At 54.5% G+C, this 118,691-nt stretch overlaps 4 protein-coding genes across 5 annotated transcripts; 3 read left to right on the top strand and 1 right to left on the bottom strand.

The window, feature by feature from the left end:
• Window positions 1-50,350: 50,350 nt before the first annotated feature.
• SRSF6 (serine and arginine rich splicing factor 6) lies at window positions 50,351-55,073 on the top strand. Its single transcript, XM_072879114.1, has 6 exons — window positions 50,351-50,524; window positions 50,852-51,000; window positions 52,415-52,542; window positions 52,774-52,982; window positions 53,339-53,428; window positions 53,548-55,073. Exons 1-6 carry the CDS (start codon window positions 50,418-50,420, stop codon window positions 53,909-53,911), a joined length of 1,047 nt encoding a protein of 348 aa, XP_072735215.1. The 5' UTR covers window positions 50,351-50,417; the 3' UTR covers window positions 53,912-55,073.
• Window positions 55,074-63,161: 8,088 nt separating this feature from the next.
• Window positions 63,162-94,841, top strand: L3MBTL1 (L3MBTL histone methyl-lysine binding protein 1). Of its 2 annotated transcripts, none has more exons than XM_072879311.1 (23): window positions 63,162-63,594; window positions 70,879-71,075; window positions 71,328-71,490; window positions 73,697-73,920; window positions 74,716-74,860; window positions 75,014-75,152; window positions 75,834-75,957; window positions 76,587-76,674; window positions 78,834-78,925; window positions 79,573-79,677; window positions 80,560-80,695; window positions 81,224-81,315; window positions 82,381-82,532; window positions 83,528-83,604; window positions 84,048-84,133; window positions 84,709-84,819; window positions 85,104-85,218; window positions 85,474-85,573; window positions 86,527-86,724; window positions 86,987-87,096; window positions 88,051-88,208; window positions 89,043-89,105; window positions 90,192-94,841. In XM_072879311.1, exons 3-23 carry the CDS (start codon window positions 71,355-71,357, stop codon window positions 90,324-90,326), a joined length of 2,586 nt encoding a protein of 861 aa, XP_072735412.1. In that variant the 5' UTR covers window positions 63,162-63,594; window positions 70,879-71,075; window positions 71,328-71,354; the 3' UTR covers window positions 90,327-94,841. The 2 variants fall into 2 exon arrangements, with proteins under 2 accessions (XP_072735412.1, XP_072735414.1); XM_072879313.1 differs by having other exon boundaries at window positions 63,166-63,594; window positions 87,050-87,096; window positions 90,192-94,840.
• Window positions 94,842-94,993: 152 nt separating this feature from the next.
• On the bottom strand, window positions 94,994-97,425 carry LOC140659517 (osteoclast-associated immunoglobulin-like receptor). Its single transcript, XM_072879265.1, has 5 exons — window positions 97,107-97,425; window positions 96,981-97,016; window positions 96,510-96,779; window positions 95,978-96,262; window positions 94,994-95,278 (listed from the first exon to the last, which is right to left on the bottom strand). Exons 1-5 carry the CDS (start codon window positions 97,138-97,140, stop codon window positions 95,154-95,156), a joined length of 750 nt encoding a protein of 249 aa, XP_072735366.1. The 5' UTR covers window positions 97,141-97,425; the 3' UTR covers window positions 94,994-95,153.
• A 5,731-nt stretch (window positions 97,426-103,156) lies between these two features.
• On the top strand, window positions 103,157-117,379 carry LOC140659662 (sacsin-like). Its single transcript, XM_072879539.1, has 7 exons — window positions 103,157-103,179; window positions 103,564-103,651; window positions 103,848-103,950; window positions 104,267-104,413; window positions 104,784-106,116; window positions 106,345-106,433; window positions 107,076-117,379. Exons 1-7 carry the CDS (start codon window positions 103,157-103,159, stop codon window positions 117,188-117,190), a joined length of 11,898 nt encoding a protein of 3,965 aa, XP_072735640.1. The 3' UTR covers window positions 117,191-117,379.
• The last annotated feature ends 1,312 nt before the right edge of the window (window positions 117,380-118,691 follow it).

The raw sequence follows: 118,691 nt of genomic DNA, 5'->3' as shown, positions 1-118,691 counted from the left end.
CACTCATCAGCTGGGCTCCTGCAGGCTGCAAAATGCGGGTCCCATCCCTCACTGCTCTCTGGAGGGCTAAGCTTTGCCATGTACCATGGATGGCCGATATCTGTAGAGCCACTGACAGAGGGAGAGGGGGAAGATCTCCCCTGGGAAGCGGGGAAGGGCACTGACCCCGTCAGGCTCTCAGGAAGGCTGCACCAGGCTAGTGATGCCAGAAAGCTGCTCTCTGGTCCAGCCTGGGCTGCGCATCCTCAGGCCTTGGATCTCCAGTCCTGGGGACACTCAAGGCTGGGTGTGCACCTGAGCTGTGCAGCTCCAGCCTGCTTCCCGGCCGAGTGAGTCAGGAGAGGAAGCAATTAGCTCTGCGGCTGGATGTCTGATGAGTCATTCCTTCTGCAGGCTCCTCTCCAGATCCACTGCAGGCAGCTGTGACATCCAGGGCACAGGGAGCAGGGACAGGCGTCAGGACAGCTGAGACATCCGGAGGGAGGTGGCAATGCAGGTATGGCCAGGATGGCAGACGTTAGGAGGCGTGTCAGACCTCCCCAGCTCACCCCTTTGCTGTCATCCCTCATCCTTCACCTCCCCACTTTGCTGCCAGCTCCCAGGATGCTGAGGCTGTGTCCCCACAGTGACACCGCAGCCCGCTCCCAGCCCAGAGAGCTCCCGTGGGTAGATGTGACTGCCTGGTCAGGCTGGTGACACCTCATCTGCTATGCATCACACCTGGCTCAGCAGGATCTGGAACAGGAGATGCGCCACAGCAGAGCCTTGCCAAGGAGCTGGGCCAGCTGCTGGGCTGAGAAGTGCTATGAAAATGGGTAAAGATGGCAGAATCTGGCCAAAAGATTGTCTGCTGCAAAGTTCAAATGCTCAGGTTGAGACAGCTCGGGTCAAACTTTCTAAAAGGTCACGGCCAAGGGCTCGGTGCCTGTAGGAGAGACGAGATTTTCCAGAATGCACCGCTCTCGCCAGGCTGAGACTGCAAAGCCAATGGCAGCTTACAGCCCCTGCAAAGCCCAGCCTGTGCCTGTCGGACGGGTTTCTAACCTTCAGCATGGCAGTTGCCCAGATATCTTTCAAATGGCAATGCCTCCCCACTTGGCAAAGTAAATCCATGGTACAGAACCAGATTTTGCATGTATCTAAACACAGCTCATGAGGAAACACAGAGCTTGCGGTGGAGTAAAGCAATAAATACTGGGGATTCCACTTAGCACACAACAAATGACAAAACAACACTGAATGAACTTTTAAGGCTAGAAAAAACAGAAAGCTATTCCTAGATTGAAATGAAATCTGTAAATGGGATGCAGAGTTAGAATTCAGGTTATGTGAGTGCTGGCAAGTCCGTGTTTCTGTGGTGATGTAGGATTCTGCTTATAGGAACCTGAATCTGCTTTTCTCGTGAGTCCTGTACCCACGCGGTGCTCTCCTTCCTGGCTTCCTCCCAAGTTTACCAGGTTCTTCTTGATTTCTGCTGGTTCTTTTCCCACTGCTACCTCCAATCATCACCAGAGCTCCTGGGGTTGATATAGAAATAACAAATGCAGCATTTGCTTGTGATTTCTATAGGTTTAATGTTTAAGCATTTGTTCTTGTGTAGTATCTCTTAGTTTGGGTTGTACTTAGCAGTCTTGGTGATAAGATAAAAAACTCTTTATGTGGGAATTTTTTAGGTTTGGAGAAACCCAAACACTACAATACATGAAAGACAGGCTGAGAGCAGTGCTGGGTGGCTTGGCTGGAGGCCTGCACGCTCAGTTCCTATTCTGCTTGTCTTCTTTACGATCCTCCAGCATCTCTCTCCTCATTGCCTGTTCTCTTGTTCCTGCTTCAGTCTCCTGCTCATCCCTTTCCTCCCTGGTTTTCTGGTTTTCCTATCAATCACCAGTTTTGGCCTGAGCTAATAGCTGAGGGCAGAGAAAAAAAGGTAAATATCAACCTTGTTCTTGAATCAAAGCATGTTTTTCTAAAACTCTGAGAGCAAACAAAGGCAATTTCCTTAGAAATCTGGATCCTCCCTCCTTGCTGCAATACCCCCAGGAAGTGCTGGCTCCTGGTGTCCTTCCAGAGCCACGGCCACCGAGGTCCCCCTGCCTGCTGCTGGCTCCTGCTCCCACTGCTGCAACCAGCAAACCCCCCAGGCCCTGGGAATCTCAGCTGCAGAGGCCAAGCTCAGCGCCCGCAGGCACTGCAAGACCGAGGACCTGCAGCCACGAGCCCCTTCTGGACCGCAGTGACTGGGGACTGCAGGTTTTTGGAAATACCAGCATCCCGAGGGCCCTCTGCATGTCCCATTCCCTCCCCCAGGTCCCTTTCCAGACCCAGGCACAGGAGCTTCTGTCCACAGTTCCTCCTGTGGAAGGGGGAACCACCTCTTCCTTCTCACTGTCGCCTTCTCTTCTTACCCTGGTCCCTGCAGCAGCACTAGTGGAGCCTGCTTTTAGGAAATTAAAGCTTTCCTGAGTCACACAGGTCATGGTATGTGAGGGTAGAAACGTGCAGGAGCCTTTTGTGAAGTCCAGCAAAAGCTGGGCTAAATACCTACCGGATCTGAGGAGCAAGGCGGGTTCTGCAGGGTGTGATTGCTCTGGCATGCTCAAGAACTTGTTTGAGATACCCTGACCGGTAAGAAAGAGCGAGAAAAGTATTGGGATGGTGACAGATGAGGAACACCCAAAACCAGCTCATCTTGACATCCCCTGTCAGATTTCATGGGAAATACAGTTCCTTCTCCTTTTGGGTTGGACCTCACTCTACGGTGTCTTGGATGGAGCCTTCACCCTCAGCACCAGGCTGGGACAGGAGAAAGACAGCAACGAAGGCAGTGGGACATCTCCGTGAGGTTGAGGAAAACCACAGCTCGTGTAGAAACCCCAGAGCTCTGCCACCCTGATGCTCTATTACTCATCGGTGCTGAGAGCAGGCGGGGGAAGCAGGACTGAAGAGGGGCCATCCGAAGCCCCAGACAGTGCCCCATGGCCCCTTCACCGTGCGATGGGAGCTGCAGGCTGTGAGCACCCCCAGGTTCAGCAGCGGTTCGGTGGTGCCCGGTCTGGGTCACCAGCCCCACATGCAGAGCAGGTGCCGCCCAGGCACTGCAAAGCACCTCATTAGCTCTCATTAAGCTGTACCCGTCTCCTGTGAGCTGGGGAGACGCTGGGAGAGAGGCAAGGGAGCGCCAGTGGTCACACGGTGAGTCAGGCAGCCAGCGGGAGCCCGGGCTTGTGGGCTGCCCAGCCTGCAGAGTGGATGTCACATCGCTGAAAGACTCTGATCTGTGGTCCCTGGTGTGCTGCAGCAGCACAGCGCTGGTAGATGAATCATCCTGAACACGCCCTGTCCCTGGAGGATGCTCATTAATAGGGACAAGGTGGCCGCAGTCCCTCAGTTTGGCAGCTGGTGACCTTTGCTGTGAGGGACAGCCCGACGTGCAGCTGCCGGGAGCCCAGGCTGGCCTCAGCACGGCTCACTCTCTCCCTGCCTTGAGTCTGTTCCAGTTTTCTCGTTCACCGCCCGTGGCAGAAGGAGAGTCTGGTTATACCTCCAGGGCTGAATTTCTCACCCTAAGCTGTCAGCTCAAGGCAAGAAACTTCCATGGCCTGGAGTGCCCAGTGCCCCTGGCTAACGGCAAGGATGGAGGGGGGCCACAGCCCCACTGCCCACCCTGCTCTCTCCATCTGCCCCTCACACTAGCAGCAGAATGAGAACCAGCAGCCTGTAATTGTTAGTTCTCACGTGTAGCCCAGCAGATCCTACACGTCTGAGCAGTGCATGGTCGTGCCATCGCAACTGGGACCTCACAACTGAGCTCTGGCAGAGGGATCCCCAACTGGAAGCCCAGGATCACCTCCCACATCAGCAGCACAGGCAGGGACAGATCCTGGCTCCTGAGCTCTAGGCCAAGCATCTAGACTTGTGACTGTGCTTCATGTATTCCATATGCCTGCTGCTCTGCAGAGCATTTCAAAGGCGTGACTTAGTCTGTGACCTTTAAATAGCTACTACATCGCATTTATAATTTTAGGAACTCGGCTGCTACTTCCCAACCCTTCCCAAAGCTCAGGTGAGAAGCCCCAGCTCACGCAGCCACTCGGAGCGACAGGGGTGGGCATTGCTCCCTGCTTTGCTGTGGTTGGTAAGTTTATAAATGCCCACAGGGCTGCAGAGTCCTTGGCAAATAAACATGTGTGCATTTCCCAGAACTCATGTTCTTACAGCACGCAGGCAGGCTTTGGCAGCTCCAGTCTCCCAGATGCAATAGGGGTACCTGCCTGGGCGCCTTTCTAACCTCCACTGTGCAGCCCAAGGTATCCCGGCATGATTTCTTCTCCCCTTCCATTGCTGTCAAAAGGTATGCAAACCCACCGTCCCCATAGGACCGCATTTCTGCCCACACGGTAGGGAAATGTGTGCCGAGGAGGCAGGGGCCCCCGCGTACCTGGCTGCCCCTCCCTCCTTTTCTGAAAATCCAGGAGCCTGCCCTGAACCTGCCCAGCCATCGCTCATTCACCATAGCGTGTGCCACGATTAGAGCAAGGGAAGAGAGAGCAGCGCAGATGGCATGAGGAAAACAGCAAAACACACAATCTGGCTGTGGAAAGCTGATACAAAGCAGAACCCTTGGGAGAGCTGAGCAGAGCGGGAGGTGCAGGTCCCTGCACCAGCTGTGTCTGGGTGGGTAGGAGGGGAATGGGCTCCCGTGAGGAGCAGCTGTCCCCACACCACATTTATTACATTTGTTCTTAGATCCCCAGCCACCCTGAAGAGTCTGGCTGCACGAGCATCGCTGTATTGCAGCCAAGAGTCTTAATGCTGTAGCATCTCCTGATTGTAAAAATGAGGCTATAACGGGGTCTGCTTGGGGCTGGGAGCCGCTGGCCTGGTGGATGGCTTAGCCAAATCGCTTCCCCAGGCTGTCCGTTGGTCTCTCCACCAGTAAAACAAACCAGGAGACATAACTCTGCCTTCCTTTTAAAATACCAATGGAAAACACCTTGTCTGAGCTCATCGCGTGTTCGCAGGCCATCTCCTGAGGGGGAAAAACACATGGCCCTTTCTTTTCCAGGGCAGTTACCCAAAGCGGGTGCTGTATGTGCCTGGGGAAGGCCAGCCCGGGCAGCGGTCACATCCCCAGCTGTGACACGGGAAGCAGAGCGGTGCGGCACCCTCTGCATAAAGCTGCATCCTACTTAGAGAAGGCAAAATCTGGCAGGAAAATACAGGCATTACACGAGCAGACATGACATTTGGAATATGGCCATATTTGAGCAGCTAGCAAAACTGTCAGAAAACAAGGGAAGAGTTAAATATAAGACAGGAATGAGAGTCCAGAGACAGAGAGAAAACAGAGGGAGATGCGAGAGAAACTGAGAGCCAGACGTCAGCTGTCAGAGTTGATTCCTCTGCAGTGTGAAATGCAATTGCATGCCCAAATGGAGACTGTTCGGAAGGCAAGGCCCAGTGCTGGAGCTGGGAAGTGCCAGGCTGAAGGTTAGCTGCGTCCATTGGTTCCCTTGGCGCTTTGCCACATCTTTAGTGATACTCGTGAACTGTTTTGCCATAAATCTCTGCCTCATTCCATGGATGGGGAGGACTCCCCTGGTGTCTTCTCACCTAGAAGAAACCAGCGAGAGGGAGTTGCCCTTTGTGTGAGGGAGCAGCAGGAATGCACGGAGCTCTGCCCTGCGATGGATAATGAGCCAGTCAAGAGTACCTGGGTTGGAAGGCAAACCGATGTGCGTGGTGTAGTTGTAGGTGTCTGCTACAGACCGCCTGATCAGGAAGCAGAAGATGAGGCCTTCTTCAGACAACTGGAAGAAGCCTTATGTTTGCAGGCCATGGTCCTCATGGGAGACTTTAACCGCTGCGATATCTGCTGGAGGAACAGCACAGCAGGGCGCAAGCAATCTAGGAGGCTTCTGGAGTGCTCTGGCAACAACTTCTTAACACAGGTGGTCGAGGAGCCAAGGAGAGAAGACACTCTAATGGATCTGATACCTATAAACATGGAAGAACTGGTCAGGGATGTGAAGGATGGGGGCAACCTTGGCTGCAGAGAGCATGATATGGTGGAGTTCCGAGTCCTGAGAGAAGGAGCAGAGCAAAAAGCAGGATCACAAGCCTGGACTCAGGAGAGCAGACTGGCCTCTTGAGGGATCTGCTTGGCCGAGTCCCACGGGATGCAGTCCTGGAGAGAAAAGGTGCCCAGGAAACATGATTCATTTCCAAGGATCAACTCCTCCAGTCCACCCTGACAAGCAGGGAATCAAGCAAAGGCAACAAGGGGCTTGAACAGGGCACTCCCGACAAAACCCAGGCTTAAAAAGGAAGTGTATAAGAGGTGGAAGCAGGGAGGACAATGCAGGGGGAATGCAAAGACACTGTCCAGGTGTGCTGGGATGGGGTCAGGAAAGCCAAAGTTCACCTAGGGTTGAGTCTGGCAAGGGACACGAAGGGCAAGAAGAAAGGCTTCCACAGGTACACCAGCAGCCACAAAGGTGATAAAGGGACTGGAGCATCTCTCCTATGAGGAAAGGCTGAGAGAGCTGGGGCTGTTCAGCCTGGATAAGAGAAAGCTCGTGAGGGATCTTATTAATGTATATAAATAACTGAAGCTGGGTCCAAAGAGCCAGGCTCTTTCCAGTGGTGCCCAGTGCCAGGACAAAAGGCAACAGACACAAGCTGAAATGCAGAAAATTCTACTTAAACTAAGAAAAAGCGGTTTTACTGTGAGGCTGGTTGAACACAGGAGGAGGTTGCCCAGGGAGGTTGTAGAGTCTCCATCACTGGAACTACTCAAAGCCCAACTGGACATGGCCCTGACCAACCTGCTCCCCTTGACCGTGCTTTGAGCAGGGGCTTGAATGAGACACCTCCAGCATTGCCTTCCAACCTCGGCAATTCCGTGGATCTTCGTTGAGTCAAGTAATTTGCTTAATATCACCAGGTGCATAAAGAAAGGGCTGTCAGATCCTCTGCAATATGGGAAAAGACCATACTCCTCTGGTGGTGTTTTCAGCTGCAGACTCCATCCCTTCGGCTCTGCCGATACACAGCTGCGATAGGCAGGATCCCAACTTCAGCCTCCCCTGGAGAGATGCACACACGTCCTGCGACCAGCACAGCCCACAGCTCAGCCATGTTGTGAACACATGCAGAAGATCGTGTCTTTCCAGCAGGGCTACTCCTCCTGCCGCAGAGGAGCCTCCCTGCGACATGCCGCTCTGACGGCTTCTCTGCACACGTGCAAGTGACAGCAGAGTTTCTAAAGGCTCGTTGCGAGGTTTTAGGCTGCCGTCAGCTGAGCAACTCTGGAAGTGTTTTCTTTTTCTCCTCCTGCTCCAGGGCCCATTTGTCTGGATTGAAAATACCCCCAAACACCGCAGTCAGGTTCAAGGGCTGTGGAGGGAGCCCAGCTCAAATATGTCATATAAGCATCTCGTGTTAAATTCAAACAGCAAAAGTGTTGACCTGAATCACAAGTGCAGCGGGGTGTGTGGAAGAGAGAGGGGTTTGATCTCAGAAAGGCAGGCCGGCTGAGAAATAGGGGCAAGTGCTAGGAGGGAGGGAAGGGGGCTGGGGTGCCGCCCTGCGCACTGAAGTGCAGGGAGTGCCAGGCTGAAGCGGGGGTCAGCCCTGGGGAGCTGCTCTGCGCTCCAGGGAGAGCTCGGGGAGCAGCCCCGGCCCTCGGCAGGGAGGTGGGCTGGCTGATGCTCTGGCTGACACAGCAAAGACAGTGCGGATGGAAGTGAAGACAAACAACAGAGCCAAGCCTGCTCAGATGTGCCAGACCTCCAGGCTGGAAGAAGAGGAAATGTATAGGTAATTAAGGCCTATAAAAGAACAACCAAAAAGCCAGATCCATCTTAAGTGAGGGCAAAGGGGGTTAACGGCACTCATTAACAGGAATACTGATGAGAAAACCAGGGAACTTTGGCCTGTTTTGATCTCGCTTCCGCTAATACAGGAATTTTAATCATTACGTGTAAATGAGATCTGCTTACCCATCATCCCTGAGCACAATGGCAACGTATACCAACAACAGGGCAGCGATACAGCAAGCTGTTTTACACACAGGGAAACTGAGGCACAGCAAGAGGCTGTGCATGCTTTGCAACGGTGCTGGGACAGACATGGGTTGCTCTCCATCTCCTGCAAACAAGCCTGTCTGTGAGGCTGCGGTGCTGAGCACCCCCGAGGCGTTCGGTAGAAGCAGCTCCCTTACACTTGATTTCTTCCTCTCTCCCTAAGGCACTGGCCAGCTAATGAAGAGGATGGCACGGTGACTGGGGCAGCCCAGGGACTGCCAGCTGTGCCCAGCTCCATCAGGGAAGACGGGCAGGGGGTGCCTGTCTCCTCCCACCTCTTTGGGATGATTTAGGATGATCCTTCTCTGCAGAGCCCTGCACCCTGCCCAGGTCCCTCCTGCGCAGACAAGGGCCACCACGCTGTAGTTTCTCCCAGCCTAGGACTGGGGAGATCCCAAGCACCTATTGCCCTGGGCACGGTGATTTGGAGACACAAATAAAATCAGTATTCCGCCGTGACACCAGAGAGCAAGGAACTGGAAAATACTTTCATGTTTTTAACATCCTTACAGGGTTTACTGGGCTGTTGCTCTTCCAGCCGCCTCTCTCTGGAGGCACGCTGCACGGTTTTGGGGTTGCACAGCCCCGAGCATGCACATGGCAGTGCCTTAACCCCAGCTTCATGCCAGGAGGAGCATGCCCTCCTTGCACCCAGGTGCCCTCGCTTGAGTTGGCTTTCAGGGCTCCCCAGCTGCGACACGGTGGGGAAATACTTGCGGCAGCACCCAGGGCCAGCAGCTTCCCCCGTGCCATCCCAGACACAGCCCAGCAAGCCCAAGCTGCTGCTGGAGCTTCCGCAGCAGCCCGGGGTTTTGGTGTTGTGGCCCCAGGTGATGTTTGGGAAGTTACGGCACCTCCCAGTCCCAGGTGGCTTTCAGCGACATCCTGAGCAAAGTCCTCCGGCAGCCGGCCGGGCTGGTCCCGGCCAGGGGCACCCCAGCAACCACCACCCATCAGGGGTGGCTGAGCTAAAGGCGAGAATGATCTCCCAGCACCCTGAGGAGAGTGCGTTTCTGTTCACCTGAGCTCAGGCTGAGCCTCCAGCTACTTCTGGCAAAACCATCCACTTTCACAGCCAGACGAGGCTGCTCGCAGTGCTTCCAGCTTTCGAGGGTTCCCAAGTCAGGGTCCAGGCCCTCAGAAACGTGAGTTATTTTGAACTGAGCAGTTTGCAGACTTTTTTATTCCTCTTCTCATTTCTAAGCCTGCAATTTTCAATCACCTCGAAAGTTCAAGACCGCAAGCGCTGGAGTGGCTTTTTCTAAGGAAAAACCCTCAAGGTGAAGTTGTGTTCTCCATTCCAGCAACACAGTCCTGGGGGAAAACAACAGACATCATCAGCTGGAAACATGGCTCTTGCTTCTCGCTTGCCTAGAGTTTCATCTGCGTTCACAACCAAAGCTACTTCACCCAGCCCTGGTTTTGAGAGGTGACGCGGTGATAAACCACCTCTCCTGCACAAGGCCCCCAGGAGCTGAGCCGGTGCCACTGAGAGCCCTGCGCAGCCGTACGGCAAGAGAGGGCCGCTCATCAAAGCAGCCAAGCAGGTCAAGTTGGAAGACTAACTCCTTTTGACAGCATCCCATCAATCTAAATAACGGATCACAGTTTGCTTGCTAATTGCCTCCATTAAGGATGATTGTGAATCACTCAGCCAGTCCAAGTGTGGGTTTTGCTGTGGAAGAGGAGCGTGTGTTGTGCACAGAAACAGCTCCGATGTCAAAATCAACAACCAACAGCCTGGAATTCATGGCGTTTGCATCCTTGGGGCTCTTGAGCTCAGGAGGAAACAGGTGCCTGTCTCCACATTGAGGGGAACCCCCCGTGTGAGAGCTGGGCGATTCAGGGTGCGCTAAGAACGATAATCCATGTGCAGGGAAACTTTTATCCTAACACCAGGTCAGCAAATGGCCCCAAGGCCGGCCATGCTGTGGGGTGAGGCCGGTGGTCCCACACAGGGGCAGGGACCCTGCAGGGCACAGGGCGGCAATGCTCTGCAAAGGGGCCATTTCCGCTCCGCAAAACAGACCTGCCGCGCGCTGGTTCGACAGATGTGCTCAGTGCTGGGTGCTGCTAACGTCGTCTGCCCTCTGCTCTAAGCAGGATGATGAAGAGGAAGGCAGGACTACGTGTGTTTTGCCTTTTTTGGTTGAATTCCATCCTAAATCAGAAACTAACACTAGAAGACTGGGATGTTCATTTTGCAGTGAAATGGGGTAAATTTTGCAGTGTTGAAGGCAGTGCACAAAATCACAGTGAACATAACTGCTCATTGAGAGGGCTGGGTTAATGTGGTGGTGTTCATTAAAGTGTTTGAAAGTATTAATTGCTCTTAAAAGCTAAGTGTTGTTCTTGCTCCCTCTGCTTTCCCTGGCAATAGAGTTGCCATTTGCAATTGTGTTTGTGCTTGACCACTAGTAACTGATTCCTGTGGTGCTCACAGCTCAAGAGGAGACCTAAGGCTGGGTGCAGATTTTCCCCATCAGCTAATTTGGGGTGCCCCCAGCTTCCTCTGGAGCACCCGATGATGGCCAGTGCCAGCATCATGTTACTGGGCTCTCCAGAGACAGAAACCAAATTTGTGCTGGGACACTGGGGAGCCTCATTAGTGCTCTTCCTCACAGCAAACCCCACGGCACTCTCGTCCCCGTGGGGCAGAGGGCCTGGGGAGTGACGCGCAGTGCTGCTGGCTGTGCCGCGCAGGCGGCTTCCTCCTCCCCTGCCCCGACCGGTGCCAGCAGCCCCTCACCTCCCCGGGGAGAAGGGGTCTGTCTGCACGTCAGGCTGGGGCTGATGGAGCTGGCACAGAGGGGCCGGCCTTCCCCTTTGAAAGGGGCCTTCTGCAAAAGGCAGCAGGGTTAAAACAGCGCTCCATTTTCATGTCCCCAGTACATTTCTGTGCCCCCTGCCTGGGCGTCTGGCAGGCAATTTTCGCCACAGATGCATTAACAGGCAGGTAGCCGCCAGCACCGCGCAGCCTCGCCGGCCCTGCGCAGGGAAAAATCGTCTCAGGAAAAACGAGGGGCATCCGCCAGCCTTCGCTCCCGCCCAGGAGGGGTGTGATGGGTGCAGGGGCGCAGGGTTTGCTCTGTGCTCCAGACTAACCCCCGGCATCCCAGCGCAGCTCCGCAGCCACTGCGCTGGCCACCCCGGGCACCCTGCTGGGTGCCGGCACCCCGGGCAGCGCCGCTGGCTGCAGGCAGCCGCAGATGAGGAGCTCGCCAGCCCCCAGTTCGACTGGCAGGTGGAAAGCACCTGCGTGAACTCACCCCAGAGGGGAAACTGAGGCAGAAGTGAAGTGACACGCCCCGGGTGAGACGGGAGGTAGGAGATGCCTTGAGCTTCACGTTGGGTTTTGTCCACTTGATTTTTTTTCTTCCTTTCTGGCACAGCTCCCCTGAAACGTGATGTCTGACTCTAAGCATTAGCCACACTCGCTCTGCAGCAAAGCAGGCAGCGCAGGCGAGCGCTGCTCTGCCCACTTCAGCACTGCATTAGCACTGGCTTTCCTGACAGGCGAGGGGGAGGGAAATCAGTGGGAGAAAGAAGAAAACATGATAAGCAAATCCCGGTCATTAAGATGTGAGGTTTGCTTCATTTTCCTTCTCTCTCAATCGGGAGGGATTAGCACCAGCCAGATAAGAGACCTGCCAAGGCACTTCCCGCAGCCTCGCTCAGCCTGGCCTCGAGTTAACTTCCAGCCAAGGCAGTTTCTGAAAGCACGGGCATCTCTCGGCAGCAGCCTCCGAGAAAAAGCAGAGTCAGAGAGGAAGCTGCTCTGAAAGCTTTTCTTGCACGAAGAATGGCTTTCCATCAGCAACGCTGCCGGCCCCCAGCAACCGTGTCCCCATCTCACCTGGGAGCGCTGCCAGCGGGCTGATGTTTACCCAGCTCTCCAAAGCCCGCCAGTTTTTCCCCAGGCACAGAGAAGGGCCCAGTGCGGGCCCTGCCCCGGGCACCCCGGCTCGCAGCGTGCCACGGCCGGGCGCCCGCAGGACAGGACGGCTCAGGGCAGCCGTGCTCTCCCGGGAGCGCAGATGCGGAGATGGAGCAAAACGCAACCCTGAGCACTGAGAATGCGCTGTTTGGGCTCTCCGAACACGCACATTTTGTTCTCAGCTAACAAAGGGGCCCTTTTCCCAGGGACGCTGCCCTTGGCTCTCTGGGCTCTCATCAGGTTTTCTAGCCTGCCTCTGCCGGGGCAAGGAGGGGAAATGTTTTGCTCTCGGGTGGAAGCCGAGCTCTTCACCAGCCTCCGGGATGTGGAGCTCCAGCAGCGACCAGGAGCGCTGCGGGGCTGCAGGGACCGGCGCAAGATGGCAGCCGAATCGCCCCACTGGCCCACAGCCACTCGCCACAGTGGCCAAGCTCTGGGCAGGGCTGCGGCTGGGGGTTTCAGGCCAATCGGTGTGATCAGCCACGGGCGCAAGCGGCCAGACCCTTGGCTGCACGAGCCCCGGGTGCACGGGAGCAGCCAGGGAGCCGCGGGTAACTGCCCCGCCTCAGCCCAGCTCTGCTGCTGCCTCTTTTAAAGCCAGGCTGGTGGGGCTGTCTCAGCACAACGGCACCAAACCAGGAGGCCAAACGCCTGTGGCTGTGACGCCTTCATGCACAGGGCAACAGAGGGCTGCTGGGGCTTTTCTATTTAAGTTAAATTTGTCAGAATAGGGGACCAAAGGCTTCTTTTCTGTTTCTTCATCTTACAACTGCTGCTTAAAGAGCAGGAGCATCACTGTCTGAGCTCCGCCAGCTCGCCAGGGCCAGAGCAGGCAGCCGGGGAGGGAAGAGGCAGATCCGGCTGTGCAAAGGCAGGCGGGAGGGAGGGGGGAGCAGGGAACCATGGGCAGGGATGGGGGCGTCTTAGGGATGGGAGGCAGAGATGGATGTTGGCTCTGCCCATGTCTGTACCCCTCCACCCCTTCCTTTCTCCAGCTGCACAGTGAGGATAATGCCCAGGCTGGAGGGTCATGCCAATACCAAAGCAAGGCCAACGATCCCTGCTTTCAGCTGTGGAGCCATCCAAACACCTTCCTGGGAAATTAAGTGTTAATCTAAGTGTTCAGAGCCTCTGAGCCTCTTTTGGGCTATTTCTGCCCACCCTCAGAGCTGAAGGCTGTGTGCTGTGTGCATAGGTTCAGGCTTTCCTTTCCTTTGTGGGTGTAAGCATCCATCCTTCCTAGCGTCCTGCAGCCCTAAGCAGCTGTATAAGATTTCCAGTGAAGACAATATTCAGATAAATCACAGCTGGCCCCCTCAGAGCAGCCTGAGCACCTGGGGCAGGCTCTGCCTGCATCCCTGGGGCTTCTCCAGAGGCTTCCAGGGATTTCCCGGCTCTCACTGACCTGCACCTTGGCTGCAAATGAAGGCAAGACTCCTTGTCCCTGTTTTACAGGGAAGAAGCCACAGGCCCATGTTTTAAGTAAGGCCCAAGACTGTGGATGCCTCCAGATCTGGGTACCTAAACCGAAACTCCCACGGGGAGACTTCTGTTGAGCTGTTTGTGGATGCAGCGAGGTGCCCAAGAGGTGCCTGGACCAGGGGCTGGAATGGAGGCAGATGCTTAGGAAGGGTTCAGCCTCCCAGGGCCCAAACAGCTCTTCCAGGCACCGAAACGCCTTTGCAAATGTGGTCCCCTGCATTCAGCACGCTGAACCCCGGTACAGCCTCTGCGAGCTGGCAGTCCTGCGGTCCCAGATGGCCTCACCTGGGGGGTCACTTGTCCAAATATGAGCAAAATCTCTGACTGCACGTCTGCCACCAACCCCTGTGCTGTCAGGCGCTGCCACATCAACTCACGGTGAATTCCAGCATAGCTGCCTTCATCCTGCTCCGCGACAGATGACTACATGTCCTGGTTGCCTGTGCTGGGCAGGATCAGGGCTCCATGCCCAGGAGCCCAGAGACTGCGGCTGCCCGGGATGCTCCGAGTCCCTGCGCTGCAAGGGCGAGCTGCTGGCTGGGGGCAGACGGGCTCCACGGGGAGCACCGCACGGCACTGGGCACACTGCACTGCGCAAGCAGGTCACACGGGGCTTTTATTTTGCTCTGGAGCACTTCTGACATGAACCCCCACGTCTCAGGGGAAGCCCAGAGACACTTTCCACATCCATTTCACCTCTGGAAGAGGCTGGCCGGACTCTCTGTCTTAAACTTCCCAGCCTGGAGACCTTTGCTAGTGAGGATCTGCTTGATACAAATGGGGACTCTTCTGCCTCTTCAACAGCAGTATTAATTCTTCACGCTCCACCCCAGGATCTGCTGCGCTTCAGCACTGCCTGTGGCTGCGGGCCACGGGAGAGGCTGGCACTGAGGATCGGCTGCCTTTCATTTACTTCTCCTGCAGAAGGGGGAACATTTCTGTCTTCCAGTCCAAACTAGGGAAATTTAAACCCTGATGATCTTTTCTTTAGTCTTTATCAAAAAGCCAAAAAATTCTTTGTTAAGGAGTACTTTGAAGGAATAAGGACTCCAAGCCCTCTCTGCAGAGACAGATCGGTGACAGTTTGGAGAGCCTCGGCTGCAGGAGAGAGGTGCCTTTAGGATGGTCAGAGGTGCCTTTAGGTGACAGCGCTGGGCTTCTGCTGCTCCATTAACTACAAGCCATAAGTACTATTTTTCTCCTTCTTCTCTCGTTTAATTTCAGCCTGGCACCCCCAACGGCCCCCCTCTCAAACGTAGCCACAGCGCGGGATGGAGCCCTTCCCCACTGCCCTGCCAGGCGAGCCAGGGAGGGGCAAGGGACAGACAAAGAGACAGACATGGCCTGGCAGGATGGGCAGCAGCAGGCAGAGCTGCCTTTTACGCGACCGGTTTTATCTACCTTGCCGGCCGGAAGCCAAGCGGCACGGTGCTGCCCAGCCGTGGCGGGAGGGCAGCAGGAGGGTGTGCTGCCTCCCCGCAGAGCGAACGCCGTGGCTTTCAGCATTCCCAAAGTGTGGGATGTCCCGTTTCTGCAAAGCACCACTCACGGGACCCGGCAGCTACCGGAAACCCAGGCAGCAGCAGCGTGAGCAGGGGTGCCGGAAGGCAAACAGGGGCATGTCCAGCCATCACCCACCGCAGGGCAAGCCAAGGGCTGGGGAGCTGTATGCTGAGTCCCCGCGGGGAGCTCTCGAAGCACGGACAAAACCAGGGGAAACAGGGATGCTCCCAGGGAAAAATCCACCAATTGTTCTCTGCTGTTCAACCGGCTCTGCATCAGCCTCCTTTCTGCCTGGCCTTACATTGCTTTCCTTCATGTTCTGTGCCTCAGTTTCCCCACTTAGAGAATGGGAACATTGCTCCCTGCTTCCCCAAGGAGCTGGGGGTAACTCCTTTTTGGCTTCTGCTCTCTCATTTTATGTCCTTCCTTGTAAAGGAAGAAATGTTTCACAATGAGGGCGGTGAGGCACTGGCACAGGTTGCCCAGAGAAGTTTTGGATGCCCCAGCCCTGGAAGTGTTCAAGGTCAGGTTGGACGGGGCTTTGAGCAACCTGAAAAATGTCCCTGCCCATGGCATGGGGGTTGGCCTAAATGATCTCTAAAGGGTCCCTTCTAACCCAAGGCATTCTGTGAGTCCATGTGCTGTCCCAATGGGGAACCCTACAAGTCCCAAATAGCGTGTCCCACACATCTGACCTGTTCCCACCCAGACACCGGTCACTGGACCTGCAGCACCTGGCAGCAGCATGGATGGGGCGGACGTGGGGCTGCAGTCGCCCTCTCCGCCTCTTATTCACTGTCAGACAAAGCTGGCACACACCAGGTGGAATGGTACCTGGCCAAAGCAAAGCAGCGACCGTGGCGCGCGAATCAGATGTTCCCAGCCCATCCCCAGCAGGGACCCGGCTGTCAAAGGGCCCCACTGAATGCTGAGGGCTGAGGAGAAAGTTCAGGCAGGAAAGAAATCAATAGATTGTCATTTTAAAAGCAAGTCTCAGTGGGAGAAGCTGCCTGGGAAGGCAGGTGCAGATGGCTTGCCTCATCTGCAGTGGAGTTTGGTTTTGCTGTGGGCTGCTACGTTCCTGCGACCTCTGCGGCAGAGCCAGCTTGCACGGCCGTGCAGCTGGGTGTGCACACTTGCTCCACCTTTGATCAGCTTGTCTGAAAACAGGACAGCATGTCAGCTCTTTATGCACGCTGAAAGGAGGTTATATGGGATGGGATAGTTATTTGCAGCTGAATATACCCGTGTGGACTGAATGCCCCCAGCAGCAGTGGCTTGTAGGATGGAGTCTTTCTCTCCCTGCCCAGGCAGGAAAAGCTGAATTTCCCCTGCAAAGCGGGGTGAGTGACTCTGATTTAGGAACCTGAATCAGGGTTTACACTGCATGTCTGCAGCACTAAGGGATAGCACAAAGCAGTGCGCAAAGTGAGCCTGTGACGTCTGCTTGTCAGAGGGACCTTTACTCAGGGCTTGGTGCTGCAGGTGAGACGCTCCCAGAGTTTCAAGTGTCTCTTTGGGTTGGTAGGTGGATGGTGACCTCTCTCCAGGGAGCAGCACAGATCCCCTTCCCTTTCCTTCCTTGTTCTGGGCTCTTGCCAAGGTGAGCAGGGATTGTGATACTGAAACACAGTTCTTCATGTCCAAGTTCATATGTCTCGTATCAAAGGAGAAACACTCTTTGTCCCGGAGGGTGGAAAGTAGCTAAGGAAAGATTTCATTGCCATGTCTAGTGAGGCAGGGAGAGCAGGAGTTACTCACCTCTCTCTCACGCAAAGTCCCCAGGCAGCACCAGGAGTGTGGAGGGAGCTTGGGCTCCCTTTGATATGATAATCTCACCACTTAGGAGAGATGCAAACACAGAGTCAAAGGGGCTGAGGAAAACCAGACAGGCACAGGAAGGGCTGGAAAACCCGTGTCATACCTCCTGGTTTCTTCTTCAGCATAAAGGAGGCAGCAGCGACTCATGGGCAAAGCCCCATGGTGCTTGGATGCTTCTCCCCAGAGGCAGGGCCCTGCCCCGGCACCCAGGGCGTGCTCCCGCAGCCCTCACCGCCTCTGTCCCCATGTCTGTCGCCTTTGGCAATGACGGACATCGGAGAGGACACTTGATGTACGTCTGCCTATGAGGACCGTCAGCCAAGACTCTTGTCGAAATACCCAAAGGAGGCGATTGTCACCCATGGCAGCGATCTTACATCACCCCAAAGAACAGACGTGGTGACGTGCAACCTGTGCACAGGGATCCCCTAACCGGCCTCTGGAGGTTGGGAGCTGCTTCCAGCACCTGGAGAGCTCACACAAGGAGAAGCTCAGAGGTTTCCCACTTGAAGCCAGAGGAGAGAGGGAAGCAGGATCACAATTTTTCAGGAAATTCTGACATTTTGAAATTCCTCCTAAGGCAGACAGGTAAAAGAAAAAAAGTCACATTCATATTTTCATGCCAAAAATAATTTTGGAAGTGTTACATTTCAACAAAGCTGGCACATTTCCTTCTGATACTTTAAAATGTTGCATTATAATATAAATCACAATATAAAATATGCTCTTGGAATAAAAAGGTGCTTTAAAGGAAGGATTTTTTAAGAACTTTTTTCAAAACCAGAAGTCACTGACATCGACAATTCATACAGAATGTCTGATTTCAGTGAAACAGCTTCCAGAGAAATGTCCTGGAGGAAAATATTCACCCAGCTCTTGTTGAGCTGGGCTATCTCCGACCATTAGGTGGCTCGTGGGGGCTCTCCTGGCCCCTGAGTGAGAACTTAGGTGGGAGAGGGTCCGCACCTTGCTCTTTGCAGCTGTGGCGTGCGAATGTGGGTAAGCAAAGGAGGTTACAGCCGCCGCGGGGGTTGCACTGAGTGTTGCTGCTCAGCGGTGCTCTCTGCACCTGCCAGATGATCCCATGGTGTAGTGGCACGGAAATGCCGCTTCCCGTGGTGTAGCGGCATATCCAACAGTCAGCAGCTGACGACTTCACATCGCTTCTCTGGCCATTCATTAATTGTTCCTAATATCAATGTCCTTCCAGAAACAACCTTTTCTCTCTCTGCACAGCACGCGAGGGGCCTTTCAGTCTTATTGCAATATGATAAACACCAGTGAAGAGGGTCTCCATTTCAAAGGGGGAGCGATGAGCGAGGCGGGTAGGCGGCTCAGGGCAGAGGCGCAGCAGAGCTCGTGGGCCAGTGGCAGTGGCAGCGGCAGCAGCAGCAGCGGCAGCAGCAGCAGCAGGGCAGTGCAGCCACGGGAGGCGACGCGCTAGGCACAGTGGCAGAGGATGAATGATTGGGCACATATTTGGAGGCTATCAGCATGCACATATAATAAAAGCCAATTAGACGCATATGACAGATTGTAAACCTCTTGTGTGTTGTTTAAAAAACCCATGTTTTCAGCTTGTCTGCCTTTAGAGAGCTTCTCAATAACACAGTTTTACTCTGGCTGATAAATTACAGGCATCCCGCCCACACCACACAAAGTGTGACATTTCCAATCACATCATCTTCCTTTTCATTTTTAACAGGAAAAAAAAAAACCAACCCCAAAAAACACCTCAACATGACTTATCATTTGCAAGTCAAGCCAGATATGGTTCCCTCCACAACTGCCAGGGCTGATCAAATGGTATTATGTCTTATAAATAGCATACCTGCGCTGCTATTGCAGCATACATGGGTCGAGAGACTGCCCTATGTGAGCTTCCAAAGTTGATGGTACATTCAGCAAACCAGCTCTGGAAAAGACAGTGATATTATAATTTCTGCCATGTCTTCACGCAAATAAAGAAGCAGTTTTGATCTTTTGTGAGCTCCAACCTGTGGCTGATGGAAAAGCAAACTCATTTTTTCTCATGGCATCGCAGGGCCCCCCAGCTGCAGGCAGGCACGGGCCGGCGTGCCAGGCTCTGCTCAGAGGTGCGTGCTGCAGGCAGCGTGGCACTGGGCTGGCTCCTCTGCTCTTAGATGTGTGGTAGACTTTGCTGCATTTCCCTGGCACAACCGGAGGGAAACACAGCCTCTGCGACGCAGGAGACCTGCAGCGGGGCAGCTACTCCACCTCCCGCTCAACAAATCGATGGGACAAAACGGTGCCTGTGCTTTTCTCACTTTGGTGAACAGGCGAGGACTCGACATCTTGAAATCCCTCCCAGACCCATTTTCCCTGGATCACATTTGGAAATCTGGTTTATGTCTGTGCTGACCACGCAGCTACGCTGGGCCCGGGAGCAGCCTGCAGCAGCTCAGCCCCCGTAACTGCCACACCTGGGAGGAAAGGGGCTCAGCATCTTCTCAAAGAGTTCATGATGCCAGATGAGGCAGCAGTGTGGGACCACTCATCCTCTCACCCCCTGCTGTGCTAGAAACCACGAAAACACAGGGAAGGACACCGGTCCAAAGTACACTGGCTCCAATGGGCAGCATTCCCACTGATTTTGGCAGAGGTTGGATTAGGTCCCCAAGCAGAGCGGCATTTTGGAAGACAGCTGACCTAAGAAAGGTAGGAAATTGGGTACTGGGCAAAGAGAAACCTTCCCACATGTGTTTGCAAGAACGCCTTGCCAGGGGAGATGCCCAAAGTGGATGCGCGGTGCCTCGTCCGTCAGGGCTGGCAGGGGCTGGTTTGCTGCGGGAGTGAGGGCAGAGCTTCGGGGAGCTCCCGTACGAGGTGGGAGCAGCACAGGGGAGCTGGCAGATGGTCAGATGTTTCTGTGAGAAGATGCTGAGCATGAGGAGCCAGCTCCCCTGGCAAACCGAGGGCAGGGTGGTTGAAGTGGTCCTGGCTGTGGGCAGGGGGGAGGCAGGAGGCAGCACTGGGGAAGGGAGCACCTCTCTGCCACATCCCCGCCATAGCCGGCGCCAACGGCACCCGCTGCTCCGGCACCAGAGGAGCGAGAGGACACCAGGAGCGAGAGGACACCAGGAGCGAGAGGACACCAGGCTGCCTCCTGGCATTGGCAAGAGCCCCAGGAGGGGAAACCCCCACCCTGCACAAACGGTGGGTGCTTCTCTCGCCAGCAGCAGTGTCGGGGAATGGGCAGGTTTGTCTCTCTTCATTTTACATTCAGCTGCTAGTTATAATGCTAAGGGCTCGCAGCTCTTACAGGTCATCAGAGGAAAGACATTAAGAAATGGGGAATGAAGGGGTTCACACGCACGCCCCTGGCCTGGCTGTGCCGCCGTGTCAGCGAGTGCCACGCCAGCCAGACGATGACCGTAGGCGCTGAAGCAGGTAAGCACTGGCCTTTTACAACATAAAGGAACAGGAAATTTCTATAGCTCCTTGCAAACGCGCACACAAAACCACGGCACCAGTGTGTCTTAAAGGCTTAGAGACAGCAGAAAGGAGAAAAACAGCCTGACACTGTGATCCTTTTCTAAATTTTATGATATTTGAGCCAGTTACATTTTTACTCTTTTTCCTGACGTCTGACTCAGAATTTGAGAAAATTTAATGCTGGCATTACTGGAGAAGAAATATGATGTGAAGATAATTTTAGTTTCCAAAGAGCCTGCTTCAAATGGCTGTGATTTTGCTTTCAGCTAGCGCAAAAAGCTGGACTGACACCTTTTGTTGAATAATGCATCTGGGATAATGTCCTCCTCTGCAGGGAGAGGTCTGGCACACAGCCCTGCCCCGCTTACACCCTGCTCAAGTGCTATTTAGTGGCTTCCAGGGGATTACAAACAGGGAGTGGGCTTTGTCCTGGCTCCCTGAACAGCAAAAGATGTCATTATCCTCCAGGAGAGCCGGTCTACAGATGGATCTTTGTGTTATTACATGCAAATAATCTTCATCTGAAAGTACCTGCCGCTCATAACATTGAATCTAACATTCAACTAACAATTGCATCCATTATCTGACAAACCTTAAAAAGATTTTTAAAAAAATGAAAAGCCAGAGGGCAGGAGGATGGTTTGTCATGGAAGCGTCGCTGCCTGGCCTCGGCTGTCGCCCTCCCTGCCTCCGCAGGCAGCAGCGTGGGGTCGGTGTGCTGAGGCCCTGCCCGCCTGCCGGCCAAGACCCCCGGCACCCGGCCGCAAGAGCGACTGTCAGCACCCTGCGCTCGTGCTGTATCAGCGTCTGTCTGCGCCGTCAGGCGGCAGCCGGGGAAGCCGGGCTTGCTGTGGCTGTCTTCCCTACCCGTCTTGACAGCTGCCTCGTGCCAAGCTCCCCCGAAAGGATTTTAAACATGTAATTATCTTGCATCTTCCAACGGAATCAGCCCCAAAAGTGCCTGACTTAGCATTCTGCGTGCAGTAAACAAATCAATATAGGCATGACATCTCGTATTTTTTGGCCTGCCTAATAGCGCTGACAGTGCTCCTTAAGGGGAAATATTCATTTAATCCCAGCAGCCACCCAGGGAGGGGAGGTTTAGCAGGAGGGTCGCACTGATGTTGGCAGGTGAAGCAGCTCCCGTCGTCCAGCTGCCTTGGGGAAAGCCCAGACTGGCCCTCACTGTCGGCCACGCCGGCGATGAAGTGCGAGCGGCTGCGGGCAGAGCTGGGCATGTGTGCCAGGGCTGCCCGAGGAGCGTGCCAGGGCTCGGGTGCAGCAGCCGGCAGCCTCCTGCAGTGCTGGGGACCCACCACCGGCACTCACTGCAGTTCCCATGGAGGGTGCTGGGCACCCTCTGGTTTTTTTCACCAAACACTTTGAGACACAGCTGCAAAACACTACATAGGTGCACACGCCTACGCTGCAAATACCCCCTACCGCTGCTGGGCGCGTTGAGGCAGCCTCGGCTCTGCCCGGGTGCGGGGAGGGTGGCGGAGGCAGACTGGGCACAGGTGCCCTGGGGACCAACCACCAGCCAGGACCACCTGCTGCCACCCCCGCCTGGATATAACCCGCTGCCTCTGATCTCCGGGCACCGGCAGCCCAGCTGCAGGGCAGACCACAGCCCTCCAAGGGAGGAGATGGTGGTCTCCCCACAAAGCGGTACCCAGGTGCTGGGAGCAGCCCAGGACCCCGCTCTGGGATGCAGAGTGAGCTGAGCCCCCTGCTCCCTGCTGCAGCATCCCTCCCACCGCAGCCACCTGCAGGGCCACCACTTCCTTACCCCTGCACAGGGCTGCCAGCATCTGCGAGAGCCTGTCCCCACAGTGTCCTGCTGTGCAAGCCCACTGTGCCCGATGCCAACCTGCCCACGCAGCGCTGCCCTCTCCATCAGCTCTCCTCCGCTCTCTGCGGGACTGCGGGGAGCCGGAGGCCGGGACGCAGGGCAGCGGTGCAGAGCTGCTCGCTGGTGCACCCTGCACGCAGGAGCAGAACCCCAGGGAGCTGGCAGAAAGGTACCGGAGGGCCAGGGTAGCGATGCTATGGCAGTCCCGGGGGCTGCGTGGATCCACAGCATCGATCAAGCTGTCGTAACAGTCACCTCAGGGTCTGTCTGAACACTTGGAGCACAGTGCCTGGCGACGCAGTGATGGATGGGGCACGGGGGCATGGGGCCATTCCTAAATGCCATTAGGAAGGCAGAGTTTACGGAAAGGTGAAGGGTGCAATAAAGAAAGGGCCTAAAGCAGTGGGGTTAACCTCATTAATTGGTTGGTATCATGCATTAAAAATACATCTGGTTGCTGATGATGGATCTGTCCGTAGGAATATCTGCTGTGATTTACATGCAATCCCAAAAGACATGGTGAGATGAGATGCAGTGTCTTTGTCTCGCACTCATCTAGCAGCCTTCTGAGCACTGATAGGAGAGGGCTGTCTGTTCCACAGGAACAAAGAGACAGGACTGGGGAGTGCTCCAGTTTTCTTTTTTGAAGCAACCTCCAAGCTAAGGAAAGCTGCTGGGCTACTTCAACCTCGACCAGCTGGAAGGGCTCGCCTAAACACAGAGCAAACGTCCTGCCTCCAGGATGTTGAAGGCCTGGAGAAGCCAGAATTAAACCCACCACAGAGGATAAAGGATGGAAACTATGGGCAGGAGATGCAGGTCACAGGGTAGAAATGAGGGCTGCAGAGGGAGAGGGGTTGGATATTGATCTCCCCTGCATGGATCAAGAATGCCCTGAACTTGCATGCAAAACCCTGTGATTTTTACTGGCAGGGAGCAGAGTCCAGCCCTGAGGCCGGCCAAGGCCAGCTCCAGGAGCTGCTCAGCAGCAAACACAGAAACACAAGGTAATGTGCTGGCAGGACACAGAAGCTTTAAGCCTGGAAAACTCTCAAGCTCTCCTGGGGAATGTTTCTGCTCAGCAGACTTCAAGTGAGAGATGGCCAGGAGACCCGGGGCAGGTGAGGAGAGGAGATGCAGCGGAGCAGCACATGTGGGACATCACTGTCCCCACCACATGGGCATCACGCAAACCGCCATCACCAGCGTGTGCAGGAGTGACCCGAGCCTGCGACCTGCAGGCACGTGCTGCGCCCAGTACAGTCCTCACAGCTCTGCCCCACCAGCCCCTGCCCCGCCACTCACTCAGGAGTTCAGCCTCTCTGCTCCAGGTTTGTCCCCTTGTCAGCAGGGTCCTGGTGTGCCCAGTAAAAAGGTTCATTCAAGCAAAATCAAGGACTTAAAGATACCCAGGCTGTGCCTTCCAGAGAGGTGCTTCTCAGAGCAGCCAGCCGGAGACATGCCCCGCTTCTCTGCATCCATCCCTTCCTGGAAACTCAACAGAGGAGAGAGAGTGGCCGGTGCTCAGCAGGGCTCTGCCCTGGTGCCTTGCTGCCTGCGCCCGCTGCGTGGAGTTGCTGCTCTCCTCCCCAGGGTATCAGCCCGGCTGCATTATCCCAACCACGAGTGGGGACCCTTTTACTATTCCTCACTTGAAATGAATCTTTCACTTGAAGCTGTCTCTTTACAGGATGCAGGAGACTTGGCTTTCCCTGAACGGCAAAGGACTGAGCGGCTCCACGTGTCTTGGGCTGGGGGATTTAAGTGCCAGGCCCGTACTGATTTCCTTCACAGCCCCAGGCGGATGTTGCTATCACTTACAAAATAACAAGCGGCTTTGGAAGCAATTGTATTTCACAGCATATCTTCTCAGTCTGAGAGAGCTGCCTAACAGCAGCATGCGTTCCTGCACAGGTCTCCATCCTCGGCCATGCTGGCACCAACTGCACAATGCAACCTGTGCGCAAACACCTTGGGACAGGAGCTGGGTAGCTGGCACACGGCTACGCAGCTGGGAATAAGGGCCAGGGCTTGCTGGTGATGGCTCAGCCCCATAGGAAAGGGCCAGGGAATACTTACAGTCAAATACTGGCCTCCTAAAGAAGAAAAAGCGGGCAAACCCCCACCTCTGTAAAACTTTTGCAAGGTACCTCATCGCCGAGGGCAGGTGAAAGGCCCCTGGTTACGGTGGGAGAGGATGGGAATGCCAGGAGCAAAGGGAGCGTCCCTGGGCCACCTCCACAGGCCCTGCCACCTCGCCGGGCGGGCAGGGGGGCAGGCAGGGGAACAGGCAGGGGGGCAGGCAAGGGAGGCAGGCAGGGGGGCAGGCGGGCAGGGCAGGCAGGCAGGGGGGCAGGCAGGGGGGCAGGAGGGCAGGCAGGGGGGCAGGCGGAGCAGGGCAGCCCCTCTTGCCCTGGGCAGCAGCTGCAGCCCATAAGCACCTCAGCCCTTATTTTCTGCTGGGGACAAAAGCCATCAACAAAGTCCTAATTAAAAAACAACCATGAAGCAAAAAGCACAGCTAATTGCTTTTTGACTGCAGAACAAAAGATGCTCCTCTGCCTAATTACACTGTGAAAATGAGAAGAATTTAAACAGGAATTATAAGTAATCACACAAGCAAAGAAATTGGAGTGAATGCCTATAGAAACCTGAATGCACGCCTGAGCACAAAGACGCAGGCAACAGCTATAAGAGGGGGATGACAAGGAGAGTATTTAAGACTCATTATATTGAGCTAATCGGCTGCTCCTCAAGTACCTTCCTCCTCAGGCACTCCAAGCACCTTGTGCACCCTGGTGCACTGGAGCTCCACAATACTCCAGCGAAGTCCTAGGGTCAAAATCACGGGCTGTCTCTGGCAGGCGGGGGAAACGCATTGCTAAGCAGCAGAATGAGTCACTCGCCCACCGAGACCAGCAGCCCTCGAGTGCAGTCCCCGCTCAGGGCAAAACGCACCTCTCCCACCTCCTCTTTCTGTCTGAACCACAGCTGGCATGCTCTGCAGGGCGAGAGGCCACGCAAGGTCTCCTCAGAGCAGAGCTTCCCCACGGACGGGTGCTACGGGCTCTCTGTGGGGTGGGCAAAGGGTCCCAGGGATGGAGAGCCCAGATGAGAACCTAAGCCCTGCAGCTCACCTCGTCCCAAGCCCAGGGCTACACGGTGGCCCATGTGAAGTGAGCAGAGCAGCCTGTCTCCGAGATAGGCGGCGGGCCTGGAGCACCACTGGGGAAAAGGGAAAAAATCATTTTGTTCCTAGAATAATCAGTGGGGGAGAAAGGAGGTGGAGAAACAGGAGGAGAAAGTAGGTTACATTGAAAATCTCAGGGTCCACGTTGGAAGAGCAAGTCCTGTGCTCCTGAGGGCTGCACGGAGATGATGGTCAGGAAAGATGGAAACAGTCAAATCAATGTTTCCTCACCCAGAGGATAGTTAACCTGCAGAGCTCCCTGTGCCAGGAGGTCCTTGCATAAAGTGTGAGGTGTCAGGCCATGGGAAAGGGGCATGGCACACGACAGTAAAGGGTGCTTCCTCACCAAGGTGTGGTCCGAGACCTGACCCAACCCCACCAAAGAGAAGACTCACTGTCGTCCCAAGGCCCTGGACCCCACTTGGACAGCCGGGTACCCGGAGAGCAATGACACAGAGGAGACTTGGGCGAGAGGTAGTGTTTCCCAGTGGACAAAGCACAGGAGCGTGACTCAGCCCACGGCACAGGCAGGCGGGAGCCTTTGCACAAGCTGCTCTGGCTCAGTCACCTCTTCCATTCCACCCGTGGATGCGGCTCCCACAGCCCCGGAGGGGCAGGCAGAGCCCACTCGAGGAGCTGGCTGCAGGAAGGGCTCACGGTGCTATGCAGCCATGAGCTGTGCTACTGGGAACCTGCCCTTTGGGCTAAACCCCCCGCTCAGGTCCAAACCAGCCCCAGATGCAGCATCAGACACAACATTTAAGCCTGAATATTCCCACTTGCAGTAAAGGACAGGAGAGCGCTCTTCCCCTGAAAAGCCGAGTGCCGCATGTGAATCAATAGTTCATTTCTTTCTCTTATCAGAGGGGGTTGGTGAGGGAGAGACCATCAACATGAGGAAATCAAAGAAAATGGAAATGATATGGCAACAAGCTGGTGTCTGAGTGAGCCCCACAATAGCAGCTAGAGGTCATTCACTCTTCATCCGTCATGAAGAGTGCCGAGGGACTGCCACATCAGTATCAAATTCAGAGGTGCTGGGAGATGCGAAAGCCAAAAGCCTTTTGGCACCACATTTTGTAAGCTAAGCACAGCTTCGTGTTCCAGTTGACCAAGGGGGTGGGAGCTCCGGTTTGGTCCCGTGTTGAAGACGCAAACTGAGGCCACCAACCCAGCAGGGACAGACTCTGACCTGGAGCCAAGGCACAGCCTTGGCATTCTGCACCCAGCAGAGGAATGGCTGGGGCTTGTGCCCAGCACCACACGTGTGGCTCCTGGCATGGCCAGTGGTTATGGGGGACCAGATCCTGCTTCAAGTCAAATCCAGCAGGCCCCTGCAGAGCTGGCTGCGTTGGGAGGGCCCAACTCAGGTACAGGGTACAGGTACATGGTACAGGGCTGGGGACTAAACTGCCTAGATACTGACCTCCTGGGACCATGGTGTTGCTCTCGGTGCCTGGCAGAGAGATGTGTCCTGGTGCAGGACAATACATACCATGCCTATACCCATACCCATGCCATACCATACCCTACCCATTCCATAGCTAAAGCCCCACAGAAAGCCCAGACATGTGGCTGCAGTGCTGCCAAGTGCACTTTGCTCCAGGGCAGGCCTTTTCTCAGCCGCAATGATCTCACCTTTCACAGACAAATCCCTGCAGGTTTCTAAAAGAAAGTAATTGCTTGAAGACGTCCCAGTCCCCAGAAACAGTGAGGGGGAAATTGCTAGCCTGCAATTAAAGATTTTTCAGTGGTAAAAGCAGCATCACAAGATCTGGGATAATGGCATTACCCAGCCTTGAAGTCCCTGTTTTGCAACGTGCTGGCAAACGCAGCCAGCACGCACCAGTGGATGCTCTTCCAAGGCTGCTGTGTCCATCGGGTGGCCGGGGAGGCCCCGGTGCACGCTGCTGCACCCGACCCCGTACTGGTCGGTCACTCGGTGGCAGAGCTAAAAGGCCCATCCAGTGCCACCGCTGGAGGGCCCAGCCATCGAGCCTGTCGCATCAGCAGGCATGTTCGGCTCCTGTAGGAAACGCCATCAAGTTTTTAACTCCAATAAATCCTAACCGCTAATTGCTCAGTTAGCCAGTCCAATAAGCTACAAACTCCTTTGTGCATGTGACAGCCATCACCACCAGCCCACTGTGCCAAGATGATTGCCTGTATCGTTTGTAAACACAAAATTACTCGGATGTTCTGTAGGAGGGTGCTGCTTCCCTCGACTCCACAAAGAACCAGCTCCATTTCAGGGCAGCAATGCCCTGCAGAGGGGGCAGGGGAGCATGCAGGAGGCTGGCATCTCCAGCTGAGGGACCCTGGGTCAGAGCACCCACTCTCACTTCACATCCCACTGAGTCTCCAGGTGCCATCTCGTAGGAGATGATTTAAACGTTCAGCTACCTTGCATCAGCGGCTGCTTTTGAAACCCCTGGCCCACCTTGCTGTGCCCAGATACCTCTGAGATGGCCAAAGGTAAGTAAGATTTGAGAGGAATCATGTCTGAACCATCTGTCTTCCCCAAAATCACATGCTGTGCTGTATTTGCCCTCAGTCCTCAGCAGAAGGCAGAAGCTCTGCACAACAGCCTGGAGAAGGATGACCAAGATAAGCACACGAAGTAATTGAGGTCCAGCTGACATCTCCCCCTTGCCCCCCAGGTCTGACGTCCTGTGCTCTGGACACAGGAGAATCACACACTGGGGTTGCATCAAGTGAAAGATGCTGCAGGGTAGGAGGGGTACCCACAAGAAACAGTATATATTTTTCTCTTGAAGAGGCTTTTTCTACAGAGGAAAGCAATATATCCAATTAAAAAAAAGAAGTGAGGATAAGAGCAACCAGCCAGCCAGGCTGTGGTCATCACTCTCTGAGTCCCTCTAACACCCTGGATACAACTCAGCACCTTGCTTGGTGGATCACTGTTAGCTGCAGTACTCTGATATGGGAGATGGCTGATGGAGGGGCATCATCTTCCTTGCTGCTTTGGCATGCCATCTCTGCTGAGATGCTCTTCAGCAAGAGCTGACAGCCAGGCAGCTGCACAGGCTTCTCGCCCCTGCAAGACCATCTGCCCACAGAGAGCCCACCCTGGCAAGACCTCAGCCAGCTTGGCACCAGCTCCTCCTGCACAAGCCCCCGCACAGCCTGCAGATGTGCAGCGGGAGGCTGAGAAGCATCGGCCTGATCCAGCGGTGGGCAACTGCAGTCCTGTGTCCCGGGCAGGAGAGGCTGGGGCCCAGGGGAGGCTGGGGCCCAGGGGAGGCTGGGGCAGACTCACCAAGGCCGGCAAGGGAAGTCAGGCGCAGGACTGTAGCGGGGGTGTGGGGGGCCAGGGGAGCAGACCGGTATGGGCTGGGACAGGGAGGATGGGGCAGCTCTGGGCCGGGGCTCTGGCAAGGGGGGTCATCATTAAGACTCATCAGTCCTAATCTGCCCCTCCTTCTTCCTCCTGCCCAAAAAGCTGGGGTTTGGGTTTACCTTGGCAATCACAAAATCACAGAACGGTTTGGGTTGGAAGGGACCTCTACAGGTCATCTGGTCCAACCCCCCTGCAAGAGCAGGGATATCTTCAACTACATCAGGTTGCTCAGAGCCCCGTCCAACCTGACCTTGAATGTTTCCACGGATGGGGCCTCCGCCACCTCTCTGGGCAACCTGGGACAGTGCCTTACCACCCTCACTGTAAAAAATTTCTTTCTTAAATCCAGTCTAAATCTGCCATCCCTTAGTTTAAAGCCATTACTCCTTGTCCTGTCACAACAGGCCTTGCTAAAAAGTCTGTCCCCATCTTTCCTATAGGCCCCCTTGAAATACTGGCAGGCTGCTATAAGGTCTCCCCGCAGCCTTCTCTTCTCCAGGCTGAACAACCCCAGCTCTCTCAGCCTGTCCTCGTAGGAGAGGTGCTCCAGCCCTCGCATCATCTTCCTGGCCCTCCTCTGGACCCGCTCCAACAGCTCCATGCCCTTCTTGTGCTGAGGGCTCCAGAGCTGGACGCAGTACCCCCGGGGGGGTCTCACCAGAGCCGAGCAGAGGGGCAGAATCCCCTCCCTCGACCTGCTGGCCACGCTGCTTTTGATGCAGCCCAGTTGGCCTCCTGGGCTGCGAGCGCACATTGTTGGCTCATGGCCAGCTTTTCGTCCATCAGTACCCTCAAGTCCTTTTCCGCAGGGCTGCCCTCGATCACATCATCCCCCAGCCTGTATTGAAACTGAGGATTGCCCCGACCCAGGTGTAGGACCCTGCACTTGGCCTTGTTGAACCTCATGAGGTTCACACAGGTCCCCTTCTCCAGCTTGCCCAGGTCCCTCTGGATGACATCCCGTCCTTCTGGTGTGTCAACTGCACCACTCAGCTTGGTGTCATCTGCAAACTTGCTGAGGGTGCACTCGATCTCGCTGTCAATGCCATTGATGAAGATATTGAACAGCACTGGTCCCAGTACGGACCCCTGAGGGACACCACTCATCACTGATCTCCATCTGGACATTGAGCCGTTGACCGCTACCCTCTGGATGTGACCATCCAACCAATTCCTTATCCACTGAACAGTCCACCCATCAAATCCGTATCCCTCCAATTCAGAGAGAAGGATGTTGTGGGGGACCGTGTCAAAGGCTTTACAGAAGTCCAGATAGATGACATCCATTGCTTTTCCCTTGTCCACTGATGTGGTAACTCCCTCATAGAAAGCCACTAGGTTGGTCAGGCAGGACTTGCCCTTGGTGAAGCCATGCTGGCTGTCTCGAATCACCTCCCTGTCCTCCATGTGCTCTAGCATAGCATAGGAAGGAGCGATGCTATTTCTCATATTTCTTGCAAATGTTCTTCTGCCTCAGCAAACCAGCACTGGCTTACATAAGAGACCTCAGGGATATTTGCAACAGGCAAAGGCATTTGAGCATGCAGGAGGTGTGTTTTGTTACACAGCATACGCTCGTGCAGGCAAGCTCGGGATGCAGGAGGGGAGCTGCTGCAAAGGAAGAGCCAGCACTACAGTCCCAGAGCTGCGATGGCACTTTTCCCCAGAGAAAAGACCAAAGAACAAGGGATGACATTCTCCTTGCCAGCTTGTACTTAAACAGACTGCCTCTGAAAGAGGAGAGTCTGTGAACAAGAGCACAGAGGGCTGTCATAGCCCTGAAACCTCAGGGTCTGTCTGATACCTGACAGGACCTTTTGTCCACAGCTCGTGGTGCTTAGGGTCCAAAGCCAGAAGGGAATCATCAGTATCAACTTTCCTTGTTTGCTCCTTTTGATTCAGCACAGCACCTCCTTCCTCATCCCTTCCCATAGCCATCCCTGCCACCAAACCTCCCACACGTTCCAGGCAGCACCGTGGCTGCTGGGTTAGAGACACCTTCCCAGCAAGGAGAACCCTGTAGCATTTGTGCTAACCATAAACGCATCTGCAGCTACGGCTGTGGGACCTCAGGAAAACAGCTATCTTAACTGTCTGGTTTATTAAACAACTAGTATAAAAATCTTTGCCTTGTTTCAGTTGACTCTGGTACACAAAGCCTGGAAGAAGCTCTAGGTACTTCCTAGGGCTTCAGATCTGGGGGTGGTGGAGCAGGAGTATTTCATGGCTATAGGACTGGTTATATTGGTTATAGGATGTTTATAGGTTCCAGCATGTAGGTCACCTGGGATCAGTCTCAGTTTCATGTGTGTAGGCCTCTTGTCTGACCTTATTCCAGCCAAACCAGCAGAATCCCAGACACTTTGGCATCAGGCTGGCCCAGGACTCTTACCAGGGAGATGCTGAGCAATGCTGGGAGCTTTGGAAACCAGACCTGCGATCCTTCTGTGCCTGGTTCTGCATTTGTACCAAGGGGTTGCAAAGATGCCTGCCTAGCTCTTGTTTGCTTTGTCTCCTTCCATGGTGATGCTCTGGTGCTGGGACCAAGTCATGACAGCAAGCCAGGCTCCTGCTGAGCTGAGACCTTGTGCTTGTGCATTTCAAGCAAAAGTTGACAACTAAATAAGACCTTGTGCTGGACTGCTGCACAGGTAAATCCTCTTCCCTGGCTAGATTTACTCTGCTCTCAGGACAAAGACAGAAATGTAGTGCAGAAAACAAAACGGACTTCTCCTCGAGCAGTGGCTGCATAATAGGTTGTTACAGGAGTGCGGACAACTTAGAGGTCAGAGAATCCCCCTCTCTGCACTGACAAAGGATAAATATATCTAGGCCAGCCTTCGTGGCTGCTCATTCAACATGTTCTTCAGACCCCTGTAGTTAATGAACTCCACAAGGCCCTTTGGCAAGCTGAGATATAAAAGCTGGTTTGAACCTGCAGTGATGCCCAAGGGTTATGAGCCGGGTGCTGTCGGCTGGGGCCAGGCTGCTCACGGGCACATTCCTCTGCAGTCCCTATAATTTAGTAAACAACAGGGAGGGTGGTGCTGGCAGGCGGAGGCAGTTTGCATATGAGATCACTGAATTTCAGGGCTATAAAAACAGGACTCGCAGCCAGAATAAGGCAAAAGACTGGTGGGTCACTCACCTGGATAAAGTCAGGTATGATCCCCTAGCAGAGGTGAAGGGAAGATTTAATTCCTGCTTATCTTCCAAATGCTCTGCTGTTTCTGCACATACTGGGCTAGCTTTAAAATCGCCATGCTTTTAAGAGGAGCTGTGGCAGCTGCTGAGCAAGGAATCCTGCGGTAACAACCACCTGAACTCACTGGAAGAAATTATGGCCACCAAGCTACACAGCCCCTCGCCCTGCCCAATTTGTTCCCCACCCTCCTCTGCTTGTGGAATTCCCCTTACGCCATCCCATATAGCGTCAGAGGCGGCACACGCTGCAGCCATCCCAATGTGCTGCACTGTGGTTTACTCTGTTTGCATATGCCTCTTAGCATTATAGATTTGGCCTTTGTCTTTGTTATTTGTAGCTCCAATTCTTCCCCTCCTAAGTACATTAGTTGCTATGGAAACACTTATTTCATTGGTATGAGTAATCTTCACGACAGCCACAAAAGCAGCAAAAGTCAGTTCACATGCCGCACCTTCTACTTAATTCAGTTAGTTGCTAATTAGCTCTTCCCTTGAAGGTGATCAAAATCTCTGCCACCAATAATCTGTAGGGAAAAATAAAGAGTTTTGACCGACTGCTTTGATCATTTTGTCCTAACTTTGCATGAATCAGAGAAACCCAACAGGTAGGTGCTGGAGCACTAACCACCATCCAGTCCCTCAGTGTAGGAGGACCAGAGGACATCAGCTGGATGTAGGAAGCACCCAGCAACACACAGCATCAGTGCCTGAACCGCTGAGCAAAGCAGAAAGAGCCGCTGGCCCAGCAGAGTCCCAGCGTTACGGAGCTGACAAAGTCACTGCACCGGGGCCGGGAGGGTGCAGCATCCCAGCGCAGTGATATGGGGACTCTGTGGGGGACACCTCTCTTGGGAACCCACCAGAGCTAGTGCACTCCAGGCTGAGCAACCCTCGCTTAGCAGGACTGGAAACCCTCCTCTTTTGTGCCAGGCAGGAAGTGAAAATGTCACTTCTTGCTACGTGCCAAAATAAATGGGTCCTCATGTGATGAGAGCAAAAGAAGTGTGTAGCAGCGGCCCCACGAGCATCTCTCTGGTGGGCATCACAACTAGCAGCTACCGTCTGCTGCAATGGCGGCTCTGGCTCTGCCGGGCCAGACTCCGCTGTATCCCATGTCAGACCTGTCCCATGCCTCGGCAACCCCTGGGCAGTTCGTCTTCAAAAAATCAACCATTGTCTGCAATATACCAAAGTTTATCCGAGGCTTTACATTTACAATGAGAGATGATTAAACTTCCAAACGAGGCTCTCACAAGATGTCTGATGGCATGCCTGCAGCTGGCCCCGCAATGCTGGGATGCCAGCCGAAGCACCCGACGCACACGGAGTGCTGCCTGGCTGCTCCCGGCTTTGCCCACACCTCACATGGGGCTGCAGACCTGACGTGCGAAATGGTTGACCTGCCCTTGGCTACAGCAAGCTCGGTGGAAACGGCACTTTGAATCAAGTCCTAGCCAGATTTGTGGAAGCAGGTTTAGATGGATCCAGGGGTGAGAGGCAAAGGGGAGCCTGAGCAGGGCATGTCCTCGTACCTCTGCCCGATGAGAAGTGGCTCATCTGAGGATGCTCCCAGATGACAGCCTCGCTGTCTTCTCAAGTGCTGCTGAATGTGAGATGTCAGATGAGCACTTCTGTGTCTCTGGTAAGAGCTGATTATACAGAGCCAGGCTAATATTACCAACCAGACAAGCTCCTTGGTGTGGAAAGGAAAAAAGCAGACTGGAAAAACTAACCTGATCCCAAATCAATCCCAAAGAAGCTGACATCTCCAGTGATCCACCCACAAGAATAAACCGAGGGAAATCCCCTGCATTGTGATCAGCCATTGAGGGACCGGATCTGCAGGCTACAACAGCAAGGACTGAATGTGTCCATGGGATGGGGCAGACTGAGCTGTTGCTTTGTTTCTCTTCCTTGTCTCTACACAGGGAAAATTTACTGCAGCTCAGATAACAACACAGCAATTAATTCTTCCCGCTTTCTCTGTTTGGCAGTCACTGCAGCAGGGAATTGATACCAACATTTCTGAAGGTTAGGAGCAGTGCTACGCTCCCCTTCACCTTCCCTGGGAGCACCTCCTGCCCCAGTACCGCTCTCCTTGGCCCATCCATTGGCTGCAAAGGCAGCCCACTGCTTCCAGTACCCGCAGGACCCTGGGCTACCACCACAGGGAGTTTCCTTCCCTGGGGACCCTCACCCTGTGGAGTGTCTGTGGGACGGTGGGGAGCTGCCTGCTGCCCTGCGCTGCACTCAGGCCCCTCCAGGTCCCACGGGTGGCAGCAGGGGCGGTTTGTGAGATGTTACATGGGTGCTCATCCCTGAGCAAAGAGCTTTATTGAGCCACTGCAGTCAGAGGGGGGTTGCATTCAGCCATGAGCACTCAGGCTTGTGACTGGTCCAGGGAGCAAAGGCAAGTGACAGCTCAGGCGGGACTGGGGTGCAGCCTCCCCAGGGAATGGGCAACACCCTGCAGCCCTTGAGCGCATACGCGGTGTACTGGGCTTATCTCCATCCCTCGATGGCCTGGGAGCCTGCTTGCTTCTCCTGCATATGGAGACCTCCGGCAGCCAGCGGGCGTGGGTAAGCATGTCTGGAGCACACCACAGGCTTCGTTCCACCTGCTGGGGACGGAGCCACTTGGGAGAAGAGGACAGCTTCCTTTCCCACTGCAGGGAAACTGCTCCCGAACCAGTCCCTGAGCCCTGTTGGGAACAGCACAGAAGTTTTGGGCAATGCAAAGGAGAAGAGTGGTGACTGCAGTGCCCCAGCAATGGCTGACCAGCAGTTAGGGCAGGGTATCGCAGCCCTACGCTGCTCAGCACACCCCACGCCTCCTGTCTGACCAACCTTTAAACCTCATCCTGAGGATGCGCACAGAGGGAGGCTAAGACACACCCAGGACAAGAAGGCGTCCTAGACCTGCTCTCTGCAGCAGGAAGAGCTCTCACACACGTGTGCACGGAGGCACAAGACCCAGGGCGCTGGGCTAGGAGCTCTCTGGTGCGCGCTCCACCACCCACTGCCGGCACCGAGCAGGCTGTGTCCACCTCTGCTGCAGGAAGGCAAAGGGATCATTAGCACCAGACTTTGCTGACACCCAAATGAGAACCTGGGGTCTTGCAGGGGTGTCTGGACTTCTCTCTCCCTCTGGCTCCATCTCAGTGCCCCCAGCACAGACCCAACAGGACCTTCTGCATCACCTGGAGCGGAGTCGGCAGTGACGGGTGAGATCGGGAGTGCATGCTTGGCTGATCCCGTCCCACCAGACGCCACACAGTGCCCATGTGTCACCTATCCTCTCTCCCACCACATACAGCTCGCTCTCCTTCCACCATCCTTGTTTTGTTAATGAGGCCTATTGGCTTTGCCCCAGTCCCAATGAGCCAGGATGCTCTTTTCAACCTGCAGACCTTCAGAACAAGAGCAAACCCCCCTCACGAGAATATGCCATCAAAGGCTCCTAAAGCACATGGCAGGCAGAAATGCATCAAGTTTTATCCCTCTTCCTGGATGGGGGAAAGTATTTATTTCCCTGGTTCTCATTCTCCTGCCTGGTTTGTGAAAAAGGCAAATACCTCCTTTGTGCCCTTCGCATTTGTGTCTGGTGCTCAGCCCTGCTCCTTGCTGGAGCTCCAGCCTAGTGGGGTTTTGGGATGCTACAGTCCCCCCAGTCCCGTGGGAAGCTCTGCATGGCGGTGGCCTTCTGTGCCCGTCATGCTCACCAGTAGACTCTCCAACGTCTCCTCCTCTCCTCAGCACACACCTCAGGAGGCAAAGACGTAGTAAAGATGCTCAGGCGGTCACAAGCCTGGCGATCCATGAATCCTGAGCAGGACAACTCCTGGACCGTCACCTCTTCTGGCTGTTACCCTGTCTTGCTTACTTTTTACTTGTGAGAAACATGCTTCTCTAGCTCTACCTCTAGCTGCTACCTCTTCCAAGACTGAGATGTTCTGGGGTCAGCACCAGCCGGCTGGTGGCTGGAGGGACCACAGGCTGCTCTAACAGGTCCTATCTGCTTGGTACTGAAGATGTGAGTGCTGGAGCTACTCTGGTCTCGCTGCTTTTTTCAGTCACCTGGGGAAATCAATGCTGTTCACTGTCAGCAAACCACACCCCTGGGGAGATGCTCTTGGAGAACCTAAGACATGCAAATTGCTTCAGAGATAAATCTGTGGCTGCTGCTCCGAGCCTATTGCAAGAGAGAGCAGTGGGGACAGAAAGAGAAAAACCCATGTCAGCTGGTTAAATCAGAGGCCGATTCAGCAGCCAACAATTATTGGGGCAGAAGAACTCCAAAGAGATCTCCAAAGAGAGTCTGGGAAGAGCCGAAACCCTCTAATACAAAGGGCCCAGTCCCAGACAGAGAAAACCTTTTGCTGGCAAAGGGATTTGAAGAAAGCCCTTATATTATCCCCGGGAAGAGAGAGCTCACGTTTGCCAGCTGACCGTCAGGTTTCTCCTACTTAGCTTGCTCAGCAAACACCTTTTTGTTCTGTGGTTGTATAGCAGTGTGGACTACAAAGTCCTAGCCCATGCCTGGTCTTCCAGCATGCCGCGGGCATCCAGGGAACCCGGAAAGAGAGCAGACAAGATCTGCACGTGTGAATTCTTTTGCACTAGTGCCTATCTCTAAGTGGTCCAGTCGTCCAACGTGAGCGGCTGCTGGGAGCAGGGAGCAACGTGCCAGGAGCAGCACAGATTTCGGTCACTGCTGGCCCAGTTCCCGTGCGCCTGCGGGAGGACTCAGAGGAGGAGGCTAAATGCTTGCAAATGGGGCAGTGTCAGGTCAAACAATCTATTTTTCCATCCCCTCCCAGCAACTCCAGCATTATTAGAAGGTGCTGATGTCTCCAGATTGATAAACAAGAGCAGAGGAGCTGCAAGGGAAGGTCACTGGTAATCACATGCAAGACAGGCTGATTGCTTTTTCATATTGCCAAGTGAGGCATTTCGCTTGTGCAGTGTCACCCTCTGGGCTGAACTTCACCCTTATGTACACCTCAGGGATATCTTATCCCAGAGAAGGCATGTGATACGCGGGGCCCAGGCCAGTTTCTGACTTGCCTTCCCACAGCTCTTCCTGTCCAGGCGTGGGAGCGCAGGGCTGAACTGCAGCCACTCCACTCCAGAGCCTCTGTTGCCTAAACAAAATCGGCTTTTCTTTCCCGCAGTCCCTACAGACAGCTTAATGCATCGTCAGCTCTAATGCCATCCCTTCTCACCCTGCACCCTCTCCTTTTCTCCTTACATCGCTGTATCTGCCTGGCTGTATCCACCTGTGCAGCATGTTGCATACAGGGACTATAAGCCAGGGCTGCATTAAGGTCTGGCCTAGGGCAACTTTAAGTACATCCTGGGAGGTCGGACTTGCTGTAAGGACTTGAAGGCTCAGATTCAGCTGGCCAACTTGCACCTAGAGCTCTTATTAGCTGCTCAAGGCTTCATTCCCAAGGACTACTAGGCAGAGATGGAAAACAAGCCACTTAAGAAGCTTTCAGAAGTGGTTGGTGGGTCAATCCCCTGATAAAGATACCTACTTCTTTAAAAAGGTTGTGTCTCTGCCCCTGGTAATCAGGCCTTTACTGGGGCTTTCGTGGTGATGACCAATGCAATGACCCGATTGAGAGGACTGTGGGATATCTTGCTCCAGGGCTCAGCCCAGCTCGTGACAGCTCCCTGCTGGAGCAGGGTCAGATGCTGGAGGCAGTGGGAAAATCCCTGCACATCACCCACACCACCACAGATATAGCACGTGGTGAGGCCAGCGTAGTGGTAGAAGAGCCTTCAAGGTCCTCTGTGCCATCTCATGGAAAATCTCAGATCCACACCTGGTTTCAGCTGAAACCCACGGATCTGCGGCCCGTGGCCCCGAGGAGCCTGGGCAAGCTCTCTGCGCTGCTGTTCGCAGGCACACCAAGGTGCCAGCTCCAGTGTCTTCATACCACGTGGCAAATGCTACAGGCATGGTTGATAACCCAGTTTTTATTTTTCTGGAGCAATGGATGCATTTTAGGTTTTACTGAAATGAAAAAAAAAAAAATTAGCTTATTAAATGACTCCCAATCTTCTACCTAGGTTTGTACTCAGTGAAAACTAAACCATTCTTATAAACAGGCTTGTCAGCCAGCCAGCAAGTCGTGGGAAAAGGGTAAAATTAAGCCATGAATAAAAATCTTTTTTTTTTTAATATGAAAATCTGTAATGCCTTCAAAATGGAAGGAAACTAGAAAACCATCAACTCAATAAAATCTGGGGAGAGGCAAATTAATGAACTATTCTTACAGAGGTTACCCTTTCTTGAAAAATCCACAAACATGCTGATCTCCTACTCTGTGTCATTTAAAAGGTACAAAAATGTGCTCATTTCAGCAGCACCTTCCATCCCGGGCTCTGTAAGCACAACACAAAAGACTGCCCAATTGTGCAAGCAGTTACCTGCACCAGAGCCATTCTTCTGCTTAGTTACGTCTGGCATTAAATATCTCTCTCTCACACACATGGCATAGCCCAGAGATGTTTTGCTGGATTTACCAGGTTAATTCTGAAGTCTGATCACGTAAAGCCGTGGCAGAGAAAAATAAACTCAAGACATCTTAATTCAAAGCCCAAAGATATAACCTTCATGGAAAGCAGTTTGCACTGCTAAGAATAAATCTCTATCTCTGCTCATATATAAAGATCTAAGAATAAATTACTTGATAATGTTTATCCTTGCAACATGTGTGAAAGTCTTATATCGTTCATTGGATGTTTGGCTTTCAGGATAAGCAGGTGAGCACTGGCTGCTGGTCTCTTGACTCGATAGAAATGCTCTGAGGTCCTACCCGAGTGAATGAATTACTTTTCCCCTCCCTGGACAGCAAAGGGCCATTGCCTAAAACCCAGTGCTGAGCCCAGCCCCGCTCCCGTGCACCAGGGTGCCTCCATTTGCTCACCAGCCCTGTCCCAGAGAGGTGGCATCACCTCATCACCACCATCGCATTTCCTGCCTGCTCTTCCCCACACCTCTGCTCTGCCCACCACCTCTCCTGGAGCTGGGGCTCCTCCATACTTCTCCAGAGCCTCTGATAGCAGGGTCCTGCTCTCCTGCTTGGCTTCACCATGGCGTTCCAGCTGAAATCCCTGTTGGCATCCCAAGGAGAGGCTCCCACCCACCAGGCCAGCACAGTTCGGCAGACCGAAGGGCATGTGCACAACCTCCACGCGCGACCAGTTCCATGACGGCTGCGCTAGCAGGTCAGCAGTTTTGCTGTCAAGCCTTAACCCTCCGCTTCCTTCCAGAAACATTTTTATTCGTGCTCCCCCTGTTGCAGACCCGGCTCCTTCCCCGTGGTTTGGAAGGAGCTCTGACAGGTCGCTTCTCTTAGGGAGATCATCTCTTTGAATTTCCAGCTCATAAGGGTTTAGGTTTTATTAATACTGTTGGGAGTGGGATTTTTAATGCTAAATAAGTTTCAGCCTGAGCCAAGGAGGCCAAGTATCATGGGCAGCATAGAGAAGGATTCACAGTAAGGATTCACAGACATTAAAGAGGAATTTTTTTTTTTTTTTCCAAAAAAGAGCTGTGATTAATCTCCTTAATGCAAAGAGCATTTTCTGTGACGTCAGTTTAATGAGTCAACACTTCTGCGACAGTGCTGCAAAGTCCCTCCACTCATTCAGCTCCTGGAGTCCAGAGAATTTGTGCTTTTTATTCAGAATAAAAAGTGCTGAACCCTAGGAGGAAGGAGAATAGCTGGAGAAGGAGATAAAAGCCCCCCAGGATGGCATGCCAAGGGACTCAGCAAATCACTTTTCTCACACCAGACTTGTGGTTTTGGAGCCCCATCCCCATCCACCTGCAAACCTATGCCTTCCCCCCCTACCCCGAGATCCCTCCACACCAGCGGACGGCATCCTTATCTCTGCCACCTATGAGGAGGGCTGGGAGAGCAGGGCATGAGCCCGTCCATGGGGCCTCAGTGCTGCCCGCGTCTCAAGCAGGGCATGAGCCCGTCCATGGGGCCTCAGTGCTGCCCGCGTCTCAAGACGGGGACAGCCTGCAGGGACAGGCAGGGCTGGGTATAGGCAGACGCTGCCTGCGCGGCGGTGGCCAGGCAGTGATAGTCATCCTGGCCGCAGATCTGGCAGGCGGCACCGGCAGCGTCAGGGATGGGCAGGCAAGTGCTTATCAGGGCATCCCAGCGGGCTCCTTGCGCTGCGCCTCCGAAGAGCCATCCGAAGAGCCTGGTGACAAATTTCAGGCAGGCCTGACGCGAACTGAGAGCAGATGGACAGAGGCTGGAAAGCAGATGGAGAGAAGGAAATTTGGACATAATTTGGAAGCCCCAAAGTGTCTCGTTAGGAACACACACATCATGGGCAGCTGTCTGAGCAGCAGACCAGCCTGCAGCCAGCTATGAATGCAAAGGTGGAAAGGAGAGGATGCAAAGGGGAGGCAAAGCACCGCTACCACTCATGAGCAAGTCATGACCTGCTGCAGTCACCAGCGGGGTCGAAGGACAGCCAGAGTTCCTGAGAGACACCACGCACCTTGCCTCAAGCTTGCTGGCCTGCCCGGGCGTGGACAGAGATGGCAGCTTTTCTCAGCTCTTGAAGGTGTCCGGCTCACACCGCCCCAAGCAAATAACGCCAGGAAAGGCTGGGACCTCTGTCAGACCCTGACACAGCCTGCCTTGACCTCACGCAGCAGCAGAGCACTCCCGGGGTTTGCTTCACCCACGCTCTCGGCCAGAAACCCTCGCGCTGGCAGACGCCAGGCTGCTGTCCGGCCCGCGCGCTGCCTGCGGCGCGGGAGCGACGGGCGAGGCACCCCTGCGCCATGGTCAGCGGTACCGGGCCACGGCACCGCAAGCTACCGGGTGGCTTGGCAGGCTTCTCACCTCCTCCGTCCCCCTCCCTTCCCTCCCTGCCTTCTCTCCCCGCCGGTCCCCCGGCTGCCCGGGGCAGCGGGGCTCAGCCGGCGGCTCCTCGGCCCTGAGGCCGCCACGGCTCGGGAGGCTGAAGGGCGGGCAGGAGCTGCCTGCCTGGGAGCAGGGGAACGGGGGAAACGGGGGCGAGCTCGCTGCCTGCGTATTGGTTTCTACACCCATCTGCCGGGCAGTCAGTACAATTGCTAAATAAGGTGGCAGGGAATCGCAGCGGGGGGCAGGAACGAGGGCTGGCAGGAAAGAAAAAAAACCCAGCATGTTTTTAAAATGAAAATGCCGGTGAAAGAAAAAGAACTTCATCAAAATTTCCCAATGTGGAAGACCTCCACCGGCCCTACAGCCAGGCAAAGTGGAGTCCGTGCTAACATCCCCCGGCCCTGTTCTGCCCGGGCGGCCAGGATCAAATCAGAGATTTTCATCAGGAGAATCACTGAAAGAAAAATAAGCTGGGAATCTTTGCCCTGCTCTTCTAGATATCTGGGTATCTAGATATCTGGGTATCTAGAAGAGCTGGATAGGAGGCATATTAAAAAATATATCACTCATCTTTTATATTCTCGTAAGGCAGCACAGGTTGAGGATTAAGGCTTGGAGATATCCCAAATCAGAGGTATTTTAGTCTAAGCTCAGCCAAAGGTTTCACATGCATTCTGCGACACGTGTCGTGGTTTAACCCCAGCTGGCAGCTCAGCCCCACCCAGCCGCTCGCTCACTCCCCCCCGGTGGGATGGGGGAGAGAATCGGAAGGGTAAAAGTGAGAAAACTCGTGGGGTGAGATAAAGACACTTTAATAGGGAAAGCAAAAGCCGTGCACGCAAGCAAAGCAAAACAAGGAATCCATTCACTCCTTCCCATGGGCAGGCAGGTGTTCAGCCATCTCCAGGAAAGCAGGGCTCCATCACGCATAACGGTGACTTGGGAAGACAAACGCCATCACTCCGAACGTCCCCCCTTCCTTCTTCTTCCCCCAGCTTTATACACTGAGCATGACGCCATATGGTGTGGAATAGCCCTTGGGTCAGTTGGGGTCAGCTGTCCCAGCCGTGTCCCCTCCGAGCTCCTTGTGTCCCCCCAGCCCACTCGCTGGTGGGGTGGGGTGAGGAGCAGAAAAGGCCTTGACTGTGTGTGAGCACTGCTCAGCAGGAATGAAAACATCCCTGGGTTATCAACACTGTTTCCCACACAAATCCAAAACAGCCCCATACCAGCTACTATGGGGAAAATTATCTCTATCCCAGCCAAAACCAGCACATTCTCCACCCGTTATTCCATACCATTTACGTTATGCTTAGGTCTCACACTATCCAATACATCCTCATTAACCACCACCACCACCCTTCCCATCCTTTGATACAATACACGGATATCATTCCCTTAGTCTATGGACCACCCCTGTAAAAAGTCCATACATGTCCACAAAATGTCCACTGAGTTCATTTAGTCCATGACTTTGGGCTCCATCTGTATGGTGGTCACTCAGGACAGGAGAGGTGGTGGTGTGTGGAGTTACTGGGCACCAAAGCCAGCTCAGGTCGGGTCACTGCTGTGCTTGCACTGCTTCTTGTAAGACTTGGCCTCCACTGGTTCAGGTGATTCCTTCTATAGTAATTCCTATAACATGCAACTCAAATCATGGGCTACAACAATTTAAAGGTATATCCATTACAATCTCCACCCCTGGTCCCTTTGGACCAGGCCATTGGGTTTAAAATTGCAGTGAACTCCTCCCCTTGCCCCTGCTTTGGCTTGAACTTATCCACAGACTGCAGTCCCTTAGGGGAGCACCTGCTCCAAGTGCAGCCTTATCTACGAGCCACAGCCTCTCCAGGGCTCTACCTGCTGCGGCGTAGACTTATGCACAGCCACAGTCGCTTTGAGGTGCCCCTGTTCCAGCGTGGCTTCTCCATGGGCCACAATGCCTTCAGAGATAGACCTGCTCCAGCATGGCCTTACCCACAGCCGCAGTCCCTTTAGCAGTGAACCTGCTCCAGCATGGCCTTACCCATGGCTGCAGTCCCTTCAGGAGTGAATATGCTCTGTCGTGCACTTATCCATGGCCACACGCTTTGAGGTGCTCCAGCATGACCTCATGCACAGTCCTTGATGCTTCATGGTGTACCTGCTGCCACATGGACTTATCCTGCAGCCACAGATGCTTCGAGGTGCACCTTCTCTAGCATGGATTTATCCTTGGGCCACAATCCCTTCAGAGGTATACCTGCTGCGGCACAGACATAACCACGGCCACAGATGCTTCGAGTTACACCTGCTCCGGTATGGACTTATCCACGGCCAGAGATGCTTTGGGGTGTCCTGCTCCTGTGTGGACTCATCCCCAGGTCACAGTCCCTTCGACTCGAGTTCACGCTGGAGTTCCAGCCTGTCCAGTACAGCAGCACAGAAACAGCAGCGATGCCCTGGCCATCTGCCAGCCCAGGCGCAAGGCCACTGCTGTTATCAAAACGTTCCCAGGCACAGCAGAGTAAGGTGATCAGCCGTACAGCAGCACGGCAAGCAGCGAAAGAAAAAAGCAGCCACTAACGAGCACCAGACTCTAATATACAGTGAGGCGAGCAAGCCCCAGGGCAAGCACAGGAGCCTGCTGATTAATAACTAAACAGCAATAACACCTATAAATTTGATATGGCACATTCCAATCAAACCTGTTGTTATCTCAAACCCTTTGAGCCCCATGCTGGGTGCCAAAAAGCACTGTCATGGTTTAACCCCAGCTGGCAGCTCAGCCCCACCCAGCCGCTCACTCACTCCCCCCCGGTGGGATGGGGGAGAGAATCGGAAGGGTAAAAGTGAGAAAACTCGTGGGGTGAGATAAAGACACTTTAATAGGGAAAGCAAAAGCTGCGCATGCAAGCAAAGCAAAACAAGGAATCCATTCACTACTTCCCACGGGCAGGCAGGTGTTCAGCCATCTCCAGGAAAGCAGGGCTCCATCACGCATAACGGTGACTTGGGAAGACAAACGCCATCACTCTGAACGTCCCCCCTTCCTTCTTCTTCCCCAGTTTACATGCTGAGCACAACGCCAGACGGTGTGGGATGTCCCTTTGGTCAGTTGGGGTCAGCTGTCCCAGCCGTGTCCCCTCCAAGCTCCTTGTGTCCCCCCAGCCCACTCGCTGGTGGGGTGGGGTGAGGAGCAGAAAAGGCCTTGACTGTGTGTGAGCACTGCTCAGCAGGAATGAAAACATCCCTGGGTTATCAACACTGTTTCCCACACAAATCCAAAACACAGCCCCATACCAGCTACTATGGGGAAAATTATCTCTATCTCAGCCAAAACCAGCACAGCATGTTATTAACCCAGCAGTGTGCCAGCTATATCTAGGTACTTAATATAGATAGATCAATTGATTTTATATAAATATATGTAGGATGAGCTGAAATGACAGGCTTTTATATACAGTCCCCAAATTGAGCAATACAATAAATTTGGGTTCAGAGTGTAATTAGCGCTTTGTCTGGGCACAGAATGGATGGCATTCCTCCTGTGACCTTCCTCAGGGGCAGACAGGACCTCCACCTGGAGCGGAGAGGGAATTTTTGCTGGAGTCTGTGACCACATCGGAGATGCAATAGTCCACATAGCATCAGCCAGTGCTACTGGGGAGAAGAACAAACACTTTCACAGCCCAAGGATGTCCATTTCTCCCTGTATGTGTAAGTCCTGGCTGTATAAACACCCATTCAGACCCATGCTGGGTGCCCCTGCTCAGACAGAGGGTCCATGGGGGAGTGAAACCCATTTGCAGAGGAGAGAGCAAGAGACTGAAAGCCACTAAAGCCCACATGCATCTGTGCTTGGTTGCTGTCCTGAACTGGGCGCTTCAAAGTCTATGCCCAGAGGGGACCCACAAGGCATATATGGACATTCACTCACATATTGCAAAAAAAGCAGTAGAAAAAAGTCACATCCTAGCCACTAATGCACAGAAACAGTCACGGTCAGTTCAGCAGTTCTCTATATATGTGTCAGGAGGTCCCGTTTTGGTCCAAAGCCCAGACTCATGAGTCATGGGCTGGGCTGACCTAGTGTGGTGGCTCCGAAGGAGCTGCTAAGGCACAGCAGATGAATGAGCTGCTTGAACAACAGCTCCTGGGAGCTGTTAACACCTCCCGTGCCTCAGCTCACTTAGAGACATTTTTTAGTTTGTGCCGTGACTGGATGACGACAGCTTTTGGAGCTCTCATGTTTTAACAGGCTGGTGCAGCTGGAGGACTGAAAATCCATAGGAAATCATCCATTTATAGCATGCTCATTTCCAGTGGCCTGTCTCTGAGATAGCACTTCTTTGTCAGTTTGCTTTCTTCTCCCCATCCTATGGAAGAGAACTTTATCCCCTGCAATGCTCCTTGACCCTGAATTTTGGGGAGGAGCAGCCCTGTGCGAGAAGAAGGGACCCTTGTAGGCAGGGCCTGCCAGACAGCCACAGGGAGACCTCATGCCCTCTGCTCTCCCTAAGCCTCCGCTCCCCACAGACAAAGTGAAGACGCAGTACATCTGCAGCGAAATGCCCAGTGATGGCAGGTATGATCACAGCAGCCAAATACCCAACGATCACCGTACCCAGATACACCTGCCAAAGACCCGAACTGAACCTGCCCACGTTTTGCACGTGAATCCAGACTTGCCCTCCAGTGCCAGCGCCTATGGGATCCACACAAAGGAGCTATGGAAAAACGTGAGAAAACCAGCCAGCCTGCCGGCCTGCCCATTTTGCCTCTTGAGCAGCACGTGGGTTCAGAACTGGGTTCTCCGTCAGAGAGATGTGACGAGGCCGAGGCGACGGGAGAGGGAAGTGTAACAGAAGCAGTCAGACACGTGACAGCAGCATCCTGAGACGCCAGTCTTGCAACAAACAGCTGGTGCATAATAAATTCATGCTATGCATATTTTATACTGTTTTCACGAGACACTCACATACGGCCATACCCACTGCTGGCAAGACTGGAGAAAGGACATGAATTTCACACCAAGGGCTCCTCTGACAACAGATTATAAGAAATAATCACTAGCCAAATATTAGCCCTTGACAAGACAGACAAATTACATGCGATACTTTTTATTGGACTAACAATAAAAGATCCGCAAAAGGTTACCAGCGCTCTGCTTTGTATCTCACAGATTATGATTAATTACAGATTTCAAACCTTTGTACTGAGAGATTAGAGCCTTTCGCCCTTAGGAGGAAAAAAGATGAACTGTAATTTCTTCTTATGATGCTCTTCCCACCTTCCACTCTGGAAGTGGTATGAAAAGACTGTAATACTTTTCTTTCTCCATTTCTCTCTTTGTCTTAAATGCCCAGGAAAAAGCACCAAAGGTTTGAACTGCAGAGTTGCGATTTCCAGTTCTGCAGCACCAGTTGATTTGACAGATCAGGCCATAAAACTAATGCATTTGAGATGTTTATCCTGGGTTCCCAGGGGTCAGGAACACACGTCCCTCTGTGTGTGAGAAAGGCTGTTGATTCAAAGGCTGAACCTGCTGCTGCATGTGCTCATGTACGTTAGGAATAGGACTGTTAAGTCAAGGGCGTAAAAATAATAGGACACAACAGAGATAGGTCAGGGAAATGGCCTGGCACCACTGATCCAGAAGGATGAAGAAGATAATTAGATCTTATCTGCCTCTCCTTTGAACCACATCCACCAGCCTGCCTGGACTGTGTAAGAGGTGAGGTTCATCTCTGGTCACTATGTCACTGTTTTACAGCCAATTCTTGCCTTCCAGGGTTACCAGCAGACCATAAGAGAAGGCGTAAGACAGCACAGGGCTGAGGCCATTCTAATCACAGCCAAGGCTGGTCAGATAGGTCCCTAAGTGGCCTTGGAATAGGGGGAGTTTTTGTCATTCTCCTTCTAGGCACCAGGCTGGTCCTAACCCAGCCATCAAGCCCGCCCAAGGTGGGCGAAGGCCAGAGGAAGAAGAAACAATGTGAAAAACAGATAACTGATTATGGGGGACAAAGAGTGAAAAAAGGGCAGGGGTGTGAGAATCAAGGATTTGAAAATGGCTTGAGGGGGCACTGGAGGGGGACACGGAGCATGGCACCCAGTGAGGAGGCACCTTGAAGGCCCTTTATCCCTCCTCAAGTAGAGGAACAGAAAAACAAAACAAGGCTGCAAGATCCTAATGTGAATCCTCCCTCGCTTTCCATGTGGCCTCAGCAAATCTCTCTCTGTTGCCACCTGCCAAGAACTTTGAGATGTCTTCCCAGAGTGGGCCATCATATAATGGGGGCCCTTGGAAGCCTGAAAGACACACCAGCCAGCACTGGGGTATCAGGATTCCATGGAACATGGGACTTCACATCCTATAAGGTCACATCCTCTGTATACTTCTAAAAAGCATATGGGGCGCAGGCACCGATACTTCTTTGGTGAAAGGGGCACTGCGCATGTGGAGATACGCGCACGGCTCCTCTGTCACTGGATGTGCTCGCGCGTGTACGATGGAGAGCTGTTCTGCATGTGTGCTTTTCCCGTCCAGAAGTGGGGAGGCCCCCGGTGCCTCGGGCCCAGGCGGCTCTGCTCGCCTCATCAGCAGGATGTGTTGTTGCTAGTAATGAGCCAGACCAAGCAGAGATGGAATCAGGCAACTGTCTCTCCTTTCCCTTCCTAGACGCTCCCTTGACCCAGCAAATGCACTCCTACTGCCATGTGTCCCTTTCCTGACCCCCCTCTCTTCGGCGCTGCTTTGTTGCGTACTCGTTAGGGGATTTTTTCCAACCTGATGTTGCTTTTGGGAGTGGGTTTGTCTGATTGTCACATTACAGGAGGACCGGCTCACTCGTTTGCTTTTGTTTGCCACTGCTTCACATCCCAGCGCTCGGGATGGGTAGGTCCCAAGCTCAGTTCTTCGTATGCATAAAACCAGGCCAGAAAGTGCAGGGACTGCCTGTGCTCATTCATGCTGCATATGGCCCTTAGCTGAACAGACTGTTTGTCATCCATTTCTAGAGCGCTGTGTGGGGATATTCTCCCAAGAAAAGGCAGTGATATAAACACCAGCTGAGGTCTCAGAGCTCAGAGGACGCATGGACAGTGTTTCTGTCATGAAGAATTTATTTTTCCTTGTTGGAAGGGGGAAAGAAATTCCTTATACTAAGAGGCAGAGACGTTGAAATGAGTGTCATCACCTAGGAGAGAGCAGCTTTTACGGGCTGTGAGGAAAGTACAGAAGTGCAGATCTTTCAGGAAAGGCAGTTATTTAAGGCTCTGATCTTTGCATAAGAGCATCCACTTGCAGGGAAGCCCTCAAGAACAGGCTTAGCTTTCCTTCTTAGCCTTGAACTTCAGTACAGGCTTACACACTATCTGCAACCGAGCACAGGACGTTTTAGCAAGAACTATCTGATTGGGTTGCTTCCAGCAAGCCTTAGCACGCAGCTCTCCTACTCCGTAGGTGCCAGCACAGACAATTTCAAATGAATGCTCATATCCAAGGTTTTTAAAATTTGGGCCAGCGAATCATTATCCTCTCATGAGAACAGGAGTGGAAAATAACAGAATATAGCTGTAGTGGGGAGAGGACCTTTATGATCAGACATTATAACCTGCAGTTATCTCAAAGAAGATGCAAATGACTTTAACTAACGTATTTTTTTTATATTGTAAGTTTTTGGTAGGAGGAGCCATCCTTTAGTTCTGTGTATACAACACTCAATGCAATGGTATTACTGTCCATGGGAGAGGCTCAGAGGTACTATTACATTTTAGCAATAAATAGCTATAATACTTTTCCCACTTACCTGTTTCTGAGAAAGCACTGGTGCGTCAGAGCTTGATCTCTAAGCAGAACAGCTGAAAGTTGAAGATCATGTGTGAGAGACATCCCAACTCTTCCAGGAGAGCTTTTATTTCAGGAGGCTCAGGGCAAGGTACACCGTATCTTGTGCCATTCCCCTCTGTGCCAGGCTACTCAGGACTAGAAAAAAAGCCTTTTGAATTCTCTACACAGAGCTGATGAACGCTACCGCCTGGCTAATGGTGAAATCTAGCCACAACTCAAAATATCTCCTGGCGGTATTGTATGAAAAAACTACAGCAGGCCTGTAAATTAGTGACTTATCTGTGTAAGCCTGTCTAAAGCAGACAGAAAACACTCAATGAACTCATGAAATCTTCCAAGCACCGTCCACTATAATAGAAGAGAAAGCGGTCACTCATACTATATGAAACAAGCTTTTATGAAATGAGAAAAAAATGAGACTCAAGAGGTTTCCCCCACTTCTTTAACTCAAACTCAGCAGTTGCTTTGTTACAGATTAAGCCAGGGCAACGTCCTGAAGACTGAAGGCACTCGTGGTGTCTTTGGTGGGTCGCATGACTGAGGCTGATGCTCACAGTATTGAAGCATTAGGTGAACACGAGCTGCTCTTCACACAGCTGGGAAAAATCCAGGAGTAAGAGTAAATGTGGCCTTTTCACCTTAAATATTTAAATTGTATAGTATACAATATAAAAATGTTACATGTATTAGAGTAACATACATTCCTATCAAATATACAAATCAAAGTATACACTATGAAATAGTAAAACGTAAAGCCCAGCAGGCTGAAACAGGAGTTTTATTAACATACTGGGAGGACTTTTTCTGATTCAGAACAAATATTAATGGGAAACCGGGACACAGAACTTGGTAACTTTGGGCTGGTATTAGGGATCGCTCCTATGTAACTGGGTCTAGAAAGCAACTCCATGGCCTCTGGGCTTCCCGGCCCCCGAGGGACCCGCCCGCGGCGCAGCCCTCCCGTCCCGGGGCCTTGCTCGGACCGACCCTGGGCTATAGCACACGGCCTTCAGACGCGCTGCCGCCGGCCAGGCCGCCCGCCTTCCCCGCCAGCGCCCGCTCCCATCCAGCCGTCACGCAGACCTGGCTGAGGCGGGCCCGGTCGGGGCTGACTGACACAGCCGGACCGCGGCCCATGCCGGCTCAGCCGCCACCCGGCGGGCTGCGGCCGAGGGGCCGCTCTGGCCTGCAGGCACGGGGCGGAGGGCGGCGGCGGGCGCAGCAGCCCCCTCAGCGGCGGTAAAGGAGGCACCGCACCGCAGCGCACATCGCCGCACCGCACCGCACCGCACCGCACATCACCGCAGGCGCGCGGGCAAGGCCCGGGGCCGCAGGCCCGGCCCCGAACACCCATGGCAGGCGCCGCTGCGCATGCGCAGAGCAGCGCGGCCCGCCCCGCTCGCCGGAGCCCGCCAGCGCCCAGCGCGTGCGCTCGCGCGGCCTGTCGCCCGCGAGCGCACGCGCGGAGCTCCGCGCGTGCGCGTAGCCAGCCTCCCCTCCCTCGCCTCGCCAGCGCCTACTCGCGGGAGCGTGATGACGTCCGCGCCGCGTTCCCCGTCCCCTCCTGGCGCGCGCCGTAACGTCCGCACCGCGCCCCGCCCCCCGGTATAAAAGCGGCGGCGGGCGGCGGGCGCCATTGTGCTGCGGAGCAGGCCGCGGCTGTGGCAGCGTGTGGGCCTGGCAGCGCCGCTCCCCGCGCCCTCTCGCCGCCTCTCTCTTTCTCTCTCTCTTCCCCCCTTTCTCTTTCTCCTCTCCTCTCCCTGCCCCCCTCTGCCGCGGACATGCCGCGCGTCTATATCGGCCGCCTGAGCTACCACGTCCGGGAGAAGGACATCCAGCGCTTCTTCAGCGGCTATGGCCGCCTGCTCGAGGTCGACCTCAAAAACGGGTGAGTGCCGTCCCGCGGCCCGAGGGCCGGCACCGCCCGGCGGGCGCCCCTCCGCCCCCCGCTCCCCTCGCCGTGCCCGGGGCCGGGCGGGCCGCGCCCGCCGCCCCCCTCCCTTCCTCCTCCCCCATGTTGTCGGCCGCTCCCGCCGCGCTGCCGCGTGGCGCCCGGCTCAAGATGGCGGCGGCGCGGGGGGAGCGGGGGCGCTGCGGCGGGGCCGGTCCCTTTGTCCCGGCCCGGCTCGCGCGGCCCCCCTGCCCCGGGAGCCGCTGGAGGGGGGGGGCGGAGGGGCCGGGCCGGTGGCTGAGGGGGCCTTTCTTCTCCCGGCAGTTACGGCTTCGTGGAGTTCGAGGACTCCCGCGACGCCGACGATGCCGTTTACGAGCTGAACGGCAAGGATCTGTGCGGGGAGCGCGTGATCGTGGAGCACGCCCGCGGCCCCCGCCGCGACAGGGACGGGTACAGCTACAGTAGTCGCAGTGAGTACGGGCCCATCTTCCTGCGTGGTTATAGGGCTGCTTCGGGCGAGGGGCAGGAGGCGAGGGGAGGCGGCTCGGCTGTGTTGGCAGGGCAGAGCCGGGGGTGATTGAGTGGATGGGACCGAGTCCCGTGGGGCTGAGGGCGTGGGGTGTGGCTGTCTCCGCGAGCGTGGTAGTCGGGGGTACCTGGTGCATCGCTGGGAGCAAGCTAGCTGCTGGCTTAGGGCTGCAGCCGTTTCTCCTGGCGCCAGCGTTGCACTCAGATATCCCCGAAGAAACTTACGAGGGCAAATATGTGAAGCAATTCTGGCTGCAAAGTTGTGGCCTTCTAGAAAGGGTTTCTTGTTAATTAGAAATGATATGCTCTGCTAATTTAAAGGCTCCAGTGTTCTTGGGAGCATTTAGATGAAACAGTGATGTTGCATCACTAATGTTAATAAATGCTGTTGCATAATTGGGGTAGAAGCACTCAGCTCTGAACTTTCATGTGAATGTTTCAGTTGAATATATAGAAGGGGTGGGGGGAGGTTTTCAAGCAGGAATCTGTTGTACTAAGTGGGGGATATCGTAAATATTTCTATGCTCAGCTAACTTGTATAGCTTCTTGAGCTGAGCTATATAGAACTTAACTGGCCTAGTACTGTAATTAAAAGTACTAAGGTTCATCTTTCAGTAATCTCTAGAAGCTCGGTGTTTGGGGGGGTGGGTATCTGTCGTTTTAAAAAGAATCAAATGTATGTTGTTTAAAATTGTTGCATGTTCAATTCAAACTTTTTAACAAGTCCTTGATGTTTCAATTTAAAAGTGACCAGTGGGGCTGAGGCTGTGTCCACTGAGGCTAAGATGACTGCCTTTCCTGATTGGCCATGGCTTTTCCATACATTGTGTGACCCTTGCCCTATGACCCTTTGGCTGACCTTACCGGAAGCCATGACGACAGCAGCCTTTTGCCATTAGACGCAGGGTGATGGTGAGGATTCCAAGGGTTAGACAAAACTGGTTAAACTGAACTAGGTGACTGTTACCTTGCGTGTTTTGTGGCCAAACCACCACCAAAAACCTCATACTGTGATGTAAGTACTTAGTGTAACTAGTAAACGTTTTTGTAAAATGTAGAAATGCATGTAATCAGTTAAGTTTTATATTTTACAATGTTCTGTAAAATAAAACTTAGCAAGGTGAATCTAATAAGGAGCAGTCACTCTCTAACAGATCTTAGGAGCACAGACTTGTAGGATTTTAGTCTGTTTGACTTGCCATTAATATAGATTATGGCAAAATTGCAAAGTTTATTGGAGGCTTAGAGAAATAAAGTCCTACTCCAGTAAATATAACTGTTTAACTAACTTTTTCAGAACATTTAGTTTTCTTCATGCTAGGAGACAATCTAACTTTATTTCTTTGTACAATAAAGGTGGGGGTGGTGGCGGATATAGCAGTCGGAGACAATCTGGAAGAGATAAATACGGACCGCCTGTTCGTACAGAGTACAGACTGATTGTTGAAAACCTTTCCAGTCGCTGTAGTTGGCAGGATTTGAAAGTATGTATTAATGTTCTATCGTAGAGCCTGTTGTGACTAGCAGGAAGCAATAACTTCCTTTAATATTCATGTTCGTTTTGATTTAGGTAGAAGTAATTGAGAAGTATTTGTGCATGAACGTTTACACGCAGTTAATGTTTCTTTAATTTGCTCAGACTTGTCTTAAGCTAATGTACTTGCAGAGCGTAAGCATGTGGAATGGTTATGTAATGCTTCATCTACTCCCTAAAGGATTTCATGAGGCAAGCTGGTGAGGTAACCTATGCAGATGCTCACAAAGAACGTACAAATGAAGGAGTGATAGAGTTCCGATCTTACTCGGACATGAAGCGTGCCCTGGACAAACTGGATGGCACAGAGATAAATGGAAGGAAGATCAGGCTGGTTGAAGACAAGCCACGGTCAAGCCATAGGCGATCTTACTCTGGCAGCAGGTCAAGGTAACTTCTGGGACACGTCAGTGTCTGCATCAAGACTGCTTACCCTAAGAATGGGTGTGGGTAGCCCTACCTGCAATAGTTACCTTCAGTTGATATTTTAGGAGTAGGATGATGCCTGAGAATGTAGAAGGCATTATTTTATGTAATAGAGCAAAGCCAGGTTTGAGAGTTTTTCACATGTGAAACATCAGATGTAACTCATGGGCAGTATATCAAATCTAGGTGGGTTAATAGTACATCTTGATGTGGCCGTACTTTTTTTTGAGAAGTTCTTTAGCAGCTCTTCTCTGCCAGATAGCATATCAGGGCACACCAGACAAAGAATAAGGGGCAATTTACATTTTAAATGTTTCTAGGTCACGATCTAGAAGACGGTCTAGAAGCAGAAGTCGTAGGAGTAGGAGCAGCCGCAGCAGGTCCCGTAGTGTCTCCAAAAGCCGCTCGCGGTAAGTGATACACTGTTTTCTGTTGGTACAGGAATTGCTACTTATTAATTGATAGATACTTACAACTGCTGTAAGTACACTTCAGTTCATGCAGAATAAACTCTGTCTCTTTTTGAAAGGTCTAAATCCAGGTCACGAAGCAAAGACCGCTCACGTTCCAGATCTAAAAGCAGGAAGTCTAGATCAAAGAGCAAATCGAAGCCCAAGTCTGACAGGGGTTCACGCTCTCACAGCAGATCCAAGGAGAAGTCTGAGAAGTCTCGGTCCAGATCCAGGTCCAGGTCTCGATCTCCCAAAGAAAATGGTAAAGGAGACGCTAAGTCTAAGTCCAGGTCAAGGAGTAGGTCTCGTTCCAATTCTCCGCAGCAGCAGCCATCTGCCAAGGCTCGTTCAGAGTCACCACCCAAAAGAGCTGCATCGAGGTCCCGCTCCAGATCTCGTTCAAAATCTCGCTCACGATCAAGATCTAGTTCAAGAGATTAAGACTAGAACTCTCCTCTTACATTGCACACTATTACGGAACATTTTCCTACTTGTCAGGCCATTAGTGTTATGTTAGTACTTCAGAAGTTGGTTTTTTTTCTCTTGCAGGAGTGAATGGCCTAAGAACTAAGTCATGAGGCATAAAGGTTTAATTTGTATCCCAAATTTGAAAATACGAGATGGGATGGTGGTACAAAGCAGGAAAAGTCCCCATTTTGTAGAAATTCAGCCAGAAGTTTGATTTTATAGCATTTCTGCAGGAGTAACTTAACTACTCTTAAGTGCAAAGTGGTTTTTATATTAAAAATAAACTGAATATAAACAGGCTTAAATCTGGGCTTTTTTGGAAGTATCATTTTTTCCTATTTTTTTCATGGTTTTAGAACTATGGGTATCATTAGCTTAATAGGTTACAGCTTGCTACCAAAGGCAGGATTGCCTTGCTGGGCAGGTCAGATAATTCTCTGGTTTATTGTAATTTGTGGAAGCAGGCTGCAAACTATATAAACCGGTAACAATACTAGGAAGATTTTAGACCAGCAATAAACTCAAGTTGGAGCATTTGTGTGTATCTTAACTTGCCAAAAGAACATTCCCCCCCATACTGTGACTGTATTAAAGGTAATAAAGGTACTCTGGAACCTGTATCGTACAGTATTGCTGAAAAATCCTACGTTTCAAACTTGAAAGAATGAAAGCTTTCTGACTTTTTTTTGCTTGAATATCAAGTGTCACTCAGTTGTCAGACACTAATGTGTCTCTTGGATGTGGTCCAAGTCACTAGTATGTTGTATGGTTTGTCAGCCTCCAAATACCTATTGGATATGAAAACTAGGTAAATAAAATTGTCTTCCCTCCCTTTTGACTGATTTATGTTAACATATTTTGCTTCAGACTAGGAGAACTATAATCCTATTGTGTGTAAGTCTGAACTTTGTTGGAAATGTAATCTCTTTGAGCTAGAGTTCTAGTCTTAACAAAGGCTTTGCTAAACCACAGTTGCCAATTCACTTAAATTGTGGAATAGAGGACTCATCCCAAAAATTCCCCTTTATAGCTGAATTGATTTTTGTAACATGCAATAGCAAATGTTAGAACTGCCTTGTACTCTTTATACAACGTGTAGTTTGACTTGTATAAAATTAAATTGGTGACTCACAAACTCTTGTGTTTATTGCAGTGTAATGGGATTCTTTTTCTGCCTCTCATGCTGGGGAAATCTCAATTTATCCTACTTGCCTCTTTTGCTGGAGTAACTTCTTTGTTTTAGTAAGAGACTTGGGAGCTCTTGAAATGCACTTGGCTTTGTGCTTGAGACCAGCTAGCCAGCCAAGCACCGTTTTCCCCAATACATTGTCCTTTCTTCAGGCGTGACTGGATGTGAAAGCAGCACCTCTGGTCAGAACTTCACACATCTGTTCAGATGAACTGGATCAGGCACAAGGAGCATATCAAGCGCATGTTCACATGCAACTTGATGCCAACTTTTCTTTCCTGGAATTGCTTTATGATCTAAACGGTTCTCTTGAAAATTGATATTCGGCTTCTTACTATTTCCCGATCATATCTAGAAAGCTCGAGCTTTTTCCTGTTGCATATGAGTAGCTGTGCTAGTACAAGAAGGGATCCCAGCATGAGTAAAGTTAGTTTTGCCTGATAAGCTCATATTCCTCATGGAACCTGAATGGAAGTGATTACGTGGCTTGTGTTGCTGTAAGATCGGCTTACTGTTGCTTTCATATTGTACACTTTTCCATGCTGTTTCTAGCCCAAGCACAGAGAAGCAGCTGTATTTGAGCTGCCTAGCCAAGCTTTCACATGATTGTTCGTATAACCGTGTGGTCTTACAGATATTTATGGCATGGTTAAATCCACACTTCTGCAGAGTATATTTAGTACTAAAGTTTTATTCTCTGCACCTGGAATGAGGGGACTTCTGTGTTTAGTTAATTTGTGATAAGTGATTTTTTAATTTTAAAAATTGAAGCTGTTTTAGTTCAGGTGTATTTTAGCATAATGACTGGAAAAATCGTATGCTGTAGTTCTGATTGCTGCAGGTACCTTCTCTGCATTGGATTTCAAATGTGGGGGAGTACTGGGGACTTTCTATAGAAGTCAGACTGTGCAAGACTAGTTGAATGCAGCTTTACAGCCCTAAGCTACACTTGTGGAAATGTTTACCTCCCTTAAACTTGTTGACGCGCAAGCATTATGCCCCCTTGATTTTATTTATGCTGATCATGGAGTAGGTCAGAGTTCAGGAGAACTGCTCCTCTTTGATTAGCCTCCAGGGGTCTTCAGTAAAATACACGTTGCACTCCTTGAAACAAGAATTGAGCTTGGAGCTCAGCAGATTAAAAGGTATATATGCGTATTTTCAGTATCTTTGTCTTTGCGGTAATAAAACAAAGATGTTAACTATTACTTTTTTTGCACATGCTTGGAGATATTAGTAACAGCTTGTTTCTAAAACTGATTTCCAGTGCCAGCATAAGAATGTCTTGGCCTTACAGTAGCTGTTAGCACCCCAATCTTGGTTAACGATGCATAACGATGGCTTTTACCAACTGTATTCTTAGCTTTCTGAAATGAGGTTGTTATGACAATGGTTATGTTTGAATTCATCTTTATTCATGAATTACTTACAGGGAAGGCCTAGATTGGATTTAACCAACTTGCCTGTAACTCCTTTAAATATCGAAGATTTCTTTTTCCGTTATTGGAGCCACATGCTATGTCTCCCTTGGCTGCTATGCAAAAGAGAAATGGCCCTTTACTGTGTAAATGAAGCGGGAATTCCTTGGCATGACTTGCATCCTTCTGGATTTGTTTCCTCTGGAAAGCTAGTAGGATTTCAGTAGTGCCAGATACTGAGCCAGTGCAGTGAAGTGCAAGGCTTGCGATAACTCTTCAAAGAACCCACCAACAAAACCCAAACACCGTAATCCCTCTAGCTCTGTCAGCACCATTTTTTGCAGCAGTGGAGGACTCTGGTGTGTATTTGTGATTATTTCTGAGATCTGTAGGTGTTACAAAAGCATGGTTTGGATAAATGTCTTAAACTTCATAGAAGAGTAAAAGTCTGGAGAAGACTTGCATGCTTGCTGCGTTCTGCAGCTGTAGCATGTGCTTTGCGTTGGCCTGCACTAGTAGCAATAGTCGATGGCAAAACCATCTGGCGTTGTTCAAATCTCAGTTTTTAACCTAACTGTGGAACCATCTTTTCAGGGATGTGCTTCAGTATTAGGCATCCTGAGGTTTTTTTTTCCTGCATTTGGTATAATATAAATATTTGGTATAATTTGGTATAATATAAATTTGGTATAATATAAATTTGTTCTTAAAAAGACGAGAGAAACATGCCTTCTCATCAAATGTGGAGTGCAGGGTTGACGTAAAATGTTAGTGTTCTATAGCAAATTGTGAAGGAGAAATCGACACTCTACCATTAAAAAAAGGTGAAACTTAGAATCTGGGGCTGTATTTGGAGTCTGTTCCTAGCCTTTTTCTGTACTTTAAAAAAAGTGTCCCTCCCTGTATTTTGGTGTTCGACATACATGCAAGTTCCATCCTTAAATCAGACATGCATATGATGTAAAATATCTGCTTTAAAGTTAGATGGTGAAAACACCTCTCCCCTTTAGTGCGTCTCACTTTAAACCCTGGCAGACAGTAAGAAAGTGTTTCTACTTCACATAGGTGGTGAGTCAGAGTGCTCTTCATGAAGCCACCTATAGCTTTGGAAGTGCATCGAAATCTTCCATGTACCATTTCTCTTGGACAGCAGTGACACTGGCTATCGCGCACAAATGGGGAAATCTGGTATTAAACAAAATTCATTCTTGCTCAGAGTTTCTGGGTGACCCATCATTTGGGTGCTTTGAACTTAATCTCCTTGACTGCCCGTGTCAGGAGGTCATAAAAGAGAATTCTTTTTCCCAGCTCAAAAAGGCGCTTTCTTCCATGCTTTGGCTTCTGCCTCAGTGCTTTCATGGAGAAGAGAACAAATCCCTAATGCACCTGGGCTGGTGAGGAAGCAAGCTGCAAAATGTGGTTATTCCTGATCTAGGTAAGTGACTGACTCCAGTCCTGAAGCATGAAATGTGAGGTAGTGCTTTAGGGTTTGGGGACTACGTTGAGCATCTAGCTGGCAAGGAAGGTAATGTGATTGTCCCCAGAGCCGGTGAAGGGGGCAGATGAATAGAGGTGCTTACTTCCTCTTTGATGCCGAGGCCCAGGACGGCTTACCTTAGCCTTTGCATCCATAAGGCGGGATTTTCAGAAGCTGATAACTACTGCTCAAGTCCATGCAAGTGGTTCTGCTTCAGCGAGTCCCTGTGCCGCCATGAAAAAGAATGCAGCGTGCTTTAATGGGCAGGCGTACAGGCCTGTTTCATGCCAAGTGTTCAGAAATCATTGCTTAAAAAAGAGCAGGAGATGGACTAGGAACAAGAGGCTTTAAAACATACTGTCACAAAACATACCCTTTTGGAACAGCCATTTACATTACATCACTAAGAGAAAACAGGTACAGTATGTTGGCTTGCTGTAAGGAAGAGCGCAACTTTTGTGTTTGATGTACACCAAAATAAGTATCTCGCCTAGTTTCACTCTAAGCATAGTAATGCTGCTGTGAGTGGCTAGAATAGGTGACACTCCTTTTTCCTACTATAACATTTCTACCTCTAAATTTTGTGGGTTTAGAGCCCATTCTTACTCTGTCCCAAACAAGATTGTAACTGCCTTTGCATGAGCAATGGGGAGGGGCATTTAAAGCATGATTACTGGATGTATTATTCACACACGGAATAACTCAAACTGTTTCCAGTTCCTACTTAAATCTAGTTCAGGTTGGCATCACAGCACCCGCAGAGCAATTACGTAAGTCAAAGAGCAAAAGCTGGGAAAGCAGGAATTTGGCTCAGGAGCCTGGAAATCCCCAAAATTTAGCTGAGCTGACGTTTGGTATGTCCTTGAGAGATGATGCAAAATGCTGGGATCATTTGAAAGATGCATAGTTCAAGTGTTGTTGATCAGAAGGTAAAGTTCCTGTGACACAATTCGCAGATCTTTGCTGTGTTTCTTGTGCGCTGTGTAATGTCTATTTAATGTGAATAGGAAATGCATTACTTTAAAAGGTGAGAAGCAAAACTAATACAAATATTGCTTTGCGTAGTGGCAGCTATTAACAGTTCAAGAATTTTAACTATCTGTTCTTGGGATCATAACGGTATCTGTTAGCATTGTGATCAGCCCTTTTCCCCCATGTTTTGTTTTGTGGTTAGGTGGAAAGAATCAAATAGCAGAATGTGGGCTCTTAACTCTCAAAGCTTCTTCACGCATTATTACTTTTGCTAAATGTGTATGTAGATGTCAGAGGGGACGTTTCAGTTGTTTCATAATCCAATAAAAATTTGAAACAAACAAACTGCTCTGAAGTGGCTCATAAACTTCTACCCTTTTAGCTACATCTGTCAGTAACATGTCTAAGCTGGTTGGATGAACATAGGTGCACTCCTATACAAGAAGGAATGGATCACAGCAGTTGGTATGGTCCGTACCACTGAAACAGTAGTGGCAGTAGGAAGATGTCTACAGCTAATGCATGCTTCAGGATGTACTTCACAAGATTTCGTACTAGTACTCAAGTTTTGGACATGATTCTGGGTGATTCTCTGACTCAAGGGCTACATCCTCTTCCTCTTGTTCACAGAAAGTGACTTCTGCAGGATGGTCTAATTTAGAATATCTCAAATACTCATTTTTAAAAATTAGTATTTTTACTAAGTTTAAAAGCAAAAGCTTAAGTTTTGCTCCAATGTTTTGCCTTTGGGCAAGAACTGAGTACAGTGATTTCAGTCCAAAATACTGAAAATAGTGGAGGGAAAGCTCTGCAGGTGATGCCAGGGTTGGAGGCGACTGGAAGATGCAGCCTGTGCTGTCATGTGGATGGAGTTGTGGGGGGAATTACTTGGCAAATTTATTACTGGTGTGTGCAGCTCCTGGAACAGGATTATCCTGTAAATATGAATAAGATCACATCTCATCTGGTTGGTGTAATAATTGCAATGTACAGTTGCACCCAGTCGATCTGCTAGTCAAAGAGCAATGTTTCTCCCAGAAATGGGTGAAGTGCAAAAAGCTTTCCCCTGCGCGGCTTTTGTGTTCCTTGTTCTGCTCAGTGTCAGCATCCTTGCTCGGCACCAACATGAGAGGAAAATAATACAGCAAACAGTCTCTCGTGATCACAGTGGTGCGATAGCGATGCTGTACAATTAACCTGGGGGGCAACGGTGGGGTGCAACAGCTGCCCCGGGGTGACGTCTTCTGTTTTGCTCAGCTCTCTGGTACAAGCATGCCACTCAGCGTGGAGTAAGTGCTGAGAGTAACTGGGGAGACAGGAGAAAACATTTTGAAAGAGCCTCTCCACTTCTCAACATTTGAAAGCCCTCTCCATGTCTGGGTCTATTTGCTGACAATTAAAAATTGTTGCTCTGTGACCTGAAAGTGTAATCTGCCATTTGCCATAATTTAGGTGTCACCTACGTACATCTGACAACCCAGAGCAGAATTGTTTTGTAGTTCTCCATACATGAAAGCCCCCTAGACAGTGTGAAACGGATGCACAGAATTGCAGCGACTTGCCCAGTGGGAATAAAAGCTATGGATGCCAGTTTGTACTTCAAACTTAGTCCTGTTGCTTCATGTTTTGTAAGGTCTCTATCAGGCTTTTGGCTCAAATGAGCATGGGACATGACTGTGGCTGAGGACAGGAGTGGCGGGCACAACCACCTGCAGATGCGGCCATCCTGTGAATAGCAGAATGTGTGGGATGAATCCTGGCCTAACGTGTCCCAGAGCATCTCTTGTTAAGCACAGCCCTACTGCAGCCTGCACTAGTTAGGTCTAGTGGTATTAATGGCATAGCGGAGTCTGATAAGCCATGTCAGAATAAATTAAATAATAAAAGCATTACTAAGAGCTAAGTTTAAATAAACAAAAGTTCATAGAATCACAGAGTATCTCGAGTTGGAAGGGACCCATAAGGATCATCGAGTCCAAATCCCTGCTCCCCGCAGGACTACCTAAAACTAAACCATATGACTAAGAGCGTCGTCCAGACGCTCCCTGAACTCTGACAGGCTTGGTGCCGTGACCACTTCCCTGGGGAGCCTGTTCCAGCGGCCGACCACCCTCTCAGTGAAGAACCTTTTCCTAATGTCCAATCTGAACTTCCCCTGACGCAGCTTCACTCCATTCCCTCGTGTCCTATCGCTGGTCACCAGAGAGAGGAGATCAGCACCTCCCCCTCCGCTGCCCCCCTTGAGGAAGTTGTAGACTGCGATGAGGGCACCCCTCAGCCTTCTCTTCTCCAAGCTGAACAAGCCAAGTGACCTCAGCCGCTCCTCGTAAGTCTTGCCCTCGAGACCTTTCACCATCTTGGTCGCCCTCCTCTGGACACACTCTAAGAGTTTGATGTCCTTCCTATGTTGAGGTCCCCAAAACTGCACACAGTCCTCGAGGTGGGGCCGCACCAGTGCAGTGCGGTGTGGGACAATCACCCCCCTCGACGGGCTCGCTATGCTGTGCTCGATGCACCCCAGGACACGGCTGGCCCTTTTGGCTGCCAGGGCGCACTGTTGACTCATATTCAACTTGCCATCAACCCAAACCCCCAGATCTCTTTCCGCGGGGCTGCTCTCCAGCCTCTCGTCCTCCAGCTTGTACACGTAAGTTAAGATGCTTTACAACAGAGGTCACGGAAATGGCAGTTGAGGCACAGGAGGGAGAAATGGTCTGGTATTACATCAGCCAGAGGGCTTGCTGGGAAGCCAGGGATGCCTTCTCTTTTTTGCCTAAAGTAGCTGTTTCCCAGGAATTCATCATTCCGAATTCATGATTTTTTTATGGCAAGCATAGCCAGGAACAGGGAACCGATGGGAGAAGGCAATTGCTGGGTTGCTTTTCAAGTGACTGAGTTTCACTCTGCTCCTGATTTGAATCTGTTTGACCCTCCCACTGCAGCATAAAAGGATTTATATGGGAAGACCTTTTTCTATACCGTGCCACTGCAGGGTTATTTGAAAAGGGGGAAGAAGGCAGTAGCAGCAAAGGAAATGCCTGTTACTTCCTGATTTTCAGGATCTAATTGCTTAATCAGAGTCTTTGACTCCATCTTTTTTAATGTATTAAAAATTTCAGAGTACAAAACTCAAGGTGATAAAAAACTGGCAGATATTCACGCTAGAAACAAAGAGCTTGTTCCTGCACTCCCCAAAGCGAGCAACACCGCTCCTTGCCCTAGGTTCGGTAGGGCGGGAGCTGGCCTGCACGGTGAGTACGCAGTCGCCTCTCCCCAGCCGGTCCAACACGCATCGAGTGCCGTTCTCCGCAGCTTTTTGTGCATTTTGGTCCTTGTTCTTCCAGTCTCGGTTCCTTCCGCTCCCACCTTCTGTGGATAAGTGGGACAGACACATTGTGTAACTGTCTAAAAGGCACACTTGCGTGGCCATGAAATCCTAGAGGGTGGGCAGGTAAGCTGCCCTGGTTTTTGACCAGAGCACTTCGGAAGCACTACTCAGCGCTGTGCAAGAGCAAGTCCTGCATTTCCTCCAGAGAGCTAGTTCGAGTGATCCTTTCGGTTCCCAGTGATCCCGGGGATTTCATGTTAACATTCGCTGGTTATTCCTTGAGCCCGCGGTACGGGTGCTGAGGAGGAGAGGCTTCCCCCACTTGGCTGGGGCAGCCCGTGCCCGCCGACCTCAGGCGAGGCCTGCGGAAATGGTTTGGTCTCCGGGGCCTCTTGGCTGCTAACGAGAGGAGGACACGTTACCGTCAGCGGCGGAGTCCCACTGCTCTCCGAGGGGGGTTAGGTCAGTATTAGTGACTCGGACAAAAAGCAGCTTCTGGCTTTCAAGGCCCCCCGTGCCCCATCTAAGCCAAGAGCGACAAACAGTGGAAAACTGCGCGTCAGCCACCTCACAGCCCCGTGCAGGCTGAGGATGGGGGACGCCGGACCCCGGGGCTCAGCACCGGCCTTCAGGTGACCAGTGCCAGCTCCGGGCTCCTCAGCACTGCAGCGACAGGCGGCTCCGTGCCCGCCGGCCTCGGCCGCGGGCCTGGCCGGGGGAGCGGGCGGGGGCGGCCTCGGGGCGCCCGGCCCGGGCGGGGGGGGGGACGACACTCCGCGGCCCGGGCGTTGCCATGGCGACCCTCCCCGCGCGCCGGCAGGCAGCTCCCCGAAATCCTGCGGCGGGATTAAACACTGCCACTGCGGCGTGGAGGAACACACGGGTTGCCAGGGCGACGGCGCTCATTAAGTGCATGCATCTCCAACCTGCCCAATTACCGCCGCCTCCCCCGCGCACACTCGCGCACACTCACGCGCGCTCTCACACTCACGCTCACTCGCTCCCTGTCTCACACGCACGCACACTCACTCTCTCTCTCACTCACACTCACGCACGGCCCGGCCCAGCGCCCCTCCCGCCGCCCCAGCCCCGCCGCCCGGTGCGGCCCTGCTCGCAGCCCCGCCAGCCCCGGGCCGGGCCGGGCCGTGCGGGCGCCGCGGCGGCGGCCCAGCCGTAACGCGGCTCTGCGCAGCGCACGCCGGGCCGGGCAGCCCCGCTGCGGCTCGGAGCAGCGCCCTGGCCGGGCCCCGGCCGCCGGGCCCCGCCGTGGAGGTAAGGAGCGCGGCCGGGCACTGCCCAGCCCGGAGGCCGCCTCCCCGCCCGGGCTCGCCGCCTTTGATTTTCGCCACAGGCGAGGCCCGGGCCGGGGCCTGCCGGGGCCGGGATGGCGGGGCCGGGGCCGGGCCCTGCTCCGCGCCGCCCCCTGCAGCCGGGGCGGCCCCGGGCCCGGCGGGGGAGGGCCGCTCCGCCATTGCCGCCCTTTATCGGAAGCCGCCCCGGGCGGGCGGGGCGGGGCGGCCCAGGCCCGGCGGCGCCGCGTCCCGGCCAAGGGGGCGGCGGGGGGACGGTGCCGGCCGGGCCGCGGCGGGGGGCGGGGGCTGCGACCTGGCGGCGGCGGGGCCGGCAGCGGCGTGGAGCGGGCCGGGGGCTGCCCGCCCTGCGCCCCGCGGGGCCGGCTGGGGGCCGTTTTAGGACTGTAACATTTAGGTGCGGTTTTTTCCCAAGGCGAGTCACTACGCCCAACGGTGGGGGATATCTTACCAAAAACTGAAAAAAAGGACGTGGAGGTGCTTATTTCCTTTGGCCAAGTTCTGTACTGGTGCGGCTGCCGGTCCCACTGGGCTGACCGGTCCCAGCTGGGTGTGTGTGGTGCAAGGTGCTGCCCAGGCGTGACCCAGCGGTGTCCAGCAGAGGCAGGGAATGGGACTGTTCTTCTCTGGCTTTCCCAAGGGATCCTGTCTGGGACACGCAGAGGTTGGAAGCCCCTTCCAGAGTAGGAGCTTGACCATGTTTGTTCTCGTGTTTCTCAAACACTGCATGAGCACGTGCTGTCCTGGAGCCTGAAGATGACACGGCCGCAGTCCTTGAAAGGGTCCTGCAGCATGGAGGGCATTAGTCCAGCCCAGCAGGACACAGAACAAACAGCCCAGGCTACGGAGAGGATGATCCACATGGTCTAGGACAGGTTCTGGATTTATTTCTTTACTAGTTATAGAAGAAGATAAGAGACTGGATGTTTTGAAATATTTCAGGATCATGTTTGAATCCTCTTTGGATGTTTCCACCTGCTTATAAGTGTAGCTTGTACTTGTGGAAAAATATCCTGTGTTATGCCCTAACTCTGTGCAGGGCTGGATGCTGCAGCAGGGCTGGCGCTATCAGTAGGCAGGGGCTTATGGCAGCAGAGTGGAGGGTGGGATGCGGGTGTCCCCTTTGTGCTTCTCTCAGCAGTGGCTGGGGGTCAGCACCCAGGCTTCAGGCTGCCTTCTGGCCTCAGCATTGAGCTTGGATGGCGTCACCTTGCTCCCTTTGGGGTGGCACATGAGATCACTGGTAACTGCTCGTTCTCCCCACTTGTGGGTCTGAGCAGATCCACAGGCCCAAGAGCTAGTCCTGGTGGCAGTGACACTCCTGGGGACAGCAGGTGACACCCAGCCCAAGTGTCTCTGCTTTGTTAGCTGTGTCTGAACCTAAAGCTGAAGGCAGCTTACTGCTTTCTTGCCCTTCTCCCTCTGATGTCTATCTTCACAGAATCTGTCCGCTATTTTGAAATGTGCAACGTGAACTGCACAGAAGGACATTTCATCCTGTTGATATGTTGATAAATACCGCGGTCCATTCCAAACCTCACCCCATGCTGCAGCAGAACCTTGGAGGACTTTGTGGCCCCTGGTTTATTTCAGAGGAGACATTGCCTCCTGGGTGTAAAGCAACAGTCAGATTTGGAAGGGAAGAGGCGTGTGTTTGCCTTTCTCCACTGGGCCACCTGCCTGTGCAAAGGGTGTTACTGAGTATGCTCCTATGTATATATGGAGCAAATACTTTCTGCAGTGCAGTTAGTCTCTTAAATGCCTGCCCTGGGCAATACCAGAAGACAGGGGAAGATCCAAGGGAGCAGCTCCCAGCCCACCATGTCTCTGCAGTGCTCTGGTGTACCACTTCCAGTTTTAGCATGATCCCAGCTGGTGCTTTTTCTTAAAGGCTCAATTTTGCCACTGGAGGTAATTAATAATCCATACCTCAGCTGCTGTTCAGGATGGGGAAATTCTCTGTTATGGCTGAGGAAATTCCTGAAAAAATAATTCACAGAATCACTGGCTGGTTGAGGTTGGAGGCACCTCCGGAGGTCACCTTGTCCAGCCCCCTGCTCCATCAGGGCCACCCAGAGCCAGCTGCCCAGGGCCGTGTCCAGGCGGCTTTTGGGTGTCTCCAAGGATGGACACTCCACCACTTCCCTGGGCAACTGTGCCAGTGCTCCGTCACCCTGACAGTGGAAAAGTGTTTCCTGATGTTCAGAGGGACCCCCCTGTGCTCCAGTTTGTGCCCATGGCCGCTGGTCCTGTCCCTGGGCACCACTGAGAAGAGCCTGGCTCCGTCCTCTCTGCACCCTCCCTCCAGGTATTTATACACACGGATGAGATCCGCCTGCTCTGCTCCAGGCTGAACAGTTCCAGCTCTCAGCCTCTCCTCGTAGCTCGATGCTCCAGGCCCTTCATCTCCTTCACGGCCCTTTGCCGGACTCTCTCCAGTCTGTCCCTGTCTCTCTTGTACTGGGGAGCCCAGCACTAGACCCAGCACTCCAGGGGTGGCCTCAGCAGTGCTGAGCAGAGGGGAAGGATCACCTCCCTCTGCCTGCTGGGACAATTTCCTAGGATACTGTTGGCCATCTTTGCCACAAGGGCACGTTGCTGGCTCATGTTCAATGTGGTGTGCACCAGGGCCTTTTCTGTCAAGCTTTAGCTTTCCAGCTGGGTGGTCCCCAGCATATACCAGTGCAGGTTCCAGGAATATTTAAAAATATGAGAAGCCACAAAGCCAATAAACATGTTGAAATACCATTATTTTGAGCCAATTTTGTGATGAAAAGAAAGACATATTTCAACCAGACTGTGCTTTATAAAGCTCTGACAGGGCTGTGCAGCGTTTCTGTGCTGGGAGCTGCTTTTCTCTGTGCTCCTCTGTTGCCTGTTGCACGCAGTGTATCCCTCCTCTTTCCAAGCAGCAGATCATTCCCTGGCCTTGCTGTGGTTTTGCGAGAGGGCGGGTGTGAGACTGTGGCAGAGTTGGAGGCTCACATGTATAGCAACCGTAGAAATGCTCGCTTTCCAAGCCCCTGTGTCACTGGTCCGGAGCGCTGGTGTGCCAACACCCAACGTTTCTTGTTTGATGAGGTAGAAGCTTTGTAAGCAGCAGAACCAGCGAAGCCTGGTTGCCATAAAATGGGTGTTTTGTGGCCAGTTTCCTCTGCACGTGTGAATATTTGTGCACACATCAGCTGTCCCCAGCCGCTCTCTGGTGCTCAGGAAGTTCAGCCTGTGCTCCGCACTGATGCCCTCCCCTGCGAGGTGAGGGGCAATGCAGAGACCCCGTTCTCTGTGCAGATGCTTGGTTTCCCAAACTTGAAGGTTTTACTCTGGTAGAGACCACTGTTAACAGAGACATCTAGTCTTGCTGTCAAAACTGGTTGAAATAGGCTGGCAGGGTCTGACTGCAGGCAGATGGCCATATGCACGTACGTACTCATACATGGAGAACGTGATTGCAAGAACTGCTTTACTGGAGCAAAGCAGACCAAGAAAGAGAGCGCTTCTGGATGAAGGTTGTCTTGAAAAATTCCACCTTCCAGCCAGCCTGTTGTGGTGGTCTCTGGAGGGACCACAGGTCAGCCTGTGTGTGTAGCCAGGGTTTCCTAGGGTGGCTTTTCTCCTTTCTGGCTTCTCCAGAATGGGAGCTCAAGGTCCTTAGCTGTCCCTCAGCAGAAGGCAGAAGAGAGGAGTGGGTGTGCAGAGTTTTAGGTCCCTGTGAACCTAAAGGAAAGACTGAATGGCTGGCTTGTTGGGGAGTGGGGCTGACCTACACCCTCTGTAAGACATGTGGAGTTACACTCAATACCAGGAAAAATGGAGAACTTGGGGCCTCACTGATAAGTCCAAAGCAGTTTTCACCTCTACAATTGCTTGCTATTTTAAAATCTGGATGGTGGGATTTTTGAAAGCTGCTAAGTGTTGGCCTAATTCTGGTCCTGTTGGGGCAGGCAGAGTTTTATCAGAAGTCACTGAGTTCAGAAGTCACATGTTTTATCAGAAGTTTATGAGTTTATGAGTTTATGAGTTTTATCAGAAGTCACATGTAGGCCAAAAGCTTTTTAAGATCCCAACTTAATAAAAAAAGTAGAAAATAAATAAACTGTTGTTCATTGTCCAGAGCAGTCACCAGAAAGGGAACATGTTAGTTTGATTTGCTGATTGCTGTGCTAATTTGCAGGAATTATGGTTTCCATCCTGGGAGGTTTTCAAGACTAGACTGGATAAAGCCCTGACCAACCTGGTCCGATCCCATAGCTGACCCTACTGTGAGCAGGAGGTTGGACTAGAGACCTCCTGAGGTTCCTTCCAGCCTGAATTATCCTGCGATCCTTAATGGGTTGTACCAGGGCTTGCAGGAGACCCCTTGAAGTGATCTCTAGGGTGGTGGTACCTGCCCGGGCTCTGGCATCATGCGCTGAAGCAACCAGTCTTGTCTCAGCCACAGGCATCCTCTCCCTGACATCAGTCAGAGGTCCTGCTCTCAGGGAGCGGGGTTGTCCAAAGGTATGTGTGCCATTGCCTTTGTCCTGCTGTGACACCGATGCTAGGGCAGATCATAGCTGTGGCTGTGCTCCTTTACAGAGATGCTTGTTCTCTTCTCCCTTTTTCCTCATACGCTGCCCCTGACCTGAGATATTTCACAGCAGGTTGGGCTTCCACGGGTTTTTCTGCCAGAGTTTTGAAAACTGTGAGCTGCAAACAATGTCTCCAGTCCTGATTCTCACTCCTCCGGGTTGGGGATGGAGTTCTGCAACCCGGGTATCATGTCATGCTCACAGCCGTCCCACCAGCAAGGCTCCAGAGCATTGCGGGGCAGTGATCCAGAGCAGTGCTCTGGGGCTTGCAACTGGTTGTGCGGGGGTTATCTCAGAAATCCTGAGTTAAAAGTTTAACAGTGTGTGCTATGGTTGATGTGAGCAGTGTTGGTTGTCCAACACCATGGAAGCCCTTGACAAGAGGTGGGAGAGCCCTGGGAGTCACTGGGTTTCAGCTGTGGCAACGATGTGCTTACAAGTTCACACCAACAATGTTCTTGCTGCTCATGTGTGCCCTTGGAATAGCTTTGGGCCTGTCTCCCCCATGGATCTTAAAAGGAGAGAAACGTGGCTTGAGACACCTGTAAGCATAAGGTTTTGTGGTGTCCATGACATCAAAGTCTTTGCTCCCCCATGGGATGGAGCAGGACACGTGCGGGGGGAGTTGTTTGCAGAATTTGTGCTCCACATGTGCTCGAAGGGCAGGAGTTGGGTCAAGGTGTTAGGGAAAGGTTTCCGCCAACAAGAAAGAGGTTGCTCTGGCCAGAGGTGCCGGGGGAAACACAGACACCACTGCTGAGGGGCAGATAAGAGGAACAGGAGTGACAGTTTGTTGTAGGGCAAGGCCGTGGGCTGGATGGGCTCCTCTGCCTCCCTCAAGCTCCTTGGAGGGCTCCTGACCCTGTGAGCTGGGCGGCCCAGCTGTGGTGCGGTGGGGGGACGTGCCCTTTGCTGCAGCGAGGCCTTTCCCAGGAGGTTGTTGGAGGAGAGATTGTCTGGAGGTTAAGTCCTAAATCTCAGTTATTTAGTTCTTCCAGTTTAGGGAATAGCACCGCAATCTATAATCCAAATTCATTCTATTCACCCTGAACTCATAAGGCACAGGAGAACCAGTCTCGACAGCATCGGCAGGCAGCCCCACAAGGATTTGGAGAGTATTTGACACGTGATAATTACTGCTGGTTATTTCCTGTGCAATTATTTGCTATTGTGTTCACATCATAGACTGCTGTACAGAGATGAGTTTGAGCATCACCCAGCTTGGGCACTGGATCTAGTTATTTCTCTTCCTTTCTAGGCATTTCCAGTCCCAAGTTCTGTTTAAATAATAAAAAAAAGCCAACAGCTCACACAAAACGAGGAGTTGTCCTTGAAACATTTGACCCAAGTGATGAATCAAGGATAAGTATCAGATTTAAGTGCCTAAGAAAGCAGATAGGTTCCTACTGGGTATTAGGAAGCACCAAGACAGGTTGGCTGCCAAATTCGTTTTGGCTTTCAGTTGGAGTCCGGTGTCCAGCTGAGTTCCTTCAGTTCCTTCAGTTCTCCTGACACTTAACTGTGCTTTTCTGACGTTGCACCTGGAGGGCCTTAAAGGTCTGTACCATCTGTCAGTTGAACATCAGTTATTTCTGATCACAAACCTGACAGCACGGTAAGAGAGAGGAAGAAGTAGATCTTCCCCTAACGTGAGCACACCGTCCCACTCTTTACCCTCTGGTTGTAATGCCTTTAACTTAATGTCTCAGGTTTTAAAATTCCAGACTTTGCCCTTTGTAGCCAAATTCTTATTTAACCGTGCTTCACTGAAATGATCATCCTGTTTTCCACATGGCTGTCTTCTCTTTCAAATTCAGGTTGCATCAAAAGCAACCAAGACATGAGCATGGTCCCCTACTTAGCCCCATACCAGCCCTGCCTCTATCCCAGCAGCAAGTGCTTTGAAGAGGGTGTAGGAAACAGGGCAGTTCCAAAATCCTTCCCCAGCCCAGTGTCCTCAGACTCCAGCAGTCTCTGGGACACTCGGACCATCATTTTCAATAGTCACGGAGAGATCTGCCTTCCCTGAGCGCATCCGATGGTACTGCTGGTTTTCTGCTTAGCTCTGTGGGTCCATTGTGTTTTCACTAGGGCAGGAGCAGCGCTGAGAGCCCTCCCTCGCCGAGCCGCACTGGGCACTGGGAGGCAACGCTGTTCTTCCCTCCGGCTTGCAGGCAGGCCCTGGTCTGGGGACATCCTGGTGTAGGCACCATCCTGGCTGCTGGGGCACAGCAGGGGCCAGCTGCTGCCCCAGGGACGGGGAACCGAGGAAGGCAGCTGGCAGGGCAACTGTGGCCAGCTCCAGCTAGGAGCTCAGGTCACCAGGCAAGGTCCGAGATGAAGCCAGGATGCCAGCCAGCAGGTCAGGTCCCGCTGCTGCCAGACAGTGGCTGGAGACCAGCACTGCTGCAGAGCAGCGTAGACAGGCTGAGGGTGGGCTGACATGGAGCCCCTGGGCCCATGGGTGGGGGTTCCAGGGGAGGCTGGTCAGGGCCAGTAAGGCCCAGTAGTGCCCTCAGGGCCCTGACACCTTGCCTACTCCTTGAAATTTATGGCTAAATGGGTTGAACATCACCAGTCCTGTGAGAAACTCAGCTGCATGCAGTGGACTTCATGTTCTGCCCCCCCCCCCGCCCCTAGCTAACTCCTGTCACTTGTGAAATTCTCTCCTACAGCCACTTAGAAGATCAAGGACGACTGCCCAACGGGAGAGCTGGAAGGGGAACTTCAGGGGCCTCGTATTCTCCAGGGTAGGATTTGCCAACCCTCAGTCACAGTCTGCATCAGAGCAGTGTAGGCCCCAGTGGGACCCAGGAGCAGCCATAGCCTGTGGTGGACCTGCTGTGCTTGTACCATCTTATGGTGGTGCCAGGTAAGAAAAAGCCCTCGGCGTTTGCAGGCTCTGAGCTGGGATCTCGCAACAGGGCCTTTACTAGGTCATGTTGGTACCAGCTGTGACCTTCATGCTGTTCTCTGTTGGGTTCAATGGGCCTTTAATACGTCTTACCGGGGTTTCTGCTGGGAGATGGTGGAAAGGGAGGGACCATCCTCCGCAGTCTCCTTCTCACTCCTTTGTCGTGTTTGTACTTGTGCGCAACTTGATTTCTTTCTTGCTGTCTTCCAGTGTCTTGCTCTGTGCCCAGGCAAGGTGATGGACAGCAGAGCAGAGATGGAGGTTGTGAGAAGCACGAAGGGGAATGCCGCTGGGGAGGTCAGCGTCCATGTGGTCACCACCGAGAGCACTGTGCAGAGCACCCACCTGCCAACAACTGCCTTCATCATACCAGGTATGCGGAAATGTCCTCTCTAACTGGTGCCTCTCCAGCCATCTCCCCCCACATTGATACCTCACACTCCTCCTATATCTGTGCTCCTCCCAAACCTTGGGAGGCAGAGGCTGCTGCTGTTGCCATCTTAGAGGTTCTCTGTGGCTATCCCACATCACTTGGACCATTTGTGGCCGATCAAAACCTCTTGAGTTTTAAACCAGAGCTGTGATGTCTGGGGCCCTGTGCCAGTGCAGCACAGTGGGCTGGGCGCCTGCTCTGCAGGGCATGTGGGCTCCTGGGTTGCCGCATTATCATAGAATCACAGAGTATCTCGAGTTGGAAGGGACCCATAAGGATCATCGAGTCCAAATCCCTGCTCCCCGCAGGACTACCTAAAACTAAACCATATGACTAAGAGCGTCATCCAGACGCTCCCTGAACTCTGACAGGCTTGGTGCCGTGACCGCTTCCCTGGGGAGCCTGTTCCAGCGGCCGACCACCCTCTCAGTGAAGAACCTTTTCCTAATGTCCAATCTGAACTTCCCCTGACGCAGCTTCACTCCATTCCCTCGTGTCCTATCGCTGGTCACCAGAGAGAGGAGATCAGCACCTCCCCCTCCGCTGCCCCCCTTGAGGAAGTTGTAGACTGCGATGAGGGCACCCCTCAGCCTTCTCTTCTCCAAGCTGAACAAGCCAAGTGACCTCAGCCGCTCCTCGTAAGTCTTGCCCTCGAGACCTTTCACCATCTTGGTCGCCCTCCTCTGGACACACTCTAAGAGTTTGATGTCCTTCCTATGTTGAGGTCCCCAAAACTGCACACAGTCCTCGAGGTGGGGCCGCACCAGTGCAGTGCGGCGTGGGACAATCACCCCCCTTGACGGGCTCGCTATGCTGTGCTTGATGCACCCCAGGACACGGCTGGCCCTTTTGGCTGCCAGGGCGCACTGTTGACTCATATTCAACTTGCCATCAACCCAAACCCCCAGATCTCTTTCCGCGGGGCTGCTCTCCAGCCTCTCGTCCTCCAGCTTGTATGTATAACCAGGATTACCCCGTCCCAGGTGCAGAATCCGGCACTTGCTCTTGTTAAATTTCATACGGTTGGTGATAGCCCAGCTCTCTAGTCTATCCAGATCTCTGTAAGGCCTCTCTAACCTTGAGGGAGTCCACAGCTCCTCCTAATTTAGTGTCATCGGCAAAATGCCTTAATGTACATTTGACTCCCACATCCAGATCATTTATAAAAACATTAAAGAGCACTGGCCCTAAAATTGAGCCCTGCAGAACCCCGTTGGTGACTGCCCGCCAGCCTGATGTGACCCCATTGACTGTAAGTCTTTGAGCCCGACCCATTGGCCAGTTGTTCACCCATTGTACTATGGACTTGTCTAGCTGTGTGCTGGACATTTTGTCCAGAAGGATACTGTGAGAGACAGTATCAGAAGCTTTGCTAAAATCCAAAAAACCCACATGTACTGGCTTCCCTTGGTCAACTCTATGGGTGACCTTTTCACAAAAGGAAATTAAGTTAGTTAAGCAGGTTTTTCCCCTTGTGAACCTGTGTTGGCTATGACCAATGACTGCCTTGTCTCTCAAGTGTTTTTCAGTAACTCCCAGAGTAACCTTCTCCCTAATTTCACCAGGCACTGAAGTGAGACTGACAGGCCTGTAATTACCAGGGTCGTCCTTCTTACCCTTCTTGAAAACTGGGACAACAATTTTCAGCCCAGCTGACCAGTGTCTTTCAGGAGGTGTGCGCGCAAAGCATGGATGCGTGTTAGGTGAGATCAGGGGTGTTCTTTAGAAGCAAATGTCCCAATTTTTCCTGCTCCCAGTGCCTCGGTTCCCACTGTGGAGAGGCCCTGGGCTGCATAGTGTGTTCCTTTGTAACGAAACTAAACTGGAAGATGCAGTTCAGGAGCTCGCCAGCACAATCCTGCCACATCAGGGCATCCTGGTCATGGGAACAGGCTGAAGTTAGGCTGAAGTAGGAACCCTTGAATGTGGGTAGTGTTGGTGCCACCCCCCAGCACAAGCCATTGCTGGCTGCGGATCTTGTTGGGTCACGCTGCCTGCTTGTGGGTGCTTTAGCCCACAGCACTGAGCCCTCAGCTGGGAGACTGTGATCTCTCTGTTGTTTTGTGCCACCTTTGAGCCTTGTTTGCATCAGTTAAGTGTTCCGTGTATGCCTCTGGTTGTTTGTTTCCTTTCTTCCCTTCTCAAGCAAATGCCACTACCATCAACCTTCCCACGAGCACCTTAGAAATTCAGCGATTCCCCCGGGAACCACAGAGAAGCACAGGGGCTGAGAGGCCAGAGAGGGGAGCAGGGAGTGAGCCCATCACAGCTACTGTCATTCCCCAGATCAGCGGGGTGCAGACCTGCAGCACAGTCCGTGTGCTGGAGTGGAAAGATGGGGTGGCTACTTTGCCTGGGAGTAACCTGCGGGTAAGTGTAGCCCTGGGCCACCGTGTTTGCCCCCCCTGCCACTCCCCCGCAGCTGCTTGCCCTTGTAAGCGGCAGTCCCCCAGCCTGTGCCAGGCAGGGACCACCAGGATGTGACGTGGCCCCTGGCAGTGGGGCCTCCAGCTGGAGGATCCCTCAGCTGTTCCCGCTCTGTGAGGCTCTTCTTGTGCCCCATCCCTGTGCCCTTCCCATCTTGTGAGATTAGCAGAGAGAGAACACACATGGTGCCTGGGGGGCTGCAGCAGGTCTGACCTGCACGGGGAGGCAGAGGGATGCTATGTGCTGCGCAGGGCATCTTTACTTTCCAAGCTGTGCCATGGAGTTTGCTCTCAGCAAGCTCCTGCACTCACCCTAGAAACAGCGGCCTTGCGCTCATCAGGCAGCAGGTGCCTTTAGGTGTACCCCTCGGTACACAAAATAGCTTGCACAAAATGCACCAACTTCTCAGCTGCTACTCAGCTTCAGGGCACCACATCCTCCAGCCATCACCCTGCCCTCGTGCTGCCAGCTGGTGCTGGTCTCACCCAAGTGCAGGCAGCGTGCTTGCCCTGGCAGGCTCAGCAGCCAGCACTGACTGCAGGGAGGGGCAGCAGGACGGGTGACTTTGGTGCTGTGCTCACCTCTGTCATCGGAAGAGCTGTCCTCTTGTTGGACGCACTAATGACCAAACCGTGTCCCTCTCATTCTGAGAGCTCACATGCACCCACTAGCTGTCAAGTTACATTTCTGTCCTCCTTGTTAACTATTCTTCCTTGTTTTTTTGGTTCAATTACATAGTTCCGAATAAATGAGTACGGGACGCTGAAGGTGGTGAGTGCTGATAAGATGCCTCCAGTGGAAGCTATAAAGGAGGGTCACACAGAGAAAGATGGGGACTCAGAGGTGGCACCCACCAGCAGGGACAATCCTACTGTGGCTCAGGGTAAGGGCACCATGGTGGCACTTCTGGGGTGGGTACCATCATCCAGCAGGCGCTGTCTGGCGTAGGCCCTGAGTGAGGCAAATGTCTCCTGCTTCCTGCTCTCCTTCCTTTGCTGCACCTTGTGCCTCACTGCTCCTCTTCTCTCTGTCTCAGATGTGCCGGAGCAGACCAAGTTGCCAACAGCAGAAAGCATGTGTCACTGTGATACCTGTGGCCGGAGACATATGTCAGACAGAGCCCGGGAAGGCAGGGGCTTCTGCAGCGAGCACTGTCACCAGCAGTTCAAAGAAAGGTAAAGAAAGGGGAGTCTGCTCCATGCAGAGCCATATCCATCCATCTGTCTGCCCTCCCTCCCCTGGTCCACATGCTCCAGCAGGAGATGCAAGCACATCTGTCTCCGGCAGGTTCTGGGGATCCCGTTTGTTTCCCTCTTTCCTGTAGGCAGAGTGGCCTGGCTGCAGAGTGGGGGGATGAAGACTTGTCCCAGGGGACAGCAGGAAGCACAGGAGCCAGATTTTCTCCTGCCCAATTTGTGGCCTCATAAACACCCTGCTGGAGCAGGGCTGCTGCAGTGGGTGCTTCCAGGCTGAGCAGCAGTGGGAGGCGTGGGTCACGAGGGCATTTCCAGCCCCTCTGCTTACTAACGTGTGACTCCTGGGACTTGTTTTCCAGCATCTCTGTGTGACTCTGATGCAGCTTAGAGCTCTGCTACGAAACTGGATCGCTTTTGATCCATCCCTGGGTTGAGGGTTCTGACACCCAAGCGTGTGAGGGTGATTCTGGTCTGTACCCTGGTTCTAACCTCTTGCCAACTTGTATGCTAAGAGGAGTGCGTACATTAGTCAGGAGGGATGGGAGCATGTGTGAGTAAGAAACGGGCTGACGGTGATTCTCCAGCAGCCGCTCCCTTACCGACACCCCAGCATTGCCATGTACAGTGCCACAGTGGTTTACTCTCCCCTCCTCTGTGCAGGTCCGTCATTGTGGAAAACTCTGCCAGCAGCACCAATGCCACCGAAATCCTCAAGCCGGTGAAGAAACGAAAGAGGAAGGACTACCAGAGCCCTTCGGAGGAAGAATATGAATCTGAGCAAATGGTAGGAAGAGGGCAGGGAGGGCATGTGTGCGCACGTGCTGATGTCAAGGGTGGGCCATGCACGCTGTGGGTGTGCACAGTTCTCATCGGTGCTATGTCAGCTATATGTCGAAGGGGTAACCTGTTGGCTGTTAATGCCAAAAAGACTTGAATGTGTGGAACATCAGGGCTTCTAGACACTTGGCTGGCTGTTTGGCGTGCTGAGCGCCTCGCATTGGGCAGTGCTCGACACGTCCTGGTTGGGCTGTAGGTATCAAGCACTCTCAACTGCTCTCTTGAGGCTGGGCCACCAAAGTAAGTGTTGAAGTAAGAGAGTGTCTATCTGCGTGATGTGTATCCTGAGGAAGGGAGAGTGCCTTTGACAAGGCAAGGAAGCTCTGCTTGCCAGCCGTGACCATAGCAGATCCACTCCGGGTATGATTGCTGCCACTCAGCACCAAAATCCCCCTCGGGCTCCCATCATCAGATCCTCTTGGTTGCCCATTTCTGGGCCAAGCATCAGTCAAATCATGGACGTTGCAGAGGGGCAGTATGGCCCTTGGCACTGGGGTGAGGGTACAACACACAGCATAAACCTCTGTGCAGACCTCCAACATGATGGGTTTCTGTTTTGTCTGCTGTCATGTCTAGGAGGAAAAGCAGGAGGAGAGGAAAAACTCTGCAGGAGACTCTGCCATCAGCAATCCGGAGGCTGATGCGTGGAATGGGAGTCAGCACGGTATGGAGGGCCGGGTGGGTGGTGGGGTGAGCGCTCCCACCATGGCTGTGGGGTTCCACTGCGGTGCTGCAGGGCTGGGCCAGCATTTTGGTGCTCCAGCAGAGTCAAACACCCAGTGCAATGCACTGGTACATGTTCCTGAAGGCTTGTAAGCTCCTCTGCTTGCTTGATCCTGCTCTCTCTGTCTCTTTCCATTTCTCTCCTTTCCTCTCTTTCTCTCCATGGGAAGGGTGCACCCTTACAGATACGGCTGTGTCTTCTTCAGGCATTGGGCCGTACTGTACAGTGCTTTCTGGTCCCTCCCCTTGGGAGCTGAATTTATTACTTGCTTGTGGATACCGTGTTTGCTCCAAGAGGCGCTATCCTGAGCAATAACGTGACTGCGCCACGTCTGGCTTTGCCCCCCCCTTTGGATGGTCTTACGGGGAACTTCCCTCACGTAATCGGGAGCTCACAAGTTTGGGTCTGGTGCCGCTGAAGCCAGGTGATTTGGGGTTGTCTTATCTCGTGGGGATCTATTCCTGGACTGTATCAGAGGACATCTTGAACACAGAGCTGTTGACACAGAGGGAAAGGAGACGAGCTGAGGGATGCAGTGTTTTGGGTTTTTTTCCCTTCAGTGCGATGGGGGCGAGGGGAAAGGAGAACTTGGGAAAATACTGAAAATAAACATTTATGGGAAATCTTTTGTCTTTGAATAGTGACAGGTCATACTCAAAGTAATTTTAAAATGAAACTGTTCCAGCTTCATACTCCTCTCCATAGCCAAATGTAGGGACAGTAGCAGGGGCCAGATGTCGTTAACCCCTGATGTTACACTGAGTTAACCACTATTAAAAAGGGAACTCATACTCGCTTGCCAGGTCTTTTTCTCTACAATCTGAGCCCTGAGCATGCAACCTTCCCTGCTGCATACAAGTAAGCAGTCCTGAGCCTTGTTATTTCAGCATTTTATTTTCTCTTATTCTAGAAGTACATCAGCAAACAAAATACACACCTGGATGCTTCAGTGCAGCAGAGTTGATGTATGCTCTATCTCCAGATGTATTTGTCATTCTCCAGAAGTGCAGAGCTTGTACTTACGGATTCCCCAAACATGCCTGCCACTTTTTTCTATGTCCTAAAGTATAATAAAGGTGTTCGTCACTCTTAAGTATTAGCGAAGCATCTAGGTTAGTAACCTTGCTCACTGGAGTTCGGCTTTAATTTCTTCTGCAAGTTCCTATTTTTTCCATCTCCAATTTCCCTAAGCCCAAGGGAGGAAGCAGTTGGTCTGTTTTTCCTCAGCATTTCTGGCCTGCCCGGCCCAAGGCTGTGTGCCATGGCTGACCTGTGCTGTGAATTACTCAGTGCTGGAATAGGCACAGCACTCCTGGAGTCCCTTCAGGCGCTACGAAGCAGGGAGAGAAAGTGGCTGGAGAGCAAGAGACTTGCGTTGTGTCCTGTGTGCCTCAGGCAAGGCCTTTGTGGCCTTCCTAAAGGGGTCGAAGGCATGAAGGATCACGTCCCTGCCTATGAAGAGACAATGCTGTCATCTTTTTGTGAATACCATGAGGGTAAATGCATCTCTAGGGCATCAGGGTGGCCCTGGTGTGCCAAGGGGGGCTCAGATGGTTGTCTCAGAGCAGAGGATAGCAGAGCTGGTGCCTCTGGAGCGGTGGTGGGAGGTGAGCCCACTGCTGGTTTGACTGGCTGGGAGCCCCTTGCAGCTGGCATTGATTCCCAGACCTCTGGATGGATCCTGCTGGCTGTCCCAAATCCATCCGTGCTGTGGCCATTTCAGATGTACTGGCTGGAGGAGGACTGGTTGCAGAGGTGTCCTGATTCTTTGCACAGGATGGCTTGTCCCTCAGGCTCCTTAGGTGCCTTACTAGAGCGTTGTTCAGCGACAGAGGACATTTGGGTCATGGGGACCTATGTGAGAGGGGCCTCCTGGCTCTGTCCCCCCTCAGACAGCCGGCCAGGTTTGCTGGAGAAGGGGCTCTGGTAGGATGGTGCTGAGCTTTGCAGGGATGCAGGACTGTGCGTGAGAGCGGGATGCGGCCCCAGCGGGACCCATGCGCTCGCCTGCCCTCCACGCTGCGCCGAGGCAGGCAGGGACGGAGGCGGGAGCGGACCCTCAGCAGCGCCTCTTGTGTGTGCGTTTGTGCTGCGCTCAGGTGCCAGTGAGGAGAAGAAAGAAGGCTGGTCTTGGGCGTCCTACTTGGAGGAGCAGAAAGCTGTCGCTGCCCCTTTAGATCTCTTCCAGGATGTGAGTTGGGATTTTCCTGTCTTTTTCCCTCTTTCATCTTCTCTTTTCTTTCCCTTTTTTTTCCCACCCCTCCTCCTTCTCCTCTCTTCCTTGCTTCCCTATTTTGCGGGACTCTGAGCGATAAGCAAGCTCCCATCTTCAACTGGAGGTGACCAGTCAGCCTCCAGTTTTGATCTGCCCCAAGTCCCACTCCCCAGCAGGGTGCTGTCCCCCATCCCAAGCACCCCACATTTGCCCAGGACGCCCCTGTGGCTCTGGCAGGGTGGTGGAGCCTTCCTCGAAAGCTTTCCAGCCCTTCCTCGAAGCCAGGTGTGGGCTCTCCTGAGGCCACGTTGCTGCGCTGCACCCCTGCTCCCGGGCGTCTGATTGCCAGGGTGCAAGAGGAGCCAGGCCCGTGCCCCACTCTCCCCAGCTGCGGCTGTTAGCCCAGGGACACCCTGCCCTGCCAGTAGCAGGAGACGCAAACCCACAAGGAGGAGGAAGAATGTGTTTTTCTACGGGAAAAGGATTAAAATTTGGACGACAACATGTGGCCCACAACCTCCTGGTCCCAGCAGCTCCCATTGCCTGATGGTTGCTCCTTGGGATGGTTCTAGACCCAACTACCTGCGTCATTTTTTACATTGTAGTCTAATTTTTGTTTCCAGTACCAAGCAGCTTCCCAGCACAAGAATGGCTTTAAAGTGGGGATGAAGCTGGAGGGGATCGATCCGCAGCACCCATCTATGTACTTTATCCTGACAGTGGCTGAGGTAAGGTGCCGCCGGTTCCCACGTTCCTTGGTCCCTCCTCGCACCGGCGCAGCGGGAGGCTCTGTGGGAGGGGAGGTGCTGCCGGCTGGCCTATGGAGGAGACGGGCTTTGGGCCCTCGCCTGCATGTCACTGCATGAGATGAGCTGGTGCTCCAGCACCTCGGTCAAGCAAACGGGGAGTTTCCTTCCAGTTCGTAGGGGCAGGAGACAGTGCTGTGGAGCAGCTGTCATGCGTCAGCCTAGTTGGTCTCTCCATCACTCTGACACAGTAGGCCCATGGGGGGAAAGACTGTGGTGATGGCAACAGCTTCTTATCTTTGAGCTGATGCCGCTCAGACAGGTCTGAGCCCTTGAGAGGGAAGGTATGGAGGTATCCCATTGCTATTCCTTGTGTCCGTGGAGGCCCTCTGTCTGTGGGGCTCTCTGCTCAGCTATGTGGCAGCTGAACCAGCCTCGCAGTGCTCCCCAGGCAGCCAGGGAGATCAGCCGTACAACAGTGGCTGCTGTTCTTGCTGCTGGAGAGATTTCACCAAAGCAGCATGGCATTTACCCAAAATCCCTGCGCCAGCTTCTCCCCTGGGTGCAGAAAAGGGAATCCTTGCACTCCCAGCAAGGTGCCCCACCATGGCATCTCACACACCAGCCTGAACCTCCCTTCTTAGGGCTGGCTTGTGGTGGCCTTGCACTTACCTTGTTCTGTGCTGGACACCTTTTGGGACTGGCATGTGCCTCCTGATTTGGGCACTAGCCTATGATTAACTCTTGGCTTCCCTAAGTGATATGCTGAGATTATGTGCGGGAGGGGAGGTGCATGTGGTGCTCAGCCTGGGACAGCAGGAAGTTTCCGTGGTCCTTTCCTTTTCCTGCCCTCCCTGCCGGTAGGTGTGCGGTTACCGGATGCGCCTCCACTTTGATGGCTACTCTGAGTGCCATGATTTCTGGCTGAATGCTGACTCCCCTGACATCCACCCCGCTGGCTGGTTTGAGGAGACGGGGCACAAACTCCAGCCCCCAAAAGGTAAGGAGTTAGCGATTCTCAGTTGGTGGGTCCTGTTGAAGGATGGGGGACGAGTAGTGGGCCCCCGAATGTAGAGCTGGAGATGGGGACAGGGTGGCTCCATGGGGCCCAGGAGGGGATGCTGCTGTGCTGTCCTGTTCCACAGGACAACCTTTCAGGCACCCATCACGCTAAAGATCTCTGTTCGCTCCCATTTTGGGGCAAAGCCCTGTCACCCTGGCTGTCCCAGTGCCAGGCTGGAGCCAGCAGCTGTGCCCCAGGGCCGGTGGGACTGATGCTCTCTGGGGAGGAGCTGAGCTCTGGATTTCCACTCCGCTGCTAATGTTTCCTAGCACTCCTCAAAATCAGCCGTTGGGCCTAAGCCAATGGGCTTTGGGTTTCCCAGGGCCGCTGTAGACCCCATCCACCCACAGCAGGACATGCCTGGCAGGGTGAGGGCTGGTCAGGGATGGCTGGGCTCAGCCTTATGACCTCCTGGCTGCTCTCTGTGAACTTGCTGGTCTCATTTCTCTTCCTGAGGGGTTGTAGGTTATAAGGAAGAAGAATTCAGCTGGACAAACTACCTGAAGATAACAAAGGCTCAGGCAGCTCCTAAGCACCTCTTCATGGTCCGAAACACTGTGAGTAGCAGCTTCTCCTTCCTGCCAGAGCCTGCAGGTTCAGGTGTGACTTCTTCCCCTCCAGCTGAGCAGAATGCTTCTGCTAGTGCTGGGCTTTTCTCTGTCCACCCCACACTTCTCAAGCCCACAGTGCAGAGGGCCAGGAGAGGGTACTGCTGGCATTGCTTAATAAGATGCGTCACGCTTTGCTGCTGAGGATCTGTAGCTTGGACACTAGTTTGGTGTGCCCAAAATTGGCATCGGTCTGATTCACTGTTTCATCCAGGTCAGTCTCATGAACAGTTAAATCTGTTGCAAAAGTACTGGTGAGGAGAAGTAACCACTACTCTCAACAATTATTTTGCCAAAACCCCTCAGTTAATGTTTCATAAGTATAATTCTTTTGTCTCTGTTTTGTGTCTTCATTGTTTCTGTCTCTGCCTTTATTTTTCATATGGCAGCTTGGGTAAGGAAAATGGGAATATAGCAGAGTGCAAAATGCTGATGGTTTCTTTGTCAGCTGCAGAGGAAATTCAACCTACTGATAAACCAGCTTCTTCAAGTTATTTATTGTGTCTAAACCCTCCTGTTCATTGCTGCAACAATCCCACTAGAGTGTGTGGTGCAGCGTTTTGTACAGATTTTGGATCCAAGAAATAAAGGCAAGGTAGGATGAAGGGCCCCATCCCAGCTCCTCCTGCTAAGCCTAGGGCATTGGTCACTACTAACACTGGACGAGAACGACCGCAAACAAGTGTTTTGTGACAAAATCTGAATCAGTCTAAGTTGGAGGCTGTTTGTCTCTTGGAGGTTACTGCTTATGGAAGATCCTGAGGGTCTGAAGATTTCTTTTCCTCTTTCTTTGCGTGGCCAAGCTGAGTTACTTACCCTCTGCCTCTTTTCTGGCACGCACAGCAGGGCACTGCCCTTCTGGGATTGTAAGTGGTCCTGGGCCTGCCTGGAGGCCAGGAAGTGTCTGGTTTTGGGAGGGTTTGGGCAGGTGCCTCCTTGCAGCAGGCAAGGGAAGTGGTGAAGAAGGCACTGGGACCACGGCTCTGAAAGAAACCTGTCCCTCTCTCCTCCCAGCACGAGGCTTCCCCGGGCTTCGAGGTGGGCATGAAGCTCGAAGCTGTGGATCGCATGAACCCTTCCCTGATCTGTGTTGCCACAGTGACTGACGTGGTGGACAATCGCTTTTTGGTGCACTTTGACAACTGGGATGATACTTATGACTACTGGTAAGTGCTCCTGGGGTGCCAGTGCTGGGGAGACACCCCACCATTGCTTCTGCAAGAGTGACAGGGTGCTCAGGAAAGTGTGGGACGATCCCAGCATGCTGCTGCAGACAGGCCACCAGTGGTCCAGTGAGGCAGAGGGTCACCTCCCTGTGCTGGGGGACAAACCTTTACCTGTTCCTTGTCACCTCCTGGGACATTGCCATGGCCCTGTAGTTAATGTGGGGCAAAGACAGGTGTGATTGCATGCTGTGGGCTCGCCCTGAAACCCACTTGGGAGATGGGGCCACCTGCAATGCAGACACTGAAAGCCTGATCTTAAAAGGAGCTCCTGTGTCTCTAGGCAGGGGATTGTGGCCGGGGTGGGGAGGTGTCCCTGTTGAGGCTGGTTAAGGCCAATTAAAATGGCCAGTTAGCACAGTCAGGGTCCTGAGAGCAGCTCTGTTTCCTTTGTGGCTGGAGCCCTCTGACCTTCTCTTACTTCTCACCCTGAGGAGCTGTGGGGCTGCAGTGGTTTCTGGTCCCGGCTGCTCCTCACTCGCTGGTGCTGGGCAGCTACCTGCTCTGTCCCGGGGCAGACCTGTGAAGCAGCAGCACCTGAGTGTGCCGTGACCTACTGGGAGCCGTGACCAGGATGTGAGCCCCCTGATTGCTCAGGTCTCGCTGCTGCGAGCTCTGAAAGGCGCGGCCCGTCTCCCCGCTCGCAGCAAAGGGTCGCTGTTCCCTGGGCAGCTCCGCGGCAGGGCTTGCACCTGGGGCGTGTTCATGTCCTGCCCCTCTGAGCTGGCGTCCCCCTGCTCTAGCCCTTGCCTTGCCAGGGCCTGTGGTTCCCTGGGTCACTCAGGGACAAGGGTGCTGTAGAACACCTCGGCTTCTGCAGGGGCTTTTGCTGGTGGTGCAGGCCTGGGGGCTACTGCTGGGCCCCCGCAGCCTGCGCTGTTGGGCGGTGATGAGCCGGGTATCTCAGCCCTGTGTAAGAGTTTGGGCATGTTTTCTAGGTGTGACCCCAGCAGTCCATACATCCACCCAGTTGGATGGTGTCAGGAGCACGGCAAACCCCTCACACCTCCTCAAGGTGAGTCAGTGGCCTGGGAGCACAGCCTTCACTGGCGCATCCACTTGGGGACAGAATTCCCAGGGTGGCATGGGGAGCCCGGGGGTGCAAACCCCATGGTCCTTGCTTGTCTGCAGGCCCAGGCAGCTTCCTTCAGCAAGGCCACAGCCAGGGAGGCGGCATGCTCATGCCGAGGCTCCTGCGCACGTGTTCAGGTGCAGCACGGTGATTGTGCCAGGCCAAGTGGAGACACGAGGAGGACCCAAGCTGTCTGTGCAGATGTTTCTGCTTCCTTGTACCCTGGATTTCGTGGTCCATGAGAAAATAGTAGCACTTCTTGATGTCTCTTGGGTTCCCGTGTGCCTGGCACAGACTTGGTTGGTCCTTCAAGGCAGTAGGACGTTCTGGGGTACTTGCTGTCTTCCTGCAGGCATGTCTCACCTTCTGCATCTTCCCCCTTCTAGATTACCCTGACCCTGACAACTTCACCTGGGAAAAGTACTTAAAGGAGACTGGATCATCTGCTGTCCCAGCTTGGGCCTTTAAAGTAGTGAGTGCCACATCATCTGCTCCACTGTGCCTGGGCAGGAATTTGGGTTTTCTCCATTGTCAGGTCTTTGCTTTTATGAAAAGCCAAGTAATGTTCAGTATGCTCCTGCCACAGGCCTGGCGTTTGGATCTACACTCAAGGTTCCGAAGTCAGGGCTATCCTGGGCAAATAGTTCAAAACTGTGAAAAATGGGAAGTATGACCATCCCCTCGGCTGGACAGGAGCCGGGTGATGGGAAATCATTTAGGCTTGCTTGATAGTTGTTGTCTCCAACTGCAGCAGCAGCAGCTGTGTCCAGCCAAGTGTGGCTGCAATATAGATCCCCCAAATGTGTCTCTTGGAGACCTTCTGTGCTTGGGCACAGCTTTCCCATCTTTGTAAAACACAGCTCAGATCCGGGAGGCCTGTCCCCACTCTCTCCTGTTGCCACTGTGAGCAGGGATGGCTCTTACCCAGACAGGCCAGGGCTGGGAGCTGGGCTTGAGGAGTGCACACTGCTGGGAAAGCTGCTGAGGGGCGCGGGAGCCCGAAGCACAGCCCTGCTCCCCGCTGACCTGGGTTCTTCCTGGCCCCAGCGCCCACCCCATGGCTTCCTGGTCAACATGAAGCTGGAGGCAGTGGACAGGAGGACTCCTTCCTTCATCCGAGTGGCCAGTGTGGAGGATGTGGAAGATCACAGGATAAAGGTGGGTGCTGGAGTCTCGATGCTGAGCCTGTGTCCGGGCACTGTGCTGGCTTGCTCCTGCCCTTCCCAACTCACTGCCAGTTGCAGTGGCAAAGTGTGTGGAGGTCTGTGGAAGCACACCGTGTGGAGGATAGCAGGTCCCAGTGCCTGGCTCCAGGAGTGGAGGAGAGCCTTGTGCTGCAGTTCAGCTCTACCCTGCTGCTTGCTGTCAGCTTGGAGGGCTCCAGAGCTCCTCAGAGAGGTGCCCTGAGGTTTGAAGGGTGACCTCTCTACTTGTCTCCCCAGATCCATTTTGATGGTTGGAGCCATGTCTATGATTTCTGGATTGATGCGGATCATCCAGACATCCACCCCATAGGCTGGTGCTCAAAAACTGGACACCCACTGCAGCCTCCTCTCAGTAAGTTCTGTGCCTGGCTCAGTCCCTGACACCAGGGCCCAAGCGTGCCAGATCCCCACTGTCACCGCCACCTGCCCATGCACAGAAATGGGAGGGTAGGTGCTGGCCAAGGATGGGCAGGGAGGAAGGGCTTTTCCATGGAGTTGTCAGTTGGAAAAGTCCTCCCTGTTTGGTGCAGGCAGGGAGCCAAGAGCCCTGGCTCTGCCTGGGGCTGCAGCTGTGACAGTCTCTCTCCTGTTTTTCCTCATGGTCTAGGGCCAAAGGAACCAGCCTCCTCCGCCCACGGGGGCTGCCCAACCCTGGGCTGCAAGAGCATCCCTCACACCAAGAGCTCCAAGTACAGCTTTCACCACAGGTGAGCTCCCCAGCGTGGCTCAGAGGGGCACAGCTTCCCTGCTGGCCCGTGCCGGCCCTTCCTCCACTCCTCCGCACATGGCACCCACACCAGCGACCAGCCCTTCCCTGCACCCACCCCATGCCTGGCTCTGCTCCCTGCTTAGGGGCAGCCCTTGCTCTCCCCAGGCCAGGCCCCAAGGCAGCCCAGAGCCTGCAGCTAGTGTAACTCCTGTGAGCTCCTACTCGGCATCTGTCCTGTGGCACCCAGAGCCCCTGGGTGCCCATCTGCCTGTGGGGACGTATGGACTACGTAGGGGACCGTGCCTCTAAGATGCTGTTCACTGATACCAGCTTCGAGGATGATATTCCTCCCACCCCTCATGGATGCCTTTGACTGTGAGGTTGTGACCTGGGAAGTCCTGAGAAGGAACAGTGCATCTCCCCCAGCTCAGTCAGTCGCTTGCGTGAGCTTTTCCAGGGGAAACCAGGCGCAGTGTAGTGCCGACCCCAGCACGGCAGGCTGGCGTCAAGAGGAGCGAGTATGGTGGAGCATCTGTGGGGATGGGGAAGGCAGATCTGGCTCCCAAGGGTTTCTTTACTGGTCACACTCATGACACTTGCTTCCTCCTCACTCTGAGGCTAGTCTGGATGCCTGTGAGGGCAAGGAAGGGAAGGTGGAGACTCTGTGAACCCCAGTGACCTGCTTGATCAGCACTGTGGTGATTTGCACAGGGTCGCTGTGACAGCAGTGGAGAAGGTGGGACAGGTCTTTGTACCTGGACGGCCTGGGTGTACCCTTCCTGTGCACCCAGCGCCCTTGCCCCAGGAGTTTGTTCAGCATGTCTTTGCTCTGCTTTCCGTGGCCAGGGCTACTGCTTCCCGTGCTCGGGGATGGAGGGGTGGCCTTGCTGGCTCGCCCGCCCCATGCTGTTCTGAGCCAGGTCCAACACTTGCCTCCCCTCTGTTCTCTAGGAAGTGCCCCACGCCGGGTTGCGACGGGTCAGGACACGTGACTGGGAGATTCACGGCCCATTACTGCCTCTCAGGGTGCCCGCTGGCAGAGAAGAACCAGGGCAGGCTTAAGGCAGACTTGTCCGACACAGAGGCCTCAACTCGCAAGAGGAACCTGATTGGCTTCCCTCAGCGAAAGAAATCTCGGCACCACGGGAGGTAGGGGCAAGCCCGGTGAGCACCGTGCAGCAGTGCAGGGCCCCTGCACCGTGACTGCCATCCCTGGGAGGGGTGGCCAAGGTGGAGAGGATCCTTGACCGGGGGGAGCACGGTTGCTGGCAGCTAGCGTTTGTCCTTCCAGCTCTGTTGGGCATGTCTCTTGGTTTTTCTTCCCATGTTTTGTGTCTTTAGCTGTCAACCCTTTGGGTCAGGGTCCAAGAGGTAATCCTTGCTCCCACTGCTAAGGCATCGCTCTGTGCAGTGTGGAGGAGGGCCCTCGGGCCAGTCCCAACCCAGTTGGAAATCAGTCTTCCTGTCTCTTTAGAGGGCGACCTCCAAAGTACCGGAAGATCCAGCAGGAAGACTTCCAGAGTAAGTGCTGTCCTCTGCTGCGGTGTCATTGCAGGTGCCTGGCTCGAGGAGCTGGGGTGGTGGCTGTTGGAGGCAGGTCTCCCTTGGCTCACTCAGACCTCACACAGGTCAGCACCAGTGAGGAGCCTGTGGTCGACCGCCAAAGGTGACCATCTGACAAAGAACGTCCCTGCCTCTTACCAGAGCTCTGCTAAGTCCTTTGTCATGTCTCTTGGTTTATGTCTGTGAATCTTTGAGTGCTTTAGGGCAGGGAATTAGGATCCTCTCTCTATGGCAGTGCATTTTCCCCAGCGCTTTGTCCTCTTCAGACAGGGAAGCTGTGCCTTCATCCTGTGGCTGCCGTACCCTAAAATATCAGTGTGGTTGTGAAGTGCCAAATTATTGCTGCAGTGCAGAAACTGATGCTGGACAGTTGGCTTGGAATTTAGTTCTGATTACTGACGTAAGATGATGACTGACATTTATTCCAGTCAGTATCCATTTTACCATGGGCTGTCCTGCTGCCTACCCCAGCGCTGGGGGTGAATGAAGAGGATCTCTTCTTGGGAGCCATCCTTGACTCCTTGGATCAGAGAGCAAGGGAGAAGCTTTGTTAAAAACATGAAATGAACTGAATGATATGGGATGGCATTCTGTTGTGAAATTTGACATTGAAATCTAGTTCAATGTGGAAAATTAATGATTGAAGGTGGTGAGAACAAGGCAAAGCCAAGCTTGTCTCTAAACTTCTTCCCCTGCCATCCCCAATCCCACCAAACTGAATGTTTGGATGCACTGATATCCTATTAACTCAAGGGACAAGCACTAGCTCTTGACACCTGGACCCGTGAGACCATCTGCTGCCAGCCCTGGGCCCTGCCCTGAACGAGGCCCTCCCCAAGGCTTGTAGGATAGGATGGGATGGGCTGTTCTTGTCCTTCTACCTTGTATCACATCTTGCATTTTTATTTCCAGCTATTTCTTCAGACAATATGCACCAGTCACTCTTCATGTCTGCCCTGTCTGCCCACCCTGACCGCTCCCTGTCGCTCTGCTGGGAGCAGCACTGCAAACTCCTGCCAGGGGTGGCTGGCATCACAGCAACTACAGTGGCCAAGTGGACCATTGATGAGGTAAGACGGTTTTGAAGGCTGCATGCTGGCTCCTACCCACTGGCATGGCTGGGAGCACTCTACCTGGCTGTGCAGCACCATGGTACATGCACCAGGCACAGAGGTGCTTCAGCAGCCACTTCCCTGGGCTAGCGAGAAGGTGGTCCACTGGACACGCTTGTGGGGTTCTGTGTGGACAGCTGCCAGACATGAGCCCTAATGGCAGCTTCTGGGAAGCACATGCAGAATTACCAGGTTCTCACTTGGCTTGAATGTGACACTAGCCCAGGCAGTCTCTTCATTTAGCATGTTACAGTTTTCCAAAGAAATCAGTTTCATCTTTGCCAAGTTAAAAAATTAAACCGTAGACTCTGCAGATAAGAAGTCACTTCCCTGTTTCTCTGAGAAAGAAATCTTTACCTCAGATTCTTCATCGTCACCTTCATTCACTTTCTTGGGCATCTACAATGGCCCCTCTTAAGGCCTGGGTAGCTGGAATTCTGGCACCAGCCCCAGCAGCCAGCCCTGCCTGATTTCCCCATTACCCTCCTGTGTGCCCCTCTCCTGCCCCCGCCCCTCAGTGGGAATCGTCTTGCTGCGCTGCAGATGGCTTGTTGGAGATGAAGCTGCTCTAGCATTTGCTGCTCTGGGGCTGGAGGAGGCCAGCACCTGTGCCCTGGTCCAAGGGTGATCTCTAGACATGGGAGGGTGCTGCAACCGCAGCCTTTGCCCTAACAGCCACATGTTACTGTACAGGGCACAAAATGCCTCTGTGGAAGTGAGGATGTGGGCTCATGGGGGGTCTCCAGCCAGAAACATTGCTTCTGTCTTGACATTTTTCTCCGTTATTCCAAGGTCTTTAGCTTTGTTCAGACTCTGACGGGTTGCGAGGACCAAGCCAAGCTCTTCAAGGACGAGGTGAGAAGGACTGGAGGATGAGTGCAGGTGGCCAAGGACAGCTGTTTGCCAACAGGGCAGGGAGGAATTGGCCAGTGGCCTTCCTGCAACGGATTGCTGCTGAATGCTGAGAGCATGTCCAGCACCTGGCAGTGATCCCACCCTGCAGCCTTCAGCGCAGCAGCCTCACTGCATTCGAGTGTGCAGCTGTCTGCCCGTGCAGATACAGTGGCAGGGGGGGAGATGCTGACCCCCGAGGAGCTGTGCTGCCCTGTTCTGCTGGCATGGGTGCGGGAGGGCCCCTCTGAGGAGTCTGGGATGGGGGAGCGGGAGGAGGATGGTGCTGCAGCATCACCTCCTGAGGGAAGCACCATCACCTCAGGTAGCCTGAGATAGCACCATCATAGCACCTGATAGCACCATAGGACCTGAGATAGCACCATCACCTCCTGAGGGAAGCTGCTTACGCCTCACCCATTCATCCTTCCCCACCTGCATCCTCTCACCAGCACAGCAGTTTGGTGGCATTGCTGTCTGTCAGCCAGGTTTATCATTTTAGACCCCTCTGTGGACAGACGCACAGAGAGACTGCTTTCTGGCATGCACAGTACACCCAGGGCAGGCTGATCCTGGGCGCGTTGGGTACAGCAAGTGTCCCAGCCTGTTAGTGAATGGGCCCTGTGCTTTCAGGGTGCCCAGGCACGCAAAGCTGAGCTGAGGGCAGCCTCCACGCGTGCCGGGACCTGGAGCAGGGAATGGACGGGTGTTTGCCCAGAGCAGGTTGCCTTCTGGCTGTGTGCTGTGCCGGTTGTGCTCTGGTGCAGAAGCCCAGGCCAGCTGCAGTGTGAGCTCCTGGGGCAGCCCCTGGAAGGGCCTTTCCCTGTCTCTGCCCTGTTCCTGGGCGCGCAAGCTCCCGGCTCTGGCTTATCTGGGGCAGCACGGGAGTGCTGTGGGTGGACCCTGCTCTACTCCCTGGGATCATCTGTGGCACCTGGCTGAGGGTGAGTGCGACTGTGCATGTCCCCAGGTCGTGCCCGTGCTGGCTGTCCCTAGGAAGTCACAGCCTGGGTTTTCGGTGAGTGCCTTTGTCCATGCTCTCCTCTCCAGATGATCGATGGCGAGGCGTTCCTCTTGCTGACGCAGGCTGACATCGTCAAGATTATGAGTGTCAAGCTGGGCCCGGCACTCAAGATCTACAATGCCATCCTCATGTTCAAGAATGCTGATGACACCTTAAAGTGACTTTTCGTGGCCCGATCGGGACCCTCCCTTAGCACTGGTGCTGCCAAACTGTCTGGTCAGGACAGATTCCCCCCGACCGACCGCAGCTTGTCATGTCCTGCCCATGTCCTCTCGGGTGCCACATCTCCGCCCTCCCACCAGTCCATCTCCCATCCTCTCCCCTCCCCTCCATGCTGCCCTTCTCCTCCAGCGCTGGGTACAGGCTGACCCTGAGCCTCGGGGGCAGCTGCAGGGACGGAGGGTGGACGTGGGACTAGCCTGTCTTAGCGCGACAGCTGCCCCCCATGTCCTGCTGTGACTGCACCGATTCAGGGGTGTGTGTTGAGGGACGGGGGAGCAGTGCGGAGGGTGTGGCAGCTGGGGGCCGACACCACTACTCAAGTCACCCAGATAAGGGAAGGGACTGACTGCCCGCGTACGTGCTCGCACCCGTTTAAAGGCGGGGTTTGGCTTTGCTCAGCAGCTGAGAGATTTTTTTTTTTCCCCCTCAATGTGTTCCTCTCGGGGGCCTTGTGCTAACATCATTTCCAAGGGACGCTCTCAAGGAGCTTCTGCTCACTTTGCCTTTTTCTCTGAATTCTTTTGACTTTCCCTTTTAAGGCCAGATTATGACTTTGCTTTGCCCCTTCACCGCACTGGGAAGCAGTGGCCCACCTCTTGCCCCTTCCAGGGAGCAATGTGTCCTGGCTGCTGCTCTGCCCGCAACCAGCGTCTGTGCTTTATTCCTCTTTACTGTAATGCAGCAGCCCCAGGGCCCCACAAGGCCAGGGCTGGATGGGTGCAGAACAAGCTCCATTTCCTCTTGTTCTTCAGGCTGTCTTGGCCACCACGTCTCTGGGAGAAAGGATGCTTGGTTAACTTGTTCCCCTTGCAGCAATTAAAAAAATCCTCTGCCAAGGAGAGTCGGGCCCTCTTTGGTCCACGTATTAAGAGCAAGGCCCTTTCTAGAGTGGAGACAGCTGCCAAGGACAAGAAGCATCCATTCCTCCATAGGCAGATCCACAGCTCACTTCTGAAGGCGTTCCTGAATTGGCTGACTCCATCCTGCCAAGCTGCCTTCTCCCCCTTTTTTGCCTTCATGAGGCCCCCAGGTCTTGCTGTCTGAAGAGCAGGATCTTCTGCTGCCCCTGGATTCCTTACCTGCAGAGCTAAAAGAAATTCAGCAGTTAACTGGTTTTTTTCTGTCCTTTTAGTAACACAGCACCTTTTCAACAAGGGGGCAGGCACTTTGGGAATGCCCATGGAACACTGTCCCTTGTAATGGAGGAGAGGCCAAGTACGTGAGGACTCCAGCGCCAGGAAAGCCAACATTTCTGGGGGGTCCTGGCAGAGTCCCAGGCAGCTTCTGATAGTCCCTGTGTCCCCTGCTGCACTCGCCATTGTCTGTCATCCTGTGCACGCCTGCTGTGGGTGCTGTTGGAGCTCGTGGTGTGGCAGTGCAGTGCTGGAGGGCAGCCACCTGCCCTGAGGGCTCTCCACAGTCTGCAGTGATGTGATCCAAGTCCTACGTCTACTTTCTTTCCCATTCCCAAGAATGACATATCAGTAGCAAAACAATTTTTCCCCCTTTCCCAGTGCCCAAAGACAGGGATGAAGGGATCTTAGCAAGTGCACCAGCAATGTGTCTTGGAGCAGCGCTGCCTTGGGAGCCGCTGTCACACCTGGGTCAATCTGTTCTAGGCTTCCCATGGAAATGTAGCATTTTGACTCTTTGTTATTGAATATTTGGGGTCACATTTGACCTGCTCTTGAAATGTCTGCTGCTTGCTTTTCACGCAGGACTTGCAACGAGTCCATGTATTTGTTTTGTCAATGCTTGGGTTTGATTTAGGCAGCTCTCCCTCTCCTTTCCTCTTTTATTTTCTTCCATCTCTTCAAGCACTGCAATGTGGCCAGCTGTGGAGAGAGGGGGAGTGGGAAGGAACAGCCGTGTCCCTGGGTCCCACAGTCACTCCCCAAGTCACCCCTGATCTGCAGTAAATGATCCTGGAGTTGGTCTCCTCATTTGATGGGGAGTCTCTGGGCCACTGTGTGCTGGGGGAGAAGAGGAGGAGCCCTGGGACCTTCAGCTGTGAGACTCTCTGTGTGAACGGTGCAGAGACCTCTCCAGGTGTGGTCTGGAACGGAACGGCTCCCTTGCAGGGGACATAGTTAACGAGCTTAAAAGGAAACCTTATGAAAGCATCCTATTCTCATCTGCTCTATTCCTTCATGCTAAGTCATCCCTCCTGTTGGGGAAGGGACTAAGCGCTGTCCCTGGGTGCTGGGAGAGGAGTTGCTACCCAGGTGTCGGATCCGAAACTAGTGTGAAGGATGGAGAGCCTTGTCTCTCACAGGGCTGCCCTGGAGAGCTGAGGTGGTGGTGAGCTCAGAAGATCCCTACTGAAGGGGAAGAGGAGCCATGAGCCAAGCCACGGCTGGCTCACAGTACTGGGTACAACCAACTCCACCAGCTCTTGCTCTGCTGTTGGCTGCAATCACGCCGTGCTCTGCCTGGGCACCAGCAAAACGGGCAGAGGTGCGTGCTCCAGACTGTGCCAGCCATGGGCATCAGCAGGGAGCTGTGCCGTGGGGTACCGCCTTACCTGGGCTCTTTTGACCTGCCTCTAAGAGAGCAGGCGCAAACTGGACAGGACTGCCAAGGTGCTCCTCCTTGGCTGGGGGGTCTGGCTGCACAGCTGGACCCCAGGTCTCTGCTGGGTCTGAGCTCTGCGCAGGGAGCAGCTGCCAGGAAAACCAGCCCCGCTGGAAGGGTGATGTGAGATGTGAGGGTCTCTGTCGCGCACACTTACCTGCTGTCTTGAGCATCAGTTCATCAGCCAAGAGGGGCTGGCTCAGCCATTTGGGTACAAAGCTTCTGGATTCATCTGGCTGAGAGAGTTACAGGGTTTGTTGGTGGTCAAGGGCTATTTACTGTTAAAACTTATAACCTTCTTCTTGTTTCCTTCAAAACCAAACCAAACCCAAAGCATTGTGTGTGTACGTGTGGATGGGTGCTTGTGGAAGTACCACGACGCCATTTCCCCTGCTGTTGGTGTGTTGCTGTTTTAATGTGGTGGTCTCTGTGGCTGTGGAGGCAGCAGGCTCTGGTCCCAGGGTCTCGGGTGATGTGTCCTCCGTGAGCAGAAGTTGTCTCTGGTCCCAGCAGGGAGGCCAGGAGAAGGAAGGTTTGCTGCACCCCTGGCCTTGGCAGGTCCTCCATCTCCACAGAGCACTGATTGGGAGTCTCCCCTTGGGGAGCATCAAGGGCAGCTGTGACCAAGGCAGAAGCACCAAAGTTTTTCATCCTTCCCCTGTTGCCCAACCAAACTCCTCACAGGGATGTCCACTGCCGTGTCACTAAGAAGCCAGAGAGGACAAGGGGCTGAGTCTGGCCCACAGGTTCCTCTCTGGGGTCTTTCTGAGAGATGTGACTGCAGCCAAAATGTTTAAGTCAATGAAGAATTTTTCAAGTTTGAGTGGAGGCCCCCAAGCCTGTGCTTGTGTCGTTCCTGCCCCTGCTGCTGCAGATGGTGTTGGCAGGGCTTAGCTGGAGCCATGGGAGATGTCCCACCACATGCTCCAGCCTCGGGCACAGGGTGTCTTCTGGGGCAGCTGGTCCACAGGTGACTGGGTGTATGGGAGCAGTTGGAGCCTTTCAGGAAGGTGTTTCTCCCTCCTTGGGGAAATGGGCAGCATCGTGACAGTGTGAGGCCAAGGTCTCCGTTTCTGTGAGAGCAGCTAGCCTGAAGCTCAGCGAGGAGGACGGCCATGCCCGCCTCACCAGAGCACAGCTGCCTTCCTCCAGTGATTTCCATGTCGATCGCAAGCACTTTTAGAAAAGAAAGAAACCCTCCAAGTTGTCTAGGAGGGTTGAGGGCCTAGGGCAGCTGCTGCCTGCGGAGGCAAATCTGGGGACGTGAGTGCAATGAGGGGTGCTGGAGGAGAGGAGGGAGCCGTGAGAGGGATGTGACTTGGCTGCTTCTGCTCCTCTCTTCCTCACTCCTTAACCCCTGGGAGGGGACCCCTCGGTACAGAGGAGAGGGAAGGACCTGAGGGCTGCAGCCCAGCTCCCTTCCTCCAGTCCACCCCTTCCCTCTGGGGCCCGAGGCTCGCTCGTCCGTGGAGGGAGGAAAGGGGGGCATATTTTGGAAGGAGTGTGATTATGATAACAAAAGCTTTTTTGCACTTTCATTCATTTTGCACTCGTTTTTAATTTCTTTTTTCCGTGTTTTTGATATTCACACCTCCTCTTTGTGTTTTCATAACAAAAATACTTTTGTTGTAGCCAGTGAAGCTATTCTGGAACTTTGTGTCCTGAGTATACAGAGGTTTAAAGGTCCTATATATATAAATTTATATCCGTATAAAAGTAAATTTATATATATAGATCATGGTGTGATGTGTTTCGTCAGTGTTTTACAATAATAAACGAATGTGAGCAATGGAAGTCTGTGCAGGTGGAGACTGGTTATTGAGCCCTGCTGCCTCCCTTGGGGAAAGGCGCTTGTCCCTGCTGGGGACAGAAGGACACCGGACACACAGACACACCAGAGGGGGGGGGCTGCTGTGCCCCTGGGCCCCACCCCAGCCCAGAGCCCGGCCCCTGGCCACGGGGGTCACCCCAGCAGCGCAGAGCCCATCCCGCAGAGTGACTCCCGGAGGCAGCTGGTGGGGAGGAAGGGTTTATTTGTCCCGCTGTGAGGTGCGGGAGGGGAATCCGTGTTCCCCTGCTGGGCCCAGTCCCGGGGAGCTCTGCGTGCGGGGAGCGCGCTGGCCCCTCCGGCTCCGGCGGCTGGGGCAGCGTGGCCGTGTCTCCCGCAGAGGCAGAGGGAGCTGCGCCCCGGCCTAGCGGGGCCCCGGCCTGCGCCTGTGGCTGCACATGGCCTCGGCCACGATCAGCCCCAGCAGGACCAGGACCACGGCTCCCAGGGCCAGGCGCACCACGTTGACCCAGGTGTAATCTGCGTAACCTGCAGGGGACGGGAAGGGACGGTCACTGGGGGCCCCTGGGAGGAGCCGCCCGGGAGCTCCCAGACCAAAGGAGACCCGTGGGGGCAACAGGGGACCCAAGGGGACGGAAGGGGTACGCATGGGGCTCCCAGGGCAAACGGACGCATGTGGACAAAAGGACGTACTGGGGAGCTCCTGGGCTAAAGAGGGATAGAGGGAAGTTCATAGGGAGCAAAGGGGATAGAGGGAAGTTCATAGGGAGCCCCAAGGGCTCCTGTCGGCTCTACCTCCCACATCCCTGCCCCCCGGGACACCCCCTGCCCACGGTCTGAACTGTCACTCCACCCACTGGCACCAAAGACAGGGAGGAGGACAGGAACATGGAGCTGGCCCTCACCTGCCACTGCCAGCCAGACGGTGCCACTGGGCTGCGACGAGACATACGACTGTCCCTGGGGCTGGTAGGTGCAGGCATAGGTGTCCCCTGAGCCTTGCCCCCCAACTGGTAGCCAAGCAACCCTGTGTCTATAGGGTCTATAGCTTGTCTGTAGGGTCTCTGAGGAGTTGGCAAGGCTCAAACACATCTGAAGAAAGCTGTAATCCTCTGCTTGGGCACCTATTACAGCTGCTTTCTTCCCCCACATCCTCTTTTCTAGTTCCCCCAGGATGTGGCAGATACCAGGGAGGAAGAGTAGGATGTGGCTGGGGAGACGTCTCACCTCTCACCACCAAATCCAGGGTATTGCTGACAGCAGACCATTTGAACGAAGCATTCTTGGTGAAACACTGGCAGCTGTAGCGGCCCCCATTGCCTTCATGCACACGGGAGATGTTGAAATAATCTCGTTCCTTTGAGAGTATGTTGAGGGCTTTGACCTGGCCCTCCAGGTACAGGAAACAGCCAGCACTGGAGTGTACGATGGTGCAATGGAAAATCACATGAGCTCCTGCAGCCACCTCATGCCCAGGCAGGACAGAGAGGACAGGCTTGGGGAGATGGAACTCTGTGGGGAGAAGAGAGGGCATGAGAAGGTGTGCAGGGCTTTGACATGTTGCCGGGAGCCACTGGGATCTCCATGACCCCACCAGCTGGCTCAGGCAGAGGTGAAGATGGTCCCTACCTCTCCAAGCCAGGGAAGAGGGGAAAAACCCTGCCCATCGTGTGGACGGGGAAGCCAGGTGGCTTCGTGCATCCCGGTCTGCCCATGTGGCATCTGATCCCACGTGAAGGGGTGACAGCACATCCCTCACCTTGCACCATGACTTCCACGGTTTCACTGCGAGCCAGCACAATGCCTCCATCCAGGTAATGGCAGTTGTAAGCACCTGTGTCCTTTTGGGTGACATTAGAGATGGAGAACTCAGCCCTGCTGCCACGCAGCTCCAGGGTACGGAGCTGGCGGCCATCCTTGTACAGCACGAAGTTCCCACGGTCACGCTGGCAACTGCAACAGATGGTGGTGGAGCCTCCCGGTGGGATCACCCCAGGTGGCTTCAGGAAGATGGAGATTGAGGGGGCACCTGCACAGGGAGAGAGATGCTGCCAGACAGACAGGGAGTCCCCAGCGCCCGGCTGCCCTGCCGTGAGCCTGGAGCTGGCTCCAGGCCCCATCTCCACACAAGGGCGAGTTTTGTTCTGTGGGGCTGGGGAGGAGCCCTGGGAGATGGGTGGGGGCCCAGAGATGTGTCCAAACTCCCCATCTACCTCCTTATGATACTCACTTGGTGTAGCCTTGCTCTGTGCCACCAGCCAAGCACCTGCAAGAGAAACAGCTGTGTAACATCTCTGCAGAAGCTCCGGATGCCTCATGTCCCTCTCTGGGAACCCACACAGCTTCTGGCACTCACCGAAGGCTAGCACATGGGTCACAGGCAGCACCATGTCCCTCTTGGCTCCCTCCGTCCTCGGCTCAAGCAGGGCTTCTTCAGAGGAAGGTGTTGGCCAGAGGCACTAAGCAGCTGGGTGGTTTCCTGTGGGTCCTGATACGCCCTCGTTGCCACAAGCCACTTTCTGTCCCACGGCTTAGGTTTCCAGTTGCAGGGCTGGGATGGTTGAACTGGAACCAGAATGTCCCAGTCACCTGCCCAGGGCTGGGCACCCGTGACAACCTGGTCTTAGGATCCTGCGCACCTTAAGAGAGAAGCTATCGGGTCTGTTAGTTTCTCTTTCTTGTCTCTGGTCACTTGATGGGGAAATGGCTTCCTCTCAGCCCTTGCGAAATAGGGTGATGTTCTGCAACCGGGGCGGGGAGAAGAGACGGCTGGACTCTTTCTCAATCTTGGTGAGAAAGCTCCAACAAGCGGTATCATAAAATAGCTGGTTTAATAAGACAGAATAAAAAGGGGACTATAGATAGTGAGTAAATCTTACGTCCCCTCAGAGGCAGGGCACCCCACTTTCCTGCAGCATTGATGGACCCCGGATAGATTTTTCCACGGCATGCTGCGCAAATCCCATCTGTGGAGATGTGCCCAGCATCTGAAAGGGTGTAAGATTTACTTGTGATCTATGTTCCTCTTTTTTATTCTATGCCATTAAAACAGGTATTTTATTACTCCATTTGTTGTCCGGCCTTTCTCACCAAGGTCCAGGAAGACCTCTGCACCATGTCATGCCCCCTCGTCATGCCCAGAAACCCTGCATGGTGCCCCCGCTGCAGTGCAGACCAGGTGGAGGAGGAAAGGCCACTGCGTCCCGCCATAGCCTACGTCAAGGCTGTGGTCTTCCCCACAGCTTCGGGGCGGGTTTGGTGGCTCCACAGAGTGGAATAGGAAAGGAGTAACTTGGCTTCCCTTTTGGCCTCCTCAGGGGCTGTTTCATCGCACCTGGCTTATAGTGTCTTTCATTGGAGGAGGGACAGCAATATCTCCTACCTGTAGGTCTGGATCCACCCCACAGGGCTGGCCCCATTTCTCATCTATCCAGGCCTCCCCAGTCCTGTGCTGGAGCAACAGCAAGGTCCTTACTCCCAATAACTGCTCACTTCCACCACACCTGGAGCTTGGCCTCCAGCCTCCTCAGCTGCCATCTAGTCTGGCTTGGCCAGTGGTGTAGACACAGCTCCCTTTCCCTTTGGCAATAACAAAGGGTTAATTAAACAGGGGCAGGTGCTTGCACCTTTGGGTGATGTGGGAGCGAGGAGAGCAGGGAAAGGATGGGTTGTGGGACTGGAGCTGTGCAGGACAGGTGGCAGCCTGCCCAGGGATCCCACACTGCTGCAGGCTGCAGCCTCTGTAGCTCCCTGCCCTCCTGCAAGCTGCAGGCAGGCGCGTCCTGCCCCCCTCTGTGCACAATCTCTGCCACAACTGGCCCCAGCAGGAACAAAACCGCAGGGCTCAGGGCTCGGCAGATGGTGTTTATACGGCTGTAATGTAGGGGGAAAAGGCAAAGCGGCCACTGGACTCCTCCAGGGCTCTCGGCTGCGGTCCCCCTAGACCCTCTCTACCCTTCTCTTTCTTCCCCCTTCAGCCCTTTTGGTCTCCCTTGGAGATATCGTGGGGTAGGAGAAGTTTTGCAGCAGGGTGCCCTATGGCCTTCTCCTTTTCTGGGGCACCTCTATGGGTCCCATCTCCTGTCTAACCCCCTTTGCGTCTCCCAGGCTTGACCAATTCTTGGCATCTCCTTGGACAGCCTCCCTTCAGGCCCATTCATCTCAACAGCCTCCACTGTCCATGCCGGACTGAGGGACACCAAACTGCTCTGGCCTCACCAGTGCCCAGCGGAGAACAACCCCCTGGCTCACCTGCTGGCTCTGCCCTGGCTGACGCAGTCCAGGACAGAGCTGGTGGCATTGCCCCGGGGCCCATCCATGGGCATGTTGGACTCCTGGACCCCCCCTTGCAGAGCCTTCTCTCACATCCCCCAGCTGGAGACCTACCTCTGGGTGCAAGTCTAGGGCGTGGGACCATGGGAAGAGCTTTGCCCTCTGTCACCACTGTTAGGGGTTGCTGCATCCAGCAGCCTGAGAGGGACGAGGCTGCCACAGCTCCATGCCCCCAGGTCCAACCAGTTGTGGAGCTGGTGGCGTATTTCCAGCAGGCAGACGCACAGGCACACCTATACAACACATGCATGCACACATACATACGGCCAGCCACACAGAGCAATACAGGCACACAGAGCACTCACACTAACAAACAGCACCAACAGCCTCATCCTGCTCTGGCTGATCAGGATGTACCCCTTAATGTACCCCTTGAGGTGAATTTGAGCTTAAATATAAAAAGCTTTAATGAACAATGCATCGGGCAGAGTCCTACCACCATGAGCGGTTCTACAAGGAGTCTGAAAAGATGTGGCACGAGCCAATTCCTTATATACACTTGCACCAGCACCAATCCTGTGAGCGCAGGTTCATCCCCCAGCGCCAGCTCTACCGGCCAAAGGTGGGCCCTCAGCAGTTGCATTGCACAATGGCTACACGACAAGGCTGCTGCACTTCTTACCTCATCAGCAAGGGAAATTTCACTCCCTGACAGGAGTCAATGTCCCTGGCATTCCTGCTCCCAGCCAGTTTAACCCTTTCTGCAGTTGGGCATCCTCACCTTCCATGCCAGATCATTCCTTGGTCACAAACTACCATTGCTGAGCAGTTACACCTTCACCTGCCATGGTTCGTCTATGCTCCGTGTGCCTGCAGGTGAGCTTTTTGTCACATAACGTAACAATCGCCAGTTCTAGGGGCCATTGGACTGCAGTGGGACAGCTGGCTCCATCCTTCTGGTGCAGCAGCAGGCATGTGGCCCACTGTCCACCTGGCTGGCTGGTAGGTCCTGGCCCTGCTGGGGGGCCCCATCTCCATCCCTGCAGAGGAGGAACATCACATCCCAGCACTGGCACGTGTAGTGGATGCTCATGGCTGTCCCCAGTCCCACCACAGCTCTGAGGATCATGGGGATGAAGAGCTTGGGAGAGTGTGAATCTGCATGGAGAGGGAGTGAAGCCGTGAAGCACTGCCCTGCACACCATTGTGGTCAGGAGCAAGGTGACACAAGGAAGCAGGCGAGGAGGTTCCCTGAAGAGGTGTCCCACTGCATCCCCTGAAATTTGTCCTACACTCGCCCCAAGGCAGTGTGTCCTACAGTGCCCTGGTTTTGGCTGGGACAGAGTTAATTTTCTTCCTAGCAGCTGGTAGAGTGCTGCAGTTTGGCTTTTAGTATGAGAATAATGTGGTAACACGCTGATGGTTTGGTTGTTACTAAGTAATGTTCACACTGGTCAAGGACTTTTCAGCTTCTGCCAGCAAGAAGCTGGGAGGGGGCACAGCCAGGACAGCTGACCCCAACTGGCCAAAGGGCTATTCCATACCATAGGGCGTCATGCGCAGTATAGAAACTGGGGGGAGTTGGCCGGGGGGCAGCGATAGGGACTGGCTGGGCGTTGGTCGGCAGGTGGTGAGCAGTTGCATTGTGCATCACTTGTTTTGTACATTATTTTATCATTAATATTATTATTATTATTATTTTCTTTTCCTTTGCTGTCCTATTAAACTGTCTTTATCTCAACCCATGGGGTTTGTTTTTTTTTCCCTAATTCTCTCCCCCATCCCACCGGCGGTGGGGGAAGGTGAGTGAGTGGCTGTGTGGTGCTTGGTTGCCAACTGGGGTTAAACCGCGGCATACAGGTCTTCTTATCTTCACGTGTTCCAAGTGGTCTCCATGTCTTTGTGGTCTTCATACAGTCTGTGTGGTCTGTAGTCCATGTAGTCTCAATGTGGTGTCCTTGAGGTTCTCATGCAGTCTATGCAGTCTGTGATTTCCTGTGGTCTCCACATGGTCTGTAAAAGTCCATGTAGCCTAAATTGGTCTCATGTGATCCATACAGTGCAAGTAATCTCCATACGGTCCCCATGATCCATTTGATACAGCCCCTTCATCCGGGACAGTTCAGATGATTCTGAAGCCAGTCATAGGCAGGAGACCAGACACTACCCCCCTGGGGTCCCTGTCCCTCCCAGCCTTGTCCTTAGCGCTGATGTCCCCCTGTAACCTCTCCCCAAGGAATCTGTGGACACTCACTGGTGTGCTGCCCTGCCTGAAGAGCCAGCACCCTGTAGTGAGATGGTAAGAGACAGACGGATGGATGGATGGATGGATGGATGGATGGATGGATGGATGGATGGATGAAGAGGATCTGTGAGGCCCTGCTCTGAGACAGTTGCCTTCCACAAATGCACATCCTGGTCCCACATCTTCCTGGATGCATGGCCAGCTCCCATGTGTTGCCCCTGGATACGTCTTGGTCCCTCCCCACCCTTGACACTAGTATTGTCACACATTCCCCACCTGGACACATGTCCTGGTCCTACCTCACCCCAGAAACCCCTATGGATGGCCATAGGTCTAGCTTTGTGCCCAGTTGAGTCCACAACATGGATCCTTGCTGGCCCCATACCTCACCAGGCGCTCTGTCCCTGACCACGCCTGGGCTCAGGGACTCTGCAGGACAGGGACAGCCCATGTCCTGTGTTCCCCAGTGCCTATATCCCTGGAGATGCCTTTGCCAGTGCCCTTCAGGTCTTCGTATCTTCCCATTCCCTCTGTCCCCACACAGTTCTTGTGACTGGGGGATGTCCTCGGCTGCCTGTCCATGGGGACATGCCACATGGGATCTACCAGGTCCACCAGGCAGGGACATCCCTCTAAGAGGTGACCTTTTTGAAGGAGTCAGGTGGGCTCATGGTCACCCAGCATCTCCTTTTGACCAGGGGCACAGGGAGTTGGAAGAGACCTGCTAAGCCTTCCCTCTCATCAGTCCCACCACAGCCCTTCAACCCATGGCCATGTCCCCATGTCCCCACCACCCCACAGCAATGCCATCCCACAGACATGTCCCAAAGTCCCCCCCCCTACCCCATAGCTATGTCCCACAGGTACCCATCACCCCATATACATGCTCCACATCCTCTCTACCCCATTTCTATGTCTCCATGTTCTCCCCATGCCACTGCCATGTCCTCCATGCTCCCACCATATAGCCACATCCCAGTGTCTCCCTGACCCATAGCAACTCCACCCCACAGCTATGTCTCCATGTCCCCACATGCCATAGTGATGTGCCCCTGCTCACAGCAATCCCGCCCCATACCTATGTCCCATGTAACTCCATCACCCCATAGCTGTCTATCCATGGCTCCCACCCCATTGCCATGGCCCCACGGCTACCTGCCCCAAAGCCATATCCCCATGGCCCTTGCCCAACTGCCATACCCCAATGGACCCCATCCCACTGCCATGGTCTTGTGGGCCCTGACCTATAGCCATATCCCTATGGCCCCTGCCCCACAGCCACGGCCCCAAGGCCCTTGCCCCATGGCCATGGCTCCATAGCCCCAGCCCCATAGCCATGGTCCCATGGTACTCTGCCCCACAGCCATATTCCCATGTATCTCTGACCCACTGCCATACCCCAGTGGCCCCATCCCTATAGCCATAGCCCCATGCCCCCCCTGCCCCATTGCCATGATCCCCAACCCATAGCCATACCCACATGCCCCCCCCATGCCATAGCCATACTCCTGTCACCTAGCACCCCCCCCCAATAGCCCCAACCCCATTGCTATGGCCTGGTGGTCCTTGCCCCATAGCCACGTCCCCATTGCTATGGCCTGGTGGTCCTTGCCCCATAGCCACGTCCCCATGTATCCCCATACCACTGCCAAACCCCCACGGCCCCATAGCCGTATCCCCAAGTCCCTGCCCCACAGCCACGGCCCCAGCCCCCCGCGATCCATCGCTGTACCCGCCTGGCCCCCGCCTCCCGCTCCCCCCCTGCTGCCCGTTTTGGGTCGAGGCAGAGCAGGAGGCGGGTGCGGCGGGGAAACGAAACCGGCGGCGGCGGCGGGCGGGGCCGGGGCCCCGGACTGGAGGGACCCGCGCATCCCCCTGCAGCGGCCGTCATGGCCCTGAGGCAGCCGGACGCGTGAGCGGGGCTGGGGGTCACGGGGGCGTTCCGGGGGCGGCTGGAGGGCTCCGGCGCTCGCTGGGGGCTGCTGGTGGGACTGGGGGCGCAGGGGTTAGCGGGGAGACCGGGCGGGTTACGGAGGGAGTGGGGATTATGGAGGGCTCCGGGCTTGCGGGGGACATGGGGACGTTTCAGGGTTGCTGGGGGATCCCCGGAAGAGATGGGGGGCTGGGGAGGTGGGGGCGTCTTGGAGGCGGCTGTTTCGGTGGGTCCCGGGAGGAGACGGGGTCCTTGACCCCCCAAGGATGGGGACATCCTGGGGGATCCGAGGAGGACATGGGGGTCCTGGTTACCCATGGAGGCCAGCACCCCCCGCCCCCGCCCCTTCTCTCTGGTTTGCAGGGAGGCCTTCTGCCAGCGGGCACCCATCTTCCTTGACTACCTGCACAGCATCCTGCAGAAGTACCCCGACGGGGGGCAGATCCTCAAGGTGAGACCCCCAGGGAACCCAGCCATCCGGGCTCTCTTGTCCAGCTGGGCAGACAGAGCGTGGGCAGCTGCGGGGGATGATGGTCCTTGTCCAGCACCAGCCCCTGGACCTTGCCGGACAGCTGGGAGAGCGGGTCGGTGCTTTTCTCTGGGGGCGGGGGGGGCCCAGGTGTCCAGGCACTGATCCCTGAACCCAGGAGCTGGTGCAGAATGCGGACGACGCCGGCGCTAACGAAGTTGTGTTTGTGTCTGATGAGCGGCAGTTCGATGTCACCGTGGGGGGGCTGGAGGGCACCCAGGGTGAGAGGCACTACGGGCGCTAGGAGAGTCTGGATGAGGGGCAGGGTGGCACTGGCAGGTACTGGGAGGGATTGGGGGATACTGGTGAAGAACTGAAGAGGCATCAGAGTGGACTGGGAGAACTGGAACCAATGAGGTGTTCTGGGATGTGTTGGGGTCACTGAGGGTACTGGGAGGACTCAGTGGTACTGGGGGCACTGGGGGGGATTTTTGTGGGACTGGAGGGGGGACTGAGTTTGTGGGGACACTTGAGTGTGGGTTGCAATCCCCCCTACATGTCCCAAGTCTCCCCTAACCCATGGTCCTGACCCTCCAGGCCCAGCCCTCCTGGCCTACAATGACGCCCTGATGTCCCCCCGGGACTGGACAGGGCTCCTGCGCCCAGGGGTGTCACACAAGCGGAAGGACCCCAGCACCGTGGGGCGCTTTGGCCTGGGCTTCACCTCTGTCTACCACCTCACCGGTGAGCGGCACTGCGGGCCTCAACTGGAATTGAACTGGGGACATGGGTTGTACTGGAGGCACTGAACTATGGGTGCTGGGGAGTACTGGGGGGCACTGAGGGGGTGCAAAATAGAGGGCTGTGTCTCAAGTGAGGAAACTTGGAGCGCCAGGAGGCAGGGGGGAGGCTGGGTGGCAATGGAGGGCAGGGCTGCAGGGGCAAACTGGAGAAGGACTGATGAATTGGAATTAAGCTTGGGATCATGGGATGCACTGGGGGGTTGAACTTGAAGGCACTGGGTGGGCACTTGGGGCATGGATGGGTTGGAACAATCTGGGGAGGCAGTGGTGTCCATGCCATCCCTGTGGCCTAATGGTTCGCATGTCCCCAGATCTGCCAGGTGTACTGAGCCCCCCATCCTTGGGGGTGCTGGACCCCGAATGCCAGGTGCTGCCAGGTGCCGGTGCCCGCTGGGATGTCTCTGTGGCCCAGGACCTTCCTGGCCTTTTTGAGCCCTTCTGGGCTGGGCTGGAGGCTGTGGGACAGCACCGTGGCTCTGCCCAGGGCACCCTCTTCCGCTTCCCCCTCCGCCGGCAGCCCTCGGGAATCGCTGCAGGGGTCTCCAATCCTGAGCGTCTCCGTAGCCTCCTCCAGACCTTCCTCACTGAGGCCCCTCTTGCCCTTCTCTTCCTCCGCCATGTCCGCCGCGTGGCCCTGTACCGCGTGGCCCCTGATGGGGTCCAGACCCTCATGGGGACCCTTGTGGCATCCTCTCAGCCTCTCCCTGTCCCAGGGCCATCAGGGGATGAGGGTCTGAGTCTGGCATGGTGCCTGGTGGCCCTGCATGGGGATGGGGTGGGGGAAGGGAGTGAATGGCTGGTGGCCACGGGCAGGGCCACGGAGGGGCCAGCAGTGGCGCTGGGCGCAGGGCTGGGGTGCTGCCCCGAGCTGAGCCTGGCACACCCCCTCCGTGGGCCCTGCCGAGGGCGGCTGTGCTGCTTCCTACCCCTGCCAGCCACAGACGAGACGGCCACAGGGCTGCCCGTCCACGCCAGCGCCCCCTTTGCCCTTTCTGATGACCGCCGCCACCTCCGCTGGCCCGAGGAGGGTGATGAGGGTGAGGAAGATGCCCGCTGGAACGTCCTGCTGCTCCTTGGCCTCCTGCCGCGGGTCTACAGCCACATGGCTGCCATGGCCACGGCTCTGCCTGGCGCAGACGCCTACAGCATCTGGCCAGACCCTGAGCGCATGCCAAGCTGTGGCCGCATCCGCAGTTTGGTGACCCATGTCTGCCGGGAGCTGGCAGCTGCCCGCACCCTGGTGCCAGCCACGGAGGGGGCTGCAGGGCGGCTGCGGGCCTCTGAGGCTGTGCTGCTGCCAGAGGCCACAGGAGACATGGCCGCACAGCGGGTGCTGCAGGCCTTGCTGGTGGCAGCTGGGGAGCCAGTGGCTGAGGTCCCAGCCCATGTCCGGAGGGCACTGGCTTTGGGGATGGCGGAGGGTGTGCGGGAGGCCACGGCGGGCCATGTGCGGGAGGTGCTGCGGCACCATGGGGCCGTAGGCCTCCTGGCCGCCGACCGGCTCTCCCTGCTGCGCTACGTGGCCAGGGATGGGTGCCATGCTGAGCTGCAGGGTCTGCCTCTCCTGCCTCGCGCTGATGGGACCTTCGTGGCCTTTGGGACTGCGTCAGCCATTGTCTACGTGGACACATCTGACTGCCCCAGGTGAGCCCATGGCCCCAGGCAGCCCCATTCCGTGCGGGAGTGGGCAGGTGAGCTGGTTGCCCAGGGTGCAGCTCCCGTTCTTGAGCTGAAAGGGGGGGCCAGGGTTGAACCTGGACATTTGGGCTCCCCTCCCCCGGTCTCCCCAAGTGGGAGCTGGCTCGGTGTCCAGGAAGCTGCCTGCCCCCTGTTACCTCTCTAGTCCCCCGCCACCTCCGTTTGTCCCCACAGGGAGCTTCTGCCTGGCCTGGCCGGGTCCTTCCTGCCCCTGGACCTGGAGCCGGGCTTGGACAGCCTCCTGCGAGAAATTGCCAAGGCGGGTAAGAGACGAGGGGTCCCTGGGCCACCTTTGGGTCCCCTGATCTCCCTCTAAACTCCAACGTCCCTAGGCACCCTTGTACACCCTTGGGCTCCTCTGCAGCCTCAATGTCCCCCTGTACCATGCTGATACCCCCTGTACACACCTGGGGTCCCTGATCCCTGTCTGAGGCTGTTCTCTGGGCTTCCCCCATCCATTCAACAGCACTGTAGATCCCAAGTCTCACTGTCTCTCTCCGGTTTGGGGTATGTTATCTGAGCCCAGGGCCACTTCTCCTATCCTGCATCTCCCTGTGTCTTTGGGGACTCCCCTGTCCTTGCTGTTTTTCCCACATTCCCCCGTCCCTTCTGTGCTCCCTCGGATCCTGGGTCTCCCTGTGTTCCCCATCTGAGGACTTCTGTGCCCCCCAATACTGGTCCCCCTAACACCTCTTTCCCTCTCAGATCTCCTCTATCCCCACCAATCTGGGGTTCCCCTGTTCCTCCTATTCAGGGTATCCACTGTTCCTCCAAAGTCCAGGTCCTCCCATCCTCAGTATGGGGGCCCCCCAACCCCTGCAGGTCCCAGATTCTTTCCCCCACATCCTGGGTCCCCCTGCCAGGTCCCACGTACTCCTCATTCAGCCTCTGGCTCCTGCACACAGGTCTCTTCCCCAACCTGGTTCTGCTGGACCCAGCTGTGACTGCCCAGACCCTACGCTTGGCTCTGCCCCCCACCTGGACGTCCCAGTCTTCAACCACAGTGACCTGGTGCCCAGCCCAAGGCCCTCCCCAGCCCCCAGCCTCCTGGTTCCCTGCCCTGTGGCAATTCCTGACCCACCACGTGGAAGACCTGGGCCCTCTGGAGGGGCTCCCTCTCATCCCCCTGTCCCCACTGGGTGCCCCAAGCATCCGTCTGGCTCCACTGATACCCCAGTCCAGTCTTATCTTCCAGGCATGGGAGGACCAGTGCCTGCCACCTGCTGTGGCCTCTGTCCTGGAGGTCCTGGGTTGCCCAGTGGTGCCGCCGGGCACGTGGCACCGCTCTCTGTCCCGCTATGTCCTGCCTCCATCCCCCCTCAATGCCCTGCGGGCCCTGGGCAGGCGGGGGACTGCAATTGTGGCCTCCCACCTGGCCTCACTGCCTGCTGCAGATGTGGTCACCCTCCGGCTCTACCTGGCAGACATCCCATCCCTCACAAAGCAGGACAGGGCCACACTGGCTGCTCTGCCCCTCTTCATCCCACTGCCCTGCTTGGCCACCCCAAAGCCCACGGAGCTGGTACCGGCTGGTGCCACCCCAGCACTGGAGCCAGAGCTGGAGCTGCCCAGAGATGTGGTGCTGCCGGAGGCCATGTTGCAGTGCCGGGATGAAGTTGACCGGCGGCTCCTGGGGAGGCTCGAGAGGTCCCTCATCAGTGCAGCCCACGTAGCGCTGGAGGCCGTCAGAGCCGTGGACCGGGGCGCCTACGCAGGGCGGGCGGCCGAGACACAGGCTCTGCTGCTTTGGGTGCTGCAGCACGGAGACATCCTCTTTGCACAGAGCCCCTCGCTCCAGCAGGCCTGCAGCAGGCTGGCCTTCCTGGAGACCCCCAATGGCCCCGCATGCCCGCGAGACCTCTACGACCCCTGCGAGAGCACCTTGCAGGCACTGCTGGGCCCTGAGCGCTTTCCTCCTGCCGCCTTCCGCAGTCCGCCTGTCCTCCGTGCCTTGAGAGCCCTGGGCTTGCGGCATGGTGAGGGGTGCCTGGTGCCTTCAGACATCCTAGAGGCTGCGGCAAGTGTGAGTCAGGGTGACGCAGCAGCTCTGGACAGGGCTCAGGCACTGATGAAGGTCTGCAACTGCCCCAAGGTACTGGCTGGCTTCAGTGCTGCAAAGTTAAGGCAGCTCGAAGCCCTGCCATGGGTGCCTCGTTCCAAGTGCACTGGAAAGCCTGGGCAGCCCTTCCTGTCCCCCGGGGAGCTGCGGTCCACCCAGTACCAGCCCCTGGTGGGGCTTGCCATGCACCTGACTGACGCCTTTGTGCCAGAGGCAGAGAAGATCCTGGGCCTGAGCCAAACCCCACCGCCAGAGAGAGTGTGGGAGCAGCTGAGACAGCTGGCAGCATGCAGGGACATGGGTGAGGTAGGTCCCGCACTCCGGCCTGTCTACCAGCACATGCAGGAAAACCTGAAGACCTTTGGGGCTGCCCCAGATGATGCTGTGGTGTGGACCGGGGCTGGGTTTGTCCTGCCACGTGATGCCGTGCTGGGCTATCCTGAGGAGCTGGAGCTGGGGATGCTGGTGCCCAGGGTGCCCCCTGACTTCCTGCCCTACAGCTGCCTCTTCAGGGCTTGGGGGGTGGAGGCAAGGGTGAGCGAGGAGAGGGCGATTGCAGCCCTGCGCTGCCTGGGGCAGGACATAGACACACGCAGCTCCAGAGCTGGCACTGCAGCAGAGTTGGAGGTGGCTGTAGCTGTCCTGGAGTGGCTTAAGAGCCGGGGTCACCAGGGCGAGGGCATGGTGCCGGTTCCTGTGAGGATTCTGGATGGCTCGGGCTTTGCCCTCCGCCCAGCTGCCTCTACTGTGTACCTGGACATGGAGCTGGAGGCAGAGGAGGACGTTCAGGAGGTGGTGCATGAGGCAGTGCCATCCAGCACAGCCATATTCCTTGGCACGGAGCTGCTCAGTACGCGGGTGCTGGGGCCAGAGCCGTTCACGGCCTGTGGCCCCTTGGAGCCCATCACCTTACGGCTTCGCAACATCCTCCGGGAGTACGGCGAGGAGGGTGACCTCTTCACAGAGATGGTTCAGAATGCAGAGGATGCTGGAGCTACTGTGTGCCGCTTCCTTCTGGACCTCCGACGCTGCAGAAAGGCTACCTCTGGGCTGCTAGACCCCGGCATGGCTACCTGCCATGGCCCAGCCCTCTGGGCCTACAACAATGCCCTGTTCATGGAGGATGACTTCCGTAACATCACACGGGTTGGGGCTGCTACGAAGGAGGGCCAGGCAGGCCAGATCGGGCGCTTTGGGCTGGGCTTCAGCTCTGTCTACCGTGTCACAGACGTGCCGGCAGTACTGAGTGGGGAGACACTGCTCATCTTTGATCCCAATGGCACCCACCTGGGCAAGCACATCCCCAGGGCTGGCTGCCCTGGCATCCGCCTGGACTTCTCCAGCCGACCACGCATCCTCCGTGCCTTTGCTGAGCAGTTCTCACCCTACCATGGTGTCTTTGGGTGCCGCCTGCCTGAGCCAGGACCCTTTCCAGGGAGCCTTTTCCGCCTGCCTTTTCGCACTGAAGAGGAAGCTGTGACATCACAGATTTGCTCAGAGGCCTTTGGTACAGAGCGCATCCAGTCCCTTGGCACCACCTTCCTTGGCTCTAACCGGCTCCTGCTGCTCTTCCTGCGGAAGGTGAGGGAGATGTCCCTGGAGATGCTGCCGGACATGGCCACCTCTGTGGAGGATACCATGCCTCTGGCCATGCTGCGGCGAAAGCAGATCCGAGACTTGGGGGCCCCTGGGGACCCCCCAAGCTGGGCAGCCATTGAGCAGCTCACAGCCTGTGAGGAGGCATCTAAGACCACGTGGCACTACCTAGTTTTGGTGTGTCAGGGTGATGGCGAGTTGCTGGAACTGTGTCACCGGAACACACAGGCAGGGCTCCATCCTCTGCCTCCCATGGCTGGTGTGGCCCTTCCCCTTGCCCTTACTGCAGATGGCAAGTGGGTGCCACGTCTGGGTGCTGAGGAGGGGCAAGTCTTCTGCCACCTTCCCATGCCAATCACCTCAGGACTGCCAATCCATGTGCATGGGGCCTTCAGCGTCCTCTCAAACCGCAAGGGGCTGTGGAACACGGCGGAGCGGGGTGAGTGGAACCGGGTGCTGCTCCGCAATGCCGTGCCAGTTGCCTGGCTCCGGGCGCTGGACCACCTCCGCACCATGCATGAGGCAGGTGAGTTGAAGAGCTATGAATATCATGTCTTCTGGCCGGACACTAACACTGCCCGTTACCCCTTTACAGAGGCTGTGACTGGTTTCTACCAGGCTGTGGCAGCCAGGAATGGCCCCAGGCTCTTTTCTGATGGCTGCTCATGGTGCTCACTGCGGGATGCCCGCTTCCTGCACCAGGCTGTGGTCAGACACCCCAAACTGGGTGCCGTGGCGAAGCGTGTCTTTGCCACCACCCTGCCCCATCCCCTGTTAGCTGTGGCCTTGCCAGAGCAGGTGCAGAGGGGCCTTGGGAAGGCAGTGGATGCTGGCACCTATGACTGGCCCCGCTTTTACTGCGAGCTTGTGCTTCCCAACTTGGAAGACCTGTCTGTTGTTGACCGGGACCCACTGCTTCTCCATGCACTGGATATGTCCCATGGTGATGTGGACAAAGTGCTGCAGACAGTGCCCTGCATTCCTGCCACCCCTCATGGCCACCTGCAGCTCATCAATTGCCTGGTGCATCCCAGAGGCCGCACTGCCTCTTTATATGACCCTAAGGACGGGCGCTTCCCCACCGGGGATGCCTTCCTTTCCCCAGAAAGACTAAGACAACTGGAGAGGCTGGGCATGATTAAGGACACAATGACCATGCCAGAGCTGCTGGAGCGGGCAAAGACAGTGCAGCTTATCTGGACTGAGGACCGTGCCCAGGCCTGCCGGAGGGCTGCCTGCATCCTTGAGCTGCTTCGGGATGCAGTGGAGGAGAGGGTGAACAACACCATGCAGGCAGCTTTCCAGACTGTGCCCTTTCTCCCTGCTACACTGCCCACTGGCGAACACGTGCTGTTGCCAGCTGCCCAGCTCTACCATCACCTCCATGCACCACTAGTGGGACTCATCCACCCTATCTTGGCTCCTAACTTGCTGGGAGAAAACTTCAGCCTCCCCAAGGAGGTTGCATCCTTCTTGGGGCTGGACCGGCAGCTGCCAGCAGCTACAGTCCTGGAGCAGCTGCAGGCACTGAGCTGTAGCTCCAATGCTCTACCTTTGGAGAACCTGCAGGACAGCACCCAATGCTGCTACAAGTACCTGCACATGCTGCTCCAGAGAGATCACTCCATCTGGGGTGAGGTGGCTTCTGCAGTGGCCCAAGGGGAGCCCTTCATCTTGGTGGGCTCCCGCTTTGTGCCAGTCACAGCTGTGGCTGAGATGCTGTCATTTGAGGCTGTCCCATATCTTCACCAGCTCCCAGAGCAGTACCAGCCCTACAGCCAACTCTGGAAGTGTGTGGGGCTGCGCCAGACATTCACCTGGCATGATTATGCCCAAGTCCTCTGCATCCTGGCAGAGATGCATGCTGGAGAGCCACTGCCTGCCACGGAGCTGGCTCTGGCCTTGCGGCTGGTGTCTTGTGGCTTGATGGCAGATGACGAAAAGCCAGATGCCTATCAGACCCAGCAACTCTTTCTGCCTGACCAGGAGGGCATTTTGCGTCCACGGGACAAGCTCCACTTCAATGATACGCCATGGATGCCAGTGGACAGAGATGTCCTGCTGTGCCATGAAGACCTGTCCCGAGTCACAGCCCTGCGCTGTGGGGTGCCTACCACACGCCACCGGGCACTGGAGAAGAGCCGACTGCTCAGTGCAGATCTGAGCCTCTGGGCACAACCATTTGGTGCCCGTGAAGACTTGCCTACACGGCTGAAGAACATCTTGGATGAGTACCAAGCATCCGCTCATGATATGGTGACAGAGTTGCTCCAGAATGCGGATGATGCTGGTGCAGGGCTTGTGCACTTCGTGTGGGACCGCCGGCAGCACCCAGTGAATGCCACTTTCAGTGAGAATTGGAAATTCCTGCAGGGCCCTGCCCTCTGCATCTACAATGACAGACCCTTCCAGCAGCAGGACATTGAAGGCATTCAGCGTCTGGGGGTAGGTGGCAAGCAAGGCCAGCAGGATGTCACAGGCAAATATGGCCTTGGCTTCAACACTGTCTTCCACTTTACTGACTGCCCAGCCTTCCTTACTGGAGATAGTGCCCTGTGTGTCTTTGATCCTCATCTCTACTACGTGCCTGGAGCCACAACTGAGAGTCCTGGTGGGATGTTTGCTGTCAACCCTGAATTCAAGAGGACCTTTCCAGACATTTATGGCACCTTCCTACCCTCCCTCTTCAACCTGGACCAGGGTGTCCTCTTCCGGCTGCCCCTCCGCACTGCATCTGGGGCTGCCATCACCAAGGTGTCTGGCATAGTTGTGCGGGACCAAGACCTCATGGCCATGAAGAAAGTACTGGCTGACGAAGGTGAGGACTTAGTGCTCTTCCTCCGACACGTCCGCACCGTGGTCTTCTCTGAGATCCCCCCTGACGGGGAGCAGATGTTGGAGAGGCTGCGGGTGGCCACAAGGCTGACAGATGGTGATGCAGAGCTGAGACAGGATTTTCAAGCGAGATTGAGCCAAGCCATGGGCGAGAACAGCCCCACCTCTGTCTCCTATATCATGACAGTCAAAACCAGCAAGGCCAAGGCCAGCACTGTGTGGAGAGTGATCTCCCAAATTGGGGTGCAGGAGGGGGCTGAGGAGTCTCCGGTGCTTGGGCGGCTGCCCTATGGGGCTGTGGCTGCCTGCCTGAAGCCATTGGGCTTAAATAAAGTAATGGGCAAAGCTTTCTGCACCCTCCCACTGCCGCTGACCACAGGGCTGCCTGTGCACATCAATGCTAACTTCTCTGTGGATGCAGCCAGACGCAATCTCCGCCAGGACCCAGGCAGCACAGAGGCAGCCTGGAATGGCTTCTTGCTCCGGCACTTGGTGACTCCACTATACTGTGCCTTTCTCATCAGGCAGTGGAAAGCCCTGGGGCCTGAAGGGCTCCAGTTCAAGTCCCTGGAGGTCTGCCAAGAGCACCTGGCCTCCCACTACCTCCGGTTCTTCCCTGCTGTGAGAGAGGTGCTACCTATCTTTCGGGACGTGGTGAGGGATGTCTATAGGCACATCAGTCATGCACGCCTGCCCCTGGTGCCTGTGTACCACATGAAGCCCCCTGGCAGCATGGTGACAATGACCTGGGCATGTCCAGGTGGTGGGGATGTGCTAACAGAGCCATACTTCCTCAAGGTGATGCCTGAGCCAGCTCTTCAGGAAGTGCTGCAGCACCTGAACATGAAGCTGGTGCCAGCGTTCACCCACCTGCAGCAGATCTATAAGGAGTTCAATGAAGCCCGTGTGAAGGCTGTTGCCTTGCAGCCACCCTCTCTCCGGTGCTTCCTCAAGGCCCTGGCACTCCCCGTGCGCTGCATGCTGGCTGAGACACCCCTGGGGACCCCGGAGAGCTGCTCCATCCTGCTGAAACATTGCCTGGAGTCCAAGGAAGAACTGGAAGGCCTGCCCTTGCTAGCCACACAAGATGGCTGCCTGAATGCCCTCAGCGTCCATCACCCAGTCTTCCACAGCTCCTATGCTGACCTCTTCCCTCACCACTGCCACCGCTTTGCCGACGAGTCAATTTCTGTCTTGACCCTGCCTGACTTTGTGAAGGACCTTGACCTCCTGGAGGCGACACCACTCATCCAGGAGACACTGGGTCAGCTGAACTGGGCCACAGAGGGGGAGGAGTGGCTCAAGAAGCTGTGGAAGTTCTTCAGCACTGTGGTCAGCACGGTGGCGGACATGACGTCATTCATGGATCTTCTCCAGGATGTGGTGGTGCTGCCTGTTCAGGGGGCTGAGACAGGCTTGAAGCGCCTACTGCCACTGTCCTCCCTCCCCAATGTTCTTTTTGACTGTGACACGGACGTGGCCCAGGTGCTGCACAAACTGGGCATCCCTGTGCTCCAGCAGTCCCTGCTGCCTTCTAACTTTGCCTACTGCTGCCTGAAGACAAGGGCACTGCAGGCCACAGAGCCCAGGGCTGTGCTGGCCCAGCTGGCGGCCACCAGAGCTGATCTCCGCTGGAGGGACTTAAACGAGCGAGATGTGACGCTCCTGCTGTACTTTGTGCAGGGAAAACTGGATTCATTGGCACTGGAGCAGCTCCGGCTCCTGCCTCTCTTCCGGAAGTATGGTGGGGACTACGTAGCTGTGGCACCCTACCACAAGGTGCTGTTGCTCAGCAGCCAGTTCCCAGAACTGCCCTGGGGTATACAAGCCCTGTACAACCTGGAGAAGGGCACGTTGCTGCTCACAGCAGACACGATCCACCAGCGCCTGGCCACAGATTTGCAGTGGGGGCACACAGATGACCGTCAGCTCTTCAAGACTGTGGTGCTGCCCCGGGTGTCCCAGCTCACAGCGCAAGACCTTATGGAAGCTGTGCGCTTGTTCTTCACCCTGCAACACATCTGTGACGTTAAGTTCAAGAAAGATGATGTAGCAACTTTTCAGACTGTGGCTTTTATACCTGATGCCCATGGTGTGCTGCGCCTGGCCTCCAACTTCTACATCAACACATCCTCCTTCTGCACTCTGCGGCTCCAACACCGTTTTGTGCCTGAGTCTTTCTTTGTGGAGCTAGGTTACGACTGGGAAGCTGCTAAGGACTTCCTGCTTCAGGCAGGTGTCCGCACCAGTCTCTCTGTGGAGGATTTTGTGGCACTGGCCCGGGAAATAGAGCATGAAGCCACTCAGGCTAGGTGCCCCACTGAAGACCTGCTGGCGCGACAGCAGGAGTTGCTCAACCAGCTTCGCACCCTGGACGATCCCTTGTTAGAGGGTTTTCTGCAGCCAATTGCCTCAATCCACTTCCTGCCTCCACTGGACATTCCCTCAAGCTTGATGAACCTCCACCCCCCTTTTGCAGCCTGCACTAAGCCCATAGCCCTGAAGGGCAGCGTTTACCACTGCCAAGAAGATGTGGCTGAGCTCCTGTGGACATCAGCCACCATCCTGCCAAAGTCCTTTACACTCAAGCAGGACCTCCTGGAGGCCATAGGAGTCCTTGTAGAGATACCCACCGACCTGGTGGTGGCCAACCTGGAGCAGGTGTGCAGGGCAGCCTGCCACACGCCACAGCAGGTGAACACACGGGCCAGCGTGATCCGGAAGGTGTACAACTTCTTGCAGACCCATCTGAAGGAAGTGGACACAGGGCGCCTTGCTGAGCTGCCTGTGGTGCTGGCCAAGTCAGGGGACATGGCCACGCCATGTCAAGTGGTGACATCACTCCCAGATGAGGCTGACTTTTACCCCTATCTACTCACGCCTGACCCCCACGTGGCTGTCTATGGAGACCTCCTGCAACACCTTGGGGTGGTCCTGCTCCCCACACTGACTCACTACAGCCATGTCCTGGCCCAAATCCACCAGGAGAGCCATGTCAGTGGGACCCTCAATACTAACCAGAAGAAGACAGTCCTGCTGGCCACACGGCACTTCTTCCAGCTGCTACAGGAGGCACAGGAGCCCCCTGATTTCTCCACTGTGTCTGAGCTGTACTTGCTGAGCACTGCTGACTGCCTAGAGTCATCCCACAGGCTATACTTCAATGACTGTGTGTCCTCAAGTACCTCTAGGGCCTTGGGAAAGACCTTTGTGTTTATGGCTGAACTGCCAGGGACCAGGTGTAATGTCTGGTGGCTGCTGCAAAAGCTACCACAGCACCTGCGGCCGCGGGCACTCTCGGAGGTCACAGAGCAACAGCTGGAGGAGGGCAGTCTGCGGCCATGTCGCTATGGTTCTCACTGCCCTGGGCAGAGGCGTCTGCAGACCCTCCTGGTATCACCGTATTTTAGGATGGGGCTGGAGGCCCTGTTCCGGTGGCAGAGCCACAGAGCTATCATGAGAATGGAGGGGGATGGTGGCTTTGCAGTGGAGCAGCTGAAAGTGCAGTGCTGTGAGGACATCCGCACTGTGCTGGTCCACTGTGGTGCAAAGGTGGAGGGCAGCTCCCAGCCACGGGTCATCCATGTGTGCCCGGCTGGTGGTGCCCAGCGGCTCCTCTACATCCGGCATTCAGATATGGTGCTGGACCGGCACCAGCTGAGGGTCCTGGAGACGCTAGCGCAGGAGATCAATATCATCCTGGGTGGACAGCTGGAGGCACCCGCCTTGTCAGTGCTGCGTGAAATGCTGGTCTGCCAGGACCCACGGGATGTGGCCTTTGTTCTGGAGGAGAATGATGTGGCACTGGTAGGTGCTGCACCAGAGCCAGAGGAGGTCACGGCACCAAAGCTGGAGCCAGAGCTGGAGAAGAGGCTGCAGGAGGAGGCTGTGGCAGAGGGGAAGCCATGGAAGGATTGGCACAGCCTGATGCCAGAGGTGAATGGCGATGTGGATAACAGCCTGGCAACCTTGTGGCAGCTGTGTGCTGTCAAGCAGCCAAAGGTGTTGCAGGACCTCTACCTGCAGTACAACCCTGCGAGCGCTGCCCAGCACCACTGCTGGGGACAGGAAGGCCATGGCTCCTGGTCGTGCAATGAGGAGGCCACAGCCCTGACTCCAACCATCCCAGAGGCCCAGCGGTGGCTGCGGCAGGCCAAGAGTGACCTGCAGGCAGCCCACAATGACATCAGGTGCGGCTGCCCCAACTGGGTCCTCTTCAAGGTGCACCAGGCCCTGGAGAAGGCACTGGTGGCTGCTGTACTTTGCCGTGGTGAGGCCTTTGAGACCTCAATGGGGCTGGTGGAGCTGGCACAATGGCTGGAGGCGGTGGAGCCAAAGCTGAGGGGCCTGGCAGAGGACGTAGAGTGGTTGCATGGCTGTGGCATGGATGGCAAGGCCACACAGTACCCAAGTTACCACCGCTTCCCCATCACCCCCAACGAGGCCTTCCACAGTGTGGATGAGGAGGAGGTACTGAAGCGGGTGCAAGGAGTGCTGGGGAGGCTGCAGGAGCATGTGGATGGAATGTGAGGGTGTCCCCACAGAGGGGGCACTGGCAGCTGGGCCACAGGACCACCATGGACCCACCAGAGACCCACCACAGACCTGTCATGGACTCACCATGGACCTGCCACAGGCAATTTCAGACTGTCCAGCCCTGCAGCAGGGCTGGACTAAGGTAGGAGGGGTTTGGGGGCAGATAGGGGGCCTAGGCCACTGAAAGTCATGGGGTAGCATGTGCTGTTGGCATGTCTTGAGAGCAAGGGAAATGAAGTGCAATAATAAATGTTGCAGTGCTGGCAGACCCTTCACTAACAGTGTGGTCAGGGGACATGGAGAGGTCATGGGCAACTGGGGGTGTGTGGAAGGTGAAGTTGGCAATGAAGGGGTTTAGAGGACTGTGGTGGGTTGACCTTGCCTAGCCGCCAGGTGCCCACCAAGCCGCTCTATCACTCCCCCTCTTTGACAGGACAGGGGGAGAAAATACGATGAAAATCTCATGGGTCATGATAAGGACAGGGAGATCACTCACCAATTACTGTCACAGGCAAAACAGACTCGACTTGGGGATATTAGTTTTATTGCCAATTAAACAGAGTAGGATAATGAGAAATAAGAACAAACCTTCGTCCCACCCCTCCCTTCTTCCTGGGCTCGACTTCACTCCCAACTCTTCTAACTCTTACCCCTGAGCGGCACAGGGGGATGGGGAATGTGGTCTGAGGTCAGCTTGTAACACTTCGTGTCTGTCCCTCCTTCCTCCTCATGCTGTTCCCCTGCTCCAGCGTGGGGTCCCTCCCATGGGAGACAGTCCTGCACTAACTTCTCCGATGGGCTGCTGTTCTTCAAGAACTGCCGGCATGGGTCCTTGACATGGGGTACAGTCCTTCAGGAAAGACTGCTCCAGCGTGGGTCCCCTGTGGGGCCACAGGTCCTGCCAGAAGACCTGCTCCTGCGTGGGCTCCTCTCCACAGGCCACAGCCCTTGCCAGGAGTCTGCTCCGGTGTGGGCTCTTCACAGGCTGCAGCTCCCTTCAGGGCATCTCCCCTGCTGTGGTGTGGGGTCCTGCACAGGCTGAAGGTTGGATATCTGTTCCACCATGGTCCTCCATGGGCTACAGGGCAACAACCTGCAACAACCTGCACCATGGTCTTCAGCATGCACTGCAGGGAAATCTCTGCTCCGGTGCCTGGAGCACCTCCTCCCCCTCCTTCTTCACTGACCTTGAGGTCTGCAGAGTTGTTTCTCTCACATGTTCTCACTCATCCCTCCCAGCTGCTGTTGTGCAGCAGTTTTTACCCCTTCTTCAATATGTTATCACAGAGGTGCTATCAACATTGCTGACTGGCTCAGCTTTGGCCAGCGGCAGGTCCATCCTGAAGCCAGCTGCAACTGTCTCTGGCCAGCATGGGGCCAGCTTCTGGTGCCTTCTCACAGAAGCCACCCCTGCAGCCCTGCCGCTTCCAAAACATTGCCACATAAAACAAATACAGGGATAATGAGGTGGTGTTGAGGGGAGCATGGGGGGCTC

Source organism: Ciconia boyciana, chromosome 14 (assembly GCF_034638445.1).
Source record: "Ciconia boyciana chromosome 14, ASM3463844v1, whole genome shotgun sequence".
NCBI classification, from domain to species: Eukaryota; Metazoa; Chordata; class Aves; order Ciconiiformes; family Ciconiidae; genus Ciconia; species Ciconia boyciana.
The sequence above is the reverse complement of the archived record's forward strand: the minus strand, read 5'-3'. Positions and strand labels throughout refer to the sequence as shown.

What these genes read in the sequence shown, in the direction of transcription:
- LOC140659662 (XM_072879539.1), top strand. Translation starts at nt 103,157, where the DNA reads ATGGCCCTGAGGCAGCCGGACGC. An exon ending in GCCCTGAGGCAGCCGGACGC is followed by an intron (nt 103,180 to 103,563) that starts GTGAGCGGGGCT and finishes TCTGGTTTGCAG; the next exon opens with GGAGGCCTTCTGCCAGCGGG. An exon ending in GCGAGAAATTGCCAAGGCGG is followed by an intron (nt 106,434 to 107,075) that starts GTAAGAGACGAG and finishes TCCTGCACACAG; the next exon opens with GTCTCTTCCCCAACCTGGTT.
- SRSF6 (XM_072879114.1), top strand. Translation starts at nt 50,418, where the DNA reads ATGCCGCGCGTCTATATCGGCCGCCTGAGCTACCACGTCCGGGAGAAG. An exon ending in GAGGTCGACCTCAAAAACGG is followed by an intron (nt 50,525 to 50,851) that starts GTGAGTGCCGTC and finishes TTCTCCCGGCAG; the next exon opens with TTACGGCTTCGTGGAGTTCG. An exon ending in TACTCTGGCAGCAGGTCAAG is followed by an intron (nt 52,983 to 53,338) that starts GTAACTTCTGGG and finishes AAATGTTTCTAG; the next exon opens with GTCACGATCTAGAAGACGGT.
- L3MBTL1 (XM_072879311.1), top strand. Translation starts at nt 71,355, where the DNA reads ATGGACAGCAGAGCAGAGATGGAGGTTGTGAGAAGCACGAAGGGGAAT. An exon ending in CTTTAGATCTCTTCCAGGAT is followed by an intron (nt 78,926 to 79,572) that starts GTGAGTTGGGAT and finishes TTTTGTTTCCAG; the next exon opens with TACCAAGCAGCTTCCCAGCA. An exon ending in CCAGCAGGAAGACTTCCAGA is followed by an intron (nt 87,097 to 88,050) that starts GTAAGTGCTGTC and finishes TTTTATTTCCAG; the next exon opens with CTATTTCTTCAGACAATATG.
- LOC140659517 (XM_072879265.1), bottom strand. Translation starts at nt 97,140, where the DNA reads ATGGTGCTGCCTGTGACCCATGTGCTAGCCTTCG. An exon ending in ACAGAGCAAGGCTACACCAA is followed by an intron (nt 96,780 to 96,980) that starts GTGAGTATCATA and finishes CTCCCTGTGCAG; the next exon opens with GTGCCCCCTCAATCTCCATC. An exon ending in CGTGGAAGTCATGGTGCAAG is followed by an intron (nt 96,263 to 96,509) that starts GTGAGGGATGTG and finishes TTCTCCCCACAG; the next exon opens with AGTTCCATCTCCCCAAGCCT.